Here is a 121,896-nt window from a genome sequence, read left to right on the forward strand (position 1 = left end):
ATGAATTCCAACTGTGATCTTATGAGCACTCTGTGCATTTATGAGTTGTGATCATCATTTGTTGTAGGCTCACAGCTTCTGTTAAAGAGAGATGGCATTGCAACTCAATGACCATCTCTGAAATAGGAGGTTGTCAGGAACATATACGGTGAGCAGCCATGTTTTATCAGAACAACATCTAGTTATGGTCTCAGCAAAACTATTTCTCTAAACCTAAATTCTACTAGGGTAGAAACAAAGCAGGAAATCACCAGTTTGGTCACAATGATCCCTAGAAAGGAAGGGGATGGAAGCTGAAACTAGAGGTTTTTTTCACTCAAGATTAAAGCATTTTGAATCAATGCAGATGTGAATGTGGGATAAAATTACAAGAGTCAGCAGAAGTGCAGTAGTTACCACAACAAGTCCATGCAAAGGAGTTAATTTTGGGAGAGCAAAAGGCTCGCTCTGTGGTATAGACTTATCCCAGGCATTACTGGAACAAAAAAAGACATGTTGGTATATTTTCATATGGAAATTGAAAAGATGTAAACTTTCTATCCAGAATGTCACCATGGGAATCTTTTTTTTTTTTTTTTTTTTTTTTGTATAATATAGGAATTCTTACCAATCCCTTCCACAGTCACTGCAGCTAATCTTTAACTTGGTTTGGAAGGAGAACACTAATCACGTTAGCCATGGGAGTTCAATAATATAAGGATGAAAATTCCCATACGTGTAAAATGAACATATTGGCATGTTGTTTACCTGGAGCTGCTCATCTTCTACTCTGATAGTTTCATTTCTTTGCAAAGTTGCTCAGAAACCGTGGTTATATCTTGCTTCCCCCTCTTTCCCGCCAGGGGCAGTTCTTTCCAGATCAAGGCAAACGATGAGTTTGCACAGCATCCTCACCAGACATTATGAAATACTGCTTTGTAGACCTTTCCTGTCAGCTCACACAGATGATTCTACCGAGAGACCTTGGTTGCTTTTAAAAATGTGCATTTGCCTTTAATAATAACTGAGTACAAAATACAGTGCAATATAAATACGGCCTTTCTTTCTCTGTTTTGTATTTTTCTACAGTATTTTTCTAAACCCAGTTACTCCGTCACCACAGGCAGGATTTTTCTTACCAAAAGCAGTCAACAATGTGACTTCTGCATCTAAGCAAGTCACCTTGACTCTGTCTACAGGCACAGAAGCACTTCCAAGGCATCATTCATCTCATTCTAAAATAGACGAGATGAACCATGGCCTTAAATATCTTCTTTCCATTCACTGTAGCAGGGGTCTTGCATGACCAGCTCTGAGGGAGGCATAGATGTTACAAGCCAGGTAGCAGACAGCTCTTTCTATAAGTCTTTATTGGACTGAGAAAATTCAGGAAACTAGACTCATTTTTGCTTCTAATTTTGTAATCTAATTTCTGTAATGGTTGGGTTTCCCTTAATACAGGACATTAATTTGGGTAAAAATATATAATTATTTTTCTTTTTGTGAGTTTTGGATTTTATTAAAAAATTGCAGAGCTAAAAAATAACCTGATATTTCTAAGGAGGCTTGCCAGACTGTAAAAACTCTATGATATTTTGAAATTCAGACTCTCAATGATGTGGTTACAGGTAAACATGCAGAAATCATGTGTTGGATTTGTCCATGTATTAATTTACTCACAAGTTACATTCATCTAACAGAGAAACAATGAGACATCATGACACAGTCCCAAAGATCACCAGAAAGAGTTCAGCCAGGAAGTTTCTCTCAGCAAGACTGGCTCTGCATGTTTGCAGATCATAAAGAGGGACAACACTGTTCAAGGTGGGGACTTCAGACCTTTAAAGCTCCAAAGACTGAGTTGGGAGATGTGTGCAAACCAGAACTGCTGATGAGAAAGAGGCATATGAAACTGGACTACATTAGATGCTGCTTCTGAGTTTGAGTTTTAGCGGCTGAGCATTAGAAAATGCTGTCTCCAAAGCTCCAGCTGGGATGCCAAAGGACAGCACAAGTCTGGATTTCATTAGCAGCTAGCCCTGTGGATTGGCTTGTGGATCCTTTCACATATACCTAAAGGCAAAATGTACAGCTCACATACAAAGGAGATGGTATTTGCAAGGTATGCCACAACTTACACCAATCTGCCTTGTTACTGGATTAGACCCTTCACATAGCTGGAGATTACCAGAGTGCAGCTCTGGCAGTGCGTTGCTTTTCACACAGAATCACAGAATGGCAGGGGTCGGAAGGGACCTCTGGAGATCATCTCATCCAACCCCCCTGCTTGAGCAGGCACACCCAGAGCAGGGGGCACAGGAACGCGTCCAGGTGGGGTTTGAATGTCTCCAGGGAAGGAGACTCCACACCCTCCCTGGGCAGCCTGTGCCACTGCTCTGGCACCCTCACAGGAAAGATGTTTTTCCTCATATTTGAGTGGAACATCCAGCTTGTGCCCATTGCCCCTTGGCCTGTCGTTGGGCACCACTTAAAACAGTCCAGTCCCATCGTCCTGATATCCACCCTTCAGATATTTGCAAGTATTGATAAGATCCCCCCTCAGTCTTCCCTTCTCCGGGCTGAACAAACCCAAGTCTCTCAGCCTTTCCTCATAAGGGAGACACTCCAGTCCCCTGATCATCTTGGTAGCTCTCCGCTGGACTTGCTCAAGCACTTCCCTGTCCTTCTGGAACTGGGGGGCCCAAAACTGGACACAATACTCCAAATGTGGTCTCGCTACAGCAGAGCAGAGGGGGAGGATAACTCCTCTCGACCTGCTGGCTGCATTAAAAATGCATCCCAGGATACCGTTGGCCGACTTAGCCACAAGGGCACAGTGCTGGCTCTTTTTGCTGTCACCTGCAAACAGTCCCAGTTCCCACAGGTTTCTTCCCTGCTCTTTTGAGGCAACCCACCCTGACAATGCCCACGGAGTGGCAGGAAAGCAAACCACAAAATTATTATCTTGACAGGACTCTTTAAACAAGGTCAATTGTCTGGAAAAATGAGCACCTTCCCAAGACTCCTTACTCTGGAAGGACCCAGACTACTTTGCTGCACAGTCTTATAACAGTATTTGTCCAAGCTTTCTCCTGCGATAGCAAAAAATTACTGTCTAATTGGGGAGGGCAGAGCAGCAGATTAGCACACAGTACACTGAGTAACATCCCAACATCTGCTGTCACAGATTTCCTGACAGCTGTTTCTGCAGAGTAGCTGGAAAATCTGATAATCTTAAACATGAAATTTCTTGTTATGTGTGCAAAGGCAAGTGCCAATCTTTAATATGACCCTAAAGGACGATCCACAGCTTTGAGTAAATGCTGCCAACTACATCTGGACATCTCCTTCAGCACCTCCTCTGAGAACACACAGTTGGACACAGCTGCACTGGGGCTGCCTCCCAGAAAGTGACACACAGGGAGGCACTTCTGGTCCCCAAAGGGTGCTTTTCATACTCCATGGTTTAATTCTATTTGCAGCTTTAGAGAGTTGAACACCTCTGCCAGAGTGAACCCAGGAAGGATTCATGGCCGGTGCAGAGACTCCATGAAATCTCTAAAGGCTGTGGAATAGTACAAAAACTTTCCCTTCACTGGGTCCCAGTTAGCCTGGGTCGAAACTGAGCCACTGCACTCCTGTGGTTTCTGCTTAAGGAACAGACGTCCACTTGGCCCATAGGGAACAGTCGTGTTTAGCACAAACCTACAGCTGGGGTTATTTTGCAATGAAGACCCATTGCTGCAGGCATTCAGAGGAATCATGTGAGCAGGGACAGAAACCAGGCACAGGGCTGTGTGAAGAAGACTGACTCCTGCTGCCCCCAGTCTATGTTTAGCAGAGATATGTCAATGGAGTTTACCAGGGCAGTAATGCTGTCAAACACTTGCTTTCTAATGAGCCCAGCCCTATAGTGAGGCCTGGTATAACATTTGGTGGCTATAATTTATTTTAACTTCAATGGTTAGGAATGAGAGCAGGCCAAAACTGTGAAGCTTTTCCCCTAATTACCTTTTAAAACCTGCTCTCACAATAAATGACACACAAACACGGGTAATAGCAAGAGTCAATGCTAATAACAGTTGTGCATTTTTGCAAATCACAGTTATTTGCATGGCAGCCCACAGTCAGTGGTAACGCCAGAAACGTGTGAAATCCTGAGTACCTGCATTACTTAAGAGGCCCATTAAATACAATTCTCATTCTTGGTTTCACAGGTTAGTGAGTAGCTGCTATGTCCAAACGCTATTTCACAGCCAGATAACACTGAGGGAGAAGCAGAAGTTCCTTCTGTGATGGGTGAACTGGGGCCTCTCTGACAATTGGGATCATGTATAACCATCTAAAACACAAAATTCCTAAAGAAAAAGGTTTAATCTCTGTGAAAGGCAGTATCAAAAGTTACCAAGCACTGTTGTAGCAGGTGCGTCAGACGAGTGGACAAAGGGAATATTTCTACTCTTGCTGTTCTGCCAAGTAAGGGTACAGTTCTGTGGTGCTGCCTGTTGCCGTGCTGCTTTAGGTTTTGGATTCACCAGAGTCATGAGGATATCACTCTGAATGCAACTTTAGCAAACAAGTTGATGCTTCAGTCACTTCTAAGTTTGCATTTAAAGACACAATTTGCATATTACAGATCCAGTTTATGCCTCTTCATGACACACCTCTTGGATGGAGACTGCCAGTGCCACGGCAACTGGTTGTTTTTTTCCCCAAAATATCTTAGCTCCTGTCAACAAGGCAAATTTGGCCCTGCCTGGCTGCATTTTCAATAAAAAATGCTGTCCTCATGGCATTTAATGTACATCCAAGTGATGCAAAAGAGACACCAAAGCTCATATTTGTTTGCTCCAATATAAAAAACAGGTGCTCATTTCAGAAGCCTAGATGCTGATTTTAGAAGTCAAATGCATGTGGCTGATGTCTTAAAGCCCCACATTTCAAAGCCAAACAAATGCAAGTGAATTAACATTACCTGTTTCAAGTACCTGGGTGTCCATGTTATCTTTGCATCCACAGGCACATTCCTCACTCCCTCCTTTTGCTGCCAGCTCTCCAGCATTCATAGGGTGGGGTACGGAACAAAGCAATGCATGTAGGAGTCTCCTTCAAAAAGCAGAAAACTAAAAAATAGGTGGGAAATGTACTTCAGTATTTACATACAGAAATTATCACCATCCCAAACACCTGCATATCTTCCATTCATGTTCTTACTATAGCAATGGCAGCACAGACCAACCCACAAGCTCCGTGTGGATGCTGCTAGAGAAGGTCCTTACTGCAAGGTGGCTGACACAGTCCTCTGCACTGACCTGCTCCTATGGCCTTACAGTGACAGTGGCAACGTGTGCTACAAGTGACTTGGGGAATCAGTCCCATACGGTGCCCCCGGTCACCGGCACCGCAGAGCTCAGTTCCAAAGATCTCATCACACAGCTCATTTCAATAAGACAACAGAAGAGGATGAATCAGCCCTGAAGGCACAGCAGTGGTGATATTCGTGCAGCAAATGAGTTTGCACCTAGTCTTTGCTCTTTCCCAGGTCTAGCTCTCTGTACACTGGGAAAATATCCCACAGCAGTGTGGAACTGAAGGGTACATTTCAGTTTTTCACAGTGACAAATAAAACTGTTGGAAGTGTTAAGCAAACTTACTGACATATTCCCCATACAATGAAGATCTGACCTTGGAAGCAGAGCAGTCCAACAGAAGTCATCATTACAGTCAGACTGTGATTAATCCCTACACACAGGTTAATGTTTGGACCTTTCAGCCTGGACAGAGACTTTATTTTTAATTTCAGCAAAACATATTTTATTTCATTAGTTTATTACAGCAATTATTTTTGTTATTTCACATTTTTAGTGCTTTGTAATTAAGCCAGGAGCTGTGACAGAGTGTGAGTTACAGTGCAGCAAGTCACGCTTGTGTGTTGTTAACTGGGAGCCCGAAGGCCGTGTGCCACCAAATGTGCGAGGTATGAATTTACTGGGCTGTAAATGATACCCTCGTGTGCCTTATTGAGAAGATAAACCAGCTCACAAAGCACAGAATTTCAGGACTAAGGATAAAAACCTGTGCTGTGGACTGAACTCAGGAGCAGTGTAAGAACAAAGTCAGAATATATTAAAAGGATGCTACTACTTTGCCGCTACCCCAGAAACACTACCACAAACTCCTGTTTCCTCTCTAATTTCAGTGGCATACACAAGATGCTCTGTGGGTGTAAAGTAATGAAGTTTCAAGACACCAGGTCTTATTTATTGAGCTCTGTGGCTTTCCATCAGCAGAAACCAAGGGTGGCTCTGGGCCATCCAGTTGGGAGGAATACAGTGACAATCTTTCAAGCTGTGAAGTTAGCCTGATTTCCTAATCACAATGCCACAGACCTGATAGAAGCCAAAGAAAAACTTCTGAGGCACATGGACACTTAAATCCCATTTTAAGCATAATTAAGGTTTAAGTGCCTGAGCTTCGTTGGCTTTCACAGAGAGTTTGGGTCAAGGATCCTGACAGAGTGACCATGGCTTTATGTGTTCCCCTTTTATTTATGCAACTAAATGTGTGTTTAGCCATAATAATAAAAGGTATACTTTCTCCTGTTCATTTAGAAAGACGGGTCTCAGTTTCAAAATAAAATCAACGCTCAGTACTTCGGCTTAGTGACTTTGCAAAGGTGGGGAAGCAAAGCAAACTGACACCCTGTGTGCTTTAACCCATTGCTCACATGAGATAAAATGAGCCAGTTTATACCTCTTTCAGGGGTGCTTCTGTTAGTACGTTTTACTTTGCACTTGTCCCAGTTAAGAGCACACACTCCCACTCAGGGAGACCCTGGCTTCCATGGCCCTAGCAAAACCTTTCCACAAACAGCTCCTGGATGCCCAAACCACAGCTTGGAAATGAGGTTTAGCCTCCTGGCTGATCCAAGCAGCAAATCATTATATTGTTCTAAATAAAAAGAGAAATAACATTAATAAAGGAGGTGGAGTGGGGGATTAGAATCTTTTAGCCACCTGTGTGATGATCCACTAATTTTGCCGCAAAGCACAGTGCAAGAGCAGCATCTCCATTATCGACAGAGACGGTGCAGGGATCTCCAGCATCCCCTCCAGACAAATAACCATGCCCATGTGCAGAGCTAACAAGATCTTCCTCCCCATCTCTAGGTAATTTTAGTCTTCTTACCTTAAAAAAAGACAAACAAAACCCAAGACAAAAACCCCACAACAAACCCAAGACTTGACCCCTCGCTGTGTCTCGGTAGGAGGCTATCAGCATTCCTCCTTACCACAGAGCTGTCTTCGTGGCTTTGGAAAACAAACATGTCATTTATGCTCTTATGAAGTATTCCTGTTTTATATATGATGCATTCAGACCAATCAATCTTCTATCTTGGTGGCCTGTTTAGAGACTTAGGGAGCTGGCATTGATTAAATGCCTATAATAGAGAGCATTAATTTACCCATCAGTGGAAAAATCACCATTGTAAATTGTCCCAGCCAGTTTGTATATCACCAAAAGATTCGCAGCACGTTCTGGATGCATGTACTGAACTACACTTGTACATAAAGCACATTCAATTAGCAGCACCAGCATCACTTCAGCCGGCCATAGGCAAGAGGTCTGGGTTTGATTCTGCTGCCCTCTTTAGGATTTGTGCCTGGGACTCCCCAGTCTAATAAGAAATGAAGTGCGAGATCACTCAGTGTCTGAAGTCCCATAGACAGCCCGCAGCATCCTGTGGGACTGGGATAAAGCTGGCATATTCCTTCCATTTTCTCATCATGCTACACTGTTTGTAACCTACTTAAGAAGATTTTTTTGCTATAAAGGGGAAAAAAATATTCTGTCCTTGTGGAAGTACTGGAGGCTTCTTTATCTGTTGAGTTCATGGTCACAGCTGAAATATCACATATTATTCTTATATTATGCCCTTGGAGCACAAGGAAGAAGATCACAGTGCCCTAAAAGGAGGCAGGAACTAGCTTCTCTGGAGCAGTGGAGCAACATCAGATTTGCATTGCCCTAATAAAAAATGTTTGTACCCAGACTGCAGGTAGATATCTCAAGAGGAGATAGCCAGCCTCTTATTGTGGCTGTAAAGGAGAGCATGAGGGTGAGAAAGCAATGAGCTGAGTGAGGAATAACTGGTTTTGACAGAAGGAAAAGCAAGAAAATGCCCTATATATGCAATCTGGGCCACTAAGGACAGAGGTGCTCAGGAACGGGTGCTGGGAGAAAGTCAGGGAGATGGGTGAACCACAGCAGCAAGGAAGAAGTGAGAAGCAAAAGAAAAGCTCACATACATTTGCTTAAAACCCTCACCCTGAGGCTTTGTCCAGCCATTGCGCCACTTCATTCCAGGTTCATGCCCACAGTAGGACGCTTGGCACCCTCCAGCTGCTGCAGTCTGCCTCCCTCCTCCTCAGCCATGGCACAGCCACAGCAGTCTCTGGGGCACAAATCATTAAACAACTAGCAAAAGAGAGGTCAATCCATCCTGCCTTTCTCTGTTTCCAAACATCCCACAGAAGCAAAGGATATTCTTCCTGTAAGCAAAATGTGCTGCTCTTGCCTCAGTAGTTCCTGTACAAAGGCAATGACTTCAGATCCATCAGTATTTCTCCTACCAGCCTGAAAGCACAAGCGCTGCCAGTTTAGCTGCATGCCCACTTCCCACCCTCAGGCACGCAGGAGCAGTGAGAGCTTAAGGTTTGGTCATAGCAGAAGTAAAGTTACCATCGATGCCTCCCAAGCACTCCCTTACACAAACCCCCTGGTGCAAAAGTCAAGATGTGATCTTTCTAACTGTCAGCCTTGCAAAATTAATCAAAGAGATGAAAATCCCCACTGCCACTCATCACCACCGATAAAGGTCCTGCCACCAGAACTGAGCTCCCTATTTTCCTGCTGATGCACGAGGCAGGAGGTGACCCTGTTCACTCTTGCAGAGCTGCCATGGATCTGCCAAGCAGGTGCTGCAAAACACTTGTATGCATCAGAGGCCTGCACAGGCATGGCTTCAAGTTACGTATGTCTAGTAGTATTGCCTGAGTTATGCAGAAGATAGCATCCTTTCAGAGGTTAAGGTCAAGGTTTTGAAAAACAATTCATGATTTCAAGAAGGTCTTCTTCTGTGTGACCAACTGAGTTATTTTTAAAGGCTCGTATTTTCACAAAGGATTAAAGAGTATTTGGTAGCTTCTGGAAAACAGATCTTTTCAAGGGCAGAGTAAACTTTTGGGTACAAACACTACTAAGATCCACCACACTGAGCAGGCAGGTGTCAGCCCAGCTTGGGGCTGGAAGCTGTTGAGCATCATTACTTGTTGGGAAGCAAAGTGGTTCAGCCATAGTCCAGCACTGATGTGCCTATAAGATCTTCCAGACTGGGGCTGGTCTCATCTCACCAACTCTGACCTCTCAGTTGCCTGAGTCCAGATGGGGAGGAGCTGAATAGCCAAAGCTCAAGGCATGCAGTATCAGCTGTCAGGCTTCCACAAACCCAGCCCAAAATCTGAGCAGTCTAACACTAAGCACCCAGCATCTGCCACAGTCCTTGCACAAAGGGTTAATTTTATTTGCAGAGCTCCATGCTATGCACAAGTAAATCCCAGTGCATTTTTACCAGCATGATTTATAAGCCAGGTTTAAAAAACTCTGGTCTCAGAAGTCTGTTGTCAGAGTTAATGGAGCAAGAATATAAACTGCAGCATCTTAGGGCTACAGTCACCTCTTGATAGTGTCCTCCTGACAGTTTCAGATCCAGATCTCTGCTGCATTTGTCCAGGCTGCAGTCACACCTCCAGCTGTGGCGTGGAAATGCCTTTCCTTGTGGCCTGCAGGGCCAAGATGGGACAGAGGTTTCTTCTTGAACTTCCCACCAAAAGGCTGAATGTTGCAGCAGCCTGATGTCTGCTTGACTTTCCCTCTTTCCTATCGCCCTGCAGATATGGAGCAAACAGAGCTTTTCAGTGTGTAAACCTCACATAGCTACCCAAAATGAAGGAATGGAGGTGATGAGCACAGAGAGAGAAAGCAGCGTGGTGTTTTGCATGGCCATGTCTTGTTTGCACCCAAGGAGAGCAACATGGACATGGCCAGGCTTCCCAGAGTAAGGAACCCACGTAACAAGACCAAATGCTATGCTACTAGATGAAGGCACTCATGTTGTATCTGTGTACTTGAGAGTGGCTCAGATTACCTCATAGAAAGCTACTTAGACGAGATTGTTTCATCAGCTGACAAATTCCCTGAGCTATTAAAGAAGCCTTTGCCTGTTTGATAAAAGGTTCCATAATAAGAAAAAAAGAAAAATTAAAGAAGAGCTCTCTATCAGAAGGAAAGGCAGGGAAGAACTGAAAAACCTGTATTATCCCCAACTTTGCTGTCTAACCCCAGGAAGTACAGACAAGATATAAGCAGCAGGACAAAATGAAACAGCAGCATCAAAAAAAAGCCACCCAAACACCAAGAATGAAAAATGTGTAAAAACCAAAATCCTGGTTAATAATTAAGTCATCGATATTTTATTTTCTGAGTTATCTGGGAGGAAAAAGAATGGGAAATGTGCCAAATTGCACACTGTGGTCCATGTCGGGAAGCAGGGTCAGGGTCTCCAGCATCATATGCTAGCACTCTCCCTTCCATGTCAAGACCAAGAAGCTGACCATGTCCTGGGCTCTAAAATCAATTCAGTCCCCAGTGAGCAGCAGTAATAAAATGAGTACATAATGCCACCTTCTGGCTATAGTCGAAGGCACAATAAAAATGTTGGCAGAAAGATAGTGTTCTGTCCCTCCTGCACTCGGGTGGATGATATATATCTCTTGGTTGAGGAAGTCAAATTTCTTTTGCTGACTTAATCCCAGAGCCAAAATTAATCAGACATCCTAGCTAACAGGATCAGGAAATGCCATAAATTATGCTGCCTGCAACCTAACAACAGCATTAACAGCACGAAGAAGGTGGAGGCTTTTTTTGATTAATCACTGTTTAAGTTGCCTAAAGGACCTATGAAACCTCCTGCTGGCTGACACAATGAACAACATTTTATATTAACCGATATAAGGAAATGTCTTTAAAAATGATGGATTATGCAGATGCGAGATGGGGACTGTGTGATGTGGTTACCGAAGAGCTACAAGCTGTGTGATGGGCCCCTCTGCTGCACCCAGCCTACAGCTGCCCTCCCCACTGTCTCCAGCCTACCCCAGAGAGGACACTGGTCACCCCAGTAGCTGAGCACCCTCAGGAAAAACTACACAACACAATGGGTTGGGTTGAGTTGGCTCCAGGCAGAGCTAGAAAGTTTATGCAAATAAAACCACTGGCAAATTTTGGCTGGGTATTTTTTTTTACCCGTACATGAACCAGCAAATTCAGTACCTAGGGGAGGGATAGGACATGGACATTTCCTCTACCAGGTTTCTGTGGCACCCTGCAGAACAGCAACCCTCTTTTTTGTGCATGGAGATGTTAGGAAGCCACCATGGCTTCCCTTAGTTCCAGCTGGGTGATGCTGTGCTGGTAGCACATCCTGCACTGGGGTATAGAGAGGGGACAGGCTGAATGGAGGGTTGTAACAAGCCAGCCCCAAGCACATGTACATCTCCTTCTGGAGCTATAAATAAAGCATCCCTCATCAAACCTATTGTTTTATCTGTTTTGAAGGAGCATCTATACAGAAGACACCCTGTCACCTGCTGCAAGAGGTAGGGTGAGGTTCCAATTTTCTTTGGTCAGGATTTTTCAGAGCAGCTAGCACCAGCCTCGCTCCACTCCCTCTGAAGTAAGCAGGCTTCCATCTACTGCTTCTACTATTTGCTCTCCTGTGAAATCTCAGTTCTTAGAAAATACACTTTTATTTTCACTTTCTTGCTTAAAGAAATCCACTTCTTGGGGTGATGGGTTTTCAGAGCATCTTCCCCTGTGCTGCATTGCACACCATCACTTTAAATCTACATGAAGTGGGCAACTAGCCCCTTCTCAAATGCAAAAGCTGCATTTCACACTCGTTTTGCTCTAGTACTATCAAATGTAACATATGCAAAGCAGCTGAGAATAAAGTCCCAGAGTTGAGACAAACTGTTACTATTGCCAAAACCCTGCTGTCAGATGAGATCATGGCTGGACAGATCCTTTAGGGATCTGCATAATTTTAGGTGCATGCTGATCAATACAGCCAAGCAGTTTTCTCATTGCTTTTCATCAGTGAACATTTCTACATAGGCTGAAAATTTCCACTAACACAAACTTTTGATGGTAATTTATACAAAGTGGCAGAGTGAGAGTTTCACAGCAGAGGTAGAAATCACCAGTGGACTTGAACTCTGCAAAATATTTCAGAAGGACTTCTTCCAGTTAAACTTCATGATCCTGAGATGAAGGAAGTATCTCAGTCTCCTTCCTAACCTCCCAGGCTCATGCACATCTCCCCAATCCCACTGGACACAAGGCATGGCTAGTAACTTCTTCTTGCTCACTGATTTAATTCCCTTTCCATGTAGTAAGGGGATCCTGAAAGATATATTCCCCTACTTGTCACTTTTCTGCTATAGTGTCCTGACCCTTATTTACACCTTGATGCTAGGCTTCCCACTTGACCCCACTGCCGTGTCCATGCGAGCTCTGCCTGATGGGCAGTCCATCACCCAGACCCTGCTTTCCCCCTGGATCTTCCAGACACCGTGACGCCTGCACCAAGCTCCCACCCATCCTGCCCTTGGGACCATCTCCAATTGCCTGTGCTGTTTTTTTGCTTACCAAAGAGAGGAGGATATAATTATCCATCACTCCCATACTGTCTGGGGGCTTGGTGAAGGTACAAGCTGAGACATGCCTAGAGCAACCAGACCTTCCTCCTGCAGCTTAATGCAATGGCTCTGGGGATGGCCAGAAGAATCACGATAAATCCTCAACAGGAATTACTTTAATCCTGTGAAAAAAATGAAGTGGCAAGAAACTATGTCACTTGAAGTCTGACTGAGAACATCCCTACAGGAATTTAACTGGCCTGAAATGCTGTGCACCTGTTTCAGACCTGATTCATCTTCACTCTCCTGAACACTGACAAACCCCAGAGGCTGCATCCTCTACAGAGAAGCGCCTGCTTCCTTTTGAGGCCTGGAATACCCCAAGCCCACCAAGGAGGCAAAGAAAGTAAATAAATCAGTGACAGAACAACTTACACCTTGCATTGCTAGGGAAAGGGAAATGCCTTTCATTTAGAAGGCTGCCCTTTCCCTTCTGGAGCCTTCATTTCTAAAACACATATTTCACTCTGTGCATATTCACCAGCTTCAAGTGAGACTTTCCAGACCCCATGGCTAAGGACTTGCTTGGAGCTCAGCTGCTCCCATCACAGCAACTGCTTGTAAGTGCAGTAACACATTGGCGTGAAGGCAGCAGGCTGTGCCTCAGCTCCTCTCCTGCAACTTCGGAGTCATTTGGGCTTGCTTTGGCCCCCAGGAGGCTGAGGGTGCCCATGTCATGCCCTCCTCACTAGCTCTGCCAATTAAATTAGACAGGCCAATGCTTTTGCCTTTACTAATTGATGCAGCAAGCACATAATTAAAGGACTCCCCATCGCTTTGCAATCTTATCTGGCTATTTGACCAGGTGGAGCCCTATCTTGCACCTTCCTCTCAGGCTGCTAACTGCTTTTCCAGCTGCCAGTCATTAAACATCACCACTCTACCAGGCCGTGGGATGATGAATGCTCTTCTGACTGTTCTGCATATCAACCGTGCAGGAGGTCAGATACCCCCACTGCTGCCATCTCCTGGTTTTTCTGATCTGGCAGATGGATCCCTCAGTGTCTTTGTCTGTTCTGACCTACTTCTCTCTTTCATCGTCTGCCGGCTGAATCTCTGGGGTGTCTGACTCACCACAGATGTGGGGATGCTGTGCCTGCCCACGCACAGCTCCACTCCTGGCAGTGAATTCACTCTTCATTTTAGGTTTGGGGGTGGCCTGCACTGATTTCCCCAACCAATCTGTTGTCTCTTCCCCACTGAAACCAGCAAATACCAAAAGCTTCTGCCCTCAGACCATGTCCAGCATGCTGGCAATGGCTCTCCCATGTTTCCCTGCACAATGGGAATCTCAGGACAAACAGGATGAGTCATGTGGGAACACTGCCAGATGAGGAGTCCCTGGGGTACTGGTATGTCATCCTTCTCCTCCCTGGTTGACAGTAGGAACAAATTTGGATGGAGATATTTCTCATATCCTGCAAGATCATTTGGTGTTCTGGAAGGTGACAACAAGGTATGGGGGACACTGAGGGTGGCTATGTTGGCAGATTCAGGCTGGCCTAAACAGCTCTGACCACAAGGACCCTAGGCAGCATGGAGCAGAGGCTCCCAGGCTGAGCCTGGGGCATTGCAGAGGAGCTTGAACTGGGCTGGCACCACTGGAAGGAGCCTGGGCCAAGCCACCAGCCCTGTTGTATGGCTGTGAAAGACCAAGTTACACACACAGCTGGGGCTTTGCAGAGGTCTGCCAGAAGGACCATGATTATCCATCCAGTTGTGACACCTGAAGGAACCCACTCATCCTCTCACTGACAGCCAGCAGACAGAGGTGGCAGCAAGCAAACAGTTACTATCAACTTCTTGTCGCAGCTGTGCCTTGACCAAGGATCAAGCATGTAAAGCCAGCACTGAACTCACCAACTGCTTTTAAGCTGCCCCTAGCTGGCAAGAGGAAGCTTGGAGAAAGGAAATTATTTTTACTGCTTTACCATCTGTCTTTGATTCATGCTGCACGGTTATTTTGGGGAACTATGGAACTGAGGAGCTGTGAAAGTAACCACTGCTGTATCGAAGCTATGGGAAATGCACATCCTGTACCCTGCATGAGTGTGCTCTGTCTAGACGTGGCTTTAAAGGAGACTCTATGTGGCCTCTGAGCTCTGTGTGCTGCAGGAATGGGACCCATGGCAATCTTTTCTTCCTTGCAGCTTCCCCCACACCAGGGACTATTCCCAGCAGCAGATCTGAGCCTGGATTTTCTGTACAGAGAGGTGGGAGCGGAGGTGGTTCAGGAAGGTCTCTCTCCAAGGCACTTATATTAAAAGGTGAGACATGGCTCTGAAATGCTACATGAGGGTATTTCCTAATATAGAGAGAATCCGTAGAGAAGGTTTTACCAGGAGTCTCTTAGTCTTTGCACTGGTACCATTAAGGGCTGGATGCTGACAGATCGGTATTAGCTGAGCTGCAGGCACTGAGCCAGGTCTCTGAAGGATTCAGCCTGAGTCCAGGCTTAATTTCTTCTTGCTGAGAAGTGCTTGTATTGAGCCTTAGCATAGACACATTTAACAGGAGAACAACCAGGTACTCCAAGACTTAATGCAAGAGTACATGCACAGAGAAAGCAAGTGAGAAGAATTTTGATTAATTGTTGTGCATTAATTTGCTGCTGCAGCAGGCAGAATATTTGCTTCAAGCTTTTCAGAGAGGCAACATGAAAATGTTTTACACAGCTGACTGGCTTTGCAGTCAAGCCCATTTGCTGTTGGTTAACTCTCTGCCCTGCATTAGCGAATGAACAGGACGAGCGAAAACATCTTTTCACTTCCTAAGGCAGCAAAGCTCACTGATGTAGCATAAAAAGAAGTGAACTATGACACAAGATAGTTTAGATAGACACAGAGAACATACTATCACCCTTTAAAAGCCTGGCTATTGGAGAAATCCTCATTTCATGCTTTTTTTCAAGGAACATTCTCATAACTTATATCCAAACAACCTAATCAGAGATAGTGTCAGCTCTGGAAAAGGAAATGCAGAAACCCGGAGCTGAGCATGGGCAGGTACTCTGAAAGCGAACAATTTCATCTCATCAGAAGTGGTTTGTTTGCATCTTATCCAGAACTGCAAGGAACCATAACCACAAATACTTCACACGGTACTTTGAATTTAATAGCTCACATGGGCTACTGTCTGAATTACTGCCTTTTATTTTATGACTAAATTAATATTATATACACAGGAGCACATTTAAAATACCCAACAGGGTAAAAGAAATGATTGCTGTGTTGAAAAATATAAATTTTTATGCACAGAAGTTATTAGTAAAGCCACATTCCCCAGTCCATTAATGTGCACACATTTAAATTTTCCTTTTTTTTTTCCTTTTGACCTTTATTTTCAGATACTACAGCAAGTTATCTTAAAGCTTTAATAAAACAGTAATTCACTCATGGTTTTTATGGCCTACTAATTTGTCTGTTGTGCCATATATAGGGTTTCATAACTTTTATATGCAAATCAATAAAAACTCCTTTGATATTTCATTTAAATCATTGAATAATTAATACATCCCAGCCCCCAAGCCAGCTAACTGTGAAACAGAGAGCGGGCACTCACAAAACTTCAAGTAAAAGAGAGTAAAACTTAAGGTTTGGAGAAATCCATTTTATTTTTTAAAAGATAATTAGAAAAACTGTGCTTATGAAAAGGGAAAAAAGGGGAGAACAATCTCATGCCTTGTAAAAAATAGCATATGCAAAAAAAAGGAAATGGAAGCATACAAAAATATTGGTATAAACCTCTTTGAATATGTTATCTGAGTTCTAAGAAATGGAAAATGCAGTACAATGCTCATGGTTCAGGATTTCCCAGCTCCATCCATCACACCAGGGTTGTACCTGGGCTTTGTAAGGGCTTTGCAGTGCAGCCCAAGCTTACAGCAGCAGCACGCACCCCAGCTCAAGGCACGCATGCTGCTCTTTCCTGGCTTAAACTCTCTTCCCCACATAAGCAAAGCTATGGGACCGATCCTCACTCTTCCAGGCATTACAGTGCTCCTGGCTTCCTTTTTAGGCTGGTTTCTCACAGAAACAAGAAAGCTGCAATCCTGCCACTGTGTATATAGATCTTCTCCTGGAGCCTCAAAACCCAGGGGTCAAGTCTACATTTCATGGAGTGGTAAGAGCCCAAAAATATGCAAGTTCCTGTGAATGTCATGAAAAATAAGAGGTCAAGCAAAGGCAAGAGAGGCAATGTGTCCTAAATGCAAAGGCTGAAGTCTGAGCCCACAGAGAACCCAATAGGTCATGTGAGAGATGGACTCTGTTTTAGGAGAGACTTGGTGTTGGGCTCATATCAGGTATCAAGCATATCAGCCGCCAGCCTTGTTCCACAGATCTGTAATAAAAAAAACCATCCCCTGGTCAGTAACGTCCCACTAGTTCTGAAGACAACCCTGGGAGTGTGAAGGCTGTGTGAAGGAGTCCTTGAGGCATGCTGGAGCTTGCAGGTGGCCTGAATCCCAAACATCAGGAAGGGGCACTTTGGTATCATCCTTACTCAGATGTTATGCTGCATGTGCTGCTACACAACAAAAAGCCAGCTCAGCAGTGGTGGGACAAGATTTAGGTGAATGGTGCATATTTTATTAAAGAGAGAGAAGATCTGACGGATGCTCAGCCACTTGGGAATCTTCATCTGGGTGAGGTACATAACTTCCTTTGCACTGATCAAAGAAATTAAAAGATGTTCCCATCCTCTGCTTCTTGGACTGCCTGCATCAGCCAGAGCCAACTGCTCCTTGTTTGCATAGGAAAGGAGACAGCATAAGTTGGCAGTGCAGTGGCTCATTGCTCTGAGCCTTGCTGGGAGTCACACGGTAAAGAGAGAGCCTTAATCTCACCATCTGAAGGATGGAGGGCCTTGGTTCTGCAAACACCAGCCCACGGCTAACCTGGCTGAACAGGCATCAGTTTGGGCATTAGCATTTCATTACACAAGAGTATGTTCACATTATTGCATATTTAAAGGTCCTTGTCACTCAGTCTGGTGTTGGACTGTGCCTGTCCAAAACTGCCTGGGGAGTCAAAAAGCCAACTCAAGATCACTCTGCAGTCATTAAAACAAAGAAATCTTCTGAACTTGGTACACCAGCATTGGCATTGTCTCCTGATTTTTGCCTGCTGTAGATGCAGAGGAAAGAATTAACTGAAAAGAAATGAAAGACAGTCTTCAAATTTTTCTTTGCTTAAATAATGAGTATTTCTCTAATTAGGATCTGTGACATCACATTAAAAGGAGAAATAAAGATTTGGACCAGTGAAGGATGCATGGTAATACCATAGCATTTTCTATTTGTTTATGCCAACCACAGACAGAGAAAGCCTTTCTCCAAGGGACCAATTGTTCGGGCAGGGGATGCTAGTTTAATTCTCTGTCCATCCAGAGTTTTGCACGTGTTATCAGGAAGAGCAGAGCTAGAGCAAGCCCCATGTTGGCCTGCCGTTTCATCACCTAATAGTGAGGACAAGGACAAAAAAAATGATTTAAATAGTCTGGTCCACACATTACTGAGTGCTTGTATTGCCTATAGAGAGCTGGGACACAGTCCTAATCATTAAGTAGATGCTTAGGATTGAGGGTGCCCTGTTAAAACTGCCTGGTTTTATATGGACATTAGAAGAGTGCTTGACTACTTTCATCACTACCTTGGAATAATTTTATGTTAATTCTTTAAATGTCAATTATTCTGATGTTTCTATGCTGCACTTCTAACTTCCAAGTTATTTCTTTTAAATTGTCGCATACGCCATTTAACAAGGTTCTGTGCTAAAGGTCTCATTTCTTCTAATATTGATTTTCTGTTATATCTTTGCAGTGCAGAATTAGCCAGGACTTCCATTCAGAGTCCTATCACTGGTTTCTCTTTATTACTTCTGGTCATTTTCAATGTTTTACATTTAAATTTGTGCACTTCGTTTTATTGTGCTTGTAACCATCTTAATTCTTTTTCCATCTCTGTTCCTTCCTTCCAGTCAAAACAGACACACTCAAAAGCCTTCCACTGTTATTGAAGCAAAGAGCACACATCGTCCGGGGGAGTTTGATGGGGAGATACCTGGGGCTATTGCATAGAAGCCTAAATCACATACTTGTCTTTTCAGACCTTGCAGATTACTGATCTCTGAATTTTGGGTGAAGCTGGCTGGTTTTAATCAGCTCATGTCTTTGTATGCTCCAACAATCTCAAAGATTGTTGCTTATTAGAATCAGAATTGCTTATTAAATTCTTTAATCAGTAGTACCCCTGTCATTAAATGAGGCCCAAGATAAGAGTGCTGCAATAACTGTTTTATATGTTCCCCATCCTTATTAAAGCCCTGGGCCTTCAAAAGCTTACACGGGCATGTCCTAGTGGGCACGGGGACTCACCTCATTGACTTCCAGGACCGTACTTACAACAGACGATGGGGTCAGGGAATCAGAGTGGGACCATACCAGAAGGCAGACCTTGACTCCCCACATGGATGAAGTGGCCTGACGGGCTTTACTCAGGGTTGGTCTCACCAGCGTTAGCCTGTAATTACTGACTTAAAAGAAGAAAGCTGCAAAGCAGAAATCCAAAACCAAACCACAGTGCAACTGGACCTCCCTGACTCCCCCAGAGCAGAGGTGCACCACAGGCAGTACCACCAACTTTTTGCAGGAGATTACACAGAATACCAGAGCTCTCTTTTCAGCTATAGTCTTTTTTTTCACCTTTAAAAACTCACAGATACCTTTAAACCACATTCTACCCAAAGCTGCATTCAGTTCTTAGAGCATCTTAGGTCTATTTCCCCCTTAGATGTTTGCTGCACCACTTGGCAATTTCATCTCATGATACTCTGTCCGAGCTCGAGTGCTGCTGGAGCCACAGCTCAGCAAGATTACCCCTTTTCCAGCTGTACCACCAGCTGTGTCCTTTAGTCCCAGGTCCCTGATGGTGAGAGCTGTTTCTCCTGCTTCCCTCCTCTGAGCCCAAAGAAGCCACAGCCCAGGGGCCTCGAGTCATGGCAAGGCTCCAGCAAGACCCGCTTGGGAACCAGGAGAGCAGCAGCCGTCCTGGATCACAGGGGGACAATGCCTGGTTTAACCACAGCATTGGGAAACCCTTGCAAATGCCCCAGAGCAGTGAGATGACACACAGCGATAACGGCAGCAACTGGAGCAGCCAGCGAAGCAGTGCAAGATGCTGCAGGGAAGACTCGGAGCTGAGCCATGGCTCTGCGGGGACTCATTGGCTTTTCACCCTCGCTCTCCTTGCGGAGGAGGAAAGCTCAGCTCTTTAAACCTCCTTCCCAGGTGGGTTTAGCAACACACACCAAAAAGTGATAAACAGGGACATTATGGACTTACAGACCCAAGATGTTAATATTAAAGGGACTCATGGTAGCCTGCAAAAATGGCAATTGCAGGTGAGCCTTCAGGCTTCCAAAAGGTGCATAAATGCTGAACTACCACCCCAGGCCATATAATCAGCTGGTCTAAATGAGTACAGCTACTGCAGCCAGCAGAGCTGTGCTAAGTAACTAAGAATCCATCCTTCTGCTCTTTGTATTGGAAATCAGTCAAAAATGTAGCGGGGATGTACAATTGGGACTCCAGCGATGCCCTGGTTTTGCTGAGGGCTCTTTTAAAATTTGTATCATCTCCTCATGGGAGGAAAAAAAAGAAATTAATTCATCCTGTCTTTGAGCAATTGCAGTCAAAGCAAAAAGCATGATTAAGCTAGGGTATCTCCTGCTCTAAAATTGTATTCTTGTCACTGCTTGACCAAACTCCCAAACAAACCCAATTCTCCAAATAAATAATGACAGCTTTAAAACATACATTTAGAAAATGCAAGGGGCTTGCTTTGCTATTAAAGTTTAATTAGTAATTAATATTTATGCAGCCATTGGCTGGAATTCTGTAAGTTACATAAATAAATATTAACTTGTGGATGATTTTTTTTAAAAATCCTTGCATCTGAAATTTATTTGTGTGACTCTCTATTACTTATTCATTAATTCATGTATAATTCCAACTCCTCTTCATTCCAGATGGAGTGGGAGGGAAGGGGGGAACTCCCTTGGGACTGATGTGCATGGTTTTAATTCTCAATTTAGTCTCCATCACTACAAATTAAATGTTTAAAAATTCTAAACAGAGTGTTTAGCAATGCTGACATGTTCAAATCCATCAGTCTGTGAGAACTGGCATTTCTTTAGGTATGTAACAGTACAAGTTGAGAGCAATACACAGCACCTGAGCAGGAAGGCCACCTTTTATATCGTGCTTTTGGCCAGTGAAGGAGTCTCTGCATCCAAACTCCCACCAAACACTCCACGAGGTCAGTGGGTGCTTTGCCTGCTCCAATGTATGGTTAGAGGAAAAATCAAGGACTGAGGCTGTAGCAAGCTTCTGAATTGTGAGCAATGAAAATTACAAAGGAGCACCTTTAGGGAGGGTTATTTGGCTATTAATTTTTAGCATGTTATCAAAAATTCCCAGGGCTTCTCATCCCAGAAACACGTCACTGGGAAATCCAGGCTGGTGAGAGCACACCCTCGCTGTGGCCACGCAGATGGCCCGGTTACGCACACCACTCCGAGCACCACATGTGTGCGTCCAGCCGCACACAGGGAAGGATTGCTGCTGGTTGAGGGGCTCCAGGACATACTTTTCGTCATCCTACAATCTCTGGCTAGACACATTTTTGCAAACAATTCTTGATACACTTTGCCTGGCTCCCTTTTCCTGCAGCCAGGATGGCTGAGGGGAAGTACATGCACAGGTCCCGTGAACACTGGAGAGAGAGAGAGGACCTCCAGCTAAAAAGCACCATTACAGATCAGCTCCGGTCTCCCTAGCTCAGTATTTAAAAGTAGGGGCTTGGGTCTGGTTTCTTCCTGCTTTGCGTGGGCCATTGCCAAAGCCCAAGTCACATGTGATTCCTCTTCCCTGGGGTCCCCGTAACTCTCTGATGTGTGATAGCTCTCAGGGGCCCCTCATTCACACAGGGTAAATAGCAACTGAAAGGGAACAACAAATGGTACATGGTTAATTACTGCAGGGATTAATTAAACAGTTAAATAGTGGTGCAAGGGATGTACAGGTGCCCCAGTGACAGCGTTGGGCTCATCTCACAGCTCCAGGACCACATGAGGAGCGGAGGAGGAGAGGGACAGCACTATGGCACATACATCTGGACAGCAGGGATATCTGCTTAACAGCGATGCAGCACAAAAAGACTTGGATGAGGGGTCCGGGGCTAGATACCTGAAAAAGCACAGGTTTGGGGCCAGATGCTGGAGAGGCCAGAAGAGCTGCTGGTGGCCTTTGAGCTGATTTGCTGGCAAGTAAGAATGGGATCAGGCCATTTGTAGTGTTCACATTTATGTGCATGCTGTCTGTAGTGCCTGTGGAGGCCCCATTTTCTGCATTACAAGGCTGGAAGAGAGCCCCATCTGTATTGGGGATGGTGTTCTCATGTGTGCATGCATCGCCTCCTTCCTGGTTGGATTTCGAATGAGGGGAACGCTGCAGCCTGTCTTTACACAGCTGGGATGTAAGGACACCTTAGGGTCTGAATTGCACCAAAGTCAGACCTTTGCAGCCAGAGAAAGGGAGTGAGCACATCTCTGCCCCTTTAAGATCACAGGAAACAAAGAGGCTACATACATTTTAAATTTCTCCAGCTGTCCCACTCCAAGGACCGGCCCCTTTAACAATCTCTCTGCTGCTCTCTCTGAGCTAAATTTCTGAGCTAAAAGGAGTAATTCTGAGCAGTTACCTGCTGCTCACCAAAGAGCTACCTTATGGACATAGGCTTGGGCAACCTTAAGACCCCAATAATTGGGGATATAAATTGTTAAGAAACAGAAATTCTTCTAGTTTAAACTATGTTGTGTAAGCTGCCTAATAATCATACAGCTCCACGGGGTAGGACGTTAGACAGGAGAAATGAGGGGCATTAAGAGATGGTATTGGCAAGCTTTTAGGGTGGAATTTGCACATCTTCCAAAGTGGATATTAAAACCCACACTCAGCATCGAAAAAGCCTGCAGAGATCAAAACCCCAGCAGCTAAAATGATGCCTTACCTATATCTCTGCTCCTAAGGGAAGTGAAGTAATTCGAGATGCTTGCTTACTGCCACAGCAATTACCAAGGCACTGACAACCCTTGCTTCTTTCTTAACCTAGAAGGAAAGGAGTCCCGAAAAATTTCAGCAGACTATCCACATTTTCTTGTGATCACTTGCCTTTTGTCTCTGTAGTTGAAGAGGATTGATGTCTCCTGGCCTGGGAGGCTTGCCAGAGTAGTGTTAGCATTACAGCATACGAGGAGCACAGAACTGTTTATTTTAAACATGAGACTGCTGCCTGGCACAGCCAGCTCCTCCCTCTGTGCAGCTGTATTCAGGAGCTGTGTGGGTCCAGGCACAGCTCTATTTTCTACTTTTTCCATCCCATTTCATCAAGGCAGTGATGGCTGGAAACACTTGTTAGCAGCACAGTTTCTGCCTCACACTACCTGAAGTCTGCTGATAAGATTAAGCTATAGTCCAAGACCTTATTGGCTTATATTTCACAGCTACCAGGCATCTCCTAGAAAGCAGCATTGATGCTATATGGATTCCCTCTATTACAACTGGGTTGCCAATAAAAATCAAAAGTACCTTAAAACAATGCAATTTGAGGAGATGTCAAAGAAATTCCATCTAGGTGTGTAAAAGAGTTTATATATTATGGAGGAGGAGATAGTAAAGCTGTAGCGTTATTGAGCCATTTAAAATAATATCCCCCATTACTGCAGAGAGCCTACATTCATCCAGGATTTCATGTGCGCTGACAATGGCTCTAGCTTCACTCCAGCTCACATGAGCAGCACGCCCCTAAGACAAGGGATGTGATTAGCACCAGCCTGCAGCAGCATGCACCTCCTAGCTGGAGTTTTGGAGGGGCTGCAAAACTTTTTCTAGGGCACGGGAGAGTGTCCAGAGAGCACCCAGGCACCTCTTCCCTTCTTGGGTCCAAAGCCAGCCCTACAAGGCTGTGCTTCTTCAGTTTTGCTGTCTGTTCTGTGATCCTTAATGAGCAACTGCTGGCTTCTTGCTCCTACTTTTTCTTTTCTCTTTTTTCTTTTTCCTTTTTTCTTTTCTTTTCTGTCTTTTGCTCTTTTTTTTTTTTTTTTTTGGGGGGGGGGGGGGGGCTGTGCTGCCTCCTGGAATCAGCAGTCTGGAAATCTGTTCTGCTTCAGAACTTGGCCTCCACTGGGCTAGGAATTTCAATACTGTATATAACATTGTAAACATTATATTTCCTTATGTGATAAAATTGCCAGATAGATGATGCTTGGCACTAAAGACGACTTGCAGGCAGTCCATGCCTGAAAAATTAGGTACATCTTGTGTGTTAGGTTTCACCTAACAGATTATTTCTCTGGCTCATCACCTGTGCTTGGTAAAAGACACAAACTACTGTTAGGGCAACATGTGCTCCCCTAGCAAGCGAAGACACTGCGTTAGTGCCGGGGACCGCCTCGGTGTGGCCAGCGGAGGTCGGGAAGGGAGCAGGTCTGCACCGTGCCCGTGCAGGGCCAGCCCCTAGGAAAGGGCTCACGCTCCCTGAGCCGAGTCCCAAAACTGCCATGTGCTGTTGGGAGGGCTGGGCACCCCAGGAAAGGGTGAAAACCACCCTGGCTGAGCCAGGATGGCCCCAGCGGGAGACGCCGCCCGCCCTGCCCCGCGCCGAGCGGCTGCGCCGGGCAGCAGCGGCACGTCCCGCACCGGCTCCCGCACGCCGGCCCGCGTGGCACCGAGCCCGGCCCCGCCGGTCGCCGGGCTGCCGTCTCCCTCTGCTGTCGCAAGCCGGCTACTGCTACAAGGGCGGTTTTGCCAGGGCACGGGAGGTTTTCAGCACACGCAGCTTCGGGCACCGGAGGGGACGGGGCGAGCCATATCCCCCGGGGAGGGGGTTCCAAGCGCCTTTCCAAGGGCTGGAAGTTAAGGGGAATAAAAAAAGAAACAAAAACAAAACAAACAAACAAAACAAACAAACAAAAAAAAACCGCACACGCAAACGCATCCAGCTGCCAGAAAGCACTTGAGAGGATGAAAAGGAGCGAAACGGGTCAGTGTCTGGTCCGGCACACGGACCTGCCATGTCCCCATCCCACCTGCTTTGCTGGGTGGCTGCGTGACCCACTCACACTTGCCCACCGTGTTGTGCCAGCTCAGACTCAGCCAAACTCATCTGCAAAGGCCTGTCTTACACCACTGCCAGCACACCCCACCCCTGACTCTCCCAGGGCTGGACCTCGGCTTCCTGACACAAGATGGCATGGGCTTGTAATATGTTTCCTTCCTGAGAAGCAGCAGGTCCCAGCTCCTGCAGAGCTGGTCCAGCCTGGGGCTGCCCAGGCACTCCCCTGGGAGAACACATCCCCTCTCTTTGCTATGAGAGTAGAAGGCAGACACACTTGCTCACCCCCTAAAAGTAAACCCAGCTCATTTCCATTTATCCTACAATCTGCAAACAGAAACAAAGGTGAACTGAAAACTGATCAGTTTAATACCCTTACCTAGAAAAGGACAACTTCACCAGAAAAATAGTAGAGACAAGAATTTGCTGCATACACACAACTTGTGGAGTTGTAGAGAGTTTACTTCAGAGCAGCAGCTCCGGGCAAGGTCACTTGGCAAAATGTGAATATCACTTAGAAAGCACAGGGACGTCTCTCAAGAACTGATTCACAAAGCGGTTCCCTGCAGGGTGTGCAGCTCCTCTGGAATGACGCAGCAGCTGCTACTGGGGCAAAGCCTGGAGAGCTGTATGACTTCTGTGTGGTGGTAATTACAAAGACTTTGGAAATGGAATCAAACCAAAAAGAAAAAAAAAAACTATTTAAGACACTTTTTTGATCCCCCTGAGTCTGAGAGTGCCCTTCTGCTTTTACTGTGTCCATGCCCTCAGCATTCCTGGAGGCAAAGGAAGCACTGTTATCTCTGCGTGCATTGCAGGGAACTGGGGGACAGAGGATGTAAGGAGAGGCTTTTCAGAAGCAACTGGCAATTCTGAGTCCCATATTTGGGATATACTGCTTGAGAAAGCCCTACCTGCAGAGGTGAGGATGGCAGTTTTGGCTTGAACCCAGTTTAGTTGTCACAAGCTAAACAATCAAACATGAAGGTGCTTAAAAAAAGAATAAAAATTCACCAGTCGCTGTTGAAATGTTGACCCAAATTGTTTTCCCCGAGTTGTACAGGAGAGACTGCGATGGGCCCTGGTACACTGAACTGCCTACTGAACTGCTGAGTAGCACCCAAAAAGCCTGCCTCCATCCTTTGGGGCACTGGATATCCCCACAGGACATGTGTCTGCAGCACCCGGTGCCCAGAGCTCGGCTCTCGAGTCCTGCACCTCTGTGACCTCCTAAGGAAGTGTGAGGGTTGCTGGGGTTCTTTAATCGTCAGGGTGGCCACAGGCAAAAGTGCCTACTAAAAACAGGGGTCCACCAAGAGCAGAGGGAGATACCACGAACCTGAAAGCTCCTATCTTCTTTCTTCTCTTTGTACACCCTTAACAAACGTTAGTGTCCAGGCTTCAGCAACATGCTGTCCATCCCTGACTGATGCTTTTATTATATCTTTGCTGTGTCATCCAGAGTTGACCTTGGGAAAGTGATCTAATAGATATTCATAACTCCATTTAATTTCATCATTAGCCCTTCTGTATACCTAATTTATCACCATAAGTATGTCAAAGTGGGAAGCCTGCAATTTCCTTGCCAATATACTGTTGATGTAGTAAGAAGACATCAGCAGAACAGTTACTAATCTGCTGTTCTGCCTTCCCAACTCCCCCACTGGGGGTAGCTGCAGAGGAGGCAGGTTTTCCTTTGTCAGCCATGCCAGTCTGTTAAACAGCTGTTGCTCCACCAATTACTCTGTTTATACCTTAAACATATTAATACACCTGGGCTTGTAGAGGAATACTTCACAAAAGTATCTTTATTTAAAAATTAGAAAGGTGTTGAGAGAGCACTAGCATCATAAATCACAGCATTTGGACATGACACCATATCAGCAATGAACAGATGCACAAACCCACCATTGATTCCAAGAGCGTCTGGAAGTTACCTTAGGGACAGCCCGCTAAAGGAAATGTGTTGATACAAGAATAAGGATTATCTCTTGTACAGCTGTCACTCTGCTGAACTTAAAATATACCACAAAGCCACAAAATCCCCATGTAACAGGGAGAAAGGCTGGTCTGGAGAGCAGAGTGACAAGACTAAGGGCAGTCAGCAAGGTGGTAGCAGAGCTGAGCCCAAGTCCCATTACACTGTTCTGCCCACAAGATACCAGAGCATCCCATCATATCCAAGAGTTACTGGTGGCATTTGGGCCTAGCTCACCTGTAGCTCTGACCTGTACATCCCAGGAGCACTGCAACCACCATCATGTTCACAGCCACTTTCCAGCACTGCAATGCCAGATCCCAACAGCACCCTGGTGCTGTGAAGAGCTTTATGCCTCTCTCCAGCCAGCTCTGCTCTCTGCCGAGACCAGTGACCAAAGTCCCTGCTTGCAGTCACATCTAGGAGAAGGGGGAGCAGCTTCCAGCTGGGCTACGTGCAAAGGGATGCGCTGCAGCTCCTCCGCTGCACACACACAGCTGGCAGCTGCACAACAGCACTGTGCAAACGTGCACCCCTGGCACCTCTCGGGTAAGGCAGGGCCATAACCCACAGCCAGGACAAATTCAGGCACTTCTGTCAGAGAAACACGTAGGGTCTGTGGGCTTACAGCAGAGTGGAAAGATCCTGTTCTTGACAGGCAGAGACAATACCGAGGTGCCAGGCAGTGCTCAGAAATGCTCAAAGAAATTCCGTTTGCGTCCCAAGAGCTGGAGACATGCACAGAGGTAGTTATCAAGAACACTTCCAAAGGCAGCCTGCGTGAAGCAGACATGGAGCTGGTTCGCTAAGCAGGCCTGGAAAAGCCCAGAAACACAGGGAAAAACAGCACCAGAAGCTATTTACAAGGAAATGCAAAGGAGGACAAAGGACAAAGCAGAGGAGGAAAATCTGCTGCAAGTGCTTTACTTCTGAACGGTGAAGGGCAGGGTATATCAGCAAATGCCACACAAGGTCATCAACAGTAATTACTGGAAGAGAAATCATTATGTCAAAGCTTCAGGAAAGGAAAGGGAAAAAGTATTATTGATTTGAAGTGATAAGGATTAAAAAGAAAGCAGAAGGTAAACAGAGGAAGGGACTGACAGTAAATAGGTTGGGTTCCCAGGCATTTCTTGTCATCCCACAAAAAAGAAACCAAACCTGCGACTAAACAAAGCAAAATTAAAGCTTGGCAGGATTCAAACACCCCTGAGGAGATTCTAAATTACACACAAGATGTTCAGACCCTCAAGTACTTTCTTTGGCAGCATGTGAGACAACTGGATATGTCACCATTGCTGAGAGGGGCCTGGAGAGGTGTCACAACATTCTGTATAGCTCCCTGAGGGACCGCTGCCCCATGGCACCAAGCGCAAGCTGAATGACTGAGTCCCAGGTTTGGGGCATGACAGGCCTGAGTGGGGAGGAAGAAGCAATAGGGCTGCTGTTGGTATTGGATACAATAGCTACAGCTTCAATAAAATTGTGTAATTTTGTAGTCCAAGAGAGGCCAAAGCCGGGAATGAAATATTCATATGGTAAAAACATGAGCAGAATAATGAAAAAAAAGCAAAGAGAGCAAACATCCCCAATCTCCTTACAACCAAGCTGCTAAAAAGACTCTGCTAAAAGTCTCCAGCCTTAAAGAGCATGAGCAACCTGCAGGTACCTCCCTGACTACATGGCATGTTAAGAGAAAATATAATGAGAGCAACAACAAATGGCAAATGGCAGCTCAAGGCAGAGTCTCCAGCAATGATGCAGTTATCAAGGCAGCAAAACAAGCTGTGCATTTGAACAGACCCAAGCAAGCTAACCAGTGCACTGAACGCAACTCCATCCAAGTGCCCACCACCAAAGAAACCTTACCTGACTTGGTAAAAGGAAAAAAAGATATCCCCAGTGTTTGACACCAATGATGGCGAGTGGCACGAGCTACTAGGCAAGGAAAGCAGCTTCCTTGCCTTGTTTTGGGCACCAGGAGCGAAGTACAGATGGCTGAGGCTGTCATTTGGGATCAAAAGTAGAGATGCCGCCAGCAAGACACACTAACAAGACTCTCAGGGATCCATGTCACTGCTGATGACATTTAGGGGTGGAGATGAGCAGACAGCTTGCTGGAAGCTGTAACAGTTAAAGGGTACAACCGGCTTTGTCAGCCAAAACAACAGGGAAGCCACTGGACCCGTTCAATAATACCAAGCTGAACTGTACATTGCTGCACTATTCACTTGGTGACCTTCCAAGGGCAGCCTGAGAGAAGTTCAGTGCAGGGCAAGACTACTCAAGGAGCAATCAGCTGCTGAAGGTCACTGACTAACCATTGCCGGGTGCCCCAAAACACCCTCAGCACTTGCTAGTCAAGTGGGTACATGGAGCAGAGACTTGTTCAGATCAGCCTTGCCACCTGCCCCTGCTGGAGCCAAGCCTGTGATCCCAGAACAAGCGTGCCTTTGTCACACTCCCCAGCTCACCAGGAATGCTGCGTCAGACCAGTCTTTTGGCAATACTCAGCCCCCTCATGCCCATAACAGAGAGCTGGCAGCCCAGCAGAGGCAGCCTGGTTTCATCGCTAGCCTTTCTTGCTGCACCATGGACTTGCCTTGCCACCAGCAGCTAGTCCCTAAGAAAAGAATTCACCCCTGACTCAGCTGACCCTCTGCCAGGGCCAGTGATGCTCAGGACCAGGGATGCTCAGGACTTTATCAGCACCCTAGGGAGTTTTAATCAGTGGAGAGGGAACCTGGGCAGTGTGGTACTAGAGATTTCTATGCATGATGTGGGCACAGAGGCACCCCTCGTAAGGGCTGGGCCCATCACCTGGAAGAGGTGGTTTTGGCAGAAGCTGATGAAGCAGGTGAAGATTAACCTCTGCTCAGGGCTGCTCCCCATGGAGGCGTGGGGAATTTTGCTGCAGACATCCCCTGTGAGCAGAAACGCACCTTCAAAGATGGAAAGCAAAGTCCTCTGTGGGGCTTTGCTGGTCCCGTGTCCGATTTCCTCCCGAAGTCACCAGCTGTTGTTTTCCAAGCCTGTAAGTGGAAAAAAAATGTTGGTGGATCCCCCTCAGCATCCCAGCAGAGGATGAGGTGCCAGCGAGTGGAGAAATCCCCTGTGCCAGCTCCCTGGCTGCTTCCCCTCCTTCCCCACAGAGTGGAGCTGCGGTGCCTGTTTTTAGGCAAGTCACAGCTGAGGCCAGGTTTGCAGCTCCGATGCAGCTCCCCAGGCAGCCGGGCTGCATCCCAGCAGTGTAAAGCGTATGTGCATCAGGCAGAGGCATCTGATCTTTCCAGCTTGTCAGAAAGCACAAGTCAGAGTCTGGGCTGGTGTTTCTCCAGCTGCAGGAAGGCAGGTGACAGGCAATGTGGCATAAAGCTTGTCTGTGCAGTGCTACACCAGCTGTGCCTTCAGCGCATGCTTGGGCGGGCAAAGGGAGTTTATGCAACATCAACGCTTTGTGGCATAGGATTCTGGTATTTTTGTTCTGGTACCAGGAATGCTAAAACTGGATTTACTGTATCATCAAATCACAGTACACAAGAGGTCTGAAGAACTGGGAAGTCCCCATGTCCCTGCCAGGAATGCTGGCAGGTTGTCAATGCAGTGAACAAATCACTGCTGGGCCCTGGGTGAAGCAGAGATCCTCCTGAACTGTATCTGCACTGCAAAACTGGTAGCAGGAAATTGCACCTTTGAAATGTTTTTCCATTGAAACTCTTTATTTAGAGCGCTGATCTCATTATTCTAAAATCAGCTTGGGTTTGGGGAAAAAAAAATCACTGAGAGCTGTTTAATGTCAAGGTTTGGATCCTGATCCAAGCTGTACATGTATAATTGCACCAGCCTCAGCTGAGTTGCTTTTGCTCCACACCCACATAATGGAGACAGTAATCTGCCCCCCCATCGCAGTTACCATATGCACTCCAGACTGGTGCTCTAATATGATTAGGAACCCAGAGAAATCTGCTTCCTTGGGATGCTGCAGCTGAGCTCAAATCACAGGTGGCCACAGAGATACAACTTCTGAGATGACAAGGTAATATTTTTAGCTGAGCTGAGTGCTCACAAACAAGGCAGAAATGACACATCTGAGAGCTGAAATCCTCCCTTTGCAAAGCAGGTACAGCAGAGCAGGGCAAACACATGCCCACGTGGATCACCTCCGAACACTGCTCGGGGTGGAGGCTCTGAGTGACATGGGACCATCCAGTGCACGGCACGCTGCCAGCCAGCACCAGCTGGCGTGGCTCCTCCTGGATGGGGCTTTGAGGAGGGACACATTGCAGTTACCGCTGATGTGACCACTGATAACAGAGATACAGGTTGTAATGGACAGGTGAACTGCAGCCATTGATCTGCCTCTCTTAGTGCTCTGGAGAGCAGGTTGAATACAGATACAATTTGTTTTTCTCCTGGAAAAAGAAGCTTTTGTAGAACTAAAAAAAAAAAAAAAAAAGAAAAGAAAACTAAAGGCAGCACTTTAATAAAACCCCATGGACATATTTCATCAACCAAAAAACTCAAAACCGAATCTTTTACAGAAACCAAACATTCAAAATACACCTATTTTGTGCAAAACCCAGTTTCCCTTTGAAAAATAATAATAAAAAAAAGCTTTGCTGGAAGTTTTCAGGCTCCCCTAGCACCTTGACCATGGAAGAAGCAAACAGCAGACACGCAGGAAACACATGCTTTATTTAAATAATTCCATTTCTTTCTTCTTCCTTCCATATTCTCCAAACGAGAATGTGCTTGTGATAGACTCCAAAAGCCACAGACATGCCCTATCTGTGAACTGGAAGTCGCCAGGCTTCCTGTCTGCTACTGTTGTCTCTCCGCACCCTATGGTCTTCTGAACAACTCAGGTCTCTGTGTGTAGCAGTAACATCTCCGGATCTCACGCACAAGGGAACCATGTTGCCTCTGCTCTTGCTAATGCAGCCCAACATGGTCTGGTAGCTTTCTCTCCATCCTCCCCCCCAGAGTTACTCCTCACATGTGACAACACTACTAGGAAAAAATTATTTCCTTTCAGTAAGTGCCCATATCCTTCTGAGGGCAGGAAGGCAAAAACACAGAATGACAAAGAAATGCTTTTTGATACCTTGGCATCTACAAGGTGACAGCAGCAATAGCTGTGATGAGTTTACCAGCCTCTGTCCACAGCAGTGGAGTGGGAGTCTCTGCCTGCCCACAGGGCAGTGAATCAAAACCTTACCAACAGCAGGTCCTGGCCCAAAGTAGTTAGCCCACCCACACCACTGGAAGATGGATACTTGTTTGAGTACTCACTAAGAGTCAAAATGAGCCCAGGTTGTCCTCTCTCAGTGTCTTGTTTGCTGTATGGAAATAGCCAGTCTGTTGAGCTGGTGTTCTGGCAGCTCTGAGCGTTTATAATTCAAGTATCTGCCCTGGGAGTGTTGAAAAATACACCAGAAGTCAGGACCTACATTTTTGTCTTTGCCTATCTGCATTTGCACGCTGTCAGCCAGGTCTGCTGTGCCCTCCTAGACCCCACTGGCAGCAGGGGCTCAGCACCACCCAGCATCATGCTTTTTGAATATTTTCTTCAGCTACAAAAATGCTCTTTCCTGGTCTCAGATACACACTGTCTGGCATTTGGAGTAAACACCTGCAGCTGCCTTTTTTATTTTTTTCCTCCTCTCCTTTTCCTGGTAACATTATGTTCTCCCAGGGAGGAAAAACATTAGCTTGGTGCTTGGGATGATTCAATTACTCAGCAGTAGGTCAGAGAAAAAACAAACATTGAATGCTGCTTCTTGCATTCTTTAAGAAAAAGCCTTGCTGGAGCACAGACGAACTGGCATTTCAGACAGCATCTTAGCACCAGTAGTCCTAAACTACTGAAATTGTTTGTACCTTTCTTTAACAACCTTGGTTAAAAAAGGGGGATTGATTTACAAACTGTAGCTATGCATTTGTCTTCTTAAAAACCAGCTGGATTCACTACCCTTATTATCAGGCCTAATTATTTTTTCCCCACTACTTGGAGGGAGGTGTGAAATTCAGCTAACACATGCAAATCCTGAGTTTCATTAATAATCATGTCTGCTTTTGGAGAATCCCATTCTCCTAGCAGATGTTTGGATAAACTAGAGGCAGATACAGACCTGTCCCACAACCTTCTTCATGAGATTTTGTTCAAAGGAAGACTGTGTGGCAGCATTTGCTACCTCAGCTTTATACTTTCCCTGGATGTTGGCACGCATGAAGCGTTGCAAAAGTTGGCAAGAGTTTGTGTGCACAGAAACATTCACACCAGAAGCATTCGTGCTGTCATCACATTATAACAGGACAGGACAAGGGGAGAGGCTGCAAACAAGGAACAGAAAAAATGCCCAGGCAATTAGTCAGACTAGATAAATAATGAAGAAAAAACAATGCACTTCTAAAAAGCGTGAAGATACTAACCTGTAGTGAGGACAGGGAGCTGAACTGTGGCAAAGAATGAGGAATTGATGCAACAAAAGTCTTAAGCTAAATTTTGATGCAAAGCCAAGGTCTCAGCTCAAGAAACTTTTCACTTGGCTATTACCTGACCACAGAAACGCCCAGACTTTCTTCTTTGGCACTTCTAAGGCACGGGTGCTCAGCCTCAGTGCCCGGGCTTGCCAGGATTGAGCAACCCAGCGTTTCACTGAGCTGTGCCAGAGCAGGCTCAGCAGCAGAGCCATTGGCTTGTGCGCCCAACCAGGCAGAGCGCCTGTCCTCCCAGTCTGCAGGCACAGCTGCCCGAGAGTGGCTACGGAGGAGGTTTGGGTATTTACAGTAGCCTAGTACTCACAGTGTGCAGCCAAGGAAGTAAAGTGAACCTCCTCCTCACGTCTTATCACCCAGCATGGCCTGGCCATCGCACTAGTCCAGTCCAGCTCCCTGCCCTGAAACGTTTCTCCTTTGCTGGAGAAGCCAAGAGGTATGTCCACTTGGGAGGGCACGGCAAGTGGAGACACAAAAGCAGGACACTGCTCTGCTGCTTCTGTCAGGGCAGCCCCCTCCTATGTTCCCCTGACAGTCTCTGTCCCCTTTGCATTAGCTCCTCGGGACAGCCGGCTCCTGGAGGCTGTCACATAGCCAGGCTTGGGTCTTGGTTGAGGCATGAATGGGTCACAGGGAAGGATGTGGTCATCAAAGGGCCCTTTTTCTCAGGTGTGCCTGCAGAATGCACTTTGGGAATAGTCTGAATGACATCACACTGGCCTGAATTTCCTTCAGAGAAGATGACTTAGTTATTCATATAAACTTCTGGACTGTTACGGATAATACCACCTCAAAACATCTGTCGCTGCTGTCTGAGCTGTAGCAGGTCTTCCCCAAAGTGTTCTTCCCATGGTTTAAGGAGCCCAAGGAATGGTGAATCTGTCACAGATCCAAGTTAAGGTCTTCTGTTTTGGCAGTACCAAGTGTGGTACCCTGCCCCTTTTCAAAGCTACTGCAAGGCAAGTTTCTGGTTCTTCTCTTTTTTCTTTCTCTGTGTTTGAAGGTGTACAAATCAGCATGGCTGTGTTGGTGTACTTCAGGGCAGGAGCAATAGTGCAGTCCCTAAACTGACTTGTATATGTACTTTTATGATAAATTTAAGCTGAAGTATCTGGGAGCTCCCAGATTGCAGCCACTTCCCAGTTTGCTATCAGAACTGGACATGGGCGTGCCAGCCCTTTCCTCCCTTTACCAACATGCTGTGCTTCCACAAGAAAAATATGCCAGTGTGTAGGACAGAACAAGCTGCAAGACTGGGCAAGTGTGGATAAGTGGCCCAAGATCCTGGAGCAATGAAACAGAGCAGCCTTAGACGTCTCTCAGAGGGTGAGACATGAAATACTATGTGTGACAACCTGACTCTTGGACTATTTTGTTTGATTTTCTGTGTGGGGCCTGGATCAAATCCACCCCAGGTCAACAGAAATCTTTTTGGAGATTTCAGTGGGAACTGAGTCAACTTCAGTAAACTTTGGCAACAATAGAAATACTGAGATCATCAGAGACATGGTATATTTTTATTTTATGAAGAACCTAATTTCTACTTCCTTAGTTTTATTTTTAAGGAGGTGTTTTCTTAGGGACATGCCCATCTTTTCATGTTTCCTCTACTCAAGAATCAGAGCAGAGAAATGATACTTACATTTCAGTTTAACAGCTCTGGTGGCTTACTTTCCTGCTGTCATATCTTAAATCAAAGGGGATAAGAACCCAAAGAAAGAGATTGCCTGAGAACTGAGATAAACCTCCTCCTCTTAAGTTACTTGTTGGTTCAATGTGTGCTTAGTAGGATCTACAGATATAGACTATCTTATCACGTAAGCGGTGTGGTGCCTACCCGCAAGAACACCAGACAACATTGAGCAACACTTTGCTATGGACTGATCAGCTTGGTAGGACTGATTCGAGGAAGGTTACTCTATGCTTACTTTGGTTTTCTTCCCCATAACTTTTCAAATGTCTATTGTTTGGGCTGAAGTTTTACCCACTATGTACACATTTCAGGCTGAATATCTGGGGAGTTAGTCTGGTTTTCAGAAACACAGCAGAAAGGAACTTATCTCTTTCCAACAACAAGGCCAAGGTGGAGGAAACATTGCTTTGTCCATGCAAAACCCGATGTTTCCTTCTTCACACGGTTTAGGGACAAGACGTGAAACTAAGCAGTGAACTAACTTCTGGATCATGAACAAAAGTTTTCCCAGGCCTGTGAAAACCTGGCCAGATTAGCCAGTTCACAAGTTACTTCCTGACTTTGCTGCTGCTTGAAGAGGGACAAAAAGACTGCAGGAGGAAAGGGAATTTCAGCCTAAATTAAGCTCACAGACTCACAAGCTGACCACAGAGTGGCCTAGGTTATTAAGGGAAAATCAGCAAGAAAAGGAGCACAAGGCTGACCTTGCAGTGTCATGCCAGTGAAGTCTTGCCCTGCCTCTCAACGGGCTTCTTCCTTCCCTGGGAAAAGCCTCAAGGTCACTGGTCCTATCCCAGGACCATTCTTTGCTTACCTTTAGAGCTTTTTAACCCTAACTGAAGCTGCAGACACTGATGGTTGGATAAAACCTAAGTTTCTGGCAAAAAAAAGACACAAATTGGCAGGAGGCTCTGTAGGCATCTGCAAGAAAGAAAGGAGATTAAAGACTAAAACATCTGCAATATCCATACATTTAGGAGATATTTCTGTTCAAAGAAGAGACATGGCAGAAAGCTGGGGAAATGTTATTACTGCAGGCAGAGGGGAGAATCTGAATTATTGCCCAAGCACTCATGGTGAGCTGTCACCCTCACCTAAAGCAGCTCTGGGAGGTTTGGAGTGCCAAAGAAGCAAAGCGGCAAGGATGTAAAAAAACCAGGGGCCATTAGCAAGAACAGCATGAGCTACCAGATTTTTTTCTTTTCTCCCTTCAGCAAGATAGTTTATTTACCAACTATTCCACATTTCTGAGTAGAAAAATATCTCCCCAAGAAACTGAAAACTTAGTTTTCCCAAGCTGAGTATATGCCTTGTTGCTGCCAGTCAAGTTCTGGTAGAAATGATAGAAATGTAAAGGGATATACACATATAAAGTACCTCCTTACTGAAGTACATATATTTGCTGCACTAAGGGTATATGCACCTAAACGAGGGAGAGCACTGCATTTCTCTGCCTGACTCGCCAGCAGTACCCATAGTAAGCAGCGTATGCTGAGGTGCCAGAAGTCTGGAGGATGTGTGTGGGTAATGTAGGGAGGACTGAGCTGTCTCAGATGGCTTTACTTCCTCTTCCTAAGTTCACAGGAGTGCAGAGCAGATCTGATTCATACCTATTTCAAGTCACTACCCATTGCCCCCATTGTTGCTTGCACAGGAAAAGCATTCAATCTGAAGGTATCACTTCTCTAAAAAACATAAAAGAACACAGAACTAGACATGTGATTAAAAAAAAAGTTTTAAAAAATCCAAACCCGTGGAACCAGAACCATGCAATATGAAGGTGGTATGTTGTCACCAGACTGACTCAGAGTGAAGGTTAGCTATCAGACACACACACACAGGTCCCAGAGCAGAACCTTGCACAGATCAACAGTCTTCTCCTTCACCTATGTTGAGGGCATTTGCACTGTCAATGCCTAAACGTAAAAAAGTCTGAAGCTTGAGCTGCAAGAAGTGAGGACTCTTTGGAAAAACTGAAATATGCCTGTCCTCACTCTAGGAAGGAAACCTTATTTTCCAAAGGCCCACATACTCAGTGCATATTCATGTAGTATTTCTGCATAAATGCAAAACGACTAATGCAGTACACGCTGCTACTGCTCTGGTTGTCCGCAAAGGCACATCCCTTGCAACTGATAGACATTGCCTGTTCTGTAAGCCTCCCTTGAAAGGCTCATACGAAGCATCCTCCACTGAAAGCTTGGTATTCTGTCAGTGCAAACATTTTTCAGTGTGGCCTGATTTGTGTCCCTTCAAGGGATTTGGTCTGGTGAAATCCAGCAACAGGATGAAGTGCAGAAAAGTTAGACGCAGACAGCAGTGGTTGGACAAAGTAGTGTAAAGGAGCACTGCTCTGGCCCTTATAAGGAGTTTATATAGTCTTGCATGGTTGTGGTGAATTCATTGGCACCCAAATGACCTGAGAAGAGGCAGAATAAGAGTTACAAACATTGCTTAAAAGGGATTTCAGTCTCATTTGGGGGTACAGACACTGAGCCTTGCAGACCACCTAGGCCTGTAAAGCTTGGCCAACACTAATAAATCAGCCCCTGTGAGCCAGTTTAGCATGGGTTAGAGCCTCATAGCTGCATCATTTTGGGATTCAAATGAAGCCACAAGGATGTGGGCAGAGCAGGACGATGCAGTGTGCTACAGGGTGATTTCACAGACAGGGTGATCTGGGACAGAGCTGTGCTTGCATGGCTCCACTGTGATGTTTCCCTGTAATGAGCAAAGAGCACATGGCAACTAGGAAATATAAGACCAGAAAATCAAATAGCAGTGTCATCTGGTGCGATCAGCGTCGTTCATTCCCCATGCACAATCCAAGTGCAAAGGATATAGATGGTAAAGAGCTGTTACAAGATATCCTCATTTTGAAACTGTCTGGTTTGATTTAAGAAAGGAATAGGTCATCCTCACATGCTCTCCGGTACCCTGGGAAAGGGTTTGGAGATGGGGGAAACTCTTGGTTATTTTCTGAAATGGTTTGAATGCTCAGTGCACTCAACCTGGGAAGATTTTGCATGCTGATACAGCCCAAAAACCTAAGCAAGTGCCCTGTCTGAAATCAGCACTCTTGCCCATTGTAAGAGCAGCCTGGGTAAATATCTAGATCTCCATTCATTGCTTTTTTAATGGAGCTGTGCCAGTTCTGTGGGGCTCCGCCCTTTCACTGAGCAAACACATTGCAAGCAAAACCTGAATGAGCCTCTATTTGATAGATCAGGCACTTAGTGTTTAATTATACAGATGAGTGACACAAATGAACGGGTGCTTTTCCTTTGCGAGTTTGTTACAGGAGAACAAACGTGAATTAGGCTGTAAAACAAAACAACTGTGGTGTAAATAGTGTAATTGCTGTCTTCTCATCTGTGGCAATCAATGAGCTGTAAGCCATTTTACACGGCTGCCCCAAGCCACTTCACCATCTTGCAGTCTGGGGGCAATAAATAACTCCTTTGCAAATGAGAGAAAGGAAGATGTACTCCAGCGGGGTACCCAGAGAGAGAGCTGCACTACATTGGCAGGGACACTGGCAGTATGGAAATAATATGGGCACTCACTTGTTGACACAGAGAAGGGTTGGACAAGTTGACGTGCACTTAATATAGGTGGGTCCTCATTTGACAATTCTACTTAGTAAAATCCCTGGAAGGAACGATACCAGAGGTCATAATTGGTGCCACATTTTAGAAGAAGGCTTAACCAGTCACCACTTTTCAGCAAAGTGCTCCAACTCACAGGTATGTCACTTACCGATGAGGTTGGAGTTAAGCTGAGGCCAATGTGTTTTACTGACTCAGGGGCCTCAAGGGGACTTAGATGATTTGCAGAATCCGGATGAATATTTTGGAAGTGGGTCTCTTTCTTGACAGAAAATCAGCTGAAAGTGCAATCCTGAAACCCCGAGCGCCATGTCCCTCCATGCAGCACACAATGTTGAAGCCCAGCTTCCTCATGGAGCTCTATACGCAACCTAAATTTAGCCAGTGATTTCATGATCCCTTTAGTCCAGTATTTATCTTGACCACTGGTGCAAGGGTCATCTTCTTCTCCCTCAGTTCAGGCATTTGGGCAGCTCACTGGTGAGTGGGGTCGGGGCTCTTGTCCCTCTGGGCGCTGCCCCGGTCTCCTCAGAGCCTGAAGCCACATCACTACAGTTAGGGAAGATGGTCAAACCAGAATCCAGCCTGCCCTGCAGAGAGTTGCCCCAGCAGGCCAGAGGCAGAGAAAATGAATGCTTTTTTGGCTGTTGCCCCAGGGTTAGGGACCTCACTTTGTCCTTTCTCAGAAAATGGAGACATGAAATAGGTCTCTGGCTGGTTTGTCCATTATGACTTTGGGGTGACAGTGCTGACCCAGAGCACAGAGCAGCATTGAGGACCCTGAAGGCTCAGGCTCTCCTCTTACCCAGCTGAACATCTGAGCCTCTTCCTCTCCATTCAGATTAATTGCCCCATGCAACGTAATTTTGATGAGAAAGCCGATGCACAGTTCTACTCAGGCCAAGGAGAAGGGGCTGCTATGCTGCCAGCATCACAGGCAAGCATTCAGTCATTCCTATTCAGGCCTGAGATACCTTGTCATTCATCTCTGTCCTCAGGGGAGAAAGAGCTTTCACCCAAGAGTGAGCGATGGGACTCAAACCCCCGCTTGCCAACAACATAACCACGGCTGCCTCCTGCAGCTCTGGCTCCAAGTACCCTTCCTAAACAGCAGCTGGAGCTCATCAGGGTGGCCATAGCCCCCAGCAAGGTCAGCTCTGCATGAGAAATCAAACCACAGCTGCAAAAATGGGAAGTAGAAAGCACACACTCTGTCTGCAGTCACCACTGTGCAGATGGGTATGAGAGCGGGGAATGAGCACCTGCACGTTTCTGCCTGGAGGTTTCTGAGCCTGGAACTGGGTTTACCTGTGCTAGCAGAGGATGTTTTCATCTTGTTCACTGAGGACAGCTAGAAGAGGGGCTTTTCTTCTGTAAATCAGCATGAATTCAGGAAGGGAGTTCACATCCAGTTACAGGTGCAATAAGCACATGTGCTTGCATATCAGCCAGAAATGATGGCCCAGCTCTTCTCAAGCTCACTTTTCCATCTGTGGCAAGAAATTCCCACCTGGACTGTGATCGACCAGCACAGCTGGAGTTATTGTTGCTTTCAGGTCGATCCACAGAGGGGAATTTAGTGGAGTCTCCACTGATTCCGCCAACCCCATATCTGACCTGCACAGTGCAGAGCCTGAAGGCATTGCTTGAGCTCTCCCTAGCTAGTATTTACTAAATGTGAGAAAAAAAAAATTGTGCAGGCATCCTCTCAGGTTTCCTGATACCATAACTCATAGCTGCTTATTTCCTAACTGCCAGCACCCCTTTTATACCTTCCCAGGAGTTATAGTCAGACATTTGTCTGATTTGTCCAAAGTGCATCTCCCTCTCTCATTTTTACATGAGTGCCTCATGAGGCTTTGGCAGGGATGGATGCCCAGACCCTCCCAGGACCTGTGGCGGGTTGAGCAGAGTGATCACACAGTCTGTGAACAAGCCCCTTTCACATTCCACAGAGAAGTTGGCAGGGATAACCCAGAGCTTAACAGCCCAGCAGATCTCAAAGCACTTAACACAGGCAAATATGATGTCTCTGTTTAATGGAAGGGCATTGGGACAAAGATACACATCTCCGAAGGCCTTCAAGCACCTAATGGGTTCTGAAACCAGACTCACACCACCACCCAGGTGCAGAAGTATGGCCGGATGTTGGGTCTTCTGGTTGCCCTCGTCATTTCCCCAGTAGCTGCACCACACTAATACCTAGTACTGGAGGGAGTATGATAGCACTTCCTCCACAGAAGGTGAAAACCTTGAAAACCTTCTTAGACCTCTCTGCTTTTGATCACTATCAGCATCTTCCTGCACCCCCTCGGAGAGCACCACAGCTTGTTGGCAGTGATCCAACTTCAAGAGCATCCTGTCATAGCCATATCTCCAGGTCACTAGCATGATGTGTAGCTGAGTGTTGCTTTGCATGAGTCTCCAATCCCAGAGGCTCTGTTAGTCTCTGTTTTTAACTGAAGCCCAGATTTCCCCACACTCACACTGATTTGTGATTCTAAAAGTGGCCAAGATTCACAGCTTCCTTTTTGGCTTCTCGGGGGTGTAATCTCATCTATGGCAGAGAAATCTAATAAACCTCATCAACCTCAGTGCAATGGCACTGCCTTTACCCAGCTGTAACTCCAAACAGCAACTGGCTGTTCATTTCATACCGTGTTTCAGACACTTCAGTATACATCTTTGCTTCTGCTTCCTTTTTTCCATTTGACACAAATTAATCTCTTTTCTATGTCTTGTTCACACTAAAATGTGGGTTTCAGCAGAAAAAAAAATTAAAAATAAACTTTTTTGGCCTGAAGAATGCAAGGAGGGTTGAGGTTCACAGTCCCACCTCCAAGCTGAAAACTGGAGCCCTCCAAAATTCCCCTGCCCCTGATGTGGCAGCGAAGCCTCCCACGCTGCCTCCCCCTCTCCCCAGGCAGTCCCGCAGGCTTTATCTGCCCCCTCCCATTCTAACTGCCTGACTCCTCTGGCATTTCTGCTCACCTCCCACAGTACAGGCGACCCAGACCTTTCCACGCTGTCTTCGTCTGCTCCTTGGGGAAAGGCGAGACTCTCCTTTCCTCCTCAGAAAGCACAGCCTCTGCCTCTGGTGCCCAGGCTTTGCAAAGTGCAGAGCTGTGGAGCTCCAGAGCACACGTAACACCACCTGGCCAAAAGCTCATTGTCCCGGTGCTGGGCACCCAGAGCAGCCAGAGCCCAGAGCCCTGCCGAGCTCCTCTAACTGAAAAGCATTTGCCTTATCTCCCTTCTCCCTTCTCTGAGCATCAGAAGATCAAAACCCTTTCAAGACCAATCAAGGATATGAATTTGGAGATCAGCCTTGTAAAACAGAGGTGAGACATCAACCCAGGGACCTGAACCAGCTTTAATCCAGCTGCCTGAGGAAGGAGCTCACCCCACAGCCAAGCCACTGGATCACACACTTCATTTGGCTTGTGCTATGTGGACAGTGCCCTGCTGTGTCTTCACAGCTCACTTGATCACTGCTAGATGATAAAAGTTGGCCAGTGCAGACAGGCACATTTTCACACTGTGGCACTGGTGTACAGTGGCTCTCCAAAGGTCCAAGGCAGCCCCTTGCTGAGGCAAGGCTCCAGCTGCCTCACTTGAGCAGGGGATCAGGCCATGCCACCAGTGAACTGTAAACCTGCCAGCTGCAAAGGGCTTCTCTGCACTTGAAGATGTAGAGGTTTGTGCACAGAGCATCTCCACAAACCTTCAGAACAAAAGCCAGCACCTCACTAATGAGCTTTGCATGGGTATCGCCAGCAGTGGCTATCCAGGAAATACCATCTATTTCCAGCCAGAGGGCTGAAGGCAGCTATCGCTGTCCTGCTTGTTGTCAAGTTCCTTTAGCGCAGAGACTGGAGTAGCTGCATGTTCCTAATGGTTTTAATTTTGATAAGTTAAAAGAAAATTGATCTTTCTCTTCTTTCTCTCAGGCCCACAGGAAACTGTGCTTGGTGCAGGGGCAGATTCTGCTGCTTTGCTTATGAGTAATGCAAGTTTGAACTCAGTTCTCAAAATACCTGTCTCGCCAGCTAGGAGCTGCTAGACTCCAGTTATTCTTAGTCCCCAAGTCACTGTGATATAAAGCTAAATGAAAATTATTTCCCACCAAAAAAAACCATATTGAAATGAAAATATTTATCATACTGCTTCTGGAAATGAGAAAAGGCTCTTCATTTTCAGGGCAACCAGCATGCTGTTTCTATAAGAAATCACTTCAAGGCTAATGTTTACTCATCTGGACTTTCTGGAGTGAAAGATGAGTGCAAGGATTTTATAAAGGACCCTGCCTCCAACCTCCCATCTGGCAGCTCCTCTACATGTTTGATGGGGAATTCACAGACCAAGATGCACCAGACACATGTGATCCCAATACAGAGGAGCTACTGTGGTACAATACTGCCCACGACCATGCTGCATCTGCAGGGGGGGAATGGAAAGAAGTCAAATGAGTAAATCCCAAGCCCAGCATGTGAGATCAGACAAATCTGGTGTTCTGACTTGGTAGCATCTTACACCAGCATAACCATCTCTAGGAGGGTGAGCCTAGCGGAGAAACAGGCCCTTGTCTGGCAGAGCTGTTGATGCAGGTAGGAGATGTGAGCTAACCATTCCCCATTCATTTACAGCTCCATTCATGGAGTTGGAAAATAAATCTCAGCACCTACACACCTCCCCAGCTTTTGTCTTACAAATTTGTCAGATAATGACAAGCTGAAGATTTTGGGCTCGTCTTTTTGAAAGCTGATGACAGATTTAAAGACCAGTTTTCCTAAGCCCTGTGCAGATTTCTTAATAAAAGAAAACTGAAGTGATTATAACAAAAGAGCTCTCTCCCTGCATGTCTCACACTGCATACGTCCATAGAGCATCACAACTACAGCAATACTTGGCTACATGAATATTCAGGGATCCCATGGCAGCTTTCAGCAGCATCAGCAGGATCTGGTCTGATCTCCTACTCTGGGGAAGAGTTATGGGTCTACAGAGAAGAACAGCCAGCACTGCTGTGGTTTGTAGGATCTACACTGTGCAACCAGGAACCATGACATAGATTTGGCAGCCTGAGATAAGCCATCTTTAGTGTTTATTCCAGCTACACCAAGAAGCCCTGTAGGGGAAATCAGGCCCCAGTGCTGCCAGCCCACCCGTGGTTCTTCAGCAGGTGTGATTCCTCTGAAACCTGTGTGAGATCCAAGCACAGAAAGGTGACACTGGGAATGCCTTTCCAGCTTTCCCTCTTGGGCCAGGTTCTGCTGCCAGCAAGACAAGGGGCAAAGCTCCCCCAAACTCGGTAGCCACACTTCTCCCTCGATTTTTTGCCAGCTTCAGGTCCCCTCTGGTCCCTGTCTGCCAGACACTCAGGAGACAGGGAGCACTTAACATTTTATGAAGAAGAGATCAGGAGGGCCAGACCCATAGCTCTTCATTGCTCCTGTGATGAGTTTCTCTGGGCAGACAAGCGCCAGAGCTGCTTTGGCTTTGGAGCTGCTGACAAAAGCCCCCTGCAGTGACCCACCCTTCATTCTGAGCCCGGCCTTGAGGGGAAAAGGACTGTTTTGTCCAGCCTGAAGCAATTCATTGCACAACATCAAGTCCCCAAACATGATTTTCACTCTTTATCTAAACAGTCAGATGAAGGGCGAGGCAATATAGTAGGAATGAAACAAGCACAGGGCAGCACAGGCTCCTAATAGCAGGAAAGAGAGAGCTAGCCAGTGACTTAAAGGCTTGCCATCAAGCAAGGGGTAGGGTATATCCTGCCCTACCTTAATATAACCCTTGCAAGCTTTATGAGTCAGAGATTCACTGTAAATCGCCACTCCCTTTCTGGTTTCCGCTTGCAACCAAAAGAAGCACTAACGGCTGGACCACAACAACGCTAAATAACAGACTTTCCCATGCTGGCTCAGCTGCCTGGTCCCATAAACATGGAGTGGTCATGTGGCATATTTCCCACCTAGCTGCAGGAGGGACCACATCAGTCATACGCGGCCGAGAACACAGACAGGCAGGTCCCTCGAGCAGGCTGCAGGGCTAAATACACTGCTTTCTGAGGTTAACAGAAACCCCTGGGGCTCATGCAGCTCTTGTGTGGCTGGAAGGAGGGAAGGGTTTATTATGAAAGCAGAAGCTCACACCAGTGAGATGTGGAAAGCTTTTGGTCATCCTTACCCCATCCTACCGCTAACCCCAGCTCTGAGGCTCTGCCCCAGCTTCACTGGTCAGATCTTAATCAAATTCAGCTCAGGATTAGTCTTTTCTTCAAGCAGTTTTCTGATGAGTAACCAAGTCACATCAGTGGCTGAGTAATAAGAAGCAAACCTTTGTGAGGCAAGAGCAAGCTATGGAAACTCCCTGTCACATCAGCTTTATGACTGCTGGCTTCAGATGTTTCCGAAAAAGCAGCGTAGCTATATGGCAATTAGCTCAAAACCTGTCAGTGGCAGGGGATAAATGTTTTGAACATGTTAGCAAGTGATTAAATAGTACCTTAATTGCAAAGAACAGAAGCAGAACTGCACATGGGGAGGCAGACTGGTTTGCCTCGTCCTGTGGTACGTAATCCTGTGGAGACATAGGAGATCTGAGTGCTTTTGCAGAGTCTGTTGCTATCTTCCTCTGTATCCCTGGAAAAATCAGAGTTTGAAGGTTGGCCTGGTTCTGGCTGGGATAGAGTTAATTTTCCTCCCAGTAGCTGCTATATTGCTGTGTTTTGGATTTAGCATGAGAATAAAGTGATAACACACTGATGTTTTAGTTGTTGCTAAGCAGTGCTTATACAAAGTCAAGGACTTTTCAGCTTCCCATGCCCTGGCAGCGAGGAGGTGCACAAGAAGTTGGGAGGGGGCACAGCCAGGACAGGTGACCCAAAGTGGCCAAAGGGATGTTCCATGGCATCATGCTCAGTATATAAACTGGGGGGAGCTGGCTGGGGGCAGCGATCGCTGCTCAGGGACTGGCTGGGTGGCAGTCAGCAGGTGGTGAGCGGTTGTTTCACTTATTTTTCCTGGGTTTTGTTTTCTCTTTTTATTATTTTCATCATCATTATTATTATTATTATTAGTAGTAGTAGTAGTAGTAGCAGCAGCAGCACCAGTAGTAGTATTGTTATTATTATTATATTTTATTATTTTTAATTATTGTTATTATTATTATTTCAATAATTAAACTGTCCTTATCTTAACCAATGAGTTTTCTTACTTCTACCCTTCCGATTCTCTCCCCCATCCCACCAGGAAGGGGGCAGTGAGCGAGCAGCTGTGTGGTGCTTAGTTGCTGCTGGGGTTAAACCATGACAAAGGTCTAGCATCAATCTGAAGGTCAGCTTTTAAAAGAAGCTTGGCATCTGATTTACAGCTTTACAGCTCTTTACAGCTTGGAGGGGAGAACCCTTACTGTGGGACACCTATGCCCTATGTAGGGTACAGGGACCATATCCTGTCTTTGACAGCAGTGGACACTTAGCCATTAAGGGCATGACATGTTAATCCCAGTATTTTTCTAAACCACATGCAGTTTTTGGGCTTTCTGATCTACAGCTTGTGTTGGATCTTTATGACTAATAGCCCCAGTAGGCTTTCCTCCCTTGAATTTCTCTAACCATTTTTTTAAGCCCTTTATTCTTCAGCATCTACACCAGAACAGTGAGATCTACAGTTTAATGTCAGACTGTGTAAAGAAGTACTTACTTTTGTTTGTTTAAAACCTGGGTTATTGAAAAAATTAGTTCATTTTATGATCCCAGGTTCTCATTTGGGGGGAAAAAAGTTAATAATTTTTTTCTCTATTCATACTCCGTTATATACTCCGTTGCACTCATGACACTGTAGCCTCAACCACAGACCCTTTCAATCATCCCCCTTCCTAGTCAGTAAAAAGTCTTCCCATGAGAAGCAGTCCTATTCCTTTTCCCTTTCTTGTTGCCTTTCTCCACATCCTTTCTGCTTCAGCTTATTTTTTTTATTTTTTCAGCAAGGGAGTTAAGAACTGCATGCACTGCTCTGGGTATGCAGCACCTCACCTGTGAGTGCAAAACATTTGTAGAGTAGCTTGTTACGTTCTTTCTTTTGTGCCTTTTTCCTGTTTGAACAATATCTAACATCTGATTTGCCATCTTCTCTCTGCTGAGCATTGAGTTGACATTTTCATAGGGTTATACATGATAAGTCTAAGCTCTTCTTTCTGAGTGGCAATAGCTAATTTTAGGTTTCACCACTGTGCATGGTTAGGATTGTTTTTTTTTCCTTAAGTACATGAATTGCATCTGCTCTTCAGCCATTCAGCCAATAACCGTTATGAGATCTCTGTTAATCTTTACTGTCAGTTTTAATTTTTATTATTCTTAGTAAATTCTGTATCATCAGGAACTGCTGTCACTTCCTTAGTCACTCTTTTTCCAGATCACTTATGAATACACAGAAAAGCAACGCAAAATATATCCCTTTAGCAATCTATTAGTCCATTCCTTCTCAGCTGTGAAAACTTTTTCCTTCATATGCTTTAACCAGTCATTAACACATGGAAGTGGCTTCCTTTTATAGGTTGGTTGATTGTTCCTTTTATATTTACACTTTTGAACTCTAATTTAATCCTCTGTTATTCTTTTCTACCAATTTTCCAAGGACAGTCTGAAGTTTCCCATATAGTTTTCCTATACTTTCCTAGACCCACCCCCATCCCGAGGGACCTGGCTCTTGAGTTCTCCAGAAAATCTGACACGTCATCACCAGGTGTCTTCACAATATCTGAGGAATGAAAATACTTTAAAAAAAAAAAAAGTCAGTTTACAGGAATGTCACAGAGAGAGCCTCAGAGTAAATGCTGATGGTAGTCAAGTGTTTATGTATTTGGAGGCAATGCCATGCACTGAGTCATATTTGTCATCAGCTCTCCTGCTGGAACAGATCTCTTTGTTCTTGGCCTGAATACTGAAATATACACAAAGGTTTTGACATTACTAGAAAATGTTTATGTGTTGTTATGCCACGTGATGTACATAGGAGACAAGTCATTCAGGCCAAGCTCTGACAACTGCCACTGCAAAAACTCTTGCCCGATGCTAATCAACGAACTGAATGTGATCAGGTGATCAAAATGTCCAAGTAAATATTGTTTCACCCAGTAAAACAACTGATGATTTTGCAAGAGTCTTACTCTGGTTGCTTTGTTCTCTATTTATAACTAATAATATTAACAGAGTCTCAAACATTTACATTGCAAACGCACTGTGTCTTAAGACAGTGATTTTCTATGTTTCCAGAAAAGCAACTTAAATTTTCCTCACATTATGACCACAACCACAAAATGAACCAAGCAAATAGGTTACATCCCCACAGAACTTTGTGGACAACTTATAAAAAAACTGTCACTAACGTGCAGAATACCGCTGCTTTACGTGCTTGAGCAAATGCTTGATCAAATTCTATTGTTGGAGTATCTCGGGCTTCTAAGCATAGGTTTTAGAAGTTGTATCTTCCTCTTTTTACACATGAGGAACAGAAACGCAGAGAGTTACATTTACCATAGCATGACCTCAAGTTACCTTTAAGACCCAAGTTGTTCTTGGGCTGCTTGTTTGCTGGCCAGGAATTCAGCCAAGAAAAGGTCCTTAGAAGAAACAGAAGTTACAGGGTTAGGAGAGAGAAGTGATGAATCAGTTTGGCATCAATAAAGAATTTTCCTCTAAAAGGTGGCAAAATCTTTTCTGTCTTTGTTACTGGCTTTGAAATTAAGACCCTTGGCCATGGTGGCAAGACGGATTTAGTTTGTCCAGGAGAAGGTAGAGACACAAAATAAGCATTTCCTTGAAACAAGAATGGTAATGGGAAACAGGCTGACTATATCCTCACAGTGGGTCCAACCATGGCCCTACTTATTTACGGCCAAGCATGATGTATTCATGTACAATAGCCAAATTATCAAATATTCCAAACTATAGTTGAGTACAGATTATGGGGTCAGCCTTTGTTCTGCTGCATGCACCGGCTTTGAAAGAGAGCCTTTGTAAAGGAAAATGGCCTGCTGTTTGTATCGGTGTCCCTCCCTAAATGAATTCTGCATTTCTCCCAAAGACACACACTAGGTCTAAGAATCAGTCTCACAAAGGCGCTCTGTCTGGGTGCCTTTACTTAGAACACAGATTTTATTTATCAAAACTGCATGAAATTTGTTGCCATGTTGATACTTAACATGCAGAACGTGCTGCTTCTCAGCAAGTTAGGATGGTGGGAATAGTGAGGATCCTAAAGCAGAATGAACTATGCCTTGCCCTGCTGTGGTACTTCCATCCTTTTATCAGCTCTAGCAACCTGGCTAATTCAGTGCTAGCTTAGCACCAAGCTGCCTCTGGAAACAAAAAAATCTCATGCCTTGCTCAAAAGCAGAACAAAGACCTTCGGGTGAAGAAGTGAGACAGCCTTCTGCAGACATCACATCTTTTTACTCAGCCTTTTGCTAATTCACTTAGCTAAGACTTTTGCAGATGTTGTTTCAAAGAATGGGTAGTGAACCGGGTTTTGCAGGTGGTGGAAGCCTACCCCCATCTATGAGGAGCAGGCTGGAAGAAAGCCCAAAAACATAAGACCAGCTGTACTGCACCATACTGAAGCCTCCATCCAAGTAGCCCCACTTCTTGTCTCTGTAAGTGGCCAAACCAGATGCCTCACAGTTGCTAGTTCTGCGTAAGTACAGCATATAATGATACCCACCTGTAACACCTCCTCAGCCTCCAGCATTTTGTAGCTTAGGGACTTCCAGAGCCAGAATTATTATCTTAATAGCCCTCAATCTATTTTTCTTCCATTAATTGGTCTTCAATTATTTTTAACATCCACAACATCCTGCAAAAGGGATTCACAACTTAATGTCATGTTGTGTGAGGAATCACCTGTTATTATTTGCCTTGAACCTTTCTTCTACTATTTTTTTTCCTGAGGTTCTTAGTTCTTCTGCTGGAAAAGACACTAAATAACTGTATTGTGTTTGGCTGGATCCAACCACAATGGCCAATAACTTGTGGGGCCCAAGCCTTTGCAAAACTCCTTTCCCAGAAACCTAACATTATTTTTGCCATATCTGCACCTCCAGTATTCTGGGGAGGGCAAAAAGGTAGGAACTGTGTCACTAACATAGTAATTTTTCTATAACTAGTCCCTGTAACACACATCTTAAGCTGGTTGGTCTTTCTTATTGTGGCTGTGGATTGGTCATCCAAAGGTTGATGGAGGGAGTTTCTGTTACAAGAGACAGTCAAGCCTACATAACTCATGAACATTCACCTTCTGTCTCAAAGTGTATGAAACACGCTGGGCATACAGTATGCGAACGAAGAAAGGAAGCCACCAGTGATGCACAACGAAGACATGTAGGCTGAGACTGACATGAGCATCTGAGGAACAAGGAGGGAACCAAAGGATGGGTGACCTGTCCAAAAGCACCCCACCCCACGTCGCGAGAGTGGCTGTCCTCGATCGCTACCCAAAATGGGAGGGCAAAGCTGTATATCACAGCTTTTCTTCGTTTCTTCAGGCTACGGAAAGTTTTTGAAGTAAAAGGAAAGGAGAATTTAGGACCAAATCCCTTTGTGGTCACTGAAACTGGCTTCTGCTGTTGCAGACAAACCCTTCCTCAAGCACTTTTCATAAAGCAATGAAGCTCCCTTTTAACTCAGACAAGGATTTTTGGGCTTTCATCTCCTGACAGAGATATCGCTTTTCTGACCATTAAAAAACCTGTTCCCATCGTCAGTGTAAATGTGTTCATGTCTCATTAACACCCATTTGTTCTTGTGCCAGTATAGTTCACACGCTTGAATAGCTGGGGGGATTTTGCTCCTGCGTGGCACTGACACCTTTCCCGAAATGCTCAGAGACAATCACGGCCCTGCTCAACCCTCATTTTGTTATGCTATATCAGCCAGTCTTTTAATCTCATGCTGTAAACCAGCACCAGCATTCCCCTTCTCAGCATCTGTTCCACTTTAAATTCACCATTCTGGGAATTATCGAGACTTACACACAGCATTTCAAAGGATGCTTCTAGCTGAGTTATTAGCAGTGGGGACCTGAACTCAAGCAAGCTGGACATAAAAGCAGAATGCTTTCCTGCCAGAGCTGGAAACATTTCCAAGCCCTGGCAGACTGAGAAATCTTTACACAGTCTGGATACAAGACAGAGGCAGGGAGCCACACATCACCTGTACCCCCAGTTTGGCTGACAGATGTGTATCCCACCAGTTAACAGGACACCTGGATGAATATTTTCTCCTGAGTTTGTAACTGGTTCCCTTATCCATGGCCAGTGACAGCAAGCATGGCTTTGCTGTGTACCTGGAGGAGTAGCAGGCAGACCGAGGAGTAAGACATTTATAGGAAAGTCAGAGCACTGAATCAGTATAAAATCATATCCCATTAGTTTATGCTTTGAGTGTACCTGAATAATCAGTGCCAGAACTACAGTGCTTTAAAAACCCATTACATGGGAAAGACAGCCATTAATCCCAAATTGCGATTAGGTAGAAATCTAGGGGTGAGGGGAAGGAGACTTTAGCCTCTTCTTTCACTGCAGTGGGTGTTTGTTCTGGAAGCTTTTAACCTCTTTGAAATCATGTTTGAGATGCAATTGCTGTTGCTGGGGCAATAAACATGATGGCACATGAAGAAAAAAACGCTCTCAAGTGGGGAGCAGACAAGAGGAGCAGATGAGCCCTTATGAAACAAAGGACTTTCTTCCTCGCCAAGTGTCGTCTCTAACAAAACAAAATATGAGGCAGAGTGACTGAAAACATCTTAGAAAAATTGACTGCGCTTAGCTACATTATATAATAGGACATCCGTGAGTCTTTATCTAAATCACACAATCTGAGGCATTTCACCCATTCCGTGGCTCTAGGCTTCTTAAATGATTTTTTTTATCTTTCTCCCATTACAACAACAGAAAATGTGTGCCTAAATCCTCGCGTGTGTATGCACCGTTATTGACTTAGAAAGACTAGATTGCTCCCCAGTGTTCTTACTTAATCTCCTGTGGTTCAGGGAACACTAAAACACAAAGATTATTGTGCACTTGATATTACAGATAATATCTTCATCTTTGAGGCTCTTAACTCTCCCAGGACCCACTCCCTCAGGCAGTGAACAATATTCAACCGCTGCCACCGCTTTGCAACTCAAAACCAAAAAGCACTTTTCTTCTGTGTGCTGACTGTCACTATAAGTGTTGCAAAGGGCTGAAGCGAGAAACAAAGGATCCGGAATCCTCTGCAGTACGTGCTCTTAACCTCCACCACTGCTGGAAACAAGTCCTGCTTTAATCTGAGCAGGGACAAACAAAACCAGCTCTCGTCATCAGACCTTGGGACAATTCCCGCAGCTGTGCAGTAATGACATTCTCAGCATGGCAGATCTCTATCTAAAATCCAGCTAATTGGTAGGAAGAGGAATGTCTGCACAAACATTCATGTCTCTCAGTATTCCTGAGCTCTACTGCAGCCCTGCCCTCATGTCATAAGTCCCAAATAAATGTCTCAGTCCCCCTGAGGGGCAGGGCACAACCGTAGGTAAAATATCAGGAACCTGACATGGATCCCAGGACAGCAAGAACACAGAGATCAGAAGGAAAAACTTTGATCCAAATATTTGGCATTTGGACTAGATGATCATTGTAGGTCCCTTCCAACTGAAATCTTCTCTTCTCTTCTCTTCTCTTCTCTTCTCTTCTCTTCTCTTCTCTTCTCTTCTCTTCTCTTCTCTTCTCTTCTCTTCTCTTCTCTTCTCTTCTCTTCTCTTCTCTTCTCTTCTCTTCTCTATTAGTGTAGGTAGTGAGAACACAGAGCAATACAGGCTAAGAGTGATTTGGAAGCAGCTTGTTCCCCTGAAAATGTGGCTTTTTAACAGCTCAATCCAGCCAGAGCAACAATCCCCTGAGCTTCAAAGTCCCATCTTCCAGCTGCAGTGGTGTTTCTTTCCACCTGTTTTGCTGTGGGTCCAAGGACCAGCACAAGGGTGCTGCTGAACAAAAATAGTCTCACCATCGGCAATCTTGCCTGAACAAAAGCAAAAAAATGGCTAGCTGTGGATTAGAAGAGAAAAAGTGGCTCACGGTGTAACCGAAGGAGAATTTCGTCCATGTGGTGGACTTCTATTTACACATTTCTGATCTAAACGGCAGTGAAAGCAGCAAACAGAAACAGCAATTCAGATAGACATTCAGCAGCACCTTCAGTGACCACACCCGCTCCAGGCAGGCAGGCGAAGGGCCCAGCCTGCTTTTGGAGGATGCAAGGTTTCGAGGTGCAAAGCACGCTGCAGATACAGGTCTGGGGAAGCAAATCAGCTCCTGCATCCCCTCAGCCACATCACATGTGCACCCAGCTCTGGACACACATGCATAATGTAGCTTTATCCCAACAAAAGAGCATTTGTGTGTTCACTGTTCACCCCCGCATTCATATCTGCTTTGGTCAAAAGGGACTTTGGTGAAAATGAGGGACATTTACACAGAATTTCATTTTCTCTCCTTGCCTTGTCTTTGCTGAGTTTTGCTCCTCACTCCTACAGGATGGTGAGAGCCTTTATGACCCAGCAGTTATAATTTATCCTCCATGAGCATTCTTTAGGGCCATGTGTACTGTCCCCCTCATGTCCAGGTCAGAAAGCGTGACTGACGTGTCATGCATTAGGTAACAATGAGCAAAGCAGTGACCCACAGAGGAAGGGAAAGAGCTCCCTCACTGTCTTTTACCTGCCCCTAGTACAAGGTCACGGTGAGCTGCAGGTCTCCAGCACGTAACACAGCCCCGCAGGCTCTCTGCTACCCGACAGTCCTATGTCATAGCTGGTAAGTGGACTGGAGGGTCCACTGGCCAGCTGCCCAGCACAGCAGTCACCTGGTAGGAGAGAGGCCACAAACCTGATGCTGAAAATGCCTGAAATCGGCTTACGCATGAGGCAGCGTGAGGGGAAGCCCCACGGGTCCCGTCACAGCCAGGAGCAAGGTCTCCTGCCAGTCTCATGCGCCAGGGCTGCCCCCAGATGAAAAGGGAACAGGCAAAGGCAAAGCAGAAGAAAAACACACTCGAGTAGGAAAGAATTGGGTTCCATGTTCCTCTTCACACACCAGAGTAGCAAAAACTTGCAGAAAAGCAAAAAAGGTTAAGGCAAAAACAGCAGCAGCAGCAAAAGACTATTTCCTAAATAACAAATAGCTCTTTTGAAATCAGGTTTATTCCCGCAGAGAAAGATTCCAGGGGACACATCCATTTTCCTGCTGTGTAGATTTGTAAAACAAATTATGCACCCACCTGAGTATTGCATAAGATACCAATTAGAAACATTTATTTTGAGTGAAAGAGAAACTGATGAGCCACACTGCTTAACTGCCATCCCTGAGAGACGCAGTCTTCTTTCATTTCTCTCCTCTTCCACTAAAAACAGAGGAGCATTTTACAAGCAAACGGTAAAATCTCAGGTCTCATTTTCCAATTTGAAGTCTCAGAGATGCTCGGCACTGTGTTCTTACCCTGTAACTATTCTCCAGTCTCCTGTAATCACGCTCAGAAGCCTAAGCTCGGCTCTCACCGGCTTGCAGCAGCCCTTTGCAAAACATTTTTTCATTACTTTTACGTCAGCTATCCCTCTCTCCCCCACCCATGATTTTCCCTGCCGGGTTTTCTCTCTCGGGATGGCGAAGCTGCGCGGCTCTGCCTGAAACCAGAACGGGCTCTGGCCCCTAATGCCGATAGGAGACACACTCCTGACCCACGAAGGGAAACAAACTTTCCACCAAACTTTCCCTGCTTGGCTGATAATACGTAGGCTGAACTCCACCGTTTCGCTGCCCATCTGTAGAGCTGATGCATTGTGCTAAAGGCATCTCTCCCCTCCTTTCGCAGTTGGATAAAGTGAAGTGCTTCTGCTGCAGAGCCCCGGGCGCGGGGTCCCTCGGGTCTCTGACCCCCTGGGCAGCCTCTCCCCAGCTTTCGTGATTGCCCCCCTCGCCTCCCAGCCCCGGGCCGCGGATTCAAGCCCCCTCCCGGGACAGAGAGGGCCCCCACGCCGGGGCAACGAGCAGCGCGGGCTGCAAAACGCCTCCTGCCGGGGCGGGAGGCAGCGCGTGCCTCCGGGATGCCCGCGGGGGACCGGAGGGAGGGGGATCCTCCCCGAGGGGGTCACGACGGGCGGGGGAGGGGGGCGAGGCAGCACGTCGGCTCCGGGGAGGGCCCTTCGGGGATCCCCCCGCCAGGCAGGGCGCCGGGGCGGCACGGCAGGACCCCTCACCAGGCGGGGACACGCTTCCCCGGCGGGGCGGGGCCGGCCCGGACCCCCCCCCCGCCCCGCCCCGCCCCGCCCCGCAACCGGGCGGGCTCCCGCGGGCGGGCAGAGCCCGGCGGCTGCGGGCGCTGGCGGAGGGTCCGTGTCCGCCGCGCCGCGCTTCGCCGCCCCCCGCCCGCAGGAGGCCGCCGCGGTAAGGCTGAGCCCCGCCGGGGCGATCGATCGCGGGAGCGGGAACCTCTCGGCCGGGAGAAGTTGGGCTGAATCCCCCCCCCGCCCCTTCCCGGGGATGCGGCTCGGCGGGGCGTCCTTCCCCCGGCCCCAGCCGGTGGGACGGGGTTGGCATCGAGGGAGGGAAGACCCCCCCGCCCCCGCCAGCTTGGCAGGCTGCTGGGAGCTGGTGCTCGGCGCTGCGGAGAGGTGCTGGCGGGGGGGATCGCAGGTGCGAGGGTAGGGGGGCGCCGGTGGCACCCGGGCGGCGGGTGTGACAGCACGGAGCGTCGGCGGGACGTGGTCCCGACTGCCGGCCTGGCGCCACGTCGGGGGGGTGGGACTCGGCGCGGGCTGCGGATGCAACAGTGCGGTGCATAGGTGGGACGAGGTCCAGGCTGCAAGTGCGACGGCGCAGCAGACAGGTGGGAGCTGGTCTGGGTTGCAGCTGGGAAGATCCCGCGTACGGGCTGGAGGTGGTTTGGCTCGCAGGTGCAACTACGCGGTGGATCGGTGTGACGTGGTCCTGACTGCGGTTGCAACGGTATGACGTGCAGGTGCAGAGTGGTCCAGGCTGCAGGTGTGGCGGTGGGGTGTGCAGGTGGGGTGAGGTCCTGCTGTGCCTGGGTGCGACAGCGCATCTGCTGGCATGTAGCGTTCGGCCGCTGTGTCCTGTCTCTGCTCCCGGGGCTGGGCTGGTTGTAGGCTTTTATTTTGAAAGACACTGTTATCCCGTGGTTTCCAGACAAGGCCTCCCAAGTCCTGCCCAGGTTTGCTCACATACTTCTCTCGTGCCTCATCCTCCCTTTTTGCTCAATAACTCTGCAATGATGAAGTGGCTTCTTGCAAAATCAGCACCCAGAGCTGAATTCCAGAGTTTGGGGGTGGGGGAGGAGTGCTCAGATACAATGATCTTAGGAGAAATACCCCAAAATGATGTTCATGGTCCTCCCCTCCCCTCCCTTACCAGATTGGCATTGTGAACTCTATGTCGTTTTTCTTGGATTCCTAAGACTGGGCAATTTCTCTGAGTAAACTTGCTGGCTGCAAAACAGATCAGGCTCTGTGGCAGCCTGCGAGGAAACTTCTGACCTAAGTCGGTTAAAAAGAAAAGCTGGAGTCAGCAGAGATACAGTAAGGTTGCAGTCTTCCTACTGAACTTGCTCAGAATTTGGGCTGTCTGGCAACTATCTCATTTCCCTTCCATCCACTTTGTTTTTCCGCTACACAGAGGAGCAGTAGCTGCCAAGTTGTGAGGCGGGGCGGGGGGGCGGATTGCAGGAACCTATGAGCATATGTGATATTTTTTGTCCTGTTATAAGTTAATAAACCCATTCTAGGCTGTTGTCCAAGAATTTTACTTCAAAAATGCAAGCAGCGTACAAGACCCATTGTGTAAAAGATAATCTGAACGTAGGACAGGAAGGGACCTGGCGGGTCAGCAAATCTAAGCACTGGATGATACTATGCCTTATTGCACACCACTGTAATTCATTTGTTCCCGGTCTCCTGCGAAGGGAAACTTTCAGAACTTTACTGAACTGGTATTATAATTATTTTTCCCCAATATATGTCTTTCTCCTCCTTTGCATTTGCACTGTAATTGCTTAGTTTTCCCAGTCCAATGCTTTTCTTTCTTCTCAGTGTAGAAATTGGAGTTGCGTGCTTTTCTCTTTGCTGTGCAATGCCAAAAATGTTAGAACTCGCCGGACTGGCCATCCGATCTTTTTAGGTCTGTACCCTATTTATTACAGATTTCACCTTTTGTGGCTTAACTCCCAGTTTCACTGTGAGTTGCAGAGCAAGTGGCTGTGCTTTAAATGTGTCAGAAGCTGAACTCTACCCTTTCTTGTGTGCCAGGTATGCTGGACAGGTTTCCCAGAGCAACTGAGTAGAAAATTGTTCTTATCAAAGCAAACTAAGTTGCATTTCATCCCTCTTTCTCCCCCATTTACTTGCATGTCTTCAATTATAATTTTTTCTCTAATTATTCTGTTGATGAGAGATTTTTTAATCCCACCATTGCACCGTAACCGGCCATGAGTAGAAGATGGGGGTAATTCAGCAGTGGGTAGCAATACAGTGCCATAGGTTAGGCAGTGAGCAATATTCACAGAGCTGAAACTGTTGGGGGAACTTCAGACAAACTCAGTGCTCATATCTGAGCTCAGATTTAACTCCCAGTTGATATCCTTGCTCTTAATATTTGCAATAAGGTCTATCAATAATGATTCAGAGGAAATACCATCACTGAATCAACAAAGTCAACTCAGGATCATCCAGCGGCCCCGAACAAATCTAGCTCTTCTTGGTGCAAAATACTGCAGTCTGTAGGTGCAAACACATCACAAGTTCTCCCTCTTCCATTCGTTAACATTGTACATGGCTTTTTATCTAACTAGGTGAAAAATAGCTACATATTTTGCAGAAGCTAGGTACAGCCCTGCAGCGTGATACCCTTGGTGTTCAGTGCAGGAGGGAGACTTGAGAATGACTATGTGCTTCTGGCCTAATATATTATAATCCCTTTGGTATTATCCACCAAACTCAAGTTTATTCCACTGTTTCTCAGCATTGCATGTGCAGCAGTTTATCATACAGCGCTTGTAAGCGTTGTGCTGCAGAGGCTGCCTTCATCTCCCAGTGGCCAGAAAAAAAACACTGAGAGCGCCAGGTGCTGCAACAGAGCGGGGAAACAACCTGTATTTTAATTACACAGAGAGCTCTTGGGTCCTGTGCTGTCAACCGAGATGCTAAGACCAAACTGGGAGAAGGAAAAAAAGTTATGTCAAATATTGAGCCTTGGCTTTCTCCTTCTAACAGAGGGCTGCAACATGCTGGTAGGTCTGGTGCAGGGTTGTCACAGCATTCCAGTTGTTCCAGTTCTGCAGGCATGCTGTAAAACTGGAACAAAGCACAAGACAAGAATGCTTCAAAAAAGGGTTTGCTACATTTGTGCAACTTCTGAGTGCCACTCGGGTTCCTTGTCAAGGGCAAGTATTTTCTGGTTCCTTTTTCACAGGAAAAAGCTAGTAAGCAACAGTCAAGCCTTGTGATTGCTGCCAGATGTCATTAGTGGTAGACGAGGAGCCGTTTTTATGGAACTGAATGTAGAAACAAATGGGAAGAGGGTGTGTGGAGCTCATGAGCCGCTGAGCCATAGCCTGGCATCTGCAAGAGTGGCTGCAGTTAAAAGTAAGTGGTGGTACGATGTGGCAGGTGAATGTTTGTTGCCATTTTGTCAACCTAGCCTTTCAGATCTGTGGAAAGCATCAGGAGAGAGTCTGGTAGCGTGATAACCTTTCTGTTTGATGTAATGAACAGGTACTGTTCCCAGGTTCAGCTGTTTCTACTAGTTTGACACCTGAGCTGATGTTTCCAAGTGCTGGGAATGCTGAAGCCACAGATCAGTGAAAAATCTTAAGCAATTAATAGTGCTTGCAAAATGCTCTGTGCAGCATTTGATGGTGTACTTTCAGGTGCTCTGGGAAACCTACTGAGCTGATAAAGGAGGAGGCAGAAGGTAGACTAAGAGCCAGTGCTTGAAGTCCTCATCCCAGTATTGGAGTTTCTCAGCCAATTCCAGAATATTCTAGTATCCTAAAAGTTACAGCTCATTTCAGAAGAGACACTGCTGCAGCACTGTCTAATAAAAAAAACTAAAGGCAAATGAAGAGCTGCCGTATTTTGTAGTTGGTAGGGCGCAGTGTTCATCTTGACATGGTTGTAGTAGGTGTCACCAGGTTGTGCTATTTTGCGTTGACTTGCCATTTACTTTTCTTACCATGAGGACTATTTTGCCTTGGCTGAGGTGTATATGGTATTAATTTGGTAGAATGTTTAAGACAGAGGAGGAATTTGCTCTTTGTGTTGCTTCTCCATTAGAGTCTGTTGTGCAGATGTCCTCAGTCAGCCGTTGGTGCTAGGAGGACTTTCCCAAAAGGGACATGAGAAAAACTCCGTTTGATAGGTGGCATAGCTGCTCACAGAGTACCCCCAGGTTCAGTAACACTGATTTCTCCCCAAATCTGACTTGCAAAGCCTTCTGTTTCCTCTGCTACTCCCAAGCTGATGGTTAATGCCGAAGCAGGACACTGCTTATGGCAGCAGGCCACCTCGAGACTGTTTTGGTTCCTACATTTCCAGCTGGGAGAGCTGAGTCACGTTTTAATGAGCAAGGACAGCGGAGGAATATGGAGATCACTCCAGGAAAGTGTGGGAAAGGAGGCACCCTGCAACCATAAAACCTCTAATTTTAGTTCTAGTTTAAAATGGAAAATATTGGTGATTTTTGCCCTTGCAGCAGTCAGATGAATTTGGAGGCCCATAGGTCTGCTCTGCTCCCATCTGTGCTGTAGCAAGCCTCTCCACAGGGAGTTGGGGCCGCCTGCTCCTCCTCACCCCCCGGCAAGGCCCATGCCATGTGGGGGGCATGCCAGCCCTGTCCCCGTCCCAGGGGCTGCACGGTGAGCTTGGCCCTTGCTGGAGACCCAGCCCTTCTCCAGCCTGCCCCAGCAGGTGGAGGGGACAAAGGGAGGGAAGCGGCAGCAGCCTCAGGCTGCAGCAGAGCCCCTTTCCCCTCCCCGAGTGGATGAATGAAGATGGTGTCATTTATAGTTATTTATGACTTTGGTGAGCAGCTCTGTTTGTGTCAGTGTAGCTAAGGAATAACTTTGTTACCTTCCAGTCTGTCAATTAAATTGCATTATTTTTAATAAAGCATCTATCTTCTGTTGTGCTGGTTTCCCCTATCGGGAAACTGTCTACTTCTCATCCATCTTGCTTTTCTGTTAAGTCATTGCATGGTGTTCACTGAAAGCAGAGCACTAAGCGTTAGCGTTATTTTCTGACAGAGGCCCCCAGTGGAAGCAGAAGTTCCCATAGTACAAGGTAGCAGCTTTTTGTGAGCGATGGTTTTTTTCCCACAGGCCGCCAAGAAATCAAGCCATGGCAAATCGGCTCTTTCCACCGCCTGGCCCAGATCGAAGTACTTCACCTAAATAAAAGGATGGTCCCTGCTGCTGAAGAGTGTACTCTGAGGAGTGGGTGCAACCCGTGTGTGGGTGAAGGGGCTGGCTACAGGACCACGGGGGGCTGCGGGAGGAGAGGCAAAACCACATCCCATCCCATTAGTTTTGCACCGGCCTGTCTCTTCCAGCCGTGCTACGGCGCTGCTGCCCAGCGCCGAGCTCAGCCCCTCAGGTGCAGCGGGTCCCTCAGGTGCACAGGGTAGCACTGGGGGGTTCTGGGGTCCGGCTCTGGGGTTTTTCCCCCTTTGCTGACCACAGCTGTGGATCCTGGGCAGCTGCCTCTGCTCTGTTGGTTGTGTGAGTAAGCTTCCCTCCCGCCTCAGAAACAGCCAGAATCTCCTCCTTTGTGCATTTCTAGCTCAGAAAAGGCTGATTCATTCTCTGAAGCAGATTAATTACTTCTGCTATTTAAAAAAAAAATCCTTTAGAGTTGGTCGGCTTAACTTTCAGCTGCGTGTACAATGCAGTAAAGCAAATGTGGCCTGAGCCAGAGCAAAAAAGTTTGCATGGAAAATGAAACTGTGGGTTGCAGTATTTACCTGGCCCTTCAGCAGTGGGCAACGTAGGAAGTATTTGGGAACATGTCTTGGTCCTGACTTATTTGACAAGTTGTGCAAATTTGAGCCCGCCATGAAGGTGAACTGGGAAACAAATATTTTTATTTCCTGATATGTTTTATAACTTGTTTCCCTTCTGGTTTACATCAGGCTGATGTGGCATCTGGCTCCCCCAGTAGCTTCTATCCAAAGTCTGGCTGAGCTGCTCCGTTTCTTCCTCCGAAGGCTGCTTTCCAGCCTGCTTGGCTCTGCTAGCTTGTTTATGCACTAATGGACTGTAGTTCCACATTTCAGAACAAGCTGTCCAATATTCATGAGTTATTTTGTATTTACCCAGTCTGAGGCTTCTTTTATAAGCCTAGGGATAAATTCTGGGTTTTGTTATTTCCATTACTGGAAGTGCACTGAACATACACAACCATTACCAAGCCCTAAATATGGCTTCTATTTGTCTAGAAGAAAGGTAAGGGAAAGGACTATCACAAAGCTAAATTGATTTACAAGCCTGCAATTCCCAGACCCCTGTTCTGATAACACTTGTAAGCAAGTGTCGGAGCAAGCCATATGTGTAGAGATGAATCACATATAAACTAATATCCTAATATTAGTTGTATATTTATTTATCAGACAAATGTAGTGATTTTTTTTCTTGAAGATCAATGACAACCACGTGCTCAGCTGGTGTAAAGCACTGCAGCTCTTTGGACTATGGAAATCTGAGGATAAGACTGAACAACTGATTTCTTTGCAAAGAAAAAAAACCAATATCAACCACTTGTTTCTAATTCACTAAAGTGATTTAAAATATTATGTGGGAAAAACTAAAAGACGTCAAATTGTTGGTATAAGAAACCTTGCATGTAAGTTAGACCTGTGTATAGTAAGATCATTTTGCCCTAGCATGAGACTATCTCATCGTAAACCTCCAGCTGTTCGGGCCATATTAAAATCCATTCACGTTAATTCCAAGACTGTGGGTTAGAACTAGAAAGAGATTTTTTTTTAGGACTGACAGCTTTAGGTCCCCTTGAAACAGCCAGACCAAGTACTGTAGCAATGTGAAGGGTTAAGCCAGCCGATGTTCTAGGATTCCTGCGTTGCGAAATAGGGAGTTCAAACTCTTTCACCCAGCAGCAGAGAAAATAGTCTGAAGGCATCTTTGGAGTGGATTAGTTTTGAAATAATGCTAAGCCACTCTTCTGCTCAGTGCAAGAATTTGTTTTAAATGGCTCAAATGCTTAACTTTTTGAATTAACAGCTGAGCATGTTCTCTGGTTACTCTTAATAACGTTATATTCAGACAAGTTTGCAGGAAGTTATCTGGCAGCATCTGGGTCTGTTCTCCTTAACATGTTCAATATGTACTTTACCTGTGCAATGCTCAGCCTTATCTGAACAAAAATGTTCAGGATGTTTGCTCTTGGGTTGTACACCAGGTGAGATACCAACCACCATGATTCATCAGCAGTCGACCAGAAAAGCTGATCTCAATAGGAGGGAGTCGTGTTTGCAGCCTGTTCGGGGAACAACTGGAAAAAGCTGCTTCCCTGTGCACTGTTCTGGTCCCTCCGTAGCTTTTCAGCAGGGACATCTGTAAATGCTGATAAAAAGCTCTTTAGCGTAGTGGTGCCTACAACCCTTTCCCCTGCGGACCTCCTGTGCCACACCAGTTTTCAGGGAAGAGCTATTCCCTGCCCAAAGATTGTCATCCTTGTGCAAGTAAAGAGTATGGCTAAAGCCAGCACAGGACCTGCCTGCCTCTCTCCCTCTGGGGCAGATAAATAAATAAATAATAATAAATTAATAAATATCAGGCCCTTTACTCAGCCTGTGCTTGAGTGTGCATACATCCTTTAGAAACCCATGCATTGGTCTGTTCCCGTTGCTCTGGGTAGAACTGCTGGTGCAGTTTGGGTTTCTGACAGAAAACTTTGTTGTCACCTATCCAAAGAAGACACTGAGTTCCCCATGGTTAATGAAGTAGTATCCCTGGCTGGAAGCACCCTCCTCAAAACAGGATGTTTTTTGTTGCAGAAACTTCCCACCAGAAGAGCTGCAGAGCAAATGTTTTTGATGCTTAAAGCAGATCGACCCCATTAAATACAAAGTTCCAGGGAATATGCGTGTGTTGGCAGTAGCAGAGTTCTTTATTTTCATTATCTGAAGTATCTGTCAGAAAAAGACTGCTTCAGAAGGCTTTTCTTTTCCCCTCCTTATAGCATCATCTAAAGTGAATGTATCCAGCAGAAAAGCAGTCAGAGAGCTGGTCCGTGACAGCTGGAGGGGTGTCAGTCTCCAAGCAGCAGTGAGCAGTAGAGCGAGCAGTCAGCTTTGTAGCTCCCATCTTGCTCCCATGACTTCCTGAGGATGCTCAGATGTCTCTGCTCCCCAAGGAAGGAGCAAACCGGCTGCTTTCACTGTGCTCTCCCAGTGCCTGGGAAGGTCATCGCTGGCCCACCCCATCTACCCCCCAGCAGCTCTTCCGGCATTTCCTGCGGCACAGGATCATGCTGCAAAGGCCAGATACCTCCCCTTCCTGGTGGGCAGGCACAGGATTGGGCTCTCCCCCTAAGCTTGTATGTCTTCATCTGACCAAACCCCCTTTCAGTGCCCTTTCAACACTTTCTTTGACACTGGTCCTTCTGGTTGCTTATCAGAGTTCCCTTCTCAGATGAATGAATGAGTGTTGATGGATTATTCAGGTTTCTTCCCGATACCTTAAATTTTCCCCTATAAAGACATGGTTGCCTTCACTGGCTGCACAGGAGCCACAGTACCCAACAAGCTGGTCACAGAGATGTGGAGGTGAATATTATACCTGTGATTCTTGAATATTGGCTGTGCTGATGTTTAGTAATTTAGTAGCCAATGGTACTAGGCGTTTTAGGCAGTATCAACTGAAAAGAGCCATCACAGCTGACCTCTGGCTGGCATCTCTCCCTCCCAGCCAGAAATGAGGTGGGTGTCTCCTTTCCAAAATCCTTGACACAACTTACAATAAAAGTCACTGGCACAGGAGCTGATTTGTCACATAAACGTAGAACAGCAAGAAGACACTAATTGCTGTAATTAGGAATAATCTAATTCCTAAGGGCAAATGGGGTATATTTATTTCTGTTTAATTAGATTCCTGCATTTCATGGACCCTCCGTGTGGGCAGGGGAGCCACTGTGCTGCTATCCAGAGGCAGCAGAGCAATGCTGGAGCTGCAGAGGGTCTCGGCTCTTCTTTACCTAACATGGGACTAAACTTCCAGTTCTTGAATTCATCTGTCTGATTTTGATGTGATCACTGTTCAGAGGACCACCAAATCATCTGCTAGAAAATCGGAGTAAGATGTGCTGGGGGAAAACCATTAGCCTTCTCTAAGCAACCTGAAAGCAAAGTTTCTGGGACAGCAGCTCAGTCATGAAGGGATGGATCCATAAAAGGATTTACGCTCTTAACATCCTACATCCTTGTCGTTTGGGGGGCAAATCTTTGCTCCCCAGGACAGCACTCGGCTCTCCTGGGAGATAAGCCTTTGGACTGACTCCTCGCGAGCACCCCTCTCCAGGCACAACAGCATGGGGCTGCTGCTGCTGCTTCCTCCAGAGGAAGAGGAGGCCAGGGGTGCCGAGGAAACCCTCGCTTCCCAGGCAGCGCCCAAAGCATTCAGGGACACAGCCCCATACGTTGATTCTTCCCGGTCGTGCTGTGAAAAGCGAACGCCTTTTATAGGGCCGGGGTACAGACAGTCGGGTTGACGGCCCTCGGCTGGGGGCTGAGCTCGGCGGGGTGCAGAAGCATCCGCCTCTCTGTGAGCTGCTCCCACGCAGGCTGGCGTTGGAGCGTGGTGAGGGCACAGGCAGCTGCCTGCAGCAGCCAGGCAGGGCTGCGAACACCTGGAAGCAGCATAAGTGATGCATGAGATGGGAGCAGGAGCTGGGATCCAAACCCCCTTATTTTTCTCAGCTACTGCTGATTGTTGCTCCTGTTCAGCCCTAGAGCTGGGTTTTCTGCTTTTTAGCCCAATTTCTCTGCTTCTGCTTATTTTTTTACATGGGAGATGATGCAGCCTTTCTAAGAACACAGACATTTCTGGCATATCTCACAGGTCCAGGCCTCAGATGAAACCTGATGGGAACTGATAGCCTTTTAAATTTCTTCCGTGGTTCCAAGGACAGGAATTTGCAACATCAACAATCCTTTCTTTGCAGGATTTTTTCTCTCTTTAACTCCCCCCCTCACCCCACCCCAAACATGCTGTAAGCCCCAGCCTGCTCCCAAGAACTAGATTAGTGACTAATCTTTTGAGGACTTGAGGATTACACATCAGGAGTGCATGTAACATAAAGTGAAATTCATTCACTGGTGGAAAAAACATCATGAATTAATGTTTGTCTTGGATTGTAAAAACACGCTCTCAGAGTGCTTCCTACAGCAGGATGGGGAGTGGTGCAGTCATTTCCCTGGACGCTGCATTGTTATGGTGAAACTGCCTTAATTAGAAAGCATGTGGGCAAGTTCGACTCTTAAAGGCTAGCTGAATTTGGACCAAAGGCCAGAGGGATCAGTGTGTTTCTAATATTGGTGGAGCTGTGCTCATGTACACAAGGGTTCAGTTCCGCCACTAAGGCAGGAAAACTCTTGCCGTAGGCTGCAACTTTTGATCTAGGGGGTTCAGTTCAGGATAGAGGCCTCACAGAGTAAGAAGAAAACAGTATTTGAAGTCTAACTGCTACCCTGAGCCAGGCAGGAGGTCTCTGCTGAAACGGGCCATGTTGAAATATTCACAATTTAACAATAACTGGCCTTCAGTTAACACCTCCCGAGAGGCTGAATGCATGCATTTTACAGCTGTGGCTCACAAACTAGTTTCCATGTGAAATCTTGACCAGAAAGGCACAGAGATGTTTCCTGTTACAAAGAGCATTTAAAGTCTTCAGAGCCTGCTCAGCCCATAAAAGCCAGGCTGGACCAAAGCTCAGCAGGACCTTAGGGGTGCCTTGGTGAGAGCAGGATTCCTGTTATCAAGACCTTCCCCACAGTATCGCTGCCTGGGCCTCTGACCTTTGCTGTGCTGCCCCTCTCCTAGCTCTCAGTCCCAGGGTGAGCAGCCTCAGGTTGGACATCCTCCTTATTTTAAGCTGTCCTGGCCCTCCCAGCATTTCAAAGACCTCTGAGATCTTGCAGTGTTTAAAGCCCCAGTGCCACAACGCCAGAAAACCCCACGTGGCTGATGCAAGATGCAAGGGGCTGTCCCACCGCCTGCCACCCCCACGCTCTCCATCCCCCTTGCCCTGGCCATCCTTCTTCCTCTTTTTTTTCTTTTTTCTCTCCTTTCCTTTGCCAGATCATTTCCCTGCTTTGATCATTTCCCTGCTCTGGGTCACCCCGTGCGAGGACTGCTGTCTTCAGCTGGCAGATGGATGTGCGGTGTGGTGCAAGCCTCCCCTCTTCCCAGCCCATGGGGAAGTGTCACCCTTCTAGTGGCCAGCAGCGAGTGAATGAGGGGGGTGACAAATGACATGCAAATGCCTTCCTGGAGGCTACAGAAAAGTCACTTGCTCGCACCTTTCCAGAGACTGGTATTTGCATACTATTAGACGCCAACATCCTGTTGAATTTTCTTAGAGCGTGTGATTTGCAGACACGCTCATTCAGGGGTTTAGACTTTATTGACTGAAGGCTGCTTGGCAGAGGAGGAGAGAATGAGCTGGCGGGGAAGCCGATAGAGGAGGATCCTTTGTGCGAGAGAGATGAGAATAATTTGGCTTCAGCTCTGAGGTAGGAATTCTTTCCTCTGTCCATTTCCATGTCCTCGCGGCATCCTGTGGAGGTGTTTAAAAACAAACAAAGGAGCAATAAAAGGTTTTTGGCTCTCATAATATCTGTTTATGTGACAGCTTCCCATTGAGTGGGAACTGCGAGAGTGTTAGAAAGTTACCACCGCGCTGTCTGTGCGGCTGGGTAACAGTTTCTGCTTCTCACCTGACCTCCAAATCATAATAATAAATTGTGTCCCAAAATGCCGAATGGTGCTGGAATGGATGCTGTTGCCGGGTGGAGCAGGGAGCGGGGGGGGCCTCCAGACCTGCCTTACATCCTGCCAGGATTTTCATGGGATCCAGACCAGAGTCCTGTTGCTTTCTGGCTGGGGTCAGGATGCCTCGCTGGCTTCTGTGGGTCTGTTAACAACAGTGGGGAGGAAGCCCCAGTGAGATCAGGATGAAGCTTTTGCAGCCCCACTTGCTGCAGCGCAGCTGGGAGCTGGCACCCTCTGCATGGGGCGAGTGCTGGCTACCACCTGGCGTCCCCAGCCTGAAATCCGACATGCCTCCGAAGGCCTGTGGTAGCATGCAAGGGTGCTGCAGGGCTAGTATCCACTGTGGAAAGATTTTAAATCGGTTTGGCTGACTTGGCAGTCGAACAGGGAAGACTGGCACCTTGCTTCTCGCCAGGTCTCCCCGGTGGTGGTGGCTCTTTCTGAAGCAAAGGTCTGACAGCTCCACCAAGCTGATTTAAACCTGGCTTACCATGTTAAGGTAAATTCATTACTGAGCATCTCAGATGGTGTTACTGTTATAACAAAGAGTGTTTTTAAACCCTTCTAAAGCTAAGCTAGTGCAACCCTTAAATATATAAATAAGGCTTCAGATGCCACTGAAGATCATAATATAAATGTCCTTGAGCATCTCACTTGAGCTTTATTTGTATGTGGTACTTGTAGCAGCCTGATGATTTATTTACTTTTTTATTTACTGGCAAGGCAGAAGGCACCGGTGATTATTTTTACCAGCGTCGTTAATCCTGGTATAACCCCACCACTACCAATATATATTGAATGGACACATTACCACTTTTGCAAGACATCACACAGTATCATAGCGTATATTTGCCCAGGAGAGGTAAGCTGTGCTGGCACACAGCATCCTAATAGTGGTGGATGGAGCTGAATCAGGACAATGTTTTTTTCTTTCTTTGTTTAAAAATAAGCTACACTGGCAAAATACATATACATTTATACCCGTATGGCCACAGTCCTTTTTGTCTGTGCACTGAAGTCCTTTTCTGGGAGTTTGCTGCCAGAAGAAGCCATTGCCAGCCCCATGCCGGCACCAGCCAGTGCGTGGATGGCACAGCTCCTGCCCGCCGGCTGCAGTGGGCTGCGTGTCCGTGCTCCCTTGTTTGCCAAGGGCAAAACACTCCCTGTAACAATGCCGTGCCTCTAAGGACACAGCCAACCTGGGCTGCTTTGTGAGAGCTCCTATTTGCCTCACACATGGGCTGTGCCAAAGCAAAGCATAGTGTGCTGGAGACTTCATGAACTTCTTCAGTAATGCAGAGCAAGGTTGGGCACTCGTTCCAAGACCTTTTAAATTTTTTAAGCATAAATCACTCATTCCTGCCTGTGATTCAGCTGGGGATCAAGAATGCCTAGACCTGAAGGTGGCTGAGGCTACTGGCTATGGCAGAAAAAGGATAGAGCAGCGGTTGGTTTGTGCGCTGAGGCAGGGTCTGTTGGGCAAACCGTGACTTTTGTTTGCACATCTCAATTTCCCACCATACCCTTACCATTAGCTCCCCTGGGAGCATCAGTTCTTACTGACACTGATGGGCCCACACCAAGGGGCCAGGCTGGTTTCTAAAATACAGATCTGTCATTCCCTACCCCACACTTCTTTTGGTGCATGGGAGGATGATTTCATTTGCCTGGATGTACGTGAGCTTTTCAGACGCTGCATGGGAAAACACAATAGTACAAATGAAAGCAAAAGGAGAGGAGGAACAAACCCATCATGCTTCTTGAAGCGGTTTTGGAAAGCACAAAGCCAGGATGTTGTTTCTTTTTAGTGACTGAGTAGTCTGACGTGTTGTAAAATACAAAGGCTCGGCATATTCCCAGCAGCAGAGTGAAAACTGGAACTACCCAGAAGCAAAACCTATCATTAGCAGTCAGCCAGGCAGAACTCGGAGTGCCAAGAACAGGCATGGAAGGGAGGAGAGGCTGAGCAGCAAAAGAGCTTTTCTTAGGGGCCAGTGCTGTCCCCCAGCAGCCTTCTGGAGGGAAGTGGAGGGCTGCAAAGGCAGCACGTGGGATCACAGAATCATAGAATCATTAAGACTGGAAAATCAGACTACTTCAAAGGGCAGCAAGGCGCTGCTGGTCCCCCTCATGCCCCTCATCCTGCAGGATGGGCAGCAGGTCTGCTCCCAGAAAATCAGAATGGTTTTGGCCTGTAATTTTTCTCCCTTTTGTTTTGACTCAGTTATACTTAGCTGCCCTGAGAAACCTCTTTTACATGTCCTCCCAGGTCCTTGCTGTGATCCATGTCATCCTGGAGGCGTGTAATAATTTAGACTGAAAGCTGTGCTGTGCAGCTCTGCTGTCCACAGCTTCACAGGATGGAAAAAATATGGACATGCCCTGATATACCTCCTGTAGATGTCATCTCCCTAGGAGCTGACTTGAAGGACAGAGGGGCACAGAAAACTGAATCTGGGAAGCACCTGATTCAAAATCTAAGGAGGAAGATATTTTACGAACTGGGTTGGATGGATGCAGGGAACATCACAGCTTTGTAAACCCAATGATCCAAAAAGTTAGCACCATGAACTGCAATGGAGCCATGGCTTGGTGCAAGAGGATGAACCTTTATGATGCCTTTATGTTTCCCAAGGGAATCTCTTCAAATTAAGAGTGTTTTTACACTGATGCTTATTTAGTTGTCATTCCCCATCAGGCCTAACCAGCCTCTGAGGTTGAGAGCAAGTTGAGGAGAGGGTTGCATTTGTCACAGTGAATGTTATGGGCTGTGGGTGTCCCCACAGCAGGAAGCACAGATGCACCTTCAGGACGTGCCCTAGGGAGCAGCACTCAGCACCGATGCTGAGCACGTACCTGGGGGGGCAGACCATGGGTGCTTCAAGCACAGATACAGAGCCTGGGGACATATATTGCTTCCACCATCGCATCCTCCTCTATGGCCTGGGCAGAAAAAACCAAAGCACACCGTGCCCTTCTGCTGGCAGGAGTGAAGCTACATTCCGCCTTCTAAGGCTAGCGCCTTGTCTGTTGTTGACAGGGGACTTTCCATTCTGCAGCCAGCACAGCCTAGATGGTTTCTGTGAGACAGACAGAGGGATGCGTTCTGCTTTAATCTCTTATCTGTCTCACTCTGCTGAGATCATTTACCTGCTAATAAGCTCCTGTGGTCAGAAATAAAAGGTGAAACTACCAGCCCTTTAAGGATGTATCTGAGTAGCTTTGCAACACTGTGCTTTACAGAAAATACAGAAAGATGTTGCATTCATAATATATCACACATATCTGTGTTTGTAAACAGATTTATCACACCATCTGCAGAATCATACTGCGGTCTCCATATTTAATTCCTTTCCATTTATATAGTACAGCTCCTATTTACTTTATTCTCTTTTTGCTATTAGATACATTAGCCACCGTTTTTTTTCTCCCCCACAAGAACAGTGCAATCAATCCAATTTGTTCAGCTTAGTGTATAACAAGACAAGGTGGTACTGTTCGGAGAGGTACCTGTCTGGGCTAGTTTCTCAGCTGTTCGCATCGGAGTGGAGCAGGTGGGCAGGAAAGGATAACTCAGAACAAAATCTGCTGGTAAACAGGATGCTGTGTTGGTATTTCCTGTCTCCTGTTGTGCTGGTTGAGCTTAATTTTCAAAAATCAGCTAAGCCTAAGGTCAATAATGATATTACAATCTCTCTGACTTTCTGTAGCTGATACGGTATATAATAAAGCATTTGTACAACTGGGAGCAAAAAGCCAGCCCGTTTTGTTATCTGGTTCGATAAGAAACATTTAGTCATATGTGATTTTAAAAAGCGATTTGGTTGAGTATAAAAAGAAGTTGCACTGAGAGAGAGGGAGCTTGCGGTTGGCAGCCACTTCTGCAGCCCTTTGGCTGAACAGCACAATTCCTGGCACAGCTCTGGGCAGGGCAGAGCCCACCATGAGCCCGGAGGACCATCCTCCTCCAGAGGCCGCTCCCACCAGGTGAGGCTTTCTCACCCACAGGACTACAAGGCTTTTCCGTGCACACACAGCCCAAAAGCAGATTCTTTGCTTGGTGCACACTTTCACTTTGGGGAGAGGAAAGAGCCTGCGTTACAGCAAAGCCAAGACAAGGGACGAGTCCCACCCAGTGAGCCAGGGCTTGGGGCCTGCTATCAGCCCTTGGGTTTGTGCCCACCCCCTGCACAGAAATAAAAGATCCAGGACAGTGGATTCCCAGTATCCAGGTCAGCAGGAGGCTGAGTGGTCTTGGGTGTTTGGGGAAGCCACCAAAGGACAGGGCAGGGCAGGATGAGCTGTGCTCTGCCCCATGCGGATGGTCCTCACCACTGCCCTGCACTGCAGGGCTTCACCCACCGGCACTGGAAGAGGACTGCTGGGCTTGAGCCGCAGCCCGGGGCAGGGTTTGACCGCAACTCCTTAGAGGCACCTCTCCAGCCCCATGACTGTAAATTCACTGCGGTGAGAGGTGTGGGACACTGCCCTATTGCCAGGGCTGTGACCCTGGGGCAGGACACTTTTGCTTCTCTCCCTCTGGGAGGGAGGATTTCTCTTCAACTTTGCATTGAGCCTAACCCAAATTCCTGGGCGTGAGTGCAGATGTGTGGCTGGGGGTGACTAACTCCAACAAGAATTTTACCAGGAGTGAGTAAGGACTCTGGGCTGCAGGCAGTGATGACAAATCTTAGAAACTCAAGCCTGTACTTTGGCAGAAGGGTTTGTTGTTTGGGTTTTAGGGTTTTTTTTATATGGTCCTTTTTATTACTTCTCACCTGCACAGTGTGTTCTTAGATGGTATATTCACAACTTCATGTTTTTTGATCATGACCATCATTTTTTCAGATAACAGAACAATGAACAGCTGGGCGCTTGGCCAGTTCTTTAGCCTTTGAAGCAAAGGGAAACTCTGCAAGAGGTTTCTCCAGAGGTCTCTAAAAGGATCTTCTGTGACAATATCCCCCTAACTCCACCACCCCTCTGGCCCATACTCAGCATAGCCTTTGATGCTCTGAGCTGTGAGCTGAGTGTCCCTGCCAGAGTCGCACCATCACCTTGCCCCAGAGGAATTGTTTGCACTCTCTCGAATATCCCATCCCACTGCACTTTCCATCTTCCAAAGAGGCATGTTTAGGCCTATAACATCATGCCCTAAATCCCTACTGCAGATCAGTGAGCAAACATTTTGGCTGTATATTTGCCGAGGGGTGACTGCCAAAATGAGACACTTGGGTAAACCAGAAGCCATGCAGCTCTGCTGCGGCGAAGCAGCCAGGACCTTTCTCAACAGTGCAGTCCCCAGGAAAAATCACAAGGCAGGCTTTAAAATAATTTGATTATTTCCAACTGTTGTAAATGGTCTGTCCTTTATCTTTGCTTTCTGGCAAATAAAACCTTTCAGAGACTTTCAGTTTAGATTTTTCAAGCCTTTTTGCCACACGCTGCAGGGCTAGAAGCCCTTGTGCTGTAGCTGGTAAGGGAAAGTGAGACTCTTCTGTAATCCATTCAGTCCCCCAGGTTCTGGGTTTTGGGGGCCAACTGGCCCCCAGGTTATTCTGAGCTTGGTGTGAGCTCACCAGCCCAGGGAAGCAGAGGTCCCGGTGGTACAGCAGGGAGGTGAGGTAGTGTGAGCAGCTGGCTTTGGGTCCACCAGCCAGCCCCAGGTTTGCCCCTCTTCCATGGGACAACTGTCCTCTCCATTCAGCAATTCAGCTTTAAAATGATGGCATTCGGATTTGAAAAGGATGTGCCTTGTATAACTTAATCACTGCAGATCTGAAAAATAAGGATCCTGCCTAAAACCATAAAATTTGGCACAAAGGGTTAATTAGACCTGGCTTTGCTATTTCTCTGTGCTGAATCAGCTCCTCACCCTCCTCGCTGCTAACAGCATGGCCGAGATGGGCCATGTCCTCCAGGGAGGTGGGCCTTGAAGAGATGCCTCTCATCTCTGAAAAGAGGCACTGCTGTTTTCATAGCCTCCCGCTGCCATCCCTCCACTTGCAACCTGTTGGGATCTCACATTATCACGCACAAGTACCCCATTTTGCAAACATATTTGCTATTACAGTGGACAGGAAGAGATTAAGTGAGTGCTGTAAAACTGACCTCCACATCAGTCAAAAGAAACAAAAGCAAAAAATAACAAGGTAATCGGATGCTCTTATGAGCAAGATATGCTCAAAATGACTTCTCCATCCCATTATAAATTCTTAGAAACAGCACAGCCTCTCCAGCACAGTGAGATTTTAAAGTGGTTTAATGGGCATAAGGGGTTCAGAGCTGATAATGCCGCTTCCAACCTTATCCTTTCACTGCGTGAAAATAGGTGGTGGCTATTGACTGGTGTAAATTGGCTACTTTTAAAGCTGTATTTGTTCGATTAGATGTGCTAAGAGTCTCTCTACAGAGTTTTCAGGGCCTGAATGTAACGTGTGTGGTTAAGAAGGGGATATATTGAGTTTATTCAACAGAGGACTGGTTCCAGTGTGTGCCCTGCATGCTGGAGAGCTGGCCTAGGAGCAGGGACCTGCTGCAGTTGAGCTTTATGTCCCGATTGCTAGGAGTAAAACCGGGGCTGCTGGAGGGTTGTTGGTCAGTCCAGACAAACTTCTCACTTTGTCTTCTTTTATGATTTCAGGACTAACTGTTCATGATGTCGACCAAAAAGGAAGGTACCCACAAGAAGTGGGCTGCTCTGAAGGAGAAACTTGGACCCCAGGAGACCGACCAGTCAGAGGCCAACCTGGAAAATGCAGAGCCAGAGCTGTGCATCCGTCTCCTGCAAATGCCATCCGTGGTGAACTACTCTGGGCTGAAGAAGCGGCTGGAGAGTAGCGATGATGCCTGGATGGTCCAGTTCCTGGAGCTGTGTGGGCTGGACCTCCTCCTGGAGGCCCTGGACAGGCTGTCGGGGCGAGGAGTGGCCAGGATTTCTGATGCCTTGCTTCAGCTCACTTGCATTAACTGTGTGCGAGCAGTCATGAACTCCCACAAAGGCATTGAATACATTGTGAGCAACGAGGGCTACGTCAGAAAACTCTTCCAAGGTGAGAAGACATCTTCCTGCTTCACCCATCACATGCGGCATGGCGGGGGCACTTCTCTGTTGCTTATCCTGCTGCCCTGCACCATGCTTTTTGCAAGTTGTCGATCACAACTGATTAGTGAAAGAGATTGTTTTCTTCTTTAAAATAATATTGCCTTTGCCTTTGCCACTCAATGGTATTTAGATGGGCTCATTTCCACACAAATGTCTCCGTAGTTCACTGAGAAGCAAGGGATAAACCCAGCCTTAGCCATATGCAGGCATGAGGAATGCTCAACCCTTCAGTTGTCAGCAGACCTTTGCTATTTAGTCTTTGCGGGAGAGGGCAAGAGACCTAAAGGCCCTTAGTCTTTGTAGTCTCAACAGCAAAGGGAAAGGAATTTAAAAGGCTTGGAGACCTGTAGCCTGTAAAGAGGAGGGAGTGTGGCATGGTTTAGACTCAAGAGAGCCCATTCTCTGTGCTGCTCAGTCTGTTCCTTCTAGAAGATGGTAGGTAATACCACTTACTTTCTCCTGACATTCACTTGGCTTGTCGTTAGGTATGAAACTTGCGAGGGCATCTCCTGGAACTTACTGTACAGCACTTAATGATGATGGTGTTGGGAGGGTAACTTCCGTGCTGCTTCACAGAGCTGAGATCACAGCTGTGCCTAGAAACCCTTATTAATAGCACTTTAAACTGCATTTAGTCTGAAAGCTAGCTTGCTCCTCACTTCAGTTTTGAAGTCCTTTTCCTTCCTCTCCACCCTACATGTTCCTAACCAGTGTGAAATACAGAGCTGGCATTTTTGTGCTGTGAAAAACCTGGGAGCATTCTGAGCTTTTCAGCAGTTGAGCTTCATTGTGCACTAATAAAGGAAAAATAAGATGCTCTAATCCGCTCCCTCCCAGCTCGCAGGGCTCACAGAGAAAGAGTAGTGGAAAACAGGGAACGCATGAGGACTGGTTAGAACAATTGGCCTACTTGATCTGCATATTGGGTGTTTCTGCACTAAAAATAAGACTCATTAATTAAGGAAAATAGTTCATCTGCTGTTCTAGAAAATACCCGTTATTTCGTGAAAATGGCAAACAAAATGTGTGATTGTGAGTGCTGAGATCCTGGCTGCTGTTGCAGCATGCCACTGGTACATGGAAGAGGTAAACTACATGCAGCACCAAAGTGCCTGTAGGTACCTGGAGCATTTACTGTTCCCACTAGACGTTACAATCACAAAATGCTATTGGGGTGGGTTATCTATAGACTGGGATATTTCTCTTCCCATCTTCCATGTAGTGGCTCCACTCCTTCAGTCTTTTTTCTACCACTAGTCATAAGCCATGTCGCAGAAGATGCTGAGATTCAGAACATTAATGTCATCATAAATTCTGTTTTGTTTTGTTGTGTTTTTCCTCCAGCACTTGACACAACAAATGTCATGGTAAAAAAGCAAGTATTTGAGCTCCTGGCTGCACTGTGCATTTACTCATCAGATGGCCACACTTTGGCTTTGGACGCCCTGGACCATTACAAGGCAAGTGTTGGGCTACAGTAGAAGGTACAGCTCTGCTCTGATCCATGCAGGTAGATCTGTGTACCACAGAAAAGAGCTGGGAATGAAGGTCATTTTGCATCATTTTGGTAAGGGAGGCAGGGATTTATAAGGTGAAAACTGTATGTCGCGGTTTAGCCCCAGTCAGCAGCCAAGCACCACACAGCTGCTCACTCACCCCTCCCTGGTGGGACCGGGGAGAGAATCAGAAGAGTAAAAATGAGACAATTCATAGGTTGAGATAAAGACAGTTTAATAGGTAAAGCACACACAAGCAAAGCAAAACAAGGCATTCATTCACTCCTTCCCGTGGGCAGGCGGGTGCTCAGCCATCTCCAGGAAATCAGGGCTCCATCACGTGTAACGGTTACTTGGGAAGACAAACGCCATCACTCCAAATGTCTCCCCCTTCCTCCTTCTTCCCCCAGCTTTATATGCTGGGCATGATGTCATATGGTATGGAATATCCCGTTGGTCAGTTTGGGTCAGCTGTCCGGGCCGTGCCCCCTCCCAGCTCCTTGTGCGCCCGGCAGAGCACGGGGAGCTGAAAACGTCCTTGACCGGTGTAAGCGCTACTTAGCAACAGCCAAAACATCTCCACATTATCACCGCTGTTTCCACCAAAAATCCAAAACATAGTCCCATACTAGCTACTACGAAGAAATTTAACTCTATCCCAGCTGAAACCAGGACGGCAGGAAATTTGGCCTGGTCAGCATAAGTCCGTGGTGCTGCTCGGTGACTTGTCTGGACAGACAGCTGCCAACCACAAGGTTCCTTCTGGCAGGAAAAGCACTACCAGATTAACAAAATAGATGGTGCCACACCCCTGGGTTTCACTGGCCACGAGCTCAGGTATGAGCATCAGTCCTCAGAATGCGTAAAGGGATCCAAGAGCAGTTTCACTGACTTTCTCTGCCAACCAGACCCCGCTCTGTAGCGGAGGAGTGCTGCTGTTACCTGTGTCTTCCTGTCGTGTGCACAGTGGGATAAACTGAGAGGTTTTAAGATGTTAATTCCATCTGAGAGCCTGCACCAAAGTGGTAGACGTTTCTGAACTGTCTGAATGGAAATATTACTTGTGTTATTAACAGAGCGTGAAGAACCAGCAGTATCGGTTCAGCGTCATAATGAATGAGCTCTCCAACACAGATAACGTGCCGTACATGGTGACGCTGCTGAGTGCTATCAATGCCATCATACTGGGGAAAGAAGAGCTAAGAACAAGGACACAAATCAGAAATGAGTTCATAGGTAAGGATATTTGTTGCATCTAACTTTCTCCAGAGAAAATCAGTTCCCAAACAGTTTTATTTTCAGATGTATCCATAAGGTGACTAAAGAGGGCTGGGGAGCAAAACTGCAAATATTAAAGGTAGACTCTTTTTTTTCCTTTGGTCTCTATTCTCTTCAACAACTTTTCTGTAACCACATTTTTTAAAATTTGCTGCTTTCACATAGTTTTGATCTTTTCTAGAATCCCAGCAGCACTTCAATGCATTTCTATAACCAACCACCTTATGTAGCTAGATTTCCATATGTTGCAACTCCCCATAAGAGAGAGAAGGTTCCTTTGCCCTGTGTCTGCTCAGCTGAGCCACAGAAGCTGCCCTGTGATTCAGAAATAACTTTCCAACTGCTTGAATACCAGGGTCCTAGGTACTTTTGTTAGGATTCACCTCATGTAATGCGCGCATCCAAGCTGGTGAGCCTGGGCTCCGTTTCTCTCTGTGGAGAGCAAGGGACATTTGACTGCACCATTCATCTGACTGATTTATAGATGTCTAACTCAGAATGAGGTGACTCATGCCCTAGAAGTGCCTGTGTCCCTCAGTAACTCCAGGGGGATGCTGCAGTGGTTCACTCAGCTGCAGACACGTGTACCTTGGGTCTCTTGATTTACTAGATCACCCTACCTGCTTTGACAGATCCATCTGAAGATTTTTTCACTTTTTCTCCCTGCAAAAAGTGTTTATGAGCATAACATTATATAAAGATCATAATAGATCAGTGCCAGGTAGGTCATAATGCCAATATATCTGTTTTTGTTCTCCCAGGGCTTCAGCTGTTGGATATTTTAGACAAGCTAAGGTAAGGATCACTGTTTAAATTTTCTTTTATAAATGAGATTCACAGTAATATAGCTATGGAAACTTAATGCTTATCAGCCTTCTGTGGTATGAAGTGAAGTGTATGTGGGTGGAGTGGACCACACTAGTGTGCACCCGTTACACAGGAACCAGAGGCGTTCGGCCAGTGTTAAGATGCTCTCGCCAGCCACAGTGTCACAGGGACAGTTGTTGGTGCAGGTGGCATTGACAGAGGCTCTGGGCACAGGTGGAGCAAGGCTCAGCGATGTCCTTGTTGAGGCTGCGTTTCAGACTGAACCTGAAGTGATGCTGTGTGCTCACTGAGCAGCTTGCTGTATCCAAACCCCTTCACTGCTGGTGTTGGTCCCAGAAGCACACAGCTAAGACGCTTTACTAATGCATATCTGGACATACCTGTCTGCAGTTTCTTAACTTAAAAATTATGTTCTGTCAGAAACACCCGTGATAAATTCTAGAATGCATTATACGTGAGTTGCAGTTATCCATGTAACTGGAATTGCTCCATTCAACCCCATAAAAATTAGAGTAGACATGATCTTTCTATACTGACAACTAGCAAGGGTAGAGTTCCTGCACTGAGTGGTCTCAAGAGTACTAAGAAAGTTGTCTTTAGAGTGTTCGGGATTTTTTAAATCCTATTTTGAGTAACAGAGAAGGAAGTTTTTCAAACAGAAACATCACTGGAATATTTTCAATTTGTCTTGACTTAAAAAAAATAAGGTGGCCCAGTTACAAAAAGGTAGAAATACCACTCTGTTTTTACAACTCCAAGAAGTCAATACAAAGCATATGCTGGGTCAGGTTACGCCATGAAAAGTCCCATACATTTGTATGTGTCAAATGTAGAAGGAGGTACAGTCAGTTTAAGAAAAGATGCACTGATGGCATTTGATCCTTCATAAATAAGGTAGGGTTGGATACTTTCAACACCAACTGGTTGAACCTGAGAGGCAAAGAGGTAGAATCCATTTACACAAAAACAATCATCTGAAAATCAGTGGAGGGCTCTGCAGTGAAAATGAATGCTGTAATATTGCAGAGACATAGAGGAGGAGGATCTGCTTATCCAGTGTGATACATTTGAGGAGTTCAAGATAGAAGATGATGAGGAATTATTAAAGATATGTGATGGGATAAACATGAATGATCATCATGAGGTCTTTTCATCTCTCTTCAATAAAGTAAGTAGGCCCTCACATGGGGCGCAAAGTCATGCAACGGCAAAGTTAACACACTTTGCCTGGAACCAGCTTTGCTGTGACGGAAAACTGCCCTGCCTTCCAGGTGAGCCGCTCTCCAGTCTCCATCCAGCTACTGTCCATCCTTCAGAGCCTGCTGCACTTGGAACCATCTCATGACTCCAGCCTCCTTCTGTGGGAGTCCTTGGACGCTGTAGTGAACAGAGCCCTATTGCTCGCGAATGACAGTAAGAATGACGTATCCATCCAGCCTTGCGCTCCCCTCTTGTTTTCCTCATCCCATCCAATGCCCACAAAAGTCCTTCCCAAATGTACAAGAAATAATCTATCGGACTTGCTAAGAGCTGAACAGAAGCTGGGACAAAGCTACACCTGCTGCACAGGGTTGAGACTTGAAGCAAAGCCCCAGACATGCAGATGCCAGTGAGCGCTGCCCATGTTTAGCAGTGGTCTTGGGATTCACAGTCTTGCTCTGGTGGTTAGGCCCTGAGCTTTGGGTCATGGGAGTCAGGGGGAATCTGTCCTCACTGGTGCTGGCTAGTCTTGCTGGCAGGCATGCTCAAAACAGTGTTTATGGGTCAGGACAACAGGAAGGAAATTGCCTGGAAGCTAAAAGTGCAGTTGTCTAAAGTGACTCCAGGGAACGGGCTCTATGGCTCCAGATCTGCTGCTTGGCAAGGGTTGAATAGCGTGAAGCAACCTTTGGGCCCCATCCCTTCTCTGACCCCAACCCATTTCTCTAGTCCAAGGTAACACAGTTGAAGAAGTCATCGAGAGGCTGTTATCTATCAAGAAACATCCAAACAAGCAAAAGCGAGCTGAAAACCGGCTGTCTGGGATTGCGAATGGAGGCATCCAGGCTGAGACAGAGCCATGTGCACGTGCAGCTCAGAGCCCAGTGGGATCATCAAACCCCTCCAAGGCACAAGCACCTCCCTCAGGGCCACCTGCCAATGAAAAGATCTCGTCCTCCCAGCTCACAGCCTGCTCTGCTTTGCTGGAGACCTCTAACCCTCCACCCAACAGTGCTCCTGCCCCAGCACCTCCACCCCCACCACCTCCACCCCCGCCTTCTGGCACCACAGCCGTGATCCCCACATCCCCCATGATGAATGCACCTCCAGCTCCTCTACTCCCTGGCATCCCTCCTCCCCCACCCTCATTGCCTGGCATGGGGGGCATCCCTCCCCCTCCACCCTCATTGCCTGGCATGGGGGGCATCCCTCCCCCTCCTCCCCCATTGCCTGGCATGGGGGGCATCCCTCCCCCTCCTCCCCCATTGCCTGGCATGGGGGGCATCCCTCCCCCTCCTCCCCCATTGCCTGGCATGGGGGGCATCCCTCCCCCTCCTCCCCCATTGCCTGGCATGGGGGGCATCCCTCCCCCTCCTCCCCCATTGCCTGGCATGGGGGGCATCCCTCCCCCTCCTCCCCCATTGCCTGGCATGGGGGGCATCCCTCCCCCTCCTCCCCCATTGCCTGGCATGGGGGGCATCCCTCCCCCTCCACCCCTCCTGCCTGGCATGGCAGGAGATCATATAGAAACTGTGGTGGCCTCCCAATTCAGCTGCCCTCTTGGCCTGGGCAGGCCTCCACGCAAGACAGTGAAGACACCAACGTTGAGAATGAAGAAGCTGAACTGGCAGAAGCTGCCCTCCAATGTGGTGCGAGGTAGGTGTCATAAAGTCGCTGCTGCTTTAGGGGTGACACAAAAGAGAAAACACTATCTTTGATTTTGCCAAATGTGGTTGCCTCCATTTAGATACAGAACTTCCCCTTCTGACCTGCAGAGCTTAAATAAATAAATATGGTATTAAACTACTGATATAATAACCATTCTAACTAAATCAGTAGTTTGGAATAGCTTGTTTGTAACTAAAATACTTTGAAATTAAAAGAAGGGGGAGGGATGGGAATGTTTCCCTAATCCACCATGACCTGCCTTAGACTTGAGTTCTCAATAGGCTCTGATCTGAGTTCCCCAGACTTTCATTCTGCAGATCATCTATACTTTCATCTGGGTATATTAAAGTCATGAGTAAGAGTGCAGGTAAGGATCACGTCAAGGACATTGAAAGAATTGGAGACCCGTGCGAATCATTGACTTCTCTCTTGATTTTTGGATTACATTTCCCTGTCCTAGCGGATCCAAAGAGAAGCATGAAATGTGAGAAGAAGCCAGGACAGGCAATGTCAGCTTTGTCCTAGACAAGCAAGGCATCCACTGCATGAAAGTTGGCATAGGTGAAGTCTAAATAAGACATATTTTCAATCACAGAGGCAGTTAATTGTTGGGATTATTTCAGTAGAGACTTTTGCAGGCACATTTGGGTGATTTTTTTAAAAATATGCTTAAGAAAATGCAGTGGGAATTAATTCAAGCAGTCCTATAGCCAGCATTATACAAGGAGGCTTGATTATAAAGTGAAAAATGGAGGAAGTTCACAGTCAGAGAATGGCCACGTTGTGGCCAATCCCTCAGCTAGCATGCAAGGGAGCAAAAATAATATATCAGCCATGGGGCTAGGAAAGAAATGGATGAAGGCCTTTTCATGCTGATCCAGTTTGCCTACTGTGGAGGAGAAATGCAGGTGTATAGGGAGGGATGTGCCCAGTGGTGTATCTCCTTACCAGCACATCTAGGGGTAGAGCACCCGGTTTAATTACTCTTCAGGCCCTTTGGATCCTGCTTGTGGGACTTGTCCCTCCTAAATAATTAGTATTTGTCCAGGACTAATATGTCTTTTCTTATTTCATTCATATTCTGAGAAGTGTCCCTTCTAGCAGTTCACGTTGCCCCAAAAGCCAGGAGCTTTCAGCTGTCCCCGTAGCCAGTCTGACACCTTCTCTTTTTTCAGAAAGTCACTCAATGTGGGCTTCAGTGAGCAGCAGCAGCGAGGAAACTATAGAGCCCAATTACACAAGCATAGAGCAGCTGTTTTGCTTTCCACAACCAACCGTTAAGGAGAAAACGGCTGCACCAGTGAAGGCAGAACCGAAGGAGGTGAGAAGGTCCCTCTCATTCTTTCAAATAAAGATCACTGCAGACAGCTCATCTAATACAAGCTATCTCTTTTTTTCTTTAATGAAGATCACATTTTTGGACTCCAAGAAGAGTCTCAATTTGAACATATTTTTGAAGCAATTTAAATGGTAAGATATGGCCAGTTTTCATGATGGTTGACTGAACTTTGAGCAGGTTTTGCATAGTATCTGGAAGGTCCTCATGAAATCTGTTTTATCCAATGCACTTTGGTGGTCTGTGTTACTAAAACATCTGAACATTTCCCATTTTGTCCTACACTGTCTTTAAAATACTGAGTTTAGGAGTTCAATTGTTTTTACGTACAATATCCCCATATGTTGATAAAGGCATTACATCTCTGTGTTACAGATAAAGTTGTGGCAGTCTTTTAGGGTGGCTTAGGCTGTGAGACACCTCTGGAGGTCAAATTCCTCCTCAAAACAGGGCCAATGGAGAAGTTAAGAAATAAATTTTCTTTTAAGGTAATCAAAGACCCAGAGAGAGATCTGAGTTGCAGCATTCATCTCTGACCTTGAGTCATTTGACCAGGGCCAGAAACAAAAATTGGGGCATAGCAGGGATCCAGGTCCCGGTTCTAAGTTAATCATAGGGACATAGCTTTCCTTTTGGATTATTGTGGCTCTCACCAGGGAAAGCATGGAGCACTTGCACAGATACATGTCTCAGTAGCGTGTGATTGTGGAAGAGGGGTCTTTGGGTGACAGCTGACTCTGTGCCTCTTCCCTGCAGCTCCAACGAAGAGGTGGCTGCCATGGTCCAGAATGGGGACCGGACCAAGTTTGATGTTGAGGTTCTGAAGCAGTTGCTGAAGCTGCTGCCTGAAAAGCATGAGGTCAGGAGGGAAAATGGTACCCTTCATTTACAGAGCTGAACACTCAGTGCAGTCCCACAGCCTTAATTCTTTATTTCTCATTAGATAGAAAACCTGAAGGCCTTCAAAGAAGATAAATCAAAACTAGCAAACGCAGATCAATTTTATCTCCTCCTCCTTCAGATTCCCAGGTAAGGGTGTTGGTCATGAACTTTAGCCCGATCTTTTTCTTGGGACTCTGGGAAGTTTAAGTTTCTTTATAGGAGCCTCACAGACAGACACTGATGGATATAGCTGGTGGATTCCCCCTTCCATCTTTGAGCCGTCCCTTTCCCTGTTACCCTTGAAGGGCTGCTGCTGTTCCAGCACCTCCTCTCCCTCTGAAGTGGCAGAAGCTGGCCCAGACCCAGGGTCAGGCCTGCCCAAGGGGTCCCATAACTTACTGAAAGGCAGTCCCAGATGCAATGCTAAGAAAGGGGAACCCGTATCTCACACGGTGGTCAGTCTTCAATTTGCTGATCACAGTGCATCAGCAGGAACTATACCCCCACTGGTCCCCAAGGGAAGCAGCAGCCCCTCACCTCACTCCACAAGCCACAGACACTGGTTTGATTTGGTTGTGATTGACAGTGATGTTGTGGGGTTGCCAGACTTACTGGTGATGTGGGAAGAGGGCTGCTGTGCTGGCCAAGATCACAGTGGCTTTAAGCTTTGACTCAATCTCCATCCTTAGCTACCAGCTGCGCATTGAATGTATGCTGATCTGTGAAGAGACCACTGTTGTGCTGGACATGATTCAGCCAAAAGCTGAAGTCATCCGGAGAGCCTGCGAAGGTAAATGACCTGACCTTATTTCTGGAGCTTATTTATGACAGGAACCTTTAAGTCCCCCAAAACTCCCCTGGACCTCTGCAATGATACTACCCAACCCCACAAAAAACTCCCCTGTGGTCTATTCACTGGTTCAACTGCAGAATACGGGATGCGGCTTTAGGTATCTCCAGTGATGGTCAAAGCCCTTAATAGGACCAGAGATCATTCTCCCTCGCTCTCAGCTCTCTTTCTGCAGCAGGTGTAGTCCTCTGAAGCACGTTCAGTGGTGGAGCGTTGGAAGCTTGTCAGCTCTTTCAAGCCAAATTTAGACAACAGAGCCAGCCCCGTTACAGCTAATTCATCTGGCATTATTTGCTACATTAAGACCTTCACACAGCAATTTTCTCTGCTGCCAGAAAAGCACACCCCAAAATTCCCCCAGGAAGTAGTGATGCTTTAGTTTTTCCCTGCCCATAAATGGAACCAGAAGATAAAGTTTGTTATTTTGGGCTATAAATTCCTGATACTCCAATTTTGTGAGTACATGGAGAGCTTATGCAATAGGTTTTGGCTTCCTGTGGCAGAAACCTCAGGTCTCACCCCACTGAGAGCTCCTCTTGGCACTGTCAAGTGCCACCTGTCCCAGAGCCAGTTCCCCCCAACTCCTGCTGGGGGTTTCTCCAGCTGGCATTACAGCTGCCTGCTGGGATAAATTGAAGCTTCCCCCAAAAAGTGCCTTCCCAGCAGCCCAGTTGCCCTTTTGGAGCTGTTCGTGCCTCAGAACTGAGTGCTTCAGAAAGCACGCCACTGCAGCACTGTGTCTTAAGGACAGGGACTGTACCCTTCATGCCCTGATAATCTCCTTCACCATGCGAGACCAAGAACAGGGTGAGCATGTCTGGTTTTAGCAGCTGGCAGATAATCGCAGGGCTGTCAGAAATGGCTTCACTGCACAGCTGAATGGAGTCTGCAAGATTAAAACTACCGCCCAGTTACCCTTGTCCACACCAGAGTAATTTGGGGTACTTCCAAGGAAGGCAGTGAGTTGATGGCTGTTAGTGAGGAGGGTCCAACTCCAGGTTATTTTCCATTAGGAATGAGAGACCAGATGCAAAGAAAGAAACCTAAGTCAACAAAACTTTTACAACTTGAGGAATTGAATCTGTGTGGAATCAGTTTCTCTGCAGGTTGAGTCATTGGGCTGCAAAGCTGAAATATCACATTTGGTTTCGTGGAATTCAGAATCCCAGTTTCAGTGCAGTTTAGGAAACATTCTAGTATAATAGCGGCTTTTGTTTAAAAACCCTTTATATTTTTCAGATCTTCTGAACAGTCATCGCCTGCCCCTCTTTTGTCAACTGATTCTCAAAGTTGGAAACTTTCTGAACTACGTAAGGACTTGTTTTGTCTTGTCATCCACTTACTGTAATGACTGGGGGGATGATTCCTTTAGGATTGTAATTTGGGTGGGCACAGGAGTTACATCTACTTTTTTTCTGTCTTGTAGGGAAGTCACACGGGCGATGCCGATGGGTTTAAGATCAGCACTTTACTCAAACTAACAGAAACCAAAGCAAACCAAACCCGCATCACACTGCTCCACCATATTCTGGAGGTACCACTGCCAAGTCCTGGACAATAGTGAAGGGGGAGGATTTTATCATGGATGAACCATTTCTCCTACTCGACTTTCAGTTAATGCCACATGCTTGTATTCATATCCTCCCTAGCTAGCCACAGAGTGTCACAAGATGGGAGCATTTGAATCACTTAGGCTCAAGGAGGCTGCTTGTGGGCACTACTCAGGAAGCTCCTTATTTTAAGGCTTGTTCTGTTTTCCTCCAGCATCTTTCCTGCAATGGCTGGAACTTCCTTTTTCATATTTGTGCAATCTGCACATCATCAGCTGCAAACCACAGAGCACATGGCTAACAAAGCTGTCCTGGCTGGTCCGTATCTATTTAGCCCTTCTGCCTTTCCATGGCCTCTTCCTTTTTCACCAGACTATGCTCGAGCTTTCCGTGCTTTTCTCCAAGCCCCCATGGCTTTCTTATTCCCTGCAATGCTGGTTTTCCCTTTTTTCTCCATGCCCTGCTCTACCACCTTCATTCATCAAGGTCTCTCCATTCCAGTTATGCATGGTCAAGCCCTGCTTTAGCTAGCAGTAGCTTCAGCAAGCAGAGCTATGAAAGTAAATTGTGCAATTAAGATTCAACCCCTTTTGATACCCTCCTGGGACCACAGGAAGTGCCAGACTGTATCAAACCACAGTCCTGCCTCTTCCCATGGTCAAGGGTAGGTGTATCAGAAGAGGGTAGAAGAAGAGCTCAGCAGCAGGTCAGCTTTGCTTTGAACTATGAGTATTTCTCAACATTCAACCCTCTTGTATGTTTTTATACATACAAGAGGGAGCAATGCCCTTCCTCTCTGAACATGCTGTCCTGTTTTGAATGCAGCTCAGCTCTGCGAGGCAAAGCAAACTGCAGAGGAGGGGTAGCAGCAGGACGTGGTGCAGTTGTCCTTCCTGAGCATTTCTGCCTTTGTCTCTTCCTCCCAGCTTCCTCTCTCAGCTCATGCCACACAGCAAATAACACTTCTTTCTCTTTTCCACTTCAGGAAGTAGAAAACAGCCACACGGACCTACTGGAACTGCCAAAGGATCTTGAATATGTTTCAAAAGCAGCAGGGTAAAATTGTGTGTCACTTCCTTCAAATTAAAACCAAAAATAAATCCCATACACATCAACAATGTACCAGAAATTAGGACACACACAGCTGGTATAGCACATTAACAAGATGGCATCTTATTTAGTTTTAACCAAAAGATTTGGTCGATGAATGTTGAAACCCCTTTAATATATAATAGTTCTTCTACAGCTGGCAATACTTAGGGCTGAAATTTGCAGAGCATTTAGTTAATGTTACCTCCCAGGCCCTTCCAAACCTGCACTGCCTTTGTGGTAGCAGGAGCTTGTGAAGAGCAGCTACCCAGAAGCATTTCTGAAGTGCCTTCAACCACAGAAGGTGAGCTAATGGCGAGTTCTGAGGGTGGAGAACAGCCCTTTGAAAGGGTGGACTTTTTTTGGAATTCATTTACTCAATACACAAAGTTGTAGGTAGACCTGGCAGCCTTTTCCTAAGTGGTGTGGAGGGAAGCTATTTTCTATAAAGAGTTTGGACAGTATAGAGAGTTCAGAGCTCAGGTTTCAGTTCAGTGAAGTGGTGGGAAGCAGAGGGATCAACAAGCTGCCAGCTCAGACTTGTCCACTCTTCAGTCAGCGCAGGATACCGGAGTGTCAACTAATGGGGGGGTTCTATGTGATTTCAGAATTAATCTTGATATTATACGCACGGAGTCCAGTACCAATTTAAAGAATCTGCAGGAGCTTCAGCGAAAGGTCTTATCATCAAATGACGACGTGAAACAACAGTATGAGAAACCTATCCAGGTCAGTAATGGAGCTCCCTTGTATCTCCCCCATTACACACACAGAGGCAGTACACGGTACATATGCAGCTGAGGAGGCTCATGAGAGGGTGGAAAATATTGCTGAGACATTCTCTCAGATTTGGAAATGGGCTGTGATGCCACACAACCCATTGGTGTTTATTTGCCACCTCCACCCCAAACCTAGGTACCTGAGGCCCCTGCCCCACCTGCTCTCTCCATTCTGTTGTGTCACTCCTCACTTTGAGTGAAGATCTACAGCCTCTGTGTGGATCACCAGAGTAAACCCCGTCTCCTGGGATTAAGCTTTGCATTGTGTTTTCCATGTCTTGCTCAAGCCATCCCTGTAAACTGGCAATAGCACAGACACCAGGAGCAAAGATCACCTGCAAATCTCAGTTTCTTCCCACGCCATAAGCTCTGCTGGAGTTATACACCAGGGCCCTGCTCAAAGCTCTTATGTTGACAGCCTTTTTTCTTTAAGTGCACTTCACTCAGTGGTCTCTGGATAGTGTTTTACTCTGTATATTAAATGCATTTCAGGATAGCATTGATGCCTCCAGAAAGCTGGAAGAAGAATTTGAAACCATTGAAAGGAAGAGAGAAGAACTTGCAAACTATCTCTGTGAAGACCCAAGCAAATTGTCCTTAGAGGACATATTTAGCACCATGAAGACCTTCAGAGATCTGTTTATCCGAGCCCTGAAGGTTGGCATCTGCATGCATGGTGCTGAGCATCCCTAGTGCTGGTGCATGCCTCTGCTCTTACAGACAGGTGGGACAGGCACCCAAATCTGGTGTGGGGGAAGATGCTGGTTACAGCCCCTTCCTTTCCACGCTTTGCATGAGGTCACCTGGGGAAGGGGTGTTTTATCTCTGCTCCACTGCATCCTCTTGCAGTGCAGGTGCTCCTGCCCCGGCCCAGACCCTGGTGATTTGTGATTTCAGTGCAGCTTTAGCTGCAGAGTCACAAAGGTGCTTTGGAGTCAAGTGCGTAAATTTTAGAGGAATGGGCTTATAAAACTTACCCCTTTACTCCAACCTGAGCAGACAGGCTCAGAAGGGGGATGTATAGTAAAAGGCCACCAATTTAGAAGAAACCGTGGCTTCAGTACCTTCTACTTTTACTTCAACTAAAGGTCAGGCAGAAGATCTGCACACTGGTAGGTAGCTGTGTTAGGCAGATCACTGCTGCCATCTCCTACTGGGATGTGGCAGAGTCCTGGCCAAGCCAGTGGTGTCCCTGTCACCCGCTCGGCAAGACAGCCCATTCTCAATACCCATTTTATTTACTGCACAGGATAAGGCCAGAATCTCTTTTCCTCCTTTGCAACCATCTGCAGGTCATCTTTCTTTTCACTGACTTTTCTAGCAGACATTTAGCCAACCTTCTTATGTCCCTGTTACCTCGCTGCAGGAAAACAAGGACAGAAAGGAGCAAGCTGCCAAAGCAGAGAAGAGGAAGAAACAGCTGGAAGAGGAAGAGGGGAAGAGACAGAAGGGAGAAAATGGAAAAGTCAGTGAGTATCTGAACAGGCTTTAAAAAAGAGAGATGGTCTTGCGATCCCAAATTGGCTGGGAGAGCTGACCGGAGCTCTTTGCTGGTCCTGCTTTAATGGACCAGTAGCAGTAATTTATTTTGTGGGTTTCCAGGTGCTGGCTGACTAAAGGCTTTTAGGTCTTATAGCCATAGCTAAAAATTGTCTTTTCACAGTTGCAGCTGGGCAGAGAAGTTAATTTTAGGTTTTCTGACTGAACAGAAAAAAAAAAAATCAAATTGAAACATTTCAGTTAACTTTTTCAGTTTCTAAACATAACTTTTGAATCCCAAGTCTAACAAGAAACATTTGGCTTCTCCCCCCCTCCAAAATCCTCTTATACACTTGAGTAGTCTCTCTTTACCAGAGACTCCTGATACCCCAAAAATCTTGCCGATAACTTAAATCTGCCTTTCTCTGGATGAAAACGAAAGACACAGCTGGAAAGTACAATTGGAAGAAGCAGAGAGGAAAGAAAAATCAAGATCACCTTCCCTCCACTCCCCCAGCCCCCCCAAAAAAAGCCCTCCTACCAACACGGATATCACACAGGAGGTGTTTCAAGGTCTCAGTATAATCAGTGCCACTGGTCCAACCTGTAGCACATAGGCTTTCGGGTAGACCCTTTGGCTTCAGCCAGGACACACAGCTGCCAGAGGCACGGAGCACAGGCTGCTCCCAGGCCTGGCATCAGTGCCTTCCTTTTGCCCAGTGGTTGCTTGTACCAGGACAGCATTACCTGCCCCAAGCATCACTGCAAAGTGTCCTTCTGCCCCATCTCATGGGAAGATTTAACACCCATCTGTCTCTATCCTAGTTAAGAAGGGAGTGGTGAAGCAGGAGGAGGTGTGCATCATCGATGCGCTGCTGGCTGACATAAGGAAAGGATTCACGCTGAGAAAGACAAAGAACAGACATGAGTCGGATGCAATTCCTAAAACCTCACCTGCAGAGAGCCTGGAGGAGAGCCAGTCTGGTAAGGACGTACACCTGACTGTACCTGCAGCTATTCATTCCCATCTGCCTCTGAGCCTGAGCCAAGCGCACAAGCAAGAAGCCTTTGTATTCACATTTGGGGCATTTTATTTAAGGATGCTCTGCAGCCAATGCTGTGGAGAAGAGCAGAGATCCCTGAGCTGACACCAGCCAGGTCTGCCCCAGAATTACCAGCAATTTGGAGCAGCATGGCCTTGTACCCATGCTGATAAACCCTCGAAGAGGCACGGCCCTTGGGTCAGCCACAGTACCATGCTAATGAGGCGCTGGTGTCATCCCCACGTGAGTCCTCTCCATGCTTTCAAGTCTCAGTAGCACAGCTTGTCACTGCCTTGGAGACTGCTGCACCCTGTCTCAATCTACATTTGGGAGTCTAAAGCAGCCCTTAAAAAAAGACCAGAAACCCCTGCTTGCAGAAGGACCCAAGACCTTTAGGTGATTGTTAGGAGATGCCCCATGGGTTTACCTTTTCTTTGGTCTTATGACTTCAGTGTCAGTGCACGTTAGATAAGTCGAGGGACGTTGGCCTACTGTAGAGCCTGACTTATGCACTGTTGCTCTCCTAAATCCTGCTTTGCAAGGGCAGGATTAGGCTGGCTGATGGCAGTTTTGACATCCCCATGCAGCCAAGCCAGCAGACTCGGCTGGTTCAGGACCTTGCAGGCAGATTTCCAATTCCTGCTCTAGGCTTTCAGACACCCCTGCAAGTCCAGGGACTTGCATGGAAATCAGTGTGTTGGCAGAAAGGACACATAAACACCTGCTGAAAACAGAGCAGGGACTTTGCTGAGCAGGAGCCTTGGAGTCTGTCCAACTGGGGTGACCACATGGGGTATAAGGAGAGGAGGTATAGAGAAGATAACATGGTACTGTCTCTGCATAGCTGCTTTAAGGTCAGTGTACCCTCTGCAGGCAACTGCTCTCCCAGTGGCAGAAACACCTTTGCTGATCCCAGGTGCAACTCTGCAGCTTTGGCTGATTGCATGTTTTTTGTTTGAAGGAAAGAGCCTTAAGGATCCACAGGCAGCAGGAAAGCAGATCAATGATAAGGCCAAGCAAAACAACGATAGTCATCCCTCAGAAAGCACTCCCCCCTCAACCACTGCCCTGATGGACATGGGAGGAGACGTTAAAAATGCCTCAGCTTCAAGCCAGGTGTTATCTAAAAACAATGCTGGAGGAGATTTGCCACTGGAGTCCCGGACAGAAAGCCCCTCAGTAAGCTTGGTGGAAGCTGATGGGGCTGGTCAGCCCACGCCAGGCACTGGGATGGAGCAGGCAGACAGCTGGGCAAGCCTCCAGCCAAACACAAAGAGCAGCCCCATCGCCTTCTCTGCTGCTAACATAGGCACAGGGATAAGGTTTGCGCGCAGCAGTTCAGGCACTGCTCCGAGAGACCAGCTCAATGGGTCCATCTCAGAAGGCCAGGACAAGGAATGCCCATCTGATGGCTCAGACAGTTACAGGCTGGCACAGGAGCCAGAACCCCAGCCAAGTGAGACCAGAGTCGACCCTTGCAGTGCTCAGTTCACTCCCTGTGATGAGGCTCATCAGGCAGAGTTGAAAGAGATGGTGAAAGAAAATGAAGACCCTGGTACAGACTCACTGTTAGACACCTCTCAAGAGAAGTCCTTCTCAGAGGAGCCAGCCACCGACTCCTCTTGTTCAGCAACACTCCCCTCAGGGCAAACACACCCTGAGAGAGAAAAGCAGAGGCCATCTGGGAAACGGAGGAAGAAGAAGAGGCACAGCAAAAGCTCCTCAGGTAGCGTATTTCATATATAGCTCTCAGGGGCTGAGTTAATTTGGGAGTGCTTCCTCATATATTTACATATACCTGTTCCCCCACTTTGACGTCTGATGCCCCCTGCCCCTAGAGCCACTCTGTTATTTTTTTTAAACCTGGAAGAGATTTAAAAAGAAAAACACAAGCATTGCTCATTCTCTTGACATTTATAAGTAGTTTATAAAGGGGTAATGATGAATCAATAATTAAAAAGCCCATTACACATACACAGTAAAGATGGCAATAAGCACATCTGTCAAGCGTGCTAAAGACAGCTACAAGGCATGGTTATGTGCAAACAAGAGCTCCATTAGAGCAGTGATTAAGAGCAGTTAATACTAGGTATTTAATCAGTGATCACCCTCCTCTCAACTACTTAAAAATGCATAAACCCAGCAACACCAGCACTGCCTGGGGTGTTTGGTTTTTCCTCTCCTAAGCCTCCTTGCAAAAGCACTTTGCATGCAGTAACTTGAAAACCTGCCCCAGGGGTACTTCAGGTGGCTCCTGAACATCAGGCCCTTGAGTCGTCACTGCAGGGTGAGGGGAGAAACCAACAATTAAAACATAGCATCTCGCTGATGCTTGTGTGAAGGATTGTATTTGGCTGGCCAAATGGTCCCTCATACTGGGCTGCCCCACTGGTGCCAGAAGAGAGCTCGGCTGCCGGAGGTGTGGAGCAACCCCATTCCCTGCCTCACGGCAAACATCCGCAGCTGGTCCCAAACCTGGGAAGTGCATCCAAGTTCCTCAGACTCTACCAGGCTGAAGTCACCCTTGGGTGGGTACTTTAATCCCAAAGTAGAGATGCCTCATAGGGAAGACACATGGGTCTGTCAGCCTTTAGAAAGATGCAATGTATTGTCCAAGGCCTGTTTTCTGCAAGATCCTGTGGTCAAGCAAATGGGCAGGAACGTGGTGGAAGTCTCTTTTTATCAATGTTTAATGTTTTTCCTTCCAAGGAAGGTGGAGGAGAAATGAAAGGAGGGTTTGAATACCCACTGCTGAGAAAGACAGCATGGGTTGAGCATCTGCCACAGAGGGACTTACCCTTATAATGCCTGGGGCTGCAGTTATTTATGTTTCTAAACATGCCACCTTCCCCTAGTGAAAAAACAAGCCACAAACCAGAAGTGGTTTCTTGGAGCAGTGGTTCCCAAATTTGCTTCCCAAGAGGAGCTGCAGCAAAGGGAGCACCCCACGCTCCCAGCCATGGCGATGCTTTCCTGACATCTGAAATTAGTATTTCTGGCTAAGGAACTGACCCTCCCCAAAAGCCACAGGGCTCACTGGGCATCCAAGGGTGGCATCTTAGGAACCTCTCTGCTACTAGACAACGCTTTCATCGTAAAAAGTTCCATTGTTACATTTGCCTTGCCATGATCAGCTATACTTAGTGTCTCTCTTTTGTTTAAAAGCAGAGGTTGAGAGTGATATTGGAGATAATAAAACAAAAAAAGGTTGTGTGATACAATGAGGTATGTAAACTTGCAAAGGTGTTTCTATGTGAACTAACCACAGCACTGGGACTTTACAGACCTAATCAGTACTGAGCATATCAGCTAAGCTTTTTGTCTTGGTGTCTAACCACAAATACATGTAAAATAAATTTGTTACTCTGATTTTTACTTTCTGGGGTGTTGATCTTGCGTTGAGTGGAGTCAGTGCTGATCTCCCCTCAACACAGGGTTGCAGCCCACGTGTCTGTCCTCTGTGTCAGCAGCAGCCAAACCTCCTTTCCCTGCAGATAATTAAAAGTCATTGTTCTAACCAAGTGAATACAGCTTCATGTGATAAACAAAGTCCTTGCTTTGATCCTATTATTTTCTCAGAAACTGTAAAAATGCAATTTCAGTACCTAGTTCCTGCAAAGAACAATGTTTGCTTTGCTTGCGGGTAGCCACTTCCTACAGCACCATTTAAATATAGGTATCTGGAACAGGGAATAAAACACTGGGCCTGGGGAGAAGTACTGGTTGGGGCAAGAAAGCAGCTCCAACTCGAAGCCAAATTCACTTCCAGAGTTGCACACAAAGTAGTCAGTTGGAGCAAACAGACTGTGCACGCTTACGTGCATTCATGCAGCTGTCTGGGATGTGGATGTGGAGAGAGTGTAATTTGGCTTTTGTCCCCCCAAAAAATAATACAGGTAAACCCAATTTCTAGTGAAACTGTCTACCAAGTTCCCTGTATCCTTCACTGATGCTGGCAACATACAGTTGTCCCTCAAAAGAAAACTTAACAATTGTCAGGATGAGACTTTTGTTTGCAAAACTGTGCCTGTCTTTACAGCAACTGGAAAGAAAAGCAAGAAAAAGAAACAACTGAAACACCCACTGTACTGAAATTGCATATTTACGTATTGTCCTTTCCATGTTGATGAGTATCTCTTATGAACTGAATCAATAATGTCAAATTGCTCGCTGTCTCATTTCCTGAAAGGAATGTATTTATTCTCCAGCATCCCCAGTGCCTGGGGCTGGGAACCCAGCCAGGAGCCCAGCTCCTGTGCAGCCAGGCAGCCCCGGCCCCTGGGGCTGTAGAGCAGAGGAATCTGCAGGATTTCCACACAGGGTTGCTTTTGATCCTGCACCTGAAGCATCATTGTTAGTAAGAGAAAAGGAGATATAAATTGGGTAGTTACAGTCCTGACTATTCCTGCCCTCCTCTTGGCCCTTTCTGTGCCATACCACAGGATTACATCAAGTGGAAGAGGGAAGTAACTGTTAGTTTAAAAATCCTGCAGAAGATTTGCAGCAAGAGCAGAAAACAGTAGCAGTGAGGCACAGGTAAACATGTCAGGACCAGTGGTCATGCTGCACAGGGAGGGCAGCTGGAACTGTGAGTTAAGCGTAACTCAGATTATGTATGTTTTAAGCACAGAGATGCCAGCATGCAGGCTTAAAAAAAGTCAAATTTTAAAAAAACCAGACACACAGAGCCTTGAATTCCCCTTAGAAGGCATAGGAAAGCAATACCAAGGAATGCATGGACAAACTGTACCTTTATGAAGTGACCAAATCAGGCAGGAATTTCAGCACATCCTTGAAATGTAGCACCTGGCACAGCCGCACCGCACCGGCAGCGCCCAGCTGTGCTTCAGTGCCGGGAGGGCAGAGGTGAGCTGCACCTTCAAACCTGTATTCCCTTTTTCCTCTGCTCCTGTCTTTACGTCACTTGGAAAGGTTAGAAGAAACAAAAGCCTGTTTGCTTCTGTTAATGTGCAGCCACAGTGCTTCCTCACCCAAATGCAGCTCAAGTCTGTCCCTCTTGATATGACAGACTCAACAAGCCTAGTGCTCCCCATCAGTATTTTTTCCTAGGATGATCAGCTTCTGTTTGGGTTTTTTTTATTATTTTTATTTATCCCAAGTGCACATGGCCTGTTCAGGTCACAGCACCAGTTCTCTTTTGGTACAGGATATTTCTCTCTTTGGTGGATTTGCTGGATGTGGAAGTGGCTGGATCTCAGCGAAGCTGCAGGAATCTTCTTCCTTCTTGTGCAGATCTGGCTGCAGGGATCAAGACTTGATCCCCTTATCAGATTTTAGAGCTTTTGTAACAGCACCAGAGTAAGGGCAGGAACATCCTGTGACTCTATGAAATAATATTTCAGAGCAGTAAAAGACTGTTGTAATCAGCTACTGAGTTCTTTCCTCACTTTGACTATATCTTATTATGCAGAAATTTCTGTATTTATGTTAACATTCTTTAAATGTCAGCTTTTACACCCAAAAAAGTGGTACCTCACATTATCTCCATGTTCCTGAAAGAAACGGTAAAGCCTGTTTTCCAGTGGAATGAAGGCATGGGTGGTCACACTCTGTTCATATGTGTGCTGCTAACATCTGAAGTCATTTCCAACCAAATCTGAAAAGACCTTGAAGAAGGACTATTTAACAGAAGCTGACAGTCAAACAGAGGAGGGACAGTACAAATGCCTGGACTTGGGAGATGCTGTTTGTGTTCCCTTGTCATAGACCCTAGAGAATCACTACAGACAAATGTTCACGTCTGTTCGTGCAACTCCCTTTTTCCTCTCTTGCCATCTTTATGTCCCTTAGAAAGGTTAGGGGAGACAAAAGTCTTGAAAGTACAAGTCCATAAGCAGCCAGGCTTTGGCAATTCCCCCACTCACATATCTACTTGATTTATTCCCTAGAAAATAAAAGAACAAACCAAACGGGGAGCATATGCCAGTCCTCTAAGACTACAGCCTGGTGAGAAAGGAGGGAAGGGACAGGAGGGGGACACAGCGCTGCCTGCCAGCAGCTGGGATGTGCACATGACACAGTGGGGCATCAGCCCCCACCTGCAAAGAGACAGCAGGGTTTGAGAGTCCAGGTTTCCCCCCCCTCCCTTTTGTTTTTTTGTTTTGTTTTCCTTTAATTCTAGAGAACCAGATGCTTCACCTCCTCTTCTGCAGACTCTGTGAGCAGTTTTCTAAAGGACTACAAAAATGTAATCTAGTGCTTGTCTTCCTATATGGCCTTTGCCTTCAGGTCTCTCATTAGAAATGGTATTTGCTTTGGGTATGGAGTGAGACAGGCTCTTAAAAATGACATCGTGCCACCCCATCCTTCTGACGGTCCTGCTAAATCCTCTAGATTTAGTAACTTCAGCAATTTAATATCTAGAAGTGTATTCCTATATTCTGCTTGGAAAACGCAAGGCTCACGTTGTTGGACTGAACCAGTGCCCAGCTCAAAAGCAAAGTTGCCCAAACTCTTGAACATCAGGATCAGTTCTGGAAGCATGAGTTTTTTAAGTATATAAAGGTTTAGCTCCACCTGTTTTTATGTTATCTGAAACTGGTTTCCTTAGTAGCACCCCAACCATTAGATGCACACACATGCAAAAACATACCGCTTTTGTTATATAGCTGCAAATAATTTGCATTTCCCCCTCCTCCTGCAGGTGTCACAGCAAGGCAGAAGAAATAACAGAGGCCCAGTGAACCGCTCACACATCCCCAGAGTGCTGCCAGCTTCTCAGAAGCCACGTTCTGCATGGCCAAAACACCACCATGGTCACCTCTGCCCCACCAGGATGCACCACTTCCCTCGCACAGCCTTTTGCTCCCCTCCCCAAGACCCAAAGAGCCTCCCCGGACACTTCAGGCCCCTCGGCCCAAGCCTTACGCTGGGGGCCCATGGGGACAGGGACCAGTGCTGCGCCTGGCGGCGTGAAAGGATCAGACCTCTCGCCCGCTGTCCTCAAAGCCAAGTCTTTCAACCTGCTCTTAGGCCAAACTCCTCTTGAAACAGCTGAGTGTGGCCCAAGAAAGGACCGCAGTGTTAGGCCTCAGAGAAATTTTAAAAATAGCAGTGTCTCAACTAAATTAAGGGTATAAATTAAGCAGTGGCTGTACCATCACAGGTGGAAGCATGTTACTCCCTCTTCTTATTGCCACTGACGATTTCTATTGGACCAGGTCCAAGACCCAGATCCGACAAATGTATTTTTACTTTCAGTCATTTAAAGCAAGGGAAATCAGTTACAGGGAAAGTAAAAAAAAAATATATATATACACACTTTTAGTGAGCGTATGGCCATATAAACAGTGTCTGGTTCCTACATGATGCTTATGTGCAATTAAGTTGAAGCTCATCAGTAGTCTTCTCACATGCACAGGTGTGTCCATCAACTTTTGGAGAACCAGGACCCCAGTTCCTGTTATTAAGGCACCAGAAAGAGGTTTTCCAGGTTGCTCTATTGGACACACTTTCAGCTCATCCTTTAGTAAATCTCTGGGTCTGAATGCCATTTTCAGCTTCTTGCACTCAAAAGCCTTTGTGTTCAAGCTGCAGAAGGTGTAGATTCATGTTACTTTTGCTTTAAAACTGGGACTGTGCAGTATTGTGTTCTCAAAATTCAGAGCTTTATCTCTCAAGATTTGTAATAACGTTGTATCATAGTTTTGTACATAGCTGTCCATTTAAAATGATCTATGTTTTTTGAATCTGTGGTGTGATAGTGTGCTGAAACATGAATCAAATGGAAGAGCTGGGTATGTTTAAGAACTGTGCCTTTATATGGTAACCCACTGTGGCTAGACTAATGTTCAGGCTAAAGCTTATTTTGCTTTGCTTAATGGGACTTGTAATGTCCATGTAATACTGAAAACTTTGCTGGACTAAGTTAGAAGTTAAACCAAGAATTAAATCACTGGTTTATTTTAACCAAATCACTGCTATGAGCATATTGAGAACTGGTTAACAAAAGCAAAGATCATCTGAGAGCAGATGCATGGGCAGCTTCAGTTCAAGAGACCCAGCAAGAACCACAGCCCTGTTGCAGCTGAAATCCCATTCCTGGCTGGCAGATGCAGGCAGAGCCCCACTGTTTCCTGCAGAACCATATAACCCATCCTGACTTGCAGAACTGTCTCTATCACATTTACAGGTTTCCCCTTTATCTTCCTCTTTTCCAGTTTCAGAGCACATCACCCAAAGCATCAGTTCTTTTACTCCCATTAATCCAGCTTCTCCATGCTCAGATTAGATCCCAGGCTACAAAAAATCTGAGTATCAAACACACTTTCCCAGCAGCTTTGCAACCTCCGTGTTTCCAGCAGCCAGCCTCCTCCTCCCCACCCTGCTGTTTTATCAATAGGAACAACATCATTTTGAGATTCAGGACTTGGGAACAAACAGGTTTCCTGGGTGTTACCTAGGGAACCATACCTGCTGACGCCCCACAGGCTGCTCTCTTCAGATTGTGCAGCATGTGTCCACTTCTCCCTCTGGGTCTTTCAGCTACTCCCATTTTCACCTAGAGAGAGCAGCTCTTTTCACACAGCCAGAGGTTTTATTGCTCTACATTCTTACCTTGGCCTTCAAAGAAAGGGTGTTTGGCATTATCTTTCCATTGCCCTCAAGAGTTTACAGAGAAATGGGTTATTTTGAGCCACTGCCTGTTCTTTGTTGCATAGTCATCTGTGAAAACTATATTAAATTTTCTGTACAATCACATCCCAGTAAGCAGGCTGAAGCACAGCATTTATAATTTATTACTCCAGAGCAGCTCTGCTTCCACTACAGTGATTATTTAAGAACAGGGGAACAGAATCAGAGCAGGTCAAAGAAAGATGTTCGACTGGGATGTGGAGTTTTGCTCTGTTTGTGACCCTGAAATAAAGCTCATGATCCTGAAGATTTTTCAAGGGTTGAAAGGCCAGTTTAACTGCTGGTAAAAAGAACATCACTTGCAGTTTCTTCGACAGGTCTGTGGTCATTTAAGCAAACAGTGAGTTTGGCTTCAAAAAAGAATCCTCGCCCTATGTTACAGTGACTGCACAGGGAGTCTAGTAGGTAAACAGCCTGTAAACACCACAAGTGTTTCGCTGCCAAATAACTGCATATTCCTTAATTAAACATTGGCTATATGATAAAATGAAGCTATGGAAGAAATCCGTAGAAGTCTTTTCCAAGTATTTCACATCAGAATTCAGATACGTTTAATGGGATGGATTTTCAGGGCTTGTTTTGGTTTTTTTTGTTGTTGTTGTGGGTTTGTTGTTTGTTGGTGTTTTTTTTATTTCAATAATGAAAATATTTCAAAGTTTAGAATAAAATAAGTACTTGGCAAGTTTCCTTTCTCTTGTGGGGATGGGGAAGGCTTATGATTCACCAGAACACGTCCATCAAAGTCCTGTATTTTCCACATAGTTTATAAAGCACCTGAGCATATCATTGTTGCTTAGTAATAATTATCCATTGTTTTCTCTCAAAGAAACAGAGGTGTATAAATGGAGCTGTATCTATTACACAAGCACCACCACAGTGTTGCACTGCACTTGGAGCAGGGCTGAAATCTCGGTGTCCAAAGTTAGGCCAGTACCTTTCACTTTCAGCGTACTGTTTGGTCCTCTCCTACATTCAGTAAAGCAGAGGGGGCTCAGAAATACTTTCTGGTTAGAAAGAGAGAGGATAAATTGAAATAAAAGAAAAATGCATGAACCCATTTCAGCAAAATTAACCAGTTTTCATTCTGTCTAAACAAAGCCTGGACCCACAGCTTCCTATTTCTGGTTTTCTGTACACAGTGGTCAACTGAGTACAACATACAAGCTTACCAATACTGAAAGTCACCACTGTACAAATCCTAGCTTGCTCTATGTGGTAATAGTTATTGCCATGAAATATGGGGGAACATGTTGGTCATGGGGTTATGTTCACACAATGCATCTGAAAGCAAATACAATCATGAACCAACTCCATCACAACCCACATTTTGTTTGGTCACCTGACAATCGAGCTGTGCGCAGGATATGAAAACCAGCTTTGCCAGGTCAAGAAGCTTGACTATGGAGGGTTAAAGATGGGGCAGTGGTAGTGAAGGGACCTTGCTAGGTGTTTGCAGTTACTACACTGTGACAATCTTGCAGAATAGCCGTACTGTTTGCAGGATTTGCAATGGCAACGCAGTCCACAGTAAAGAAAAAGGTTTCCATCTGCTTAGTGTAGAGCAGGTACCAGACCTTAAATACCAGCAGAGAATTCAATCACTGCAAGACAATCAGCATATTCAGCACTATAAGTGTAACTCACTCCTTCATCAGTGCTGTGCTAGCACTTAATTCACATTAGGGACTCTCTAACTCTCTCTTTGCTGTGCTATGAACAACTCTTTCAAGAACCGAGTGTGACAATTCATACAGAGCTAGGCACTGGTAGGAATTAGCAGGAGTTCTGCTCTTCCCTAATGGAGACTTTAAACAGACTCAGCTTACATTACTCAAAGTCAGAAGGCAAGAATCACTTTGTGACCGTCAGCTCCTATCAAGTTTAGATACACTCCCGACCTGTCAAAGCAGGCTTTTTCTAGGATCAACAGTCTTTGCTGATGACACCTACATTACAGTTACAGTTGGTTTGCCCTTCTCTGGGCATGCAGAGCCTGATGTGTTTGTTTGGTACTCAAGCAGATTCATACAACAAAACCTGCAGTGAGTTTAGTCATGAATTGGTGACAAGTAGTTACTAAATCCATGAGTCAGATGGAGGAAGTCAGAGCTACCACAGAGAGTCTAGGGTTTGCCCGAAGAGGTAGCACAGGCAAAAGGGTAACAGATCTATGATGTCTGCAGTTGAGATCCTTCGAAACCCACAACTCGATTTTGTAATCTAAATGAAAGGGGTTTCTCCCTCCAGGTACTTTTAACTGCTGTACTTCACTTGCAGAGGTCTAGAGGACAGAGGAGAGACCCTGACCTCCACAAGGCAAGTTCTGTGACCCATACAGCTGCCTGCAGAGGTCTGGGTGCAGACCACAGCGTAACTGCGTATAGATCAAATGACAGCCAACACAGTAATCTCTTCCAAACCACGACCCATCTCAAACCTAGCAAACATCCAAAGATTAAAGTTATTCTATCCTGTCACTAATACCTTCAGCTATACAAGCCCAAATTAAAGTAATTGCTGAAATTCCTTTGCATTTTGAAGAGTTCATCCCTACTCTCTACAAAGCCCTCAGTCAGTCCTACAACCCACCCTCTCCCAGTCTCCTACCTTTCCACAGCCCATCCCCATACTCTACATACACCTTCGCACAGTGCCTTGGTCGAACTGCCTCACCACAATTCTGCAGGGCACAAAGGCCAGTGAAGGGGCCTTAGCAGCTGTTGCCCTGAACATCTGCCACCCACAGCTGCTGCTGGTCCAGGCTGCATCTGCAACAGATCCCAAGGCTCATGCCTTTCCACCAGCTGCCAAAAAGTACAGCCAGTTCCCCAAGAAGGCTTTTTTGTTAACTCCATCACTAGGATCAAGCCCTCAGGCATTAAGCACATGCTCAAGCCAGCAACAGAGGTAGTAACAGAGTGAAAAGCAAGCACTTTTGCTTTGTTTCCAACTGCTTACAGCTTTTTGATATGAGGAAACAGAGGCACAGCAGTAGCTAGATCTTAATAAGGGAGAGGTGGGTTACTTGCTAGATTGCAAAGACTGCCAGAGCACAGAAATTAAATGCCAGGGACTTGGCTCACTGGGACCACTCATTTTCTGCTGCTGGCTTCCTGAGCAGCTGTGGGCAAGCCATTTCTCTGTGCCTCAGTTTCCACATCTGTAAAATGGGGGCAATGTTATCCTTTAAAACACTTTGAAAACTTGCTGAAAAATACCACAAAAGAAATACTGTTAGGAATAAGCAAAAAAAAAAAAAATCCTGTTTTCTTTTCTGACATCTTAACACATGTTTGCTGCCATATTAGAGTCAAAACCAAAGGAAAAGGGTAACTTTCAAAGAACTACTCTTCCCCTAACACCCCTCTCTGAACCCATATTGCAGAAAATCCTTGGAAACACCTGGGAACATATCTGAAAGGAAGGGGATGATTCTTATAGCAACAAGATTCCTTGTACAAGAAAGGATTAAGATCGCTAATTACTTCTACATCTTATTTTTATGCTTGTAAGGATCATAAATATCAAGAATAAATTACACCTATCAAAAAGTCAACAGTGAAGAATATCACACTGGAAGCCTATTAATGCAAGCAGGTCCCTGAACTGAAACCATAGCAAGTGTAACCCATTGGGAGGTAACAAACAATAGCTTTGTACTAGCAGGGACCACCTGCCTGCATAACCAAGTGACTAACCCTCTCCCTGGCTGGGTTATACATCCTGAGCTCCCTTCCAGCCATTTGGTAAGCAGTACATCTTACCCTCAAACATACCTTATATTGCAGATATTGACTCTTGTGCTTACACTTTTGATGGTTACCTTGAAAGTGTCTGGGGACACAGGTTTTAACCAACTTCAACCCTCCTTCCTCCCCCCTTAAAATCTCCCAACCTTTAGCAATAGCACACAAGGAGAAATACCAGGTTTTCCAAAGCATTCATTGACATTCTTGATTCGAGCATAATAATGACCAATAAATGAACTTGCAGCTACAAAGAAAAATCAAGTTTTACAAAATAACGTAGCCCTGTATCAGCCCGCTGGCAACATTAGAAATGAAAAAATGAGAGTACTTACATGGCCCAAGACAGAGAGGTAAGATGTTTTTTGGATATAACTTAAAATCTAAACCCTATGCCATCAAAACACAACTTATCTTTCCAGGGTAATGAGAAGAGTGCCTATTTTTAAGCATATCAGTAAGCAGATAAAAACAAAAGCCTGTATTATGGCAGCCCTCAAACATCAGCACTTTTTCCAAGGTAGAGTAGCAGAGCTCTGAAAACAGCTTCAATTAATTGCAAATTAATTGATTTCAGCTGGATATCAGAGTTGGGCTGGCGTATTGAGTCAATCCCTGTTCCCTGCCCTGCCTAAATGGTGCCAGGCCATTACTGAGCTTTTGGACCTTTCTGCAGTATGCTAGTCCTTGTCAGGTTGCATTGAGATGTGTGCGTATATATGTATCTAGTCACCAGAGATGGATTTTTGCACTTTCTAAGGAGAAATGTCACACTGATATTTTTGTAAAACATACGCACAAGCTCATTTGAACAGTATCAGCAATATAAGTCACAGCTGCCTTGAAGTTATACTAAAGCTTTAATCTTCCAAAGAGCAGGGATTTCTCTACACAGCCTCAAAAGTATAATCTTTGGAGGTACGCTATTGTAAGCCTATTTATCATTCAAAATGTATTAGCTGTTTCTTGTGTAGTATTCCTTGTTTATCAGGACCTTTAAAAACAAGACTTTCCTTTATACAAACCCTGTAGCAAGTTAGATGAGCGCTCTGACTAAAAAAAAAAAACACAACAGATCTTCCTAATTAATAGTCTTTTACTGATTCCTCCCATGGCTTAATTAAAAAAAAACAAGCAGCAGAATTTTAATGTTATTTCTAATATGATTTTTTTAAAATCAGCTTATTTTACTCCTAATATTTCTAGCAGAAAGTGGTTTATTTCTCATTAGGCTTTTTCATAGTGCTGAATCCCCACTGAATCCCTCACTTGTCCTGCTAGGGTAATTACAGACATCTGTGCAAGTTTAGCACAAAGACTGTGAAGTCCAAAAAGGGATACATTAAGTTGTTTACATAAATTAATCGTAAGACTGCTTTACCTTTGGGAACATGTTAGTGCTTATTTGTGCAAAAAAAATATTAAGGAAACCAACAACATATTAATTAAAGTAAAGAGCAAATATAGTTAATACTCATTTTCTATTATAGGCCTTTGGCTTAGCTATTTTAACTGTTTCCCTTCTGTATGTAAATCAAGTGTTATTTTCTGGTCAATTTAACATTTAATATTTTTAATGTAAATAATTTCTTACTAAATTAAGATTAAAAACAAAAGTTTCATTGCTTTATCTTGCCTTGGATCCGCTGGTTAACAATTTTATTGAGGCTGTTGTGAGAGCTGGACACTATAGAATCATAGAATTTAGGTTGGAAAAGACCTTTAAGTTCATCAAGTCCAACCACTAACCTGGCAGTGCAAAGCCATCACTAAACCATGTCCCTAAGCACTACATCTACATGTCTTTTAAATACCTCCAGGCATGGTGACTCAACCACCATCCTGGGCAGCCTGTTCCAATGTTTGACAACTCTTTTGGTAAAGAAATTTTTCCTAATATCCTACCTAAACACCCTCAGTGCAACTTGAAGCCATTTCCTCTCATCGCATCACTTGTTACTTGGGAAAAGAGACCGACATCAGCCTTGCTACTATCTTCTTTCAGGTAGTTGTAGTATGAACTGCTACGTTTCACAGACACACTGTTTAGAGGTGTGCTATGGACTAGAGAGGCATCAATTGTAGATTTTAATGCAGCTCCCTTAAAGTGTTTTGGCTGTGTAAGTCATTACTTAAAATTGCTGCCTCAGGGGGAAAATGGTGATTCATAAGTATTAATCTAGTCCTTTAGGAACATAAACACAGTGTATATACCAAATAAGTCTGATCCTGCACTAACAAAAATGAAAGTACCCATCCAGTTAACTCCATTAAAGCTACTCATCCTAATAAGTTACGTTTTGTTAGACTTGTGTAAGGGCTGGGATGATGGGGGCCTTTTTTTTTGTTTACATGCATTCCATAAAAAGGCTGCATCTACTGTGTCATTTCTGGAGCATTGACAGTTTGCTTAGTGCTCCTCATTTAGTATGTGGTGTTTCTACTGGTGCTGATAGACATTGCTATGCAAGTTAACTAAGGGGAGAAATCACAAAGCAGCTACAACCACTGAGATTAAGTGTCCCAGGACACTATTCATCCACAAGAGATGCAAGTGTTTGCATAAGAAAGTTTCACTCAGTCAAGCAAACAAAGCCAGGTCCTGGGCCAGCACATACCTCTGCTGACTTTGGTAGGTCCCCTTCCGTGTTTAAAATTGGGCATGTGTACAAGATAGGGATATCCACATAGTCTTTTGCAAGAGGCTCTGAGAGAAACTGTATAGTCTCAGGGCAGATGTAAAGATTCATCCTAGATGAAAATTTGGTTAAGGACAAAGGAAGACCATCTTATTCACTTTAATGCTTACCAGTGGTCACAGATCCATAAGCAGCTCAACATGAGTCCTCCTCAGCTGTAGCTTATTTAATTTATTAGGCCACTTGAGAGTTTCTCTAAAAATCCCCACCCTTCTGCACTCAAGTTAAGCTGTGGTAACAGGGTTTCTCAGGAACAAGTGGCTGTGTCCCTGCTGTCTGAGAAATCCCCTGCATAGAGCGCCTATAGAAACTTCTATAGGAGGCACTAGTTTACCCCCTTCTAAGAGAAAAATACCATAGAATGGCTGAACAACAAGGGGAAGAGAGTAACCAGGTAGAGATTTATAATGCTGATAGCATTTACTCTTCTTCTCTTTCTTTGTCACAAGAAGGTATAAGAAGCAAGACAAGTCAGAAAGGAGCCTTATGGCCAGCAGTACTGCTTTGTTTCTGACTCACACTGCTGAAACCACTGTGAAATGTCACTTGTAAAGCAGATAGAAATGTTTCTGCCATTCATCTTAATGGGAAGGTCACTGATGTTTCTGTTTCTCTATGGGAGTTAGCAGTAGCCAGCAGTTGTGGGGAAATCTCCTAACCCATGCACCTCCTCATTGTCTTGTAGAGCAGGAAAATGGGACCAGTGCAAGCCATGGAGAACCTGCTATCAAGCATGCAGTGCCCAAATCACCACAAAAGAGTGTCCAGAAGATCTGTTGAAAAGGTAAACAAATGCGTTCAAGTTGATATGGACTTGGAAGAGGAGAACCCCAGTGCAGACCTGAGCCTTTCTCCAACAACTGGCCTTTCCAGGAAGCCACAGCAATCTCCAGGGAACATGTTACCTTCCCAGCAAGGCGTCTCCTCATCCTCCCAAGGACAGTCTGCCATGTCGGCTCTGCTACCACTGCTGCCAGCCCCTCCACCCCTACCTCCTGGGCATAAGGTGCCTCCTTTACCCCTTCCCGTGCCTGGCATAAATGCCCTGTCGCTCCCACCTCCCCAGCCATGCAGTAATCCTGAGTGCAATCATCTAACTTGTGGATGTGGGGGGCAGTCCCAGCCTAAGAAGACACCAACATTGAGGATGAAGGTGTTTCACTGGCAGAAGCTCCCCTCTGATGTGGTGAGACGTACGTGCTTGTTTGTAACACTGGGCTGATCAGTTTGTTTACTTTACTTCCAAACAAAAATACTCATTTTGGGGGTCTAGGCTTTAACTCAATAAGTCGGGTCATACGGGTGATCCCATTGCTCGCTCTAAGTCCTACAAAAATTTAGTAATCAATCATAAATAAATATGTAAAGCCAGGCCTTTGCCAATAAACGGAGGAAATCGTAGTTTGTGAAAAGCACTGAACTGAGGCTCTGGGGCTGCTAAAATTATCTTCTCTTAACCTCTCAGCCTCTATTTGTTACTTGTTAAAGCGATGTTGTGAGTCTGCACTAATTAAGATTTGCAAAATGCTCTGAGTGTGCCGAGTGGAAAGATCTCTTGAACAGTCATGCCCTGTGGTTCTTCCTAATGAGCTCGTGGCACATCACTGGCGTCTTCTCAGCTGAAGCTTTTACTTTTTTGTTTTTCTTGCACAGCCAGAAGATACATCAGCCAAGATCCAAGGCTGAAAACTCTTGTCAACAGGGCTGGGGAACATGTACCCTCAGGGTAGGATGTGGCCTCCATTTCATACTGACCACAGCCACGTGATTTGTGTGGGGTTTTTCACCCACATAAAATAAAACTAAGGTCTGTGGTTAACACGTGATCTGCCAAAAGGGTTTGCAAGGCCTGTTCAATCTTTAGCAAGGAGGCTGTGAACATGTTTCCATTTATGCTGCAGCTTTTAATACTCATTTCACACAACACAGATCTCACAGTTGTTCTCCATTGTGCTTCTCACTAAGAAAGGGGGGCATCAGAGGGTGAGAACTTGCTGCTATGATAAAATACATAAACATGCATGTAAAAAAACTGTTGGAGCCATAGTCCCCTTTCTTGGGCAGAGATACAAATTCAAATTCAGCACCGGTGTCTTTAGTGCCACTGTTGCTATCTCTCCTAAAGAAAAAGGAGGTGAGATCCTTTGTTAAAAACTCCAGTGTTGTAGACAAATCCATGTTTTGAAGGGCCATGTGCTATTTGGATGGCTCCTGATGATTCTGGTAATTATGCTGAGCTTGGGAGTCCTTATCTCTTGCAAAGAGAGGTTTGCCTAATTGGATGCAACATCCCCTGTTTGGGTACCAAAATTCTGTGTTATGTAGCCCGTCAGCAGCAGCAAAAAGAATTTGGAGCAGCCCATTAAGTTCATCTGTTGCCTTCAGTTCAGTGAATCAAATGTGGTGGTAGTTTTTCAGGTTTAATTAGCCTTCAAACCTTTGGGATACTGTCTGTGGGAGCTGCCACTCTTAAATAATTAACATTTGTCCAGGACTAATGAGCATTTTATTTCATTCATCCTCTAAAGCTTTTTCCCTTCCATAAACCACACTGCCTTGAAAGTGCTCCTCTACCTCTGTGGTCCATCTTGAAGCATCGTTCTCTTCCAGAAAGCCACTCCATGTGGGCTGTGATGCCAAGCAGCAGCAAGGAGCTTGTAGAGCCTGACTACGCAAGCTTGGAGCTGCTTTTCTCTGTCCCGCCAGCAGCACCTACAGAGAAAACAGGGCCAAAAATAAAGAAATCGAAAGAGGTACTTCAACTGCTTTCTCTGTAGAGCCTAGCAAAATTCTGGGAAGTGAACAGCTTATTCACTCTTTATTGTTGTCAATCATTTATAATATTGAAGTTTGAAATATTTTTATATCCATTGCCTAAGATTACCTAAAAAAACAGCATAGGAAACATTTAGAATTAAACATGTTGAAGTAACTGCTGAGTCACAGGTCTTCATCTGAGAGAGGGAGGACACGGGAATTTCAGAATTAATTCTTATAAATTGGAATACTCTAGACAAATAATTCCCTTCTCTATGCCTTTGCCTCTTTATCTTTCTAAAATAGATCTAATGACCTGTACTGTTGTAAATTGCTCTGTTTTATCAATGAAGATTGTTGATAATGATATTACCAGAGAAGAATTAATCTCATCCAGCAAATGAACAAAAGCTCTAAAATTTCTGTCAAAATCAAGGTAGATGTATTTCTAGCTGACTGCTTTTTTTCTTTTCACAGATCACATTCATAGGTCCAAAGAAAAGCCTCCTTCTGAGTATATTTCTGAAGCAATTTAAGTGGTAAGGTTTGGAAACTACCATCTGAATGACTTATTTGATGTGTCTATGCGCTTAATCTGACATTAAACAAAATAAATTTAGGATAAATACTTTACAGCCACTGTCTTTCTTTAGCAAGGAGTAAATTTTTTTTTTTTAATTAATGAGATGTGGCAGTCTCTTTCCACAAAACTAATATCATGTCTCAAACTGGTATTAAACCTAAAAGGGACCATTAATTCCTGAAGAGAGAGTATTCATAAATAACAGCAAAATCATGTGGAAACATATTTTTTCTTTAGTATTATTGACATAAATATCAACTGCTGGCAGCAACCATTAGTGAAGATTCAAGTTGGTTGGAAGTTTCAAGTTCCTTAATTGATTTTAAAAAGACATCTCCAGGGGTTCAGATCCAAAATCGTATATAGTTTTTATTTGCCGTTTTTCTATAAATAGGAAACAGTTTATATAATTTAAAAAATATGGAAATTTACCAAATAAGAGTCCTTACGGGGTGGGGGGGAGCAAAAGAAAGGAATATCTACCAGTTTTTGCAAAATATCTTCACTTTTAGATTAGATATTGCTGGATGAAGACAGATTTTTTGCTCTTTTCCTACCCATTGTGCGATGGCCCATGTTACAAGGGCTTCAAAAAGAAACTCAGCCTAGAAGTTCCTTTGTGTTAAGAATAAATCAGAATCAGTCAGAGGGATTATTTTATTTTATTTTTATTTTATTTTTATTTAATTTAATTTTATTCTTTTTCCATTGCAAACTGCTTCTCAGCGGGGAAGAGTTGCACATAGCCTAATCTAGTTGCTATTTCCGCCTTCTGCTTGACTCCCTGGGCAGCACTTAAGATCTCCCAAGAGCAGTAGTGACCATGGGATCAAAGAGTTGAGCCTGGCTTGCACTCAGGCGGGATGAGGCTGCTTTGCTGCCGGGTGCTGTCTCTGTTAGAGCTGATGGTTGCAGGGAGCTGAGCTCTCCAGAGCCCAAACCAGAGCAGTCTGGACTAATCTCAAAGACATGTTGTCTGCCAGTTTCAGGCAAGGATTTTGGGTAAAACCTCCTGGGATCTTTATAAATACCTCTCAGCAGGAAAAGAGCTGTTGGTTTTAACCTTGGCTTTGCTGCAAGTGGAGAAATTCAAAAGTAAATCTCTTCTCAGTGACACTGGACACCCACAGTAAAGTGAGAGCCTTCAGTGTTTGTTGTGTAAAGATGAACAAAGCCCAGAAAGCACATCTAAATGATGAGGAATATTGCTTTAGGCTTAAAACATCCTTTGCTTTTTCATATCTTCACTGCACTTCTGAGGACTAAGATCCAAAATGTAATGGGAGGCAAGAAAGTAAGAATTACTTCATTCATTCCTACAGTGCCAGCTGAGAGATTGGGGTCTCTTCTGTTTGATGTGTTACTCCTCCCTATGCCATTGCTCCACAGCACTTCTCTCTTTCCTACAGCTCCAGTGAAGAGATTGCTGCCATGATTCAGGACGGGGATAGATCCAAGTTGGATGCTGAGACACTGAAGCAACTACTTAAACTGCTGCCTGAAGACCATGAGGTATCTGTTAAGTGTGTTATTCTGATAGAATTCAGTGTGCTTTGTGCTCAGCTTGAAATACTTGCACTGCCAAAGCAAGAAGCTATGACCAGATCCCACACCCTCTTGCACTGTCTCAGTCAATAACCGTCCAAGGTAGAGTGGTGGGAAGTCTTCCCCAGCAACAGTCTGGCCTCTTCACGCACAGGTTAGACAACAGAATGTTGGGAGACTCAGCACAGGTGTAGGCCAAGTGTTGCTCTCTATTCCTGTTATTTTAATCAGATGGATGAGGTACATTAGCATTTGTGGACTTGGGTGAATAAAGAGCCTTTCAGAGCAGGTTTCAGTGAGGAGAAAGGACTCATCTTTTTAAAGGGGTTGCTAGGCTTAGATGCCTGTGGATCAGGGATTCATTGTACAAGGTGCTGTACAAATGCAGAGGACCTTCCAGTCAAGACAAAACTTACATGTTTGCCCTTGCAAACCAGTTCATCTACAGAACTTACTGTTCACCTGCCTCCATCCCATTGCCTGTGCACACAGAAAGTTCAGAAAAGACAGCTTCATGCCTCTAAGAAGCGATGGGCACCAGAAATAGTTATGCAGTTAATTTACTGTTTTATTTCCTGTTAGATAAATGGCCTGAAATCTTGCAAAGAAGAAAAATCAGAACTAGCAAGTGTAGATCAGTTTTATCTCCATCTCTTGGAAGTTCCTAGGTAAGCAAAATTTTCTTTGTCTTCAACCCATAAGCATAGTTCTTGTAAGATTTGTCCATAAGAATTAAGGCCTCTGTTTCCTGTGCTAGAGGGATCTTCCTGACATTCGGCCTTCAGGAAAAATCATCAGACTGCTATTTGTAGGGCTGGTTTGAGAAACTTTTCCTTCCCAAAGGCCAAACAGGCCTTCTGACACCTTTGGCAAACCACAGTTGAATTAACCTCGGTATTAATAAATTAATGAGAAAACACTTGACTGCTTTACAGCTACTGTCTGTATGGCATGAAGTTGCAGACTGAATCCTGCCACCAGGCTGCTGATTCATTCCACCCCTGGTTTAGAGACTCCCGTCTAACAAAGAGAGCCCACAAACCCATAAGTGACTCACAGCAGTGTCTGTGCTTTCACCACCTCCCTCATTTTTACCAAGTCAGATGAGACACACACAGAGAAAACTTTATGCTGTTCATAAAAACATGGTGATACATCGTAATTCACAGGAATAGTCCTCTGTAAATCTGATAGTTGCCATGCCAGAGCCAGAGGCACATTTTTGAAAATGTCATGGTGAAAATGTGGCTTTTCATTTTCTCTGACTTATAACTAGCTTTAAAAATACTTTAGAAAATGTTTTTGTGGCTCTTCCACAACATTAATCCATGGTGAAACATAAATATCATTAAAGGACATCACTGCAAAAGTATTTTGAATTTCTGTTTGGGAAGTTAAAAGGAAGAACAAAAATCCTGGCTAATGCTGCCCAGGAATTGTTAAAAATTACAGCCTCATTATGCTAGGAAGTCACTGCCAGATGTCAGTGCGACATTGCTTTCTGAAAGAGGAGATGATAATTGTTTCTAGGACATCTTTGGAAATATCTAAGTGTTTGATTTATTTATAATCCAGCTCTTGTGTCAGAGCATTAGAGAGAACATAACAATGCTGGTACTGTGCTTTGCCTAAAATGGGTGATTGTCTCACTGAACACAAGTCAATTAATCAGGCCTGTGTGTTTTTGTGGTGTTTGCTGGATTTTCTTTTTTTTTCCCCACTGATCTCTTTTAGCTACCAGTTGCGGATTGAATGTATGCTGATTTGTGAGGAAACAAAACTTCTGCTGGAGTGTCTGTGGCCAAAAGCACAAGCCATCAGGACAGCCTGTGAAAGTAAGTACATCAGTGCTGTGCCTATGCCCAGTGCTCAGGCATAGGAAGCTCCTCTTCTACTTGAATAGCATCAGTGGTAGCATATGCTACAATCTAATCAAAATTAACCTTTTGAATGCTGAACATGTAGCAAATGTCAAAATGATTCCTGCTTCTAGAATTCGTTCTGCAGAATTGCAATTTGTGGTGCCCTGGTCTGAAGTGGACCTTCTGTCGACACGAGTAACACAAACCACTCTCCTATTCAGTGGTGTTGTAAAGAAGGAAATTTCCATTATGTCAGTGCCAGACCCTCTCTGAGTATAGGTTAATTCTTTGTGTGCAGCAGAGATTTTTGTGCATAACAATGAATTGGTTCCAGTTTTCCCTGTAGTGCACACTGGTTACAGTCCAGCTTAGCTCTGCAGTGGAACAGGCCACAGTGACATAAAAAAATTTGGTTCGGCTTCCAAAGTGGGTGTCCCAGATGGTGTTCACTAGTGTTTCAGGAACCCCCTCCACACAAAATTAGCCCTGGTTTTAGTTCTTCTTGAAGTTGCTCTTGGATTCTACCTTCAGTTCAATAGTTTTAGGGAGTCACTGACCTCCTGTTGAACAGTTAAACTGCAAAACTTTTGTTTATGTTTGCACACAAAACTTGGCTCTACCTGGCCATCTGATGTCACTGCTATAGTTAGTCTTTGCTGTGTTGCAGTCAACAGCTGTTTGCAGTCCCACCCTATCGTCCCTGTCTCCCCTCCATCCCATTGCGTGGGTCAGTGTTTCCGTTCTAGTTCTGCCAAAGACTTTACTCTTACCCCAAATTCTGCTAAAATGCACAGCTTCTTGTTATCACTCTCACTAACAATGATAATGAGGCAAAAAGCCCTTTGCTTTTCTTAACCTAGAATAGTACGTGCTGGAAATGGGGGCTATAGACTTTCACAAGTTTATACACTTTCTTATATGTGGTTCTCCCTCATAAGCAGCTGCAGGGATGACACGTCAATACTCCAAACTTGATGGGAAAACTAGTTTTCCTTCTATGTGTAGAGAAGAGACCACAATAGAAGCTTACTCATTCCACTTCCATTCATCTGATTTATTTCCTAGCGGTATATTTCCAAATCTGTTAACAATGGCTTGACATAATCTTGGATGAGAATTTTGCTGCCCCCACTGTCAAACCAAAGGAAAATCCTATTTCAGATAATTTAATTTTATTTATTGAAAAATGTGTGTGTCTCTATTCTTCAGCACTTCTTACCAGTCACCGACTGCCACTTTTCTGCCAATTGATTCTTAAAGTTGGAAACTTTCTGAACTACGTAAGTAAACTGATTTCTTCAATCATTGTATTTCTAAAGATAACAGAAAGTACAAATGCAAGACTTGGAAACTGAAGGAAGAAACTTTTTTCTGTATCTTCTAGGGGCATCACACTGGAGATGCTGGAGGTTTTAAAATTAGTGCCTTGCTCAGACTAACAGAAACAAAAGCAAACCAAAGCCATATTACTCTGCTTCACCATATTTTGGAGGTACAACAAAACCGTGAAATTATTCTTGCATGCATTATTCTCAAATATTAATTCCCCAGAAACTAAGGGGCTTTGACCTCCGTAGCACCCTGCCGTAGGAATCCGGAGGGTGAGCCTCTGTGCCTGAAATATGATGGAAAACATTTCCACCACTCTCTGTGCAGACAGGATCAAATCCATGTGCACTAATGTTTAGAGAGTTAATACTACCTCTCCTTTCTCAAGTTTGCTGAACGTGTCTGCTTGCTGTTTTCTTTCTCTTCTTCTCCAACTGCTTTCTCGTGTTGACATGTCTCCCAAATGCGTCTGTCAAATGAAATTCATTTTCGTGGTATGAAGACAAAACCTCAGGTCAGCTTGCGCGCTGTGGCAGCATGTGGGATGTAAGCCCAGTTACAAGAGCCTTTTGTTTTCTTTTTAACTCCCTGTGGGTGCCAACATGAGAAAAAGAATGAACAAGACTAAATTTACCCCTACACTTATAAGAATGAAAACTGAAGTGTTAATTTTTCAGTCCTGATGTTGTACAGCTGAAAAGCTTTCATACTTTTTGACTGACACTGCAGGGTAACCATTTTTCACTTCAATTTTAGGAGGTTGAAAAAAATTACACAGATCTGCTGCAGCTTCCCAGAGATCTTGACTTTGCTTCCAAGGCAGCAGGGTAGGACATTATTGTTTGGTTTTGTCACATATGAATTGCCAACCTTTTTAAAGCCAACAAGGAGCTGAGTCATTTTATGGTGGTGTAATAAGGTCACAGGATTTCTCTGGCGTGGGAGAGAGGGGTTCCCTTCTAACACTGAGATTTATAAATCAACCTGGTTAAGAATTTTTACATGGAGCTCAGCAGGATTTTTCATTTGGATGCTCCAGTACTACCTTAGAAGTAAAACTGTGTAAATAGTGAACTCCCCCATTTTCAAGGACTGAGCTGTTCTTCCACGTATTACAATAGAAACGTATCTTCCCTGAATTATTCATGTGCAAGCCCACCAGGAGGTACATGTGCAGAGCTGGTGTATGGAGGGAACGACTGGGGTGATTTACTGGCCATTGGGGGACCTCAGGAGTCCCTGAGTATCAGCACAAGTTTCTAATATATGTAGGTAGATAGAAAAAAACTGTTTCTGCAGAGTTTCCCCCATGTGCCTGAAAGCCTCATGAGTCTAGCACCAGCTCTTTCTGTTTAGCTCAGAAGAATCACATGGAGATATGTTAAATTACACTAATCAGAATCCACATTTATAGCACCAGAATTAACATTTTTAAAATCCTGTTATGAATTCATAGGCACCTTGCAGTGTTTTATGTTTCCTTCTAACTAGAAGCAGGGGTAACTTTTAATTCTGGAGATGGACTGACATTTGTTAAGTAGCTGCTAAATTATTTTTTAAAGTATTTTTATTCAGTAATGCAACAGAAAATATTGTGGCCTTTGTGAGTTATCTGTGCAGAATTTACACTGGATGTTGATTCAAAACATGAATTTCTTTTTGGGTTGTGTCATAATAGAGGTACTTTTGTCACCTGAAACTAAACCTTGCTGGTCAATCATATAAATGTGCTCTTTTTTATAAAGCAGTTGCCCTCTAGTTTAGTTAAACTCTAAAACTTACAAAATTGATTTGCTAATCAACTTGCGGAGAACAGTTTACAACGCAAATCCTCAAGGGACTCTTCTAATGCTGCTCACATCTGGATGCACTGTGAAACTCCATGTCAGGTTTTGCTGATCCAGTATTTTTTGTCTGGCACAAAGAGTAGGTCAGCACCATAGAAGATGTTGGTTTGGCAGTGTAACGCATTTGGGTCTCCACGTGAGCTAAACAAACTCCAAGAGGATACAGTTTTGGACTCTAAATAGATTAGGGAGAAAAGGCAAGGAGGGAAAGGAAACAGCTAAGGACAGTATTGGCACAAGGGAGATGAGTGTGTGTTGCCTATGAATAAAAACAGGCTGGAAATTTTGGAGTTTTTTGACTACTAGAACAGTGAGGTTCTTCCACAGTCTGTCCAGGGAGGGAGTGAGGGCAAAAGCACAGATTCTTAGATGAGGGTTTGATCACAGAGAAAAGGATTTATATAGAGGACAACTACGTGCAAAAGCAGGGTCCAGGTTGGATGGTTAATTCTACTTTAATTTACAGAGGTGGTATTGTTGATAATAATCTTTTAACTTAATGAAAACAAAAGACCCCTTAAATGTACTCTCCCTGTTGTGGCCCTTTCAGAATGCACTTGGACGTTATGCGGGCTGAGGCAGGTGCCAATTTGAAGAAACTGCTGGAAATAGAGAAGCATTTATTTTTGTCAACAGATGATTTAAAAATACAGCATGCAAAATATGTTCAAGTAGGTAACGTGGGTGGATGTGACACACTTCCCATCCTTCTTCCTAAATACTTTAAATCTGTTCTCAAAGGCACTGTAATTCAGGTTGCAAATGGCCATAGAGCAGTATGGGAAAGGAGTCATAACTGTATTCCCTCTGCACCCTTGGGGAAGGAGCATCCCAGATTTTCTTCCACTTCTGTAATGTGGTCTTATGATAAGGAAACAGCTGAGGATCAGTCAGCTTTGTGTGTTGGCAAAAGAAAGGAAGGCCCTAAAAATGCAGTGTAGGATGCAACTATAAATGCCTACAGTGTAGTGCAGAAACATGTTTTGTCTCACTGTTCTTTGAGGGGGGAGAAGTGAACATATTTGCAATATGCTTTCCCCCCCCCGCCCCGTATTTCCAAACATCCCAGATTTTCATGTTCTCAAAACAGGGTCACTTAAGTAAAGCTAAAAGGCAGAAATCCTGGTGCTGTATCTCCCTCAGTCATCCCAGCTTGTGCCAAATTTCCACATAGTTGTATGATGAAAGGGGCAACATATAATGAGCTGCTTTGGGCCAAGTGAAACCATGAGGAATGCAGATGGTTCAATTAAGAAGAGAATATCACACATTGTGAATCAAACTCAATTGCCAGTTTTTTAAAAACTGCTCTGTATTAACTGACTTGAGTCTTCTGGGCAGCTCAGAATATGCTGCTTCTTAATATGCCTGAATTGTGTTGCAAACTGTCTCAGGGAAGTCTCGATGCTTCAAAGGACCTGCAGAAGGAGTTTGCCACCATTGAAAAGAAGAAGGAGGAACTTGCTGATTATCTTTGTGAAGACCGAAAAAAAATGTCTTTGGAAGATGTGTTTAGCACAATGAAAACCTTCAGAGAGCTCTTCCTCAAGGCCTTACAGGTGGTTTGCACTTGTGACTGTTTAGAAATAGATTGAAATTTTTTTTAAGCAAGAAAGATATTTTTTTTCTTCTACTCCAAGCTGGGCTACCTAAACCCTGACTGCAGAAGTAAATGAAAGTAACTATCTATTTGCTTGCAACCTGCAGCAAGAAATAAGCATGTGGGCAAATATAAAACGTTATTTTTTTTTATTTTTTTTTTTGCTATGGTGAACTAAGAACCTCCAAGTTGTTGCTCCCAATGTAAAATAATTAATCAGGCCTCAGTGCAATAGGAGCTTAGTGGTATGTGAAAGAATGAGCAACCTGACATGCTTTATAGGCTTTGCCAATAGGCAAAAGGTAAATTTGCCAATAGGCAAAGCCTAATTGGAAGATATGTTTACATATGGGTATTTCATTGTACTAGTTAGTTCAAAACAGTATGTTTTGTGTCCCCTACAAAACCAGGAATCTCCTAAGAGATTATATTTGGCACTTTATTAATTTGTAAGACTTTACTCCTTGCAATAAGGAGTAAGAAAATAGCAACCTCACCAGAAAAGTTATGTAGAGAACCTTCCAATTAGTAAGCCTGCAGTAAACCTTCATTTCGCATCCCCTACCACATACTTCACACCTGAACTAATGTACTTCCTCTAGGGTTTTCTTAATGCCAGGTGATGGTGGCTTCACATTTATGTATTTTAACAGCAACAATCACCCACTCCTGCGCTGACTCCAAGAGAGCCCCAGACTGGTTTTGCCTTCTATAGAGGGAATCATCCACATTACAAGAATACAGGCAACTATGCTGGGCAATGTCAAGGCAAGAGAGGCTGAAGCAGTACTTTAGGGCAGATCATAGTTTCAGATGAAAACAAAGGAACTTCTTCGGAAGTCTTGGAAATTGAAAGAAGAAAAATATATACTGTAACAATCCCACTCCCTGCTTCTCCTGTGAGGCACTGGGCTTCAATTTTGCAAGCAATATAGCTATGCAGGCTCCAAAACAATGCAATAGCACCACAGACAGTCTGGAAAATAAACCTTAGAAACTACAAATTCTTTGGCAATACACTTGAGCCTTAGAGTTCCTAAAACTCTAGGCTGGAAGGAAAGAATTAAGGGAGTCAAGAACATAATGGTTCAGCATCTGTGGAGGGCTACACTGGAAAACTGCGGTGAAGGGTAAATCCAGCAACTGCAGTTCTTTTAAGAAACAGTACCAATAAAGGTTATGTAGTGTCCTAGTACAGCTGCAGAAGATTTAAATTACTTCTTTGGGCGCTGCTTGTTCACAGACAGGTTGGAGCAACTAGAAAGAAGCTTCCTTTTATCTACCCAACATGTAAACTCCCTTTCACACTAGTTTTGGTTCCATTTCTCAGCAGCACCTCACCTCAAAGGTACCACAGCTGTTAGCTACATTGTATGCATCTGTTACCTCCACTGCGGACATCTGATGTAATCTCCTCTCCCTTCTTGCCTTGCTTTCTCCCTACCGCTGTAGCAAAGATACTGTCTGTGCTTGACACAGCAATATGCTGAAAAGTTGAAGGTTTTAATTTTTAAAGCATCTTTTTGTTCTGTGATTTTGATTTTTACACTAGAATCAGCCACATGCGCCATCTCTTTCCAGTGCCATTTGACGCAAGCTTTAAGGCTAAGGTGTAACTTTTAAGATAAGCCTTCTGTATAAAGTAGGTCTCTTAGGACTACTGAAACTGCTAGTGCTATCTTTTAATTCTCACATCAAATAAGAAGGGAAATAATTTTGATAAATAGCGATCCTTCATGGCTCCTAAGCTTACCTAGAGATTTTGGTTTTGTTACTTCTTTGTTTAAACAAAATCTTTTATCAGTTTCCTGGGAGTTCCTTCTGGTCTCTTATCCTTCAGGTAACAAAAACTGAGCTACACAAATGAAATTACTATAATAAGAATCTGCCCTCTTCCCCTCCATCTGCTTGAAGAGGTGGCGGGGGGTGGGGAAGGTTTTGAAACACCCAAATGATCCCCAAAACTGACACAGTGAAAAGGAGATGGTTTGTCACCCACAGCTGATGACTGTTTTACCAATTCTCAAAATTAAAGGAGCAGATGGCAGGAGGAAGGAGATGGGGAGAAAATAGCTTCCCAGCTCAAAGATAAAAAAACAGAATTGGAGATACATGGAGAACCGAGTTGTAAAAATGCAGGGAAAAGAAACACTGGGTGATTACAGGGGATTGGGAGAAACATTTGATTTCCCTTAGCATTTGCAGCTGTTCAAAGAAGGGAGCACCCGACAACAAGGCTGTCTAATCTCAGGAAAAAGAGAAAAAATGTTGAACAAAATCTGGTCTAGGAGGCACTCAGCTGATGACAGAGGTTATACAGGCAGCTCTGCGCAGGGGTACTTTCTCTGAGTGCTCCCCTAGGATAACCGAGCTGGAGCAGCTGCTCCTCAGTAGGGTGCATATGGTGTTGGAACAGGATGTACTTTAGACAGTGTGGGGATAAACAGTTGTCATGGAGCATCTTTTAATTCAAAGATCAAGCAAGTATCTAACGTCCCACAAAGTGCAAATCCAAAGTGACACCCCTCTTTCATTTAATCTCATCCATACAGCTGCCTTCAGTAATCCAGGAGATGGAGAAGGGATTGTGAATATTCATTCCTCTGCCTTGCTACCACTTTGCCTTGTTGGGCTTTCTTGTGTTGAAGAAACTCTGTTAACAGTGTGTTTGCGTCAAATTGTTATGTACATATAATTTTTTTTTAATGTCAGTGAACAAATTCAGCTCAGACTTACTTAATCCATAAATTTATCCCTAATGTGTTTCAGTTTGTTGTCAGTAGTGCATGTCTGCTGCTCAAGTAGCAGGACAATGTATCCCTGAATTCACCTCCTTTGTTTCTGGTGGCAAGCTACATAGAGACATTCTCCCAGGGCCCACAGATCTGCGAGTCTCTCAACAGCCATAATATCTCAAAGACATTATGCTAAGACACAGCAGGAATTTATCGGGCAAGCACGTTGGAGGCATACAGGGATGAAAGGCTTTTAGCCTCTCCATAAGACTTCATCTCCTGTGCCTCATTCTTTCAGAAGCACTCTCCATTCAGGGCAAATATAACCTTTCCTTTCTTTGTCAGGAGTACAACATTTTTCTCTCCTTTTCTAGGCATTCAGTGAAAGCCCCCATAACCTCGTGCCTATAATACTATATTTCAGAGGGACTAACTCTATCAATGTTCACAAGTTTTCTTTATTTGCCTGGAAATTTCTTCAGGCCAAAGGACCCTAGGCTTTTACTTTCTATAAAGGCTCTAAGAAACTTGTGCATGTTTCCTGAGACTGCTTCAGCTCATCTTACGGAAATAGTGGCAGAAGATCCATAGCAATCAAACAAACCTATCACTATAACGGGAAAATGTATTTTCTGCTGCCAAACTGTCTGCAAAGGAGATCAGACATGTCTCATCAAGAATCCTATCTGCACCAAATCATCAACATGCTCCTACACATTATTAAATTTTGTAATATGACACGGCAGCACACTCCTCTTAACATCACAAATCTCTATGACAGTGGGCCTGATAACTACTGATCTACCTACAACACGTAGATTAGCTCCTGGCTGGTTGCAATCAAAAGCAGGCACGCTTCCAGGTGGTGATGGCAATGTTCTGGTGATGATCACAGCTCTGGAACAATGACTGCATAAGCTTTTAAGAAAATGGCTTTTGTTACCTCGATGTTCTGCTACAGTTATCCCAGTTGTTCAGAACTACCCTGTCCTATAGTAGTGCTACTTATCAAAACCCAGAAATAATCTTCCGCTGAGTAAAGCTCTTCCTCTACTAGGAGTAATTTCAATTTCTTTCTCTTCCTCCATCAATCGTATCATCACGGTACCAGCAGCTCTGTGGAAACCGGAGTCCTGCCTCTCTGTCCAAATTCCAATAGGACTTACGCCACCCTGGCACTTGTATGACTGGTATCAGCAGACATCTAGCTTGGACTCTGCCACTGAACACTAGCGCAGAAATACAGCTGGCAAATTTAGTGGGTGCCTGAAGAGAAACACTGAATTTCTGTTGAACACAGTTGAAGAGTTCCTGAAATTTCTGGTAGAAATCCCTGAATACAAACAATACAAAATCAAGGTTGCCACGGGATAAATCTCTAGAATGTTAATTATGTTAAACTAATGTTCTGATTTGTGGACAAAGTGACTAATTAATAAGAATGCATTTCAGTTGTAGCCAAATGTTGCAGTTAAAGCTAATGAAATAGTTTGCTGGTAACATCCTGATATGGAGAAGGCCAAAGGGACTGACCAGGAAGCCCTGTTCTGCTATTTACCCTCAAACCCCAGCAGCTGAGAGTTTTAAGTGTACATAGGGCATATTCAGAATAGCTATTAATTGCAAAATGAGAGTTTCTTAACCAACTTTTCCTCCTTTTATAAATCTTTTTATTTATTTTTTTATTTGTCATTCTGTCTGAATGCAGGAAAATCAAGAAAGGAAGGAGCAAGCTGCAAAGGCTGAGAAAAGGAAGAAACAGCTTAAAGGAGAAGATGCGAAGAGGCTAAAGGGAGAGTATGGAAAGAGCAGTACATTTAACAAAAGTTAATTCTGGTTTTGTTAGCTAGTCTTTTGCTAAGGGGACATTATCTGTTTAGCTGTGGCTGACCTAATACAATGAGAGTTATTTAGCCATGGATGATGTGGTATAGCAGATAGTATAGTAAGACATCAATTTTCAAGTGCATGTGAATGCTTGGAAGAAAAATCATGATAGGGATGTTAGAAAAAGTATCACCCCCAATGAGCAAGTTACTACCACTTTGCTTAGAGGTGGGTGATATCCTACTATTGCTCTGAATAGCTGTTCAATGACTTTTAGGGGTATAGGAAGTTGCACGTTTTTGTACTTCAAGCTGCGCAGTGTCACTGTGGCAGGCAAACTGTGTCACGTTTTAGTCTGTTACTATAACATTTGCTTTTTTCTGATTAGAGGTCTGATTCCATAAGTGGTTGTGTGTGCTTAAAGGAGCGTCTGTGCTTTGCTGAAGAACGGCTGATTGCCATACATGCAGAAAAGTATTTGCTGTGCTGGGCCTACCTGGGTGTGAAGCATTTCTAGTGCTAACATTGGCATGTGTATATTTTAAAATTTTATTTTGGCAAATACTTGATATCCACTTTTCTTGAAGATTTCTCCCAATAACATTTGGTTATGATTCTTGATTCTTCAGAGAACCACTGCAAAAATGGCATTAGTAAATCTGAGCAGAGTTCATGTAAATATTACACTAGACGCTCACCCCTTGGAAGACTGTGTTTTACCTTTTATCTGGTGTTTAAATAAATGGCCTTCTTTTAGCTCCCCTTTCACAGTTACTCATCTGTAGAAATACATTTTTAAAATACATAAAATTCATTGGAATCTGACCAAAACAAAGTTTTCAATATTGTCTTGACAAGCTGTACTGCAAATGTGTTTTACATACTTTGCAATCACAACATGCTTAATGTAAAACTGCACATTAAAATAATAAACCTTTTTTCTGTAAATACAGAAAAGTAAGTTAGTATATGGCAATATAAAGTTACAAAGCGACATTCAGCAGCTGTAAGGATTAACAGTGTGCTTCAACCCTGTGAAGAGAAGGAGCACCAGACCATCAGAACCTTCTGCACTTCTGACACGCAGTTTAGATGGAACTGTCTCTAGTTTTGGTCCTTTGTGAGAAGGTGGATTTAGTTCATGGGGTATAAAGTTAAACATGAGAGAGCATTTAGACTTTGAATTATTTTCAGTACTTATTTTAGAAAACTGTGCATAGCACTGGTGACAATGAGATTAAGGCATTTTTTTAAATCTATTTTAAGGT

The 121,896-nt window shown here is 45.3% G+C and overlaps 1 protein-coding gene across 4 annotated transcripts; it reads left to right on the forward strand.

Moving 5' to 3' along the window:
- The first annotated feature begins 55,125 nt into the window (after positions 1-55,125).
- Positions 55,126-98,780, forward strand: INF2 (inverted formin 2). Of its 4 annotated transcripts, none has more exons than XM_064460887.1 (23): positions 55,132-55,228; positions 73,504-73,912; positions 75,310-75,425; positions 76,538-76,697; positions 77,501-77,534; positions 78,594-78,735; positions 78,839-78,980; positions 79,497-80,423; positions 81,611-81,756; positions 81,844-81,905; positions 82,528-82,630; positions 82,715-82,800; positions 83,343-83,443; positions 84,743-84,813; positions 84,930-85,037; positions 86,039-86,109; positions 86,751-86,871; positions 87,414-87,578; positions 88,288-88,390; positions 89,226-89,384; positions 90,405-91,169; positions 92,609-92,668; positions 96,108-98,780. In XM_064460887.1, the coding sequence occupies exons 2-22, from the start codon at positions 73,516-73,518 to the stop codon at positions 92,665-92,667; spliced, it is 4,038 nt and encodes a 1,345-aa protein (XP_064316957.1). In that variant the 5' UTR covers positions 55,132-55,228; positions 73,504-73,515; the 3' UTR covers position 92,668; positions 96,108-98,780. The 4 variants fall into 4 exon arrangements, with proteins under 4 accessions (XP_064316960.1, XP_064316957.1, XP_064316958.1 ...); XM_064460888.1 differs by having other exon boundaries at positions 92,612-92,668; XM_064460889.1 differs by lacking the exon at positions 92,609-92,668.
- Positions 98,781-121,896: the final 23,116 nt, after the last annotated feature.

This window comes from Phalacrocorax carbo, chromosome 9 (genome assembly GCF_963921805.1).
Source record: "Phalacrocorax carbo chromosome 9, bPhaCar2.1, whole genome shotgun sequence".
In the NCBI taxonomy this organism is placed as follows: Eukaryota; Metazoa; Chordata; class Aves; order Suliformes; family Phalacrocoracidae; genus Phalacrocorax; species Phalacrocorax carbo.

Coding starts and splice junctions, on each gene's coding strand:
- INF2 (XM_064460887.1), top strand. CDS start 73,516: ATGATGTCGACCAAAAAGGAAGGTACCCACAAGAAGTGGGCTGCTCTG. Junction 75,426..76,537: donor ACGCCCTGGACCATTACAAG/GCAAGTGTTGGG, acceptor TGTTATTAACAG/AGCGTGAAGAACCAGCAGTA. Junction 82,631..82,714: donor TGCTGCCTGAAAAGCATGAG/GTCAGGAGGGAA, acceptor ATTTCTCATTAG/ATAGAAAACCTGAAGGCCTT.